The 115,688-nt window shown below is 38.8% G+C and overlaps 2 protein-coding genes across 4 annotated transcripts; one reads left to right on the forward strand and one right to left on the reverse strand.

The window, feature by feature from the left end:
• Nucleotides 1-6,651: 6,651 nt before the first annotated feature.
• On the forward strand, nucleotides 6,652-21,096 carry C3H6orf58 (chromosome 3 C6orf58 homolog). The gene is made up of 6 exons (XM_031504537.3): nucleotides 6,652-9,011; nucleotides 13,027-13,113; nucleotides 16,539-16,723; nucleotides 17,797-17,930; nucleotides 18,366-18,604; nucleotides 20,914-21,096. Exons 1-6 carry the CDS (start codon nucleotides 8,690-8,692, stop codon nucleotides 21,039-21,041), a joined length of 1,095 nt encoding a protein of 364 aa, XP_031360397.3. The 5' UTR covers nucleotides 6,652-8,689; the 3' UTR covers nucleotides 21,042-21,096.
• A 1,932-nt stretch (nucleotides 21,097-23,028) lies between these two features.
• THEMIS (thymocyte selection associated) lies at nucleotides 23,029-103,915 on the reverse strand. Of its 3 annotated transcripts, none has more exons than XM_085575138.1 (7): nucleotides 103,682-103,910; nucleotides 91,530-91,688; nucleotides 83,310-83,768; nucleotides 79,584-80,626; nucleotides 42,961-43,111; nucleotides 33,103-33,241; nucleotides 23,029-28,959 (listed from the first exon to the last, which is right to left on the reverse strand). In XM_085575138.1, the coding sequence occupies exons 1-7, from the start codon at nucleotides 103,770-103,772 to the stop codon at nucleotides 28,950-28,952; spliced, it is 2,052 nt and encodes a 683-aa protein (XP_085431264.1). In that variant the 5' UTR covers nucleotides 103,773-103,910; the 3' UTR covers nucleotides 23,029-28,949. The 3 variants fall into 3 exon arrangements, with proteins under 3 accessions (XP_085431264.1, XP_085431262.1, XP_085431265.1); XM_085575136.1 differs by lacking the exon at nucleotides 23,029-28,959 and adding an exon at nucleotides 28,968-30,108 and having other exon boundaries at nucleotides 103,682-103,912; XM_085575139.1 differs by lacking the exons at nucleotides 23,029-28,959; nucleotides 91,530-91,688 and adding an exon at nucleotides 28,968-30,108 and having other exon boundaries at nucleotides 103,682-103,915.
• Nucleotides 103,916-115,688: the final 11,773 nt, after the last annotated feature.

A 115,688-nucleotide genomic window follows, 5' to 3' on the forward strand; every position in this document is an offset into this window, starting at 1 on the left:
GCAGCAAAGTAAATGTTCCCAGTTTTATAATGAAGTGTTTTTGTCAAAAGGAAATCTATAGTTACTGGAAAGGAAGGATCTCTCTTCTGAGCTGGAGCTGCTGATGCTCAGACACAGAGCCAAGCAGTGCATCCCATCTCCTGTTTGATGCTGGCCATGTACCTTATGACTTCCAGATACAGTCCTCCAAAGTCATGATAATATTTGCTGCCATGTCTTCCTCGCCTACCCTTCAGATCTAGCTCTGGAATGAGACCTGAGTAACAGACTAACTCAGGGAAGTTAAGTCCTTTTTCTCAAGGATGACTGGCCTAATTTCTTTAAAGGAAAAAATCCTAAAAAGTTTTTACCCACTTTTCATTTGCATGCACTTTCCATTAATCTATCATAATTTTAAAGATGCTTAACTGAGTTGAAGCAAAAATTCACCTTTCATTTTGTTTACCATACTTTTAATAGCTAGAAATAACTACATATTTTAATAACTAGAAACTCTTGTTCTGTAGGTTCCACTACCATTAAAGATCACAAAAAGACACATGAAAAAACTTTCCTTGAGCCCTCTTTAAAGAATAAATATCTTCTTCAATGACTGTTATGGTGACTCTCTCACTGCAGGATGTTCAGTGAGCCATTGGGAGTCTGTGTGCATCTTGTAGTTGCTATTAAAACTTTGGCAAAGGGTGAAACTACTTCTTCAAGCAGTTTTAAGGTGTAACTCAAGCCCATGTGCTCTCATCAACTACCCTTTCACATAGCCTGATTCAACCCATTGAGGTAATGGTGACCTGCAGCACTGATGTGAAATGAGCATGACACAGAGTTATTTCCCTGGCTGGCTGGTGAGCACATTAGTGCATGGGCACTGCCCCCTGACCAAGGAGTTCTGGAAAGAGCATAGATCAAAACCTCTCTGGGGCAAGAGCAGCTGCTAGTCCACTTCCCAGACAGTAACATTTGAGATTTTCCCATTCAATATTTCTGCAAATTATGAAAGACTCACCATGTCTGGACAGGGACTTGTTTGTGTTTGTGACTATATCCACCCTGAGACATGGATTCACCACTTGGTTAGTATTTGAATTGTGTCATAAGGACATCATACATACAAAGGTCATAGGAATCAGAGGAGCTGTTTCTTATGGGAAAGACAGAAGCCACAACGACTTCAAAGCCCTTTCCTCTGAGCCAGAGCCCTTTTCTGTACAATACCACATTACCTGGTAGAACAAATTTCATCTGTACATAAACCAAGCTAGCTTATTCCAAGTACAGCATGTGATGTTTATGCCAGTTTAAGGAATTTTCCTGACTGCAGCAAAAGAGTTGATACCTGGTCTAGTATAAAAACTGCTGTGAAAGGGACAGTTTTTTTGCCAATTTTTTTTTTTTTTGGCAAAGCATTTGGAAAGCATTGTTGCTATTAAGCATTTGTTTAAAATCCTTTTGTAGCACATTGCCACAATGTCTGGCACAAGTAGCTCTAAAATTGGATGTACCACCTCTTTGCACCTGTCAATTGAGATGGAGACAGCTAACTGGAGAGAAATGCAGATTTTTTTACTTCAGTGATATGATTTGGTGTATGTGCATACTTGCCGGCATATTAAAAACATGTTCTAGTCCAGTCTTCTGATTCTATATAATTTTTATTTCAGTTACATGTGAAAGTTGTAGGGAGATTGAAAAGTTATATAGCATCATCTAGTGTTCATATACAAACTTACAGGAGCCTGCAGTTTCACCACCCTCAGTTATTCAGATTAACTGGCACAATTGTTGACTGCAAAGAAAAATGTGAGATAAATTCCTTATTTCCAGCTATTGGCCTGTGGACTCTAAGGAAAGAAAAAAAAAAAAAAAAAGAGCTATGCTATACCTATACTATTAGCATCCACAGGAGTAGGATAAGCATAATAAGTATTTTCTTGCAAGTATTTTTGCAGATAAAGCTAAGCCAAAGAAATTTGGTGTGATTTTAGTATAAGGATGGTAGAAGCCCAGGATCAGAGCCTGCTGTACCCACTCTGATTTTACAAAATAAATTACAATGCTTTATTTTTAAGTATTTGTTTGCGAAAAGAGAATCAGGACAGGAATCCAAATATTCTGTCTCCAAGGCTAAGCATTTTAAATTAAATTACTTTGAAGCAAATGCAATAGAAATCCAGGATGACATCACAGAGTTCAGAGACCTGCTTCTAGGAAGCTTGTCTGCTTATGTTCACTTTTCTGGAGGGGAGTTGTCTTCTCCTTCTTGAAAGCTTAATATTTCAAAATTTTAAGATAGGTTTTTCTTAACTGTGTACTGTGGTTTTATGTGCAGAATAACTAGCAGAGAGATCTGTGGTAGTGAAAAAAAAAAAAGAAAAAAGAAGGAAAAATACTGATGTCTCGGGTTTTAACTTTTATATTTTTCAGATTCTGTGCTGCTTTAATGTGTAGTTCTAAGTCTCATATCAAGGGATAGTAAGCTCTTTTCACAGAATAGACAAACAGGTAGACAAAACAACTCCTTCTCTAGCTTGGGACCATGGACAATTGATCCAAATCTGAGGCCCAAGAGCATAAGCAAGAAGGATGGGTCTTCATGGGCTAAAGCTGTAACTGGACAATTAAGTCCAATATGCCAGTGGACCAGAACTTACAGAAGTGAGACACCATTGTCCATTTTGTGACCATTTTGGCTCATCTTGGGTGTAGCCCTGGCTGAGGTCTTGTACTGCCCAAGGTGTATCCATTGAGGCCTTCTAATAAATACCTACTTTATTCTTTGAGTCCATCTAGGCTCTGTTCTAGGTCAGCCTTCACGAGGCATGAGTACCCCTGGCCTTTCATTTAAATCTAGGCTACAGTGTAAGACTTTCTTGTATGTGTCAATGACACTCCTAAGCACCTCCAACAGGTCTCATCACACTGGAAAAGGCAATCTCTGTTTCTAGGGAGCACAGCAGCTTCCTTTGCCATCCAAACAGCAGAAAAAATGCAGGTCAGGTCTCCCCAGGCTCTCCTGCCGGATGGTTTCCCATGGTATGCCATCCCCAGTAAGTGAGCATCGTATCGTGGCTCCCTGCAAAGACCACAGAGCGTGACCCAAGCGCTGGTGCGGGCAGGGAGGAGACAGGTAACACTGGAAACAACACAGCAGCAGGACAGTCAGCTGCGTGGCAGGCTGAGGGAGGCGTACCTTATAATCAAAAAAGCTATTCTTGTAATCTTGATGAGAATTAAATGGGACAATTAAGTATGACTCAATATGAGTAAGGTCATGTGACACACTCATTTGAGGAGATGGCACTTCAGAACAGGTCAGGAATATTTGGGAAGTTGGACATTTTTTTCCGGTGAAATCAAGGAGTCCTCAGAGGTTCTTGTTTGATAGGAACACCTGGGAGCTAAATTAATTCCTTTCAAACTTATTTAAAACTCAGCAAGTGTTTCACTTCCATCCTTTTGATAATCTAAGGTTTAATTTTTTGATGACTTGGGACAACAGACTAGAAATTCCTGTCCTGCAATAGCTTCCCAGCTGTGTGCTTTGGGGATTTTTTTATGGTCCCAAACTTTGTGGCCTTTGTTGATATTAGACATACTTATGTTTGCTGTATATCAGCAGGTGGCTGTCAGATACAGGAAGTTAATTTCACATGAGTCTTTATGCATTGGACACTTGCATTCTGGAACTGATATTGATACGTATGAAATCAAGCCATGTGAGACATCTCAGAAGCAGAGCTCTCAGGAGCACCCAGGTACTGGATTTTGGGGTGTTCTCTAAAAAGAAATAAAAGTTAAGGGAAAGAAAAGCATGAAAAACTGGGCAATTGAAATATTTATCATGCTTTCCAGAAAAAAGTATTCTGTTTAAAAAAATGTTTGTTTTCTGTCATCTCTCAACATGGTGACGTGACATCTCTCCATATACTATCATTAGGTCTCCTTTCAATATTAGCTTTGTTGTGCAAGCATCTGTGAATACCCAGTCAATTCTGTCTTTTAACACCTATCCATGCACATGTTTGCTCCTTACTACACCTTTTCTGGGTTTATAGTATCTTAATTATGATTCAAAAATTACTGATTTGGTTTATATGTTGAATATACATTTTAGTTTAATTAAACAGGTTTGAATTTTTTTTTTCTCTGAGTTATTCAGACTTCTCTAGAGACTGAAATCTGTTTTTCTTGAAAATCACCCTTATTTCCTCTCTCATTACAAATGAACAGCAGAACCAAAATAGTGTGTTGTATACCAACACAGAATATCAATTAGAAACAAGAAGAGTGTTATTCATTCCCATGAGAGAAGCAAAAATAGGCAATAAATGTTAGGCTAATTTATAGCTCTTGTTTTATTTTACATTTCTTTCCAGTTGTCTTGTACTAAAATTTATTTTTCCTGCTTACACAATGAAGATTAATCTATTTCTTTGAGAAATGTTCTTGTTAGCTCTCCTTTCCTTTCTTGCAAGAAAGCTTCTCCCCTCCCTCTCCCTTTTATTTTTCACTCTAAGGAAAATGGCTGCAGCTGGAAGAAGATGATAGACAGTCTCCTTAAAATTTTCTCTGCAGTCTCTGAGTTTCAAGAGCTGATTTTAATTCCTGAAATAATTGTTTATTCCTTCCAAATGGCAAAAAAAGCTGGTTTTTGTCCAAGTTTCTAATTGATGCAGTCGTTTTCCATACTTCACATCAGTAAATCTGGGCACTAGCATCTACCCACAGATTTATTGCTTTGGATACTTGTATCTTTCTTTTAATGAAGCTTTTCAATTTTTTTCTAATTAGTTATTCTCATTTTCATCTAACTAAAATGTCACACTAAAATTATAAGTAAAGATTCAGTTTATTTGTCTTATAAATTAATCCATAATTAATGACAGATTAAAAAATAAACCCAACTCACAATGTGATTCTAGTAATTTTTGCTGCAATTTACTTTTCCCCTGGTGATATACAAATAACCAGGCAAACAATTTCCTTGGCTTCATAAGCAGTCTTAGGGCTGTATTTGACAACAATTTCCAAGAAAAAATAGACATATTATATTAAAAATTTACTATAATCTTCCTCCATTAAACAGGTGCTTACAACTCAGATACTCTCAGGAATATAGCTCTCTATTTTGGTATCAACTTTTAAGTACGTACTTCAGTGAGTGGACCTTTTTTATAGTCTGACTCAATGGAATGAATTCCATCAGACTGTGAAAATAAGGCTGAAGTATTTTATGGCAGGTGTTGAAGAGGTGATGCCGAAGACCACACTGTAGACGCTAAATTCTACAGATACCTGACTCCGTGATCAGCTTCACCTTCAAGCTGAAGAAGATAAAAAAGCAGTGAAGACTATGGTATAATCTGAACTAACCTCTAAGCTAAATATACCTCCATAAGAAAATTATAGGCTAATTCAAATTTTCATGGCTTGGGTTAGGGTTAGGGTTAGGGTTAAATATTTTTATAATTGGCTGGTTTCTTTCATATGTATATATATATATATATATATAAATGCACATCTTAACATTGGTCCTGCAAGAAAGCCTATTCAGGAAATTTGAGTATGGTCTTGACTCCTCTGGAGCACTGTGATCTGGGAAGTGCACCTAGGACCCCACCAGGTACCCATTACACATCTTGTGTGTAGCCTGCTCCTCAATCCATATTTTTACCTTGTTGCTAATTAATCTTCTTTTACTATTATGAACTGGAGTTCTGGAAATGTTGGATTTGCACCTGCCGTTGTAGCCATTTGCCCAGCCAGACATCCACCCAGCCAGCCTCACGGAAAGAATACTGCTTCACTTGGGAAAGAAAAACTGCATTTGGTATGCAGATATGAATCTCTGTGTGCTGATTAATCACAATTTATAGTCTGAATTGTCAGGATCTTCAGTGCAGGTTACTCTTCTTGCTGAGGCAAGATCAGCCAGGAACACGGGAAGGTTTTTGAAGAGGGGCGAATGGGATTATAGACAACATGAGAATGATGCTATCCAAAGAAGAAAAAATGTGAGCTTCAAGGATGTAGGAAGGAGCCAGGATATGATGATGCAGCACCTCCTGCTAGATCCACTACACACTCATTATAATTTGCCCTCAGATGCCTGGTGCTCCTACCACAACATGCCTTACTGCATTAGGGGTTGCGTCCACTCATGTGACCACAGGGTTTGGCTGATGACCTTGACTCACAACAGCACCAGTAGCAATTTATAAACCTTTTTGTAGCCCTGTTAAGAGGTTTTGCTGGAGGATACTGCAGTCAGAGAGATCCTCCCTGCCAAATACTAAAGACCTATGACAAAAAGGAATAGAAAACTTGTTCAAGACAATTGCTGTGGACAATAGCAACAGAGATTAGTAAGAAACATAAATATATCCACTGATTTTAGCTTATTCAGTGAAATAAACAAAGAATACTTTTAGCTACAGTGTAGTTGTTTTTCCCTGAAACAGATCACAGTCAAGGGGCACCTACAGTTACTGGTGGAAGTGTCAGGGTTTGAAAAAAGGTGCCATGTGATAGGGAGGCTCATACCAATATCCCATCTAAATGAAAACTCATTATTCTTCCTCTTAGGACTGTTACCCTAAAATGAAGTGGGTGAACCCTTCCTTTCAGTGCTATTTTATGTGGCTGAAGGTTAACCTAAAAGTTTCTCACCTGCAAAACTCTGTGTCAGTTCAGAATTAATTCCACTGGGACTACTGATGTCCCGTCCTTACTGACTTTCCAGCTCCTTAGTGTATCCATCAGGACTAACGAACCTCTTTATCTTATGTACCTTCAGCAAAATCATTCATGTAATATAAATGTCTGGTGTCTTTCATGAGAAGAATTCAAACTCTCCCCTTTGACTTAAGAAAAGCAGAAAGAGTTTAGTGTACCAATTTGGACACTCTCAGTGATAGCAAAAAAAAAAAAACCAAACCGCCAACCACTCTTATTCACTCCTTCATGTTCTGGAAAAAAATTTCTGCCTTAGTAAAATTATGAGCTCCGTGGCTTTCATTTCATAGGTTGCCTCCATATATCTTGTGTCTTAGCTGATGCCTTTCATCATCCTTTCTTTTTAGGTGAGCGTTACGCTGCCCATTGGCTCAATTTGAGCCTAGTGTATATATATGCAATCAACACAGTTCTTGGCATTTGTCCTCAGGATTATTTAATACAAGGCCTTATTTCAAGGAAAAAAAGAACCTTTCAAAACATTTCTGAAATAATTATTTCAGAATATATGTCTAAAGGTAAACTTGTTGTTTTTACTCCCTCTACAGTCAGTCAGGAGCAATACATCTCTCAGTGGAGTGCTTTAAATGAGTTACATTCTGGGTATGCCTGATTTTCTGATTTGATTATCAAGGGAATCTACATAGCTAGGTTAATGTTAAAATGCCCACATTTGGGTTAGATAAATCTCATCCATAGAAGTTAATGAAAGAACAATTTGATTTTTCTAAACTTCTTTGAGGCAGCATGATCAGATCTGTATTCCAAATATCTCTGTATTCCAAAATCATTTGGGTTTCTCTCTCAGTCACTCAGGGACAAGCAGACAAAAAATTATAAGTGATCATTGAAAAATTCTGCTATTTACCCAAAAGTCTTCCTAATTAATAGCGTAAATGGAAGCATTTTGAAGTGATGCATTTCTTTTGAATTTACTAACAGAAGTTTGCAGCTGGGTTAAAGGTACTTTAGGCACACAAAGCCCAACCGAAACTCATAGAACTACTTCAAAGAAAATCAGCATTTGCAATTTTTCTCATGCAAATAGAAGACTAGAGATAGCAAACCACATTTGTTTGCTGTGTTCTTTTGCAACCGTTTATCTGAGAAAAAGCAGCTGAAGATTATAAATTCCTAGAATTCCTAACGATAGGTGAGATGAAGGCAGCTGCACAGTTTCACTTTTGTTGGAGTATAACTTAAACACCAATTTTATCACTGGAGGCATGGCCTTTGTGTTTCCTTTGGAGTCTACAGGATCATGGAATTTTAATAGGAGACCTTAGAACTTTATAATGATGACCATTTCTACACAAGACAAGCCAGTACTAAAAGTACAGCTCACCAGGTGCTATGTGGCCTGAAGACAGGCTGATCTGGCTACTTCCAACACTCTTATGACCTAAAGGCTGCAGGCAGTTGTCCCAAGGCCAAAGTAAAAAGCTGACAATGGCAGCACCAGCAGCGTGTGTCACTGCTGCACTTTTGTCAGTGCCTGGAGCCCTCCTCAGAATACCTCACCCATAGCCTGTGCGTGTGTTGAGGTGAGATCTCTGCCACTGCTCTCCCTTCTTTACCCAAAGGAATTGGGCTGGGAAAGGGAAGATGACAGCTAGTAAGAAACACACACAAAGTTTTATAGCGCAACTGTACAATCAGTATTGTAGCACCTCAACCATTTGGAAGTATGTATGTGCACACATATGTCACGGACACTGGACATTTTCTGATTACATTGATTCCTCTTAAACATCTGCTGGTGCTCCCTAGATCCCACAGAGAGGACAGAGCATTACTCACAGCATTACTCAGAGTCTGGCAATTCCACATCAGGGTCATGGCTAGGAAAGGGAAGGGAGACAAAGACTCGTGAGTCTGAGTCAGCCTTTTGATCCAGCCCTCACCTTTACCGATAAAAGCCCTGCAGCCACAATCACCTGGGTCACAAGCCTTCACCATGTGGCTCCACTTTGGCATACGTGCTCTTCTTGCAGTGACTGCTACCCTGAGTCCTGCGACTGCTGCGGCACAGCGTGAAAACGATGTCACTGGAGAAGATGTCTATCCCCCTCGGTGGCACCTGGCCCCTGAAAACCTGCTGGATTTCCCAGTAAAGGACAACAAAATTGTCATCAATGCTTGGAACTATCAAGATCGACTGGGAATGTATAAGAGCTTGCTAAATGCTTCGGCCAAATATTTTGATGCCTTTGGACCTCAAAACAGTGGCAATATTCTCTGGGGATTACCAGCACAGCATGGGTGGCAATTTCGTACAGGTATTAATTATTTGCTTAAGATGCTGGCTTTGCAAAGTGTTTACCAGACCTGCTTAGAGGCTTCCTTTCCAAAGTTTCTGCCTCACAAGCCCAGTATAGCCTTAGACAGGGTAAACTTTGACAGAGCTGCCAATTTGAAAAAGAAATGCTTAGTGAACACCCTTACCTTGCTGAGAAATTGCTATTAAAATTCCTTATAGGAAGAAGTTCAAATCCAGATTTGCAATATAGATGGGCAATATTTCAGCTAACTAAAAATCTTTAGAAAGGCATTCCCAGTTGCTTCAGTTTATGCAGATAGATTTCAGGGCACATATTCTACAATGACATTTTTAAATTGTTAACTTTTATTTTTGTTAATATTACAAGCTTCTAGAGGTGGTTTGAGTTTAATTTCTAAGACATATATTTAAAAGTCTACGTCTCCCTTTGAGAACTTATTTCCATTCATTCTTCATGATTGGTTTAGAAGAAGCCTCCTTATTTTCTAGATATGTTTTTCACAAAAAATTGAAGTTTTTGTGTTGGGATTTTTTTTGTTTGCTTGTTTGTGGGGTTTGTTTAATTATTCTGTTTTGTTTTAAATTATGTCCAGATTCTAAGGGTTTATCCCCTAAAAGCTGGTTGTTGTCTAGGGCAGTCATTCTGGTTTGCTTGTAGTCCCTGCCAGGGGAGCAGACACAGAAACACATGTGAAAGGTTCCTTAAGGCTAAGGCTGCAATATCTTATCAGGGGTAAACAAATGTTTCTGTCTGCCTGTTGTTTTCTTTATTGGATGTAACCTGTATTACATGTGGCAGGGTTTGGGTGACACTATAGGTTTGTGAGAAGACAGAGGTCCTGCACCTGGTGCTGGAGGAAGGCTGCCAGCATTTAGTCACACCTAATGGAAAATTTACTCCTAAGTCAAAATGAGGAAAACAAGATAGTAAGCAAAATCCAAGTAGGAAATTAGCTGGCAAACAGATAGCAACAAAAAGATTTTGGTTGGAGTTTAGGCAAGCTTTTTCCTCTTTCCCTTCTTTATGCACACAAAAAGAAGAACGGATGAATGGATGGCTGACACAGCAGGAGAACTGACCCAATGCGCAGCAGAGGCAAAGATGACTGGATGCAGCAGCTCCAGTTGAGTGGTGACCTACTTGAAAGGAGGAGTTGTGGAGTATGGCCTCATCCACAAAATGAGGATGTGCCTTGTTGTAGTGACAATTTCCAAGTAGACACAAGGTACAGAGTTTGTGAGGGGAAGATTTGCCTGTAGTTGCATAGACAGGTAAAGATGTCCTGTCACCTGCTAAAGAGTCATAGGGCTGACACTTTGACAAAGGAGATATATTTTTAAATTTACATGACCAGAAGATTAGAAAAATGCTAAAAGGAGAAATATCACATAGCTGGAAGTAATTTTACAGTAAAAAAAAAGTGAGCATTTGAAGGACAAATGGATAAAGGACGAAGAATAACATAGTTCTGGTGAATGCCACAGTGAGGTTAGCCAGGGCTAAACCTAGTCCAGATAGGTGATGGGATAGATTAGTGAGGAATGACTGAAGTATTTGTATATCAACATAATAAGCTTGGCAAACAAAAGCAGGATTTGAGTTCATGGTGCAAGACAACGGAACTTTGAAAATTACAAAATTTGTTGAATTAACAGTTCTGTCTGGTCCTGAAATTTATGTTACTGAGAGAATATTTTTATAGATATGTAAAAATATGGTTGTGTATGGTTCTGTATAAAACATGAAGATCAAGTGAAGCTGTTACTTAATAAGAATGGTATGAAGATTTGTCATAATCCACTCAGGGACATAAAATGAAATCAGTAATTTGCCTAAATTTACATCAGAGACAAGGATCTTGAGACAGCATTGCTGCTAGGCATGAGATTATGGAAGCAGAAATTGTCACTTGGGAGGTGAAGCTAAACTGAGAGTCCTACCTACAGAAACTGAGAAACAGGATAGGCTCTATCTCCACATACAGAAGTACAAGTCCGGGATCAAGAAATTTAAGAAAGATTCACATGGTATTGTATGTCTGAAGAGCAGGAAAGGCTGTGCCTGTTCTTAGGAAGAAAAAAGGAGATACGAACACATATATTTATTTGTCTTATAGCAGCAGTAAACAACACATTAGAATAAGTATAGAGGAATAATATGGAACCAGATAGAAAAAGGGATAAAGCACAGATTATGTGAATCAAAGGCAAATTGTATCAGGCTAATTTGATATCTTCTTTTGTCACACAAATGTTGTGGATTTTTTCAAAGTTCAGAAATGCATTTACTCCCTTTGTAAAAGCAAAGCTTACAATGAGAGTTTTTAAATGGTACTTTACAAGACAAGGGAACTGTAAATCTGGTAAAAGAACACCTGAAGGAGAATTTAGTGATAATTGCTGTTAAAAGAAGTCTAGGCTAAGTAGAGGATGTGCTAGGAGTTCTTCACCAGCAAGCTGAGAATAACTACTTTCAGCACTTTCAGTAACAACATTTCCACAAAAACAAGTAGAGAAATCTTACTGATGAGGTTGCACATAGTTATCAATAACACAGCTGGAAGGCACTGTCAGTACAGACTAGCTTGGGTAGACCTGAAGAATGAAATAATAATTGTGTTAAGCACAGGGAATAGGAGGAAGCAGAGACAACAAAAATGGTGTGGAGACCTGTAAGTGCAGTTAATGCTTCCAGCTCAAATTTCTACATATCTTTTAACTATCACTGTTACTACCTGGGAAATCTTCATTTTCCCGAAGGACCAAGGCTAACAATATTTGGTAAACCTCTTGTACAATTCTTTTGTGATATTTTGTCTTTTTCTTTTTAACCTTTATCCTTCCCATTCATCTTCTTTGCACACCAGTGCTGCCTGTTTTTTGGCAGTCTGTTTAAGTAAAATCTTGAAAAATTGAATCTTTCTGTAAATATTAAAAAATATATATTCTTAACTTAAAAAAAAGGGTTGAACTGCAACCCTCATTATTGCAAATTCATGTTCTCAGTTCTTGGCTACTGAAAGATACAGGATTGAGCAGCTAGCATGCCCCAAAGCATAAGGTCTGACCAGTCAGCTAGAGAGAATAATTAGGATAATTTGTATGCACATTGTTCATGATTGTCTCTCCTTCTTGAGTGGAAATACCATAAAATTTGGTTTGGTAATGAGGTTTAGTTCTAATCTGACAGAAATGGCACTGCCATTATTCAGCTGACTCGTCAGAGAGCAAGTGCTCCGCAGGGCAGAGTTTGGGAGCTTCTGGAATTGCTCAAGTCATTGCACAAGGCCATGGTAATTGCATGTCATGCACTTAAAGCAGGCTTCCTGACACTCTGCATGACAACACTTCATGTACACATATGGTATTCTTTTAGGACTTAGGCTATTTCTTCATGCCGTGTGCTTAAAGTAAAATATTCTGTCATGAATAATTGTGAAATGTCTTGCATGTTTTCTACAGCACAGATGCTTGCAAACTTTGCTAATTAGTTACAGCAATGTTTTCATGCTTAGCTTCATAGTAAGGCCACGTTTGTCTGCATGATTAAGCTGGAAGTGATTCTGTATCGCACAACCCAATTAGGTGAGACAATTACTAGTACATTTAGTTTGTGCTATTTTGCTCATTAAGCAGCTCTCCTGAACTAGCAGCCCTACATCTATTAGAAATGATGCTTCAGCTATGCATGTGTTCATGTCTGTATGTGAATGTATTTTTATATCTCACTAAAAATACTGTGAAGTCCTGATTTGAAACAGTTCAATAAATTCACAGAATACATTTACAGTGAGGGATAGCTCAAAATGTAAAACAAAATCAAATTACTATGCACTTAGAAACTCAACTACTCTAGGACATTTGTTTATGAAGCAAAGAAACAGTAATTGTTTTGCTTCTCTAAGCAAAGGTCTGCATGCTTTATTCCTTTCTATTTTTTTTCATCTCAGTGGGATTTCTTGTGTGAAAAGTTTGAGAAGTATTTTTTGTATTATTTCATTTGATTCATTCAGGTAGGTTAGCAGATCCTTCTGGTGTGACTTCCTGTGGCTATGAAAATGGAGAGCTCCTGTGCCAATCTGTAAGAAGCTGGTGGTCCTGTAAGTATATGCTGTCATACTGTTTTTCTCCAAAACAAATTAGTGTCCTAGAGGGCCATCTGAAAACATTTCTTCCCCTTAGACTTTTCTATTACATTATCATTTCAGTGCTCTGTAATTGTCCATCACGAACTTGTAGCAAGACACCTAAGCATGAGTGGGTAAATGAAAGTTAATTGATTTTGAATACTTACTTGAGGAAGGAGAAAAAAAAAAACCAGCAAGTTTGCAGCCTTAAAAATATTTATACTGCAAATATTCATGTGAAAATGTGTGGGAAACACTATGATAGGTATATATGTTTGTAGATATTTGTAGATATTTGCAGTTTACAGTTAGTCCAGAGCAGATTTCTTCAGTTTAGATGCTTGCATTATAAACTAAAATCTTGTGAACAAATGTCAAGCAGGAATCTTTGTGGTTTTTATACCATCCTTGGTTCTTTCTCTCATAGCATATTTTCCCTCCATCACTTCTGTCCCTTGCTCCCTCAGCTTCCTGGATGTTCTGTTGTAAATTCCCCTTTTCTGTATACCCATCTGTAGGTTTGAGCAAGCAGCTCTGTCCCTTCCCTGCCAGAGGAAGGAAGGAAAAACCTTCAGTGGCCATTTGGATTAAGCTTCTGGCTGTGAAACAGCAGTTAAATGTATATATCTCCAAGTGAATAAAGACACAAGCACAGATAAAATTTAAAATGCAAATCTAGGGTAAAACTGTGGTACTCACTTCATCTTTGGTATTCCCTCTCTGTGTTTGGATAGCACTAGTGTTCTATGGGATGGTGTCCCACACAGTGTCTAGCCCTTTGCAAGAAGGGGACCTTCCTGGAATAGAATCTACCACTTTTACTTTCTCAGTGTTTGAATTCCTGCTCTTCACTTACTTCTAAATATTGCATGTCTGCTTGATATCCATTTGTTGCCTCCAAAAAAATGCATAAACTCAGCTTTGACTTACCCTATTGAAGCAAGAAGATGCAAAGAGTCTTTGAGACTGCATGGAAACATCTCTTAGTGTTCTGAGGACATTAATGCTTTCAACTGACCTTCAGAGCAGCCCTCTCTGGCACAAGTAGTCACATGAAACCAGGAATTAGTTTAAACCAGAAACTCACATTTAATATACCTTGCATGTGTGGGATACTGCCTGCTTAAGAACATCAGTCTCTGCCTAGAATAATCAGTGTATCCTGTCCTGTATTGTTTTATGCCCTCTAAGTCACCTGAGCAGGTGCAAATATATAATATAGGCAAGAACACTTAAAAGAATATAAGCACTTTGTGATGTGAGATCAAGGTTTCAATACTTTCATGAAAACAGTGAACAAGAAGCAAGAGCCAGTTCAGTAATGAGTCTCAATGAAACACTGTCCTCTCATCACTTGAGAGTTTTCCTTTGCTCTTCTGACTGGCCATACATTTCCTCCTGAATTCCCAACCAGGTCCACATTTAGGAGGTGTGTCACATGAGACAAGGGGTTTCTCTTTATATATAACCCTTTCTTTTTGTTCAATCAGCACCCCCAGGGAAGTTGAAACCCTTGTGCCTGACCAGCCTGTCAGTGCCCCATTATGGGGACCCCACCAAACAGTCCACTCTATCGGAGCATGGTTTGACCAACCTGTTTAGGGTCATACAACAACCATGTTCTCACTTGGAGTTGGTAGGTATTTCCAGTTTTGTTAAGTATGTTATCTACTTCTGGCCACTCCTCCCTTAGTGCCCTTGAAGGGCTCACACTAAACAGTGTACTTGAGTAACAATTTATTAACAAACACACTGAGAGTCTAACACTGTGACAGGTTAAGGTTCAGAGATTGCTGTTGATAGTAATGGATTGCAAAAATGAATTTGAAGCAATATATTGACCAATTCTAATCACCATTAAAGCTAGCTAGAGATAATAATTTGCACAGAATGAGGTTCTTGCCCAATAGGCACCCCTTTGGGGGAAGAAGACAAGTTCAGCCTGTTGACTGATCCCAGAAGTTACGATGGAGTCTTCTCTGACCTCCCTCCCCACTTTAGCTAGATTTATATTGCTTCCTTTGAGGGAAGAGCAAAGGTTAAGTTACAGTTGGTGACATTTCATGTTGATATGGTGCTTGAGTCATTAGTATGTAGAGTGTGAAAAGCAAGATGTATTTTCAAGCTAATGAAGAAAAAGCCAGCTTCTGCTTACTGTCTGGTTCATTCTTTGGGCTTAGTTCCTGCTAGCTGCATATTTTCAGCAGAGCGTAACCACAGCACTGCTGTGTTGCTCCATCTTTTGTTTCATATCTGCATCGATTTTGACAGACCATGACCACAGCACCTCCATGCTGCTCCATCCTTTTTTTTCAACTCGTGCTTAGAGCAAAACACTGACTTCCCTCAGTGTTCCTTCTCCTAAGGTGTGCAGAACCAGTTCCTGCTGAACTACAGCCAACACACATACTCCTTCTTCTTGAACTTTGTTTTGTGATCTCCCATAAGGTGGAGCAATGACTTTTCATTAGGAGAACATGGTTAAATTGTGGGTGTTCAGGTTTTGATGATTTTGGTCCTCACTGCTGGGATTTTGTACCAAACATCAGTGCAGTCTGTGGCCCTGACACCAAGTATGAGCAAATGTCCTCTTTGAACAGCTCAGAGGTGCCCACCCAAGAGAGAACAACAAATCCCCAGGCTTTTCTTCACTCAAAATGATTAAATTTCATTTCTGCAAAGGGGACACAATTAAGAGGAGAACTTCAGATTCTTCTTTCAAGAGAGGAATATGAAATAGCCCTGTGGGCACTCTCACTGGGGACAAGATTTGGCACCAGTGAGAACTGAGCCTGAGTTTCCTACATTCTGGATCTGACTGCTCCAACATATGGATCAGACCAAACAAAGCCATCGTCATAAAATAAATCTAAAAAGATAAACTGAGGCAATATCCAAGCAATTTTCAGTGAATGAAATATTTTTTAGAAGCAAAATTATTATTTTCCAGTAAAATATCGCATTTCCTTTATCATAGGTCTAGGGAACAGAGAAGAGGGATTTTTAATAGCAACAATACCTGTGGGAATACCCCTTAGTCTTTCTATATTTAGTTTGCAATTAATATTTGAGAGACTTTTCTTGTTCTATCCATGACAGCCTACAAAGGTCTAACTTTTTTCCATTAGCTTTTTTCCTTTCCTGCAAAGTAAAACACAGTGGAAGCTCATACAAGGCTCCTAAAGTGCAATGCATAAATGAACACTACAAATCATATCTAAATCAATACAAGTGTCATCCTTATTACATTTCAGTACATATATTCCACTGATGAATATGGTTGTATTCATGGCAGTTTGAAACAGTTGCATTAGTTGTGGGAGAGAGTTTATTTTCTTATGTGGGAATTTTTCATTTGCTTGTGATTAACACCTGCTGCCTTTTAATTTTTGTTACAGGTATGAATTACTATCTGTCCACTATACCCTTGCTAGGGGCAGTGGAGGCTGGTCTCTTTGGGCAGCTGCCGTATGAGATAGAAATATTGCCACCAGAGGAGCAAAAAGATTATTTCTGTTACAGTGTTAAAGACTGCTGGTCTCGCATGCCCAAGCTCATGGATGACTGGAAGGCCTTCTTCGAAGTAAATTTTTTTTAAACATTTTTAGAAATTATACCAAAATATTAGCTTTAAAAACTATTATTACTGTCATTTTAAGATTCAGTGAGCTTAGTTTGTTTTCAATAGCAGCTTCATATAAAAACAACAAGCAGGAAAAAATGGAGAGCATAACATACAGTGAGTTAGAGATAAGGAGGATAGGATTTTTAAGAGTCATGGAACTTTTTTTCTTCCTTTGAGACTGTTCTGTGTTTTGGCCTCAGTTCTAAGACACTGTTTTGAATTCAATTTTATTTGAATTCTTCCAATACTGCTTATGTTAGCAATGCAAAATAAGCCTGTAAGATGGAACACTACCCTTAAGGAGTGGCCTTTGGTTGGTTTTACAGGATTCATTTATTTATTTAAACATCTAAAAACTTGAAAATGCTGAAACATCATTCAGAAGTACACCCATTTATGCAAGCAGATATTCTCTTTCCTCCCCACCCAGCTGTTCTCTAATCCGAAAAATAACAATATTTCTTACTTCATAGATTGAATAGATATTTTTTTTATAGCTAGCCTACTGCAGTCAGTATTTTTTATTGGTAGTCAAATGATTAATAATGAGCAGGAATGTTAAATTGTAAGTCCCCCTTGTGCCTGAAAGTAGATGTTATGAGAGTAAGACTGGATTTATCTTCATAAGATCATTTTCCCCATGTATCATGTTTCAGAAGTTATTGTAAAATATCTGCTCCTCAAATAAGCATAATGATAACAAGGATGATTTTCTTATTTTTCTGAAAATATTCAGAAAGTTGTGGTAAAAAGAGTATAGACAAGTTTTCAAGGAGTCCCCTATTTCAGTACTGAATTTTCCATTGTACTCAGATATAAAAGTCCACTGAATTTTTGTAACCAAATACCAAAATTATGTGGATAAAACCCTTGCAATGTTGAAGTTGAAGAACAGCAACTACCACTAACTATTAAAACACAATTTCCTTTAGTTTATTATTTTATGAGGTATGTGCTTATATTAAAAAAATAATAACTGGGTTTAAACCACCCCTCTCATTCTCTGCCCTTTTTGCTCCCTGTTGCTGCAGTATCTGTTGTCTACAGAACATAAAGCTGTGAGCTCTGCCAGCCTCTCCTCCTTCAATCTGGATGATGCCCTTGGCCTCATGTGGAAGGCACACACCTCCTCCATTGCTTATGCACTCCCCAAATTCCAGGACAGGTAAGGGGAATAGAGCGGTGTCCATGGAGGATCTTTCCACCTCCATGCCTATTTAGAAGGATGGTATCCTAACAAAGTCTGCACGATGCCTTTAGGCATCTACTCTTTAGGCTCTGCTCTTCCTCCCTCTCTCACAGAGCATGGGATTACCAGTGAGAGATGGCTGCCCAAGCTGTGATGACCAGTCAGGCTCTGGGCTTACAACAAGATGCTGGTTCCCCTCTGGGAGCCAGGAGCTGTGCTTAGTGTGGGCAAAGTCAGGGTTGCCAGGAGAAATCAGGTATAAAGTAATTAAGGAGGCTTCAAGTCACTCTGGTGCTGAGGCCACTCAGCATTTTATACTGAACAAAAAACCTTTGGGATAAATTATCAACTAGTGTGTTCTACAGGGGAGTTCAGTTATCTGCTGCATTTTTTTATTTTCTTCTCTTTCAGCTTAAAATATCTCTCTGATCCAGAAGCAAATTTTGGTAAAGACTGGGCTAATGCTGTAGATTTCATTGCTGCCACACACTTCAGTACAGACTTACTGACCACAAACAACTTCCAGGCTTTCCTGCCTCAGAGGATGCTTGTTGAAGGGGATGTTCTCCCATTCATTAAGGACTTCAGTCCAGAGCAAAATAAGGTCCTGGTGTCACTGAGAGCTCTTCACAAAATAAATAAATTAACAGGTATGAGCCTGACCTAAATATTTATATGTCATATCTATATGACAAAAGATGTCTGTTGTCCATAGATATTTTATACCTTGTTCTTTCTACATACCTTTCTCCATATGAATCTAGTGAATGTTTGATATCAAATAGTATAAATACATCTTAGAGGCTAACAGTAAAACAATTTAAAAGACAACCATAAGCAAACAACACACCAGACAGCAAATGCTGCTGGGATAACACTGACAATAGGAGAGATTTCAGTGAGAAAAAAAAAAAAAAAACCAAACAAAAAAACCATTTTGGGATCAGATGATCTTAGTATTTTTTTTCCCAGTTTTCACAGGAACTTTAGAAACAGAGACTTTTTTGTGTTTCACCAGTTGAATATGAAACTATTAAAAATGTAAATGAAATTTGATATCAGTTGAACAAAACCAACCAAACAAACAAAAAGTAAATTATCATGAGCAACAGTTTTTATGTCCACAAATGTTCTCGTTTCAGTTTTTTGTTTTCTCTTGATCTTTGATTTAACAGAGATCCGTCCCAGCAAAACTATCCTTAGTCAATGCTGACTTCATCGCATTCACCAAAATAAGTCGTGCATCACCATCCAGTGGTGCATCTTAGAATTACACTCTCCTGAGGATTCAGTTCTTTCATAGATACTTCTGGTTTGGCTGTTTATGTTTGACCTTTATGAAGCAAAGTTATTTTGAATATTTAAATTAAAATAGAATGTAAAAATACACTGAAAAATTAGCATGCCTAGCTATGGCATTTGTGATCCTCTTCTATCTGTACATTTTACTGAAAATTCTCTCACCAGTTGTATTTAAAGCTGAAAAAGATATGAAATAAAGCTATTCAGTGCTACAAAAGAGCATTCTCCCATCGCAGAGAGCTTCTCTCACATTTTTCACATAGGATTATTTTTTGGAATCTGAATAAGGGTCTGAACAGATCTATTGCCTGCTTGGCAGCTATGACACAGTTCAGGGTTTCTTGACATAAGTCCAGGAAGGGAGAGGAACACAGCAAGGATAAGCATGACCAGAAGGACAGGAAGGAGGGATGAGAACACCAGGGTAGCACATCAGGTGAGGAAGCACTGCAGTGAGAGAGGGAAGGATGTATGGATACTGAACACGGTAAGTGGAAGGAAAGAGAGAGACAAGTTTCATGCAGGTGCAGCCATAATGAATTCCACAGCTGAAATCCCTTGCTTTGCAGGGGAGAGGTTTCCCTGACTTTGCTCTAAGGGATGAGCTTTGAATTCAACTGAGTATTAAATGCCAGCTAATTCAGCCTGGTAACTGATTTGCAGATCAGAAAAAGGAGCTTTAAAATAAATTTGACTGCATCTAAATCTACAGCTTCAGCAGGGTCTTGAAAGACCCTACCTTAATGCTACAAAGCACAGGTAACAAAATATACTGGTTTTGTAGGTGCTTTTAAATACATCCTGTGAGAGACAGGGTTCTCTACTGGTACTGCAAACTTCAACAGCAGATGGAGGGTCTTACTACCTCCTAGGATGGGACCCTGTCTAACCCATAGTGAGACATGATTTCTTGATTCAGACTTTGATTGCTCTTTATTTTCGTTTAGTCGCCCCTGATAGTCCAGCAGGAACTGTATTGAGCATGTTGTGCTGCTTCTAAAGCTTTTCTACTCACGGACTGTCAGATCAACTTTTTACCCAAGGGCAGAAGAGGAAGAGAATAAAGTTTTCTTAGTTTTCCACTAGACTTTTTTACCTTCCAGTTTCCCCTCTATCCACTCTAAAGATGAGCACTGAGTGGGGTGAGGAGTAAGCAGTGGCTATCCTGCAAACCAGTGCTAATGCTAGACTGGGCTGGCTAAGCCACATGTGCTAGAGAGCCACTGCTTAGCACTTGGACAAAGGTTTAGGATCATTTGCTTTTTTTCAGTTTGAGGCCTTAGCTGGCAGAAAGTCAACACTCTTTGTTTTAGAGTGAAAACCAAGACAGGCCTGATTATAACTCCCAGCCTAGTGCTCCATAAACCACAGAGCTGTGTGCCAGAGCAGACAAAGACCTTCCCATAAGTCTTCAATCATTTCAACCTACAGCACTGGTGACAAGGGAACAAACCCCATTGTCCGTCAAACCAAAGGATCCTGAGCTGAATGAATGGTCTGCGTCTCCCTGCATATTTGTAGGCAATTATCAGCCCATCGGCAAGCTCCAGCTTTGTCTACATTTCTCTGTCCCCGGGAGAGCATCGAGCGCTCCTGGTGTGCCGTGAGCTGCATGCGCTCCCTGCTAATTTGCCAATGCCATGTGTTTCTTTCCAAGGAGGATTGCTGCTGAAGCTCTGGCAGAAGGCTATGTCCACCGAAGAAGGAAGAAAAATTGGCCGACAACTGATTGAAAGGTTGACTTCAAGCCAGAAGTTCGAACTACTTGACCTAGTAGAAATTTAGAATTATTTGGAAGGAGATGATTTGAAAGTTCCCAGTTCCTCGAGAATGAGCGGTTCCAAGGTGGATTGATTTAATCTTTTAGCAGACATGTTTCTGGTAATCTAGCCTTGGTAATTTCTTACAGCAGGATTTCCTGAGTAGCCATGTGTGTGTCTCTCTCATATGGAATTGATATTTTTTACCTTAATTTTCCTAATTATCTCATTTTTTAACTCAATTTCTTATAAATAAAAAGACTCAGAGAAAAATATCATTTTACTACTTTTTGTGGCTTTATAAATAATGTATTGGAGACAAAATTAAAAGCAGGCAAAATATATTCTGTTTCAGACTGTTTTTTTTTCTCCTGTCGGCAGGGATTCCCCTAGATCTGTAATTACTTAATGGTCTAACAGATGATCATGAGAAACTTTTTTTGAAGTTATGATCCAAATGCAATGACTTGACTGTTTCCCACCAAAGCTGTTATTTCGCAGAGCAGCTACAATCAAACTGGAAGCTTTCAGGCTTTTCAGATTATGTACTTGAGTACAGATAGATTCCCTTGCTATTCTGCTTTGCAACAAGTACATGCCTCAGGTGGTAGAGCAGAGTTAGTCCAGAGCAGTCCTGAAGCAAATTAACCCCGTATCAGACTTTACGTGACAACAGAGATTTCTTGTATTTGATTAATTTCATTTGCTTCAAGAAAACTTTGATCTATATATGAATTTATGTGATTATGTACCCCGTATAACCACAGGTTGCTTTCCCATTCCCCCATGTCTAATCCACTTGTTGCAGTGTGTTATATGTTTGATTTGGTTACTGAGGAAGAGCTGTATTTGCAATGCTTGCACTCCCAGTGCCTGGAACACTCAGACCCAAGTGTTGATCCTAGTCTTTGGGGTGATAACACATATTTGGAATCAGTTATAACTTGGAAACAGAGGTTATGGGGAGGTGAGTCAGGAGCCCTGCATGCAGACAGGGCTTGAAATTTCTTGGTAAAGAAGGAAATTAATGAAAGATGTCTTTGCCTACAACTGTGGGCTTGGAACTAGATGATCTTTAAGGTCCCTTCCAATCCAAACCCTTCTGCAATTCTATCAAAATAAATAATTTCTTTCTACTCCATTTTCCCAGTTTGATTTGTCCTTTCTTCCCAATATGATATTTACACTGTAAATTAAGAAATAATTATCATCACATTGAGCAGTTAAACACCATTCTGTCCTTTAATGTCCCAGGACAAAGGTGTTAATTATTCATTGTCATGTAATGGATAAACTCTTAATGTACCATCATTAGCTAACAATTTTCAAAGGAAATCCATTAATGAGGTGTAAGAAAATGTGGGAGTTTTTACCTTAATTACCTGGTTCATATATCACAGTAATTAGATTCCAGCAGACTTTAGATATAATCCAAAAGTAATCACAACAGCTGCCAGCTGCTAAAATATTAAGTTAGTTGTGCTCCAGAAAAGTTAGAATTTTTTTTGACCTTTTCTGTGGTTAACTTAGACTTAACTTAAGGTACACTTTGAGAAAACAAAAAGAGCCATTAATACTAATTTCTAAATTGCACACTGCTGCACTTGAGGGAATATTTATAAAACACATTTTTAAAAAACAAATTACTCCTTTCCTGAATTTATGAAACATTAGGAAATAGTTCAGAATTTTGAAAAAGAGTAATCTTTCTTAATACAGCTTCAAGCATTTATATATTTCATACACTTTGTCCTAATCCAACAAGACAACCTTTAAAGACAACAAGATAAAGACTTTAGATATTGGCCAGTGATTGATCTTTGGAAGCTGAGGAATGTATAAAAGTTTAGGCAAAATATGGGATGGGGGTTTCTTACAAGTAGAGTAGAGCCAGTTATCTTGAAATAGAATAGATGCATACTTGCAGGAAAGCTTCTGAGTATCAGAAACTAAACAGAGAGAAAAGCATCAAGATAAAGCTTTTAGAGGTGTGGTAGGAGGGCTTTGGAGAGGAATGGGAGAGCATTGAAGGAGACTGCTTGATAATAAGAGCTAACAAAAGCTAGGCAGGACTCCCAGTGAGAAGGACTCATGAAGCATAAGGGTTTTTCCAGCTCAGCCTTAGTTTGGGGTTTGCTGCTCTGCTCTTCTGCCTTTTACACAAGTGGTCTCTCTACTGAGGAAGGCCTGGGCAGTAAGCAGGGCTACTCCCTATTTGACAGAGGTAGTGTTTAAAAAAAGCAAACCACAACTGGCTTCAGAAAGGCAGGGAGTTAAACTTCTGTACACACTTGCAAATAGCAAGCCTAAGGAGATTGGAACAAACAATATCTGGGTGTGAAGAAGGGAAGTTTAGAAATTAAATGTAGTAGAGGAAGAACTTGGGAAAATAAAAACACACCAGAAAAGAGCCTGTCCGTCCTCAAAACTTAGGCAATAGTGCTGAATACTGTGCAGTCCCTTCTCCACAGCTCATTTCAGGCAGGTCAGCTTCTTATTTCTGAGCACTGTTCAGTTTTCCGTGCCTTTGCTACAGGAGTGATCACATTTCTGAGGAATGGTCAGAGGTGATGTTCTTGCCCACACAACTGCAACTGGGCATACAGCTGCTGTGCCTTACCAAATACTGTCCTAAATTGACATCACAGAAGTATGTAAGGGCTGACCTCTCCACCTATTCTTCACAAGGGCAATGGCAACCTTGTCCATCTCTAGGAAGGGTACGTGCATCTTCGCAGAACAGCAGACAGACGTCAGCAGGCACTTCTTTATCTTTCTTAGGCATCAAGACATGGAACTTACAGGGCAAACACCCAAGGTAGTCATTAGTAAAGATGCCAAAAAACTCTTCTTTTTCTTTCAAGTAGGAATTGGACTTCTAGGTTTTCCCTTCCCTATGATCCTAATCTGTGGAGAATTGGGCGTTCCTTTCCAGCCTACACTCTCTAATGAATAGTAAAGTACTTTTTTTCTGGTGGGAAAACTCACACCTGGCAAGTGTGGAGAGAAAAACATTCTTGCCTGAGGCAGCCTCTAATATGGCAGATAGGAGGTTTTGCAAGGAAGCAGAAGATGTAGATTTGGATTTTGACAGACACAAAGCTAACCTAATAAAAGTATTTTAACTGTTGTGCACAACATTAAAAACCCCTCTGCATTTCACAAACCCAAATTGTTCAGTTACTTTCTCTGACAAAGGCATTTTATCTGCCCCTCTCAGCAGGGTGTTGGAGGCTGTGAACCTTCAGTTCCTGCTACCAAAGACAGTGAGATTCAAGATGATGGAGACCTATTATAACATTTCCGTCACCCCAACCTCAGTAACCTCAGGAGGAGCACATTGCCTCTCTGGTTTTGATAGAATTAAAAAAAATGAATATGCTGGTAGATTTGAGTTTAAGCGATTTTGGATTTAATTATATTTTTTACAATGAGACATAATGGCCATGAGGTGTTTGGAGAACAATGTGCATGGCACAAACTGCCGCAGGCAGGGGCTGTCAAGGATCCCTGGGAGCCTGGGGCTGCAGACCTGCCTAACTGCACCAGCTGGAAAGGGCTGCTCAGTTGGGAAGAATTGACAGTGGCTCAAAATGGGGTTTAAAGGATGAGGAATGGAGACAGAATCATGTAAAGATTTGTTAGAAGACCTTTATACCTACTTAAAACGTGTCTAGAAAAAAACACGATAATTTAAAAATGGTTTTTAACTGATGAATGCCTAATCAAACTCTCCAGGATAGAAAGAGCAATAAAATAAAATCCTTAATATCCCTCACTTCCTTTTGCAACCTGTTTGTAGCTGTGGGAAAATTTGCATGAACTGTTTGTGTGTGTGTTTGCAGCAAAGGACTGCAGCAGGTATGGTGGACAGATAGTGGCAGTATAAACCAAGCTTCTGGACTAGTAAAGTCATTTCAGAAAAAAAGGCTCTTTCTAACTCTCCTTTTGTGTGACATTAAGTCCCAAAATACTAACAGATGTGATCACTGAACCTAAGAAAGCAGGCAACAGAAATAAGAGGGATAAAGGAAAACAGTCTTTTTGCTGACAAAGTAACTGCAATGCCCTAATGTTGGGCAATACTGAGCCCTGCTCAGATCCTTCCTCTGCACCCTGAAGACCAGAGGAATTACAGAAGGGTGGTATATTTGCAAGAAAGGAAGATCATAACATCTGAGGCTGCCCTGGAAAGAGGTACTGCTTTCTGAGGCTGGCCTGAGCCTCTGTTTGCCAGCACTGCTCTATCCAGAGCCTCAGGGACAATGTCACAGAGACATGGGGATAAGTCACATGGATGTACAGGCATTTCTTAGATCCGGGTGGAAGCAACCTTTGACACATCGTGCAACTGTTTCTACATACACCCAGATGTTAACAAATATGAGAGATTTAAAGTTACATGAGAAAATTAAAATGGTCAGACTGAGCTATTCATCCTGGTACCCCTGCTCTGGACAGAGATGGCAGCAGTGGACTGGGGCAAGAGCAGCAAAAGCAGGGCAAAGGCTAATCTCTCCTTATACTCAGCCTGCCAGTAGCTGGCAGTCTGCACTTAGATCAAGCCCACATGGTTTATCAGTCCCAGAGAAAAGAGTTGTGAAAGGTTATCTTAGAAAATACAAAAACCCAATAAAAGATACAGAGTAAGTTTATCAAAGAGATTTATTATTGTGAAGCACAAGAATATTCCCAGCACATGGATACATTAAGAAAACAAGGGAGGAAAATTAAAAAAAAACCGAACAGCAAAACGTGCCACTAATACATGAAGTAAAAGCAAGAGAACATTATCTTTAGAGAGTTTCAATTTTAACATGGTTTCAGCAAGTTGAAAATTTATATGGTAAAGGTGCATCAAAGTCTAAAAATGTAAGGAAAACACCTGGACAGTCTTAGAAGTGGTAGAAAAGATATGTGTTAAGTGAATAAACAGTGGTTTCATATTGGGAGCATTGTGGTAGATAAGTGTTCCTCTGACGTGTCATGTAAACAAAAGAGTTTTGGAGCTTAAAGAATAATGCAGGGAGAAGATTCTTCTTATCTTCCCAGGCACAAAGGCTGAATATATACAAAAATGTGCATGTTGATCATCCAAACAGAAAATTCTGTCTCACTAAGGGCTTATGAACACATGGAGTGCTGTGGAAACAGCTGCTTCTGATCAGGTCCTCAGTGAGAACGCACTGGAAGTACTTCTTAGCATTAAAAGAGATAAGCCTTTAAGCTAACAAGTCTGTGCAAAAGCTTATGCCAATCTTTTGCAAAGCAAATACCTTATTATTTAAATACACTTGTATTCTCTTCAGGCATAGCAATTGTGGTCTGTGCTCAGCTAAATATGGCTTTCCCTTCCTGAATGCAGTCTTCTTGAGCATTAATGTCCAGGAGCGATAACCGTGTCCCCCAAGGATTGCCATGATATTATAGCTTTGTCAAACATGTATTAGCAAACAGTATGAAATCACTGTGGTCATCTGTATGCCATAAGGGAGCCACAATACTTATTAGGTCTTTAATATTGAACACAAACCTTTTATTAGGATCTTACTTCATGCCTCCTTCTTCCCCTCTGCTTTCCCCAGCAAGAGTGGATATCCTTTCTTCACAGCACAAGAGAGCACCATGTTCTCTCTTCCATCCAGAACTGAATGCAAATGGCATTTTCCCACTGTGTCATGTAAACTGAACAGCCAGGATAGTTCCCATTTCTGTCATAGGACATGATATTGGCTCACATGCCTGAGGAAAAGATGTGGGAAACATCTCTTCTACTTATATATTTACAGAGTTCATTAAACTGCCACCTTTACTCAGAAGACTGAAACTCATTCAATTCAGTGAGGCTGAATACACAAGACAGAATTGCATCACATGACAAGGGTGACAGAGCCAGGCTCCTTATATGAGAAGATCTATACAAAGAAGAGAAATTGCTTCTTTGGAAGCATTTTAAAGATAAGAATTTCCAGGAACGGCTGATAAGCCTTTGGGTTTTTTTCACTAGATCCCAAATGTCAGTGTAGAATATCTGAAAGAATCTTATATTTGTTGGGACAGTTACTGCACCCACTTTGTTCGCACCCATCCTAACACTTACAGCAACTCAGTTTCTCCTTGTATGTCAGAATCTCCATGTCCTCAAGCCCATCCTTATGGGCTTTTGTAGGACTCACTGCAATATGTCTGCATCTTTCTTGCACCAGGGAGCCCAGAACTGACACAGCAGTCCAGATGTGGCCTCACCAGTGCTGAGCAGAGAGAAGAATGACCTCCCTCTACCTGCTGGCACATCCTGCCACCACAGCCCAGAAGGTTGTTGGCTTTCCTCTCCTCCTTTCTTCTACAGATACCTAGTACTTTACTGAAGGAAATCATGGTAGTAACATATCATAACTTTCAGAAATCCAGCAGATGACATCACATTCAGTAGTAAAGTAAAAAAAAAAAAAAAAAAAAAAGAAAAAAAAAAGAAAAAAAAAATCAATAGAATACAAAAAAAAAAACGCTTTTATTCAAATACCAGGCTGCTGAAACAAATGGGACTATTTTGAGCTGCCAAAAGAGACATACAGATTTTTTTTTTTTAAATGCTTGATATTTATTTAAAATACCCACAAGTGATGTGACAGCCACTTTTGTACACACCTGCAAGCCATATTAACCAGATATGCAAAACATTGTATGCTACATATGCATGGAATCAAAGTACTCTAAGCAATATTATTAATACTTAAATTGTAACTGATTTTAATGAGGATGAACATTTATCTTGAATAAATTAATGTGAGACAATATTAAGAAATCCTAAATTAATTTGCGTTAGTGAAAATTATTCATTCAGTAGAATGTTAATAGACAAGTCTGAAGACACTTTACTGTCTACTTGAAAAGACTTTTCCTTTAAAGTATACTAAGGCATTTTTGGAGTTTCTGCTTTTTAACTCCCCAGTAGAACCAGAAATAGGGTATGTCCAGGCTTTCTAAACACATTCCCTTTCTCCACTCTGCTGATTTCTTCACCCTGCTGATTTCTGGATATCCCACTCTGATCAAGCTGCTGTTGACTCTGAAAATCCCTGGCACATCAACTATGTGTTTAGATATCAGTTCTTAATATTTTTACCTGGAAGTCAAATTATTGCCAGAGGGTTATGCAGCTATCCTGGGTGGGATAGGGATGGTGTGGACACAAATTCTTTGTGACTGCAGTTTCAGCAAATTGCTGAATATAATAACTTTAGTGTGATTCTGGATATTAGCAGTACAAAGGGTTATAAAGATGGCAATGCTACACAATTTAGGCACTCCCAGGCCTTGTGAGAGAAGTGACTTTGCTTTCCAGGACAAATTACATGTTGTGCAATGGTACTACTTGTGCTTTTTTCATCATGTGAAAAAGTGACAGAATCTGGTCATTTCCAGTTTGAGCCTTAACCTGAAGCACATAAAACTGGCTAAAGAAATGAATGTCCACCTTAGATAATCCTTCATTACCCTTTTCTTCTCAAAAAGAAAAACAACAAAAACCCAAAACCAAAACCCAGAGGAAGCAACTATGAAGCTGTTTCAGTAAGGAATTTTCTTTTGCATATGCCCTACAGAAGTTCAGGAAATAACTGGAATTTCAGGTGCAATAAGAATGAAGGATTGGACTTGGCATCGTTCTCTGAATTCACTAATAAATATGTACAGAAGAGCTTTGTCCCTTCAAAGGGTCATGAGACATTAGCTGGTTTGACTTCTTATTTAGGACAAGTAAGCAGTTTAGTTTCACAGGGGATTATTATAGCTAAATTACAGCCTTGTATGCTCTCCATGAGTCAAGAAGGACACTTTCATGAGCAGCTTTTTCTTACAGTTGTGGTCAATCTTGATGTGTGAAGGACACAGCTTCCTACTTGTTTCCAGTTAATTTCAGAATTATTTTCCTTCAGATGTCTCTGAAAACAAACAAAACATAATGACAGGGTGAAACAGGAAATTTTATATTTGGATTTAAAAATTGCACAGGGAGTACAGGTGAATGAGCTGTTGAGACAAATTAATGGCTGCAAGTTAGGGCTTGTCTGTACCATGAAATGGTTTGTCAGTGCAATTACACAGCAATCCGAAGACTACAACAAAAATAAAGCTAATATACGACTCCAATACAGCTATGCCAGCAACTTTGCTTAAGTATGTGAAACTCTAACCAGTAAATTTTTCTTTTATTGGTATAGCTTGTGCAGTTTAGGGAAATATTTAACCTTCACCAAGCAAAAGAGCTCATTTAGTCAGTATAAACTGTGACTCCACCAAAAAGTTTTCCTAGTGTCTCTCCAGTGTGATTACAACCATGGTGTCCCCTGTGTCATATTCTGGTCTGGCAGACATAGTAGAAGAGACTTGGGGAGAGGCTTTCCAAAGAATGCGCCCTGTGACTGATGCAACAGAGCTACAGGCCTGGAGGGAAGTTAATTAATAATTTAATTAATATTTAATGGCAATATGCCAGTGTGCCAGATTTCACCAGTGGGCTGTATTCCCAGCTCTGCCAACTATAAAAACGTGTTTGAATATACCCTGTGGGGGAATGGTAGGGCTTGTTTGAGAAGGAAGAACATGTAGAACATCTAGATAATCATGGTAGTCTTCCCTGCCCTAAGGGTCTCCGAACCTTCAGCTGCTTTGGGACAGGTCCTTTGAAGTCCTGCCTGAGTCAAAACTAAGATTTGAAGCTCTTAGAGCAACACACTCCTTATTTGCCCTCTCTTGACTCTTTCTTCTCTCTGTAATCACCATGGATTGCAATCTGAAAAAAAAAGCTTCACTTCTCATATTAGAGAAAAGTGAAAACAGCAGGCAGCTGAAAAATTACCTAGCCATGAAAATTAGCAAGTTAGGTGATGCCCATAAATCTGCATTGAAAGTTACTTTAGAAGGGGCCTTTCAAAACTGCCAAGAGCACACAATACAGCCATGGATTTGGGTTCCTCACTCCAATATACCCAAGGCTACAAATTCTGCCTCATCCCTTCATGCAGTGGCTTTTTTATGACAGAAACAGCTTGTTCAGAGGGTCAGTGGCATGACAGCTCCAGAGAAATGTCCTAGAAAAACAGTAAAAGATGATTAATCAAGATGTACTTGGGTCAGAAAGGGCGATTTTCATTTGTAGCACTGTTTTTCGATTTCAAATATGAATCTCACCATAACTAAGGTAAAAAATAAAGAAAAAAATTGCACCTTAATCCGTTTCATACAATTAGTTTTAAAAAATTGGTACAAATTGAAAATAAAGAAAACTATTTTGTCTAAACAAAACCACCTCAGCTGTTGAGTTCATGGGAACAGGAAAACACAGCTGTGTAGCTTTTTCATTCCTTACTGCATTTCCCACTCTTTTCTACTTTTCCTTTTTTTGTGTCCTATTTAATAAGCACAGAAGCTTAGTCAGCTGAGACAATTCCTTTTCTGGCACTTGTGTGCAGTTCAAGTTCAGAAAGCAACCTCCTGAACAGCCTGACAGCAGCACTCATTTTCAGCTCTCCAGGTGTCTGGACCACATTGTTTCTGTCCTTTTCCAGCCATGCAGCTATCAACACTGGAGACAGACTCTGCCTTTCACTGGTTTTGCTGCTGAATTTTTTGTGGTTGTTACTGTTCCTGTTCCTGCATGCCTCCATCTCATTTTTGGTGTCAGGGCCATAGGAGGAGACATTACAGCAGCATCAGAGTTATTCCAATTCAGTGGTTGCAATGGACCTTTTATCTTCCCATTTTCTTACCAAAAAAGACACTGTTGATATTTGTAATACTGTCCAAAAGACTGTTGAGAGCTTTCCTCCTTAAAAAAGAAGAAACAACTCATGGCTGAGTTGTAAAAGGAGAGAAATTTGTCATGCTGAAAAGAAAGCCACATATTTTAAATGCTTCCAGGGTGGTGTTTTTTTTTTTTTTTTCTTATTTTCTCTTGAATATTTAATGAAAGGTTAAAATATGTTAATAATGGTCGTTGCTATAGCAAGCTCAAGCATCTGTAATGAAGTCTCTTGCTTAATTGCTTGTTGTTCTGAAGTGATGAGGTCATGTTAACATCATTGACCCTCTGGGCACATTTATTCTATCAAAATTAACATAGCAATGTCCTGAGGCAAATCTCTGTTCTTTATTTCTCTCTCCTGCTTAGGATGGAGGGAGACTTAGGGACGAACTTTCTACTAATATCACCCTGGCATGCTTCAGCCCTGATCATGGAAAGATTTTGAGAGTGATGCTGCTGAAAGACTGCAAATAATATATACTGATTTTTTTTTTTTTTAACTGCTGAGGTTTACTTCTGTATTTCATCAAAACTATTTTTCCTCCTAACAATTCTATTTAAAAGTCATTTAGCTCAATAGACTTGATTTTGATAAATCATATATACCAAATAATTAAAGGTAGATATTAATAAACAGCATAAATGTCCTGAGGAAAGGAGGCACTATAGGTGGGAAATGGTTAACTGATGAATTCTTCAAGAACTATCATGATCAGATATTAGGTATTTGATACGTTTTATAAGAAAGAGACAACATATTTTGGTGCATTATTGTCCTCTATATAAGTTTAAATCAGCCAATTTGGTTATTTTATCTACATATTCTTTTGGACTTTTGCCTGTATTAAGGATTAATTGCATATGCCCGTGTCAAATCCTTATTTACCAAAATGCTCACAAGTGCAAGTGTGGAATCTTGATAGAAACTTCATGTACTAGAAAAAAGCCATAGCACAGATTTCTAATGGCTGGGGCAGACCAGAAGGCTGAAGGAGTCACATGCTCCTTGGCTAGCTAATGATTTCAGAGAGTGGATTTATCTGTCAGCTATTAAGGACAAAAATCTTTGGGATTGCTTTACAAACCAAAATATCCAAAGAGAGTAGTCTCCCTCAAGGCAGCAAAGGTCCTTTTCTTTCATGTTTTCTAGTAATCCTAAAGAAGACAGCTAATAAAGTGAAACTTTGCTTCCATTAACAGGGATTTTAAAGGGCAGGTGGATAAAGACTTTGAAGAACTGATGCCACAACAGTAAAGTGCTATGAACAGATGCTGATCCTCTTGGTTCGTATTGCTTCTTGAAAGTATGCTTTCCCCTTAATGCCTATGGTCAGAAGGGATATTTTAGTCAGAAGAGAGATTAATTTTCTTTCTCAGCTTCTTTACATGATAGAACCTCAATAGCATGTGGACTGAGGAAGAAATGTGTTATTTGAAACATCCTACTTCATTTCGTTCTCAGTCTTTTCTGTAACTTTGGAGTCTCTGTGTCTGTAAGCAGGGGGAGACATGGCCACACACTGCCCTGGACGTCATTTTTCTGAGTGTTTTGAGTATTGCAGAAATAAAACCAGCCTACTTCATATTCACTATGTTGCTTAACTTAAACACAGTATGAATGTTGCACATAACTTCAAAATAAATACAAAGTACATTTTGATGTTATATTTAATTATATCTCTGAAACATGGTATTTCAAATTTTTCCTGTGTTTTCAAGGGTTTCTCGTCACAAAAGAAACAATTCAGCCAAACCAAGTGAAATTCATAGATGGTTCAGCTATGAGTGCAAATAACTGCATCCACAGTTTCTTTCATAGTTAGCAAAATTCTCATCTGTGTTTAGCTGGAAATGATACCTAGAGATTTTTAGAAATAAAGGCCCTCTTCACTGGCACTTAAAGTCACTACAGACTGCCAGAGCAGAACATTGCAGATTTAATGAAAGCTCAGCTAGTGCCTGAAAGCAATTAAAGCATCAAAACATACATGCACAACAAGGCATCCACTTCCAGAAACAGAGAAAGGGTTGCATTCAGAGCACTATAATTTCAGAGCAAATTGGCACAAACCAGAAAACAGGTCTTCTATTCCCAGAACAATGATAGGTACTCCTTTAGTAAAGGTGACATGGCTAAGAGGTCACAGGTGGCAGCTCAGAGGAGCAACAGTGGAAGTTCCCAGGGGTAAACCTCTCTTATTTTGGGAAGTAAAGTTTACTGGCCAGTCTGAAAAATCACTCTGCTTGCGCTTGTTTGTATCTACAAGTGATGCCAGCTTACCTTCTTCCTTTGGAGAGTGTATGCTCATTTCTGGTGCTGTGAAATACTTTTCTTATATTTTCAATTATGTTTTCATCAATATAGCTGTAGTCATGCTCTTCTTCCTCTTCCTCTTCTGCCTCATTGTTTCTTGCTAGGCCTGAAAAATCAGCAAAAAATAACTCTAAGGAAATGGGAGGTTCTGCCCTTGGCCTGGAGAAGAATAATTTTTCAATTCAAAAAGACAGCCATAAAAGCAAAGAAAATAATGTTCTCTTCACTTTCGTATTTTTCAGAGATCCTAAATTACTTGCTTAGTTTCCTGAACAGTATCTGTGACAAAACAGGAATGAAAATTAGCTGAACACTTTATAAGAGTGTCTTCACTCCAGAATTCCTATTTCAGTTTTTGCATAGGCTTATACCTCTAAGTCGACCACTCCCTGTTATCTATGCATAAATAAATTTCAAGTTTATTGAAAAGTTTAGCTGGTGTAATCACTAACAGCATAAAAGCAGGCAGAAAAGATTATCTGACCATATATAGAGAAGAGCAGTCCATCTGCCATGAGTACCATCCTTACCACAGATGTGCTCCTCTGCTTTTGTGTTTCATTGCCTGACAAGAGGAGCCCTGCAGCTGGGGAACCACGGTGTTACCTTGGGATTTCCTAGAGCCAGAACCCCCCAGCTGCTTCTTATTTAGAAGCAGGTGATGCAGGTGATTTAGGTGATATAAAAGAGACATAGGGTTGAGAATGGCATGAGGTTAAAATGAAAGGTTTTGAAGTGCATTTCTTTACATCCACCTAGACTGGCCTGAGGCAGCTGTGAGGGCAAAGTTTTCAGAAAGAAGCAATGTTTTCCCACAAGAGCAGAGATCCTCACTGGAAGCCTCTTAGTGGCTGCAGCACCGTGGTGGCCTCTGCTCTGCATCTGGGTACTGTAACTTCACTGTGCAGGTCACAGTGGCTCTGGCTGCTGCCAGGAGGCCCCAGGGTCTCATCCCCTGCTCGGGTGATTCACCACTTCCTTGAGGCTAGAGGAAGCTCTGACAGACATGTGGGACCACTGAACTCATGGAACTAAACTCCGTAAGGATCGGTCCATGAGTGCCCCATTTCACCCCTCAGAGCCACCCCATCCCTTAGCCCAGCCTGTGGTGGGCAAGAGCCAGGTGGCAATAGGAGCAGCTAGAGCTGAGATGATAGTGGTGATATCATCACAGATCCCCTGCCAAGGCAAATCATCCTTAGAGTTTATCAGAAAGTCTCATAGGTCACGGAGCTGAGAGGATACTGTATTTTTAAAGCCAAAATTTTCACTTGAAATTGCAAACCAGTGTGCAACACTGTTGTGGGTACAGCTAGTTGATTAATTTTCTAGGGTACAACCTGATACAGCTTATCATAGTGTACTATCTGACCTCCTAGAAAGCCATGTTTGTCAAACAGGTTCTTCTTTATGAAACCAAACTTCTCAAACAAGGCTCTTCCCAGTCTTACACTTTCAACCACCTTCAACAGGAGAATAACTATGATTTCTTAGCAGTCTCCAAATCCCACTTGTGTTCCTCTGAGACTCTTCAGGACTGAGGTGTCTCTCCCTGAGAACTGAAGGCGTGATTCTTTCTGAAGGTGTGATTCTTTCCTTTATAGGTTTTCTATGGCTGGAAATAAATATGAGGCTAAGCAAGTATCTGTCTGGCTACACCTATATAGCCATGACTCCCCCACTGCTGAATTAGCAAAATATTTCCAGATCTAGGCATCAAAAGGAAAAAGAATCCCAAAACAAAACCCCAAACATATAATTAGAAATGCATGGAATATCTCACATGTGGCCAGTATCTTGTTAAGCATTTCCTGGTTTGTAGTTAATTTGCAATTTGGCTGTGCTTGATATCAGTAAAAGCAAGCTAATGAATAAAACAGACACTGAAAGAATAAGCTAATCCCTGTGATTCAGCGAGGGAAATATTGTTTGTGCACTTAGACTTGCTAATATGGATATAAGGTACAGATTGCTCATGGATGGCATAGCCAGGCTTTCTTCTTTCCCAAACACATGTAAACAAATTAATGCACTTCTAAGCAAGACAGCTCAAGGAGAAAGAACGTTGATGTCATCAGGCCAGACTAAATCACAGCTGTCCCCAGTCCCAAACCTGTTCACAGTTCCTTCTGAAATGTATATATTTACACTTCAATGAAGCATTAAGCAGTGAATGAGACAAGCTGAGCAGTCCAAGGGGGATTCTGAACACTGAAATCAATGCAATTTTCTTCTGTTTGAAAAAAATCTATTAGCCTCAACACTGAATTACTGAATCAGATAGACCATCTCAGCCTGCCAAGAAAACAAAGCTTATGTCATCATGCTGTCCATCCATCCATCAATCTCTTCAGTACTTTTACAAGTTTATTTCTGCCAATTTCAGTCAGATTTGAAAAGAGGACAGAAGTCTCACAGTGGTTACTTAAGCTTGAGTTGAATTAGTTCCTCTATTGAAAGAGAAGCATGCAGAACACAGCTGTTATCCACTCCATTTGGCAGCAGACAGCAGGATAAATCAGTGTGTGCATATTGGTTGGCCACTCAACACACACATAGCTCCAGACCTGCTCTTTTTCTTTTGATAGGAACACTGCTAGGAGACTTTTACTTATTATCAGGAAAGACAGAGAGGAGCAGTAGGGGACAACAGTCCTGAATACTTATTAAATAAAATTTCATTAATTCTGCTCTTCCTGGAACAAATTGTGTAATTATATTTGCCTTTATAGGGGAAGGCTAGTGTTCTGCAGACTAAAAATTTCCATTAATTTCACTTGTATTTTTGAGTGAGTAGGATATATTGGCTTTTTCTCGGAATATGCTTGCTGTTTTTCACAAATTTCAAGGTCAGAAACGGTTGTCATAAGTCTTCATTTTGCCCTTCTTCAAAAGGTAGGCAACAGAAGTGACCCAACACACCAAGACCCTTGCTTGAAAGAAACAAGAGTTAGAGTCCCCAACTCATATGCATGTACAACTCTGCACACCTAAATGCCTCTAGCTGTGTGACCATAACATAGTTTTATAGCTATGGTAAATATTTCAGATCAGTTTTAACTCTGCATGAATTATCACTCAATCACACAGCAGTTATTGTTTACTTATGCTTAACTTGAAAAAAGTAGTTGTGAAATATTCTGCATAATAATGTTATGAACTCAACATGGTAGAACCGCATCTTTATTTCTGCACATCACTTAAGTGAAAATGCACAGAACCAAAGGTATATGCATAAACCAAGCATTTTTATGAGCAGCAGCATTTTATTTGCTGTGAGCCTGGTTCTGATGCTCCTCAGTGCTAATGAGAACTAATTCCTTAGGGAGTGCTGCTGAAAGCTGATCAGTGATAGAAGAATCAGAGCCCATAAAACTAATGGACTGTTCCTTGAGCTGATATCCATCAACCATTACTTCATGTGATAATGTAGCATATCTTTAAAAACTGTTATGTGCCACAATCAAAATATTTCACATAACCTGTAGGGTTGCATTAATGTATGAATAATATTTATTTTCCTCTGGAATCTCTTAAACTAATGTTTGGAAAAGATTAGTCTGAATTTCTTTAAAAGAATCTTACATTTCCTGAAATAGACAACTGTTGACATATTTTAATTTTTTTTTTTTTTTTTTTTTTTTTTTTTTTTTTTTTTTGTCAGTCTTTTTCCTGGTCTGTTTTGCTGGTTTTATTGAATATTTTGAGACCTAGTTTCCACAGTTTCACTACTGCCTCATATAAAATAAATCCCCAGAGTAACAACAACTCTTGCAGATGAAAAATAGTTGCCAAAATTTTAAACAATCTCATATTTCTTGCCTCATCATAAGTTTCTGCAAGAGGATGCAGAGCAGGGCTCAGGGCACCATCAGAGATATTCAAGTGCTGCTCTGCACAGGACTGGAGGAGCAGAGCCAGGCAGCACTGCCAGAGAGTGGGAAAGGGCACTGACATGAGGTACCCTTTGGTTTAGCTACATATAAAGCTGTCATATCTCTTCCTTGCTACCACCTAAGCTCCTGCCTGAAATCTCTGAATATCACCATAATTAAAATAAGTCATATCAAATAAACCAGTGACATCAGAAGGATTCACAGCCTGTGCTCTCTTCTCCCTGCTGTGAAACAAGTTAGTTTGGTTTAGAGCAAAGCTGATTGAAAACATTTCAATATTATCTACTAAAATGTACTCACATCCTATGAAATGGTATGATCTCCACATTTTTAGTAATTTTCTTGCTTTTATTAAAATTTACCTCAGAAGTTGTGTCAGCCAAAGATAAATTCTGTGTTTACAGATGAAAACACAATATCAGTTTTTCCCTAATCATAGACTGGGCTGAATGGGGAAGCTGAAGGGAGTTGTCGCACACACATACAGGAAAGGATTCCTAATTCATATTGCTTATTCCCATGCTTATTCCCATATGAGCTCAAAACACTAATACAAAATCCCTGTGATGTCACAAAAAAAAAGACCAGCTTTTTTTTTTTTTTCCAAATAATTCAGAATTCTACATTTTGCTTTAAGTTTTTGGGGTTATTATATTTAATTCATTTTAATATTTCTTTCAGAGCACAGTGCCAAAGTCAAGCGTATTGTCTTCACTAATGGGACAGCAAGCTACAGGGGCAGGAGTTTCTTAAACCATCTTTGAAATTTTAGTAAACATATGTGCCTCCTAAAGCATAAATGGAGGGCCCAACCCTCTTTCTCTTTCTCCAGCCCACTAGCCTCCTAAATCAAGTGCTCAAAGGCAGAATATAGAAATACCTTCTCTAAAATATCCTGACATCAATGGACTAAATCAGCATAAACACTGTTTTGTTGTGGACTGTAACTATTCAGAAACCTATGCCATGAACAAGATTATATAATGTTATAGAAACTTCACTTAGAATAAATTTCAAGGATAAAGAAATACTGATATAGCAGATTTCTGATGAGAGTTATTATCCTGCAGGTATTGCTACCATTTAAAATTAATTCAAACTCAGTCAAATATAAGAAAATAAGATAATATCTTTAGTGGCCTATTCAGGTTTAATTGCAACACAGAAAGAAGGTAACATTTCTTAGAAACAAGGATAATAAATCATATCTTTATTAATCTGTAAAGAAAGACAACAGAGGCTTTAAAATGGAGGAAAAAAACATGTTTTTCTTTGCAGGCTTTTGGTAAGAAATAGAAATTGTTTCTGTAACTAGGGGGATTTTTGGGAGTACAGATTCGACATCCTTATTAGGAATTTGAAACAGGTTGTTGCTTTGAAGGGTGGCTTAACATTCATCAGTAGAAGTTTAAAGATTAGTCAGTGAATGGTGCATTTCCTCCCACTCAAAACCTACAGGAGTGTGTCTGTGTTATTAGTCTTGACATATTTTCTAATCCATTATCTTTTGAATTAGCAGAGCAGAGTACACCCTCTGGAACAGGCAAGCTTGCTGCACGCAGCAGTGGACTCATGGGGATTCCTTGGCTGGCCAGAAAGAATTGTTCCATAATCTAATCCATTCTCCTGTATAATTCTGCAATTATCTTTCAATCAAGCCAAATAATTTTGGACTATACTAACATATAAAAAAAACTTTAGCTTTGATTTGGGTATGTCAGTGTACAATCCATCACTGTTCTTTGGACTGGGATACATCTGCCTCGCTCAAACTCACATTATACTCCAATTTGGACAGCATTGGTAAAGGAATATACTCCAAGGCGATTAAATAATAAGCAATTTCCTAGTCTTGCAAAAGAAGTATCATTATAATGCTACATCATGATTTTCTGTGTGCATACTAAGAGAGGTACTAGGAGTTTTTTTGGAATCCTCAGTAACAAAAGCTATCCTTTACCTGGTGTTCTGTGAATAGCCTAAGCAGGCTATTCACAAAAGAGTGAATAGGATTAACTTCAAATTAACTAACTGCCATTGTCATGAGAAATGAGAAATGAGGCAGGAGACCTGTGACTGATGAGCTTTTGAATCAGATACATGGCAAGAACTCAGACACATGGGAAGGGTTAGTGCTGCAAATGTTTGCAGTACCAGATTCATGCAAGCCTTCAGCAGCCCTAACACCAATATTTTTCTCTAATATTCTTGGTCATACACCCAAAGCTACCTGCAAAGCACAGGTCTCCAGTCATAAACTCATGGAAATACATAGGAAAAAATAAGCCTGACTGATAGCTAAAGTTTAAAAAAATATGTCTACTAGAAGCAGGAGGAGTTAAGTCATCAGTCTACCATGACTACTGATATATGGGTCTCAACCAGAAGAAAAGTAAACTCTGCTTTCTCAGAAGGGATGACACAGAAAATATTAGGATCTTGATGGAATAAAGGCCAAAGCAAATAGATCATGAACAATCAAGAAAAGATATTTTCAAACCCGAAATAGGCCTAGAAAAAACATTCTTCTCAATTAGATTGTTTCAGCATTAAAAGCAAACAAAGAATTGGCTAAGAAAAGAAGACTTGTGCTAGAAACTGAAAAATCATAATAAAAATCAAGTGTTTTTTGAGATTCTGAAAAAGGTTTATCAATTACATATATATAAGGTTTAATGGGGTGGACAAAAGACTAATGCTACTATCTCTGGATGAATAAAAAGAGAGAAGGTGGACAGACTTCAAGCAGGGCAGCTGGGACAGTCAGAGATATTGCAGCATTTCACCATGGTGCTGAAACATGATTAATAGAAGGTCCAAACCTGGAACTGTTGCAAAAAGTCCAAGTCTGTTTTCTGGTGTCCAGAACCATGGACAGCATGAGCTAACAAGCAGCATGAAGGAGAAGGAAGAAATCTTGCTGGTACCATGGATAACAGAGGGTGGTCTCTGCCTAGGGACAGGTGAAGAGCCTCTTGAGAGTTTCTGGGTCAGGATTTAATGGAGAAACTAATATGAGTGATGCTGTGAGTGCCTGCTACAGACACAATGATTCATTAATAGAGCAGTCAACGGGAACAAGTTTCCTTAGTAAGTTTGCAATGGGAGGAGCAGCTGAGATGGTTGTGCTGCCATCCAAAAGCACCTGAACAGGCTGGAGAACTGGGCAGAGAGGACTTCCATGAAGTTGAATGAAGGAAAATGCAAGGCTTGGGGTGGAATGACTGGAAAGCAGCTTTGCCAAGGAAAACACTGGGGTTCTGGAAGACAAACTGACCATGCTCCAGCAATGTGTCCTTGTGACAAAGTTGTCCAACACCTCTTGGGCTGCATTAGGCAAAGTGGTACCAGCAGAGATCCTTGTTGCCCTGATCAACACTGGTGAGAGCCCTCCACTGTGTTGGGTCCAGATCTGGGCTCCTAGTACAAGAGGGACATGGATGTTCTGGAGCAAATCCAGCAGAGGCTCACAAAGGCAATCAAGTGCCTGAAGCATCAAAAATAGAAGGGGAGGTTGAGAGGGTTGAGACTGTTCAGCCTGGTGAAGAGAAAGCTCTGGGAAGATATTATCACTGGGCATCAGTACCTGATGGGAAGGTAGGAAGAAGGAGGTAGACACTTCTCAGTGGTGCCCAGTTACAAAAGAAACACAAACAATAAAAAATACCTTCACAGTAGAAAAATGGAAAGACCAAATGACCTCCCAGTCCTGCTATTGAGCTGAAGCTTTAGTAACAATGACTCCATACTGCTTTTCTCAGCCAATGGAACTCAGTTTAGAAACTGCTGTACAGTTCCTGTAACAGCCACAGGAAGCGACTCTCTGACTTCACTTTTCATACAAATTGAGAAGCTGTGTTCAGAAAGTATTTTAAGACTCTTCACCATAAAGGCATTTTGAGACTTTGGCCTATGTGATGTTTCCTGTCTGCGAGGAGTCTAGGCCAATAGAGTTAAGCACCTACTCAAGCACTGATTTTTGTGCTTGTGAATAAGATAGTCCTCAGCATAAATGTTATGTCCGCTTTCTTCCTCAAAGAGGCATTATCTAAAGAGGTCACATATTCTTCAGGTGTGTTCCCCTTGTTTCCCATGTCTGCCTCACCCCACAGAGTAACCCAGGCAAGTGATCCAATTAATCCCTGTAGCATGGACAATGGTTTTCAAAGACAAGGCTCAGTGATTTACAGGAAGTGCCCTTAACAAAAAATGAGTACCACATTAAGCTCTGTTGGTATTCTTTTTCTTTTGTAGGATTTAAACTGAGAATACTGTCCTTTGTACCTTCTGACATGTAAGCTTCACCATTTACCCCTATAAAATCTAATCAAGTCATTAAACAGTGACAAAACAGAGCTTGAAAAGAGATTTTTCAAAGCCACAAAGTAACAAATCTGGAATTTTATTTAAAAGCTGCCAGATACCAAAATATCATGCTGGTTTTGGCTGGGGCAGAATTAATTGTATTCGCAGTGACTAGTACAGGGCAGTTTTGGATTTGTGCTGTACACAGGGTTGATAATATGAAGGTTTTTTTCAATGTGCAAGGGCTTTTTTTTTTTTTTTAATGAGCAGGACTTGCATGGAGCCAAGGGCTTTTCTGCTTCTCATACTGCCATGGCTGGCAAGGGAAGTTGGGGTTGCACTGGAGTTTGGGAGGAGACACAGCCCAGACAGGTGACCCAAAATGACCAAAGGGATAGAAGGAGGAAGGAGGGGACATTTGGAGTTATCGACAAACCACTGTTACACAAGATGAGGCCCTGCTGTTCTGGAGATGGCTGTACACCTGCCTGCCCATGGGAAGCCCTGAATTAATTTTTTGTTTTCGTTTGTGTGAGTGGTTTTTGCTTTCCCTGTCTTTATCTCAACCCACGACTTTTCTGGCTTTTTCCCTACCAATTCTCCCCCCCATCCTGCTGGTGGGGGAGTGAGCAAACAGCTGTGTGAGGCTTGGCTGCTGACAGGGGTTAAACCACATCACTTCCAATAATCAGTCCCCAAATAATCAATTTCCACAGCAATAAGGATTAGTGAATATTCAAAATTACACTGTAATTCTTCTCCAGAAAAGTGGTTTATGTATCTTTTGGAAGTTTCAGTACACATAGTTTCAAATAGACAATTTTTTTAAGAGTCTTATACACTGAATGACAAGAAAAAGAAAGAGAAACTTTATAAGAAGTTCTTCTATTGATATCAACTATCAGTTAAAAAATGCTAAGAGGATGAATGTTTGTGCTTTAATCTTCAAAATGTTCCAGTGTTGTAATTAATGTGATTTTTTCATATTTCAAATATAACCTGTGACTAAGAGATTAATGAAATAATTTTTTTATATTAACTTAAAAGTTGAAATATATAAAATAAATTTGGATTTGTCCTCTTATGATCTAACTTTTCAACTTCAGAATGGTTCATTTCTAAAAAAGGAAAAACTTGAAAGATAAGTAGAAAACTAGCCATTCTATCAAAATTATGGGAAATAGAAACAAACAGAGAAAAAATTTAAAAATAATTATTGGTTAAGTAATTTGCTCAGTATTATTTTGTTCTTAATATCATTAATGTAAATGTCTTTCTCATCTTAAAACATTTTAGGATAGTTATTTTTTAATAACAGATTACGTGTAAGCATCACTAAAGCAAAAGGACAGCACATGTTTTCCAATCATCTGTTGCTAAAACCACTGAATATTCATGCTGCAGTGTCAAACAGAGTTTAATACCATGCTGCTGCTGAGAGCTTGGATGAATTTGCCTTATGGCATTTATGGAGGAAGAACAGAAAGGTTCCCTTTTCATCCTTCTTTGACTAAGCCACAGATTCCAAGTGAAATCAACAAGATACTCCTGTATGACAAATTTTCATTAGGGCTGGGGTTAAGCTTTGTTATATCAATAACTCAAACCATAAAGCTTAACTGACCTTTAGTCACAGCAGTTTCCTCTAGTGTAGCTTTCCCAGTCATGTCCTTATTCTCACCATGCACCAAATCATTTTGGCAATTAACTTGCAATTCCAAAACAGCAGTATCTTGATCTGAGCACAATTTCTTGGTGGTGTCTACGTAGAAATTCTGAAATTAGATAGAATAGCACATTAACTTTCCATGTAAATTGTTATTCCAAACTGATGTGACATGCAAGAGCAATATTCTCTGGGTTATTTGTGTGAGTTTTAACTACAGATCTTTCTGTTTGTCAAAGTCATTGATGACATTTACCACAGAGCTTGTCTTTCAGGCATGTACATCACAAAATAGCATGACCAGGAGGCACTCAAGGTGAGGAGATTACCTCTAAAACACATCTCCAATCTTTCTTTTCCTTTTTATTTTTGGGTGTATGGTGTCACACAAGCAAAAGGAGATTTATGTACCCTTTTGGTTGATTCAGATTACTTTCTGATTAACTATTTTTATTGTATTGATTGTTCATTTAATGTGTTCTGTTACATATTACATCACAAACTCATATAAAGTTTGACATTTCAATTACATTTACCCAGTAGCATTCACAGCATAGTATAGTTAGATGAGGGAACATACAATTATGACGTTATTACTTATAGTTTTATTACATATGAAAAAGTAAGTTAGATGGCTGCAATATTTGCATCCCTTGAAATTCAAGCTTCACACACACCTTTCCATAATTATGTTGTTTTATTTTTAATTCTGAGGTATTTATGTCATAAATACTTTCAGTCAAATACATATTTTTAGCTGTGTAAGGAACAGTCAATTAAAAGTGTCAAAAATATATCTTTGGTGAAGCTCTACAGTAGCTACAGTGTAGGTACAAACCAATTGCAATCATTATACCAGAGGATATATTTTAGGAAATAATCACTGTGGATTTTCAATTCAAAATCAAATGCAGATTTTTTCCTTAGCAATGACAAAGCCCATCCTATTCAGAGAGATAAGGTCAAGTTGGTAAATCTGACAGTAGCTACACAGTAATAGGATCTGATCTTTTCAGAATCAACCCACAGTTTGCGAAGGCGCAACACAAGCCCACATTTTACAACAACTTGCCCTTTTTGAAAAAAGATAGCAGCTAGCAACAAAAGAAGTCGCTGGTAATCAAAATAGAAAGTTTGGAAGAGTATATTAAGAAAAACAGAGGATGAAATCTATAAAACAAAGGGATGATTTGCCCAGTGGATGGGTTATAACACTGTACAAGGGGAAGATCCTTATTTTTCAATCAGAGGAATCTCTGGTACTATTCTCCATTTTCTTGACCAAAACCCTGCAGGATCAATCCACAGTGGTCAGATGAGTTGCAGTATTCAATGCATGTTTGTACTCTACAGCTTGTACAATGCTGAGGAGTGCTTGCCTTTGTTGCAAAAGAACCTCTGAGGCCCAGCAAAGCTGTAAGCAGTGATGTAATTCACAAAAAACTCAGAGACTTGTAAAAAGGAAATTCAGCTAAGAAATACTTTTCAAAGAGGATAGAAATGTCAGAAGAAATTCTTCACAGCAGAGAGTTAAAATAACCCAAAGGAAAAGGCACTGCTCAAACTAGGACTGTGCTCAGTGTGTTGTGGAATAGGTTCACTTGAGGCTACAGGGTCTTTAACTTTCTTTCACCAGGAGGGCTTGGCCTTTCTTTCATCTCCTTTTCTTCATCTTCAGCACCAAACATGCCTGTATACCCCACCTGTTTGTTGCCAGACTGTCCAAATTATATGAACACGCATTTTATAAGCAGTTATTGAAATGTCCATTTTCTGCTTGGGGAAAATAAATGTTTCAGAGCTGTCACTAAACTAGTCCCATCCTTGGTATCAGTCACACCTCTTTAAAGGTCACAAATTAAAGGTCTTGGGAAGGATAGGGTAGCTATTATTCATAGGCAGATTATTCCTGTGTTCCAGTTGTTTGGCATACTTAGCACACAGAAAGTTTTCCTTTAATGGTCAGCTTTCAGGGAAGGATGGAACCTTAATTTAAACTGTAGACATAAAAAAAAAAAGTTGGTTTTTGTTTTGTTTTGTTTTTTTAAAGCATGGATTCTCTTATTTCCTAGTCAGCTCCTTAATTTAAACTGTAGACATAAAAAAAGAAAAGAAGGTTTTTTGTAGGTTTTTTTGTAGTCTTTTTTAAAGCATGAACTCTCTTATTTTCTAGTCAGCTCCTTATTTACCCTATTAATACTAGCAATGAATGTGATATATGAGTATGTTGAATTTATTTATTTTGCATTGCCTTAACTAATTAAAAACAGATCTTGGTATCAAACTAGAAAGATACTCTCATTAAGAAAAATGTATCTGGAATTTGTGCTAATATTATAATTCATCAGCAAAACCACACACTGTACAAAATAGTTACCTGGGGCACCTTGTAAACAAATTAAAATATACAAAACTCAAGCATTTAAAAACAAATAGGACTACAGAAAATGAACTGTCACATCACTTTATGCTGAAATCTGATAGCATTTAAACATCCTTAATAGTACTACAGATAGTAATTATATTAGAGACCAACAAAGATAAGTTGCTTTTTAAAAACTATGTAACAGAGAAGTCTTACAGTTGTCTTTCAAATACTTGGCAAACTTAACAGTACAGAATTTCTATCTAGGCAGAGTCATTGTTCCACTAATTTAAAGAAGGCATGATATCAGCTATGATTTTCAATAGGTACTGCCAGAAAAAACATTAATTAAATTTAAAACTCATAATCTGAGCTGCAGTCATTTGTTATAAAAGACTACTCATGAGGAAACACCAAATCTCAGCATTTGGAAAATAAAACCAACATCTACAGGTGCATGAACTAAAAATTTTACAGCAATGATTAAGAATTTTCCATTATATCTTCAGGTTTGCTTGTGGTCCACAAACAACTCAGGAGTCAAAGCACAAAGCCATAAAGGCAAATGAGTCTAAATACGCACAATCCTGCTCAGGAAACAAGAGGCGTTACATCAAACAGGATAAAAACAAAAAAAGTGTGAGAGCTAAGGTGAGAAATAAAAGACTGGAGATGCATCACTTTAGTAAGAACAGAAGTGGCAGAATTCAGCAGAAGCTGTAAATGAGTGCAGTGTTTGTCAAAGGTGCACAAACTGCAAACACTGCAGAGGCAAACTGAGTTTCAGAGTGAGGGGTTTGAATTAGTTCCCTTGATCACCTGAAGAGTTTAATGCACTGCATCTCTGGGTGTGTGTGTGTGAACTCTCTTCTGTAAGCAAGGCTTCCCTCTGCTTGTCTGCTCCAGAAGTTGTGAAATCTGACAATAGGTCTTATCAGTGGCACTGGTTAATTAGTAATGTTTTCCCTATCTACAGCCACAGTTGCACAAAACCTGTCCCCAAAATCCTGATATCCCGTGCAACATAAGTGTCTGCTCTCATCCTCCTCTCACAGCTCCAAGCTGTGTTCTCCTCCAGCTTAAAAAATTTCAGCTATCAACAATTGTATCCATGTGAATATTTTTTTCATAACTGTGTTGAATTGTTTTTTAAACTCATTTGCATTTCTGTTATCAGTATAATGTGGCATTGAGTTCCAGTGTTTATTTCTGCTCCGAAATTTACTTTGGGTTGAGAGGTTTCTTTTTACTGCCCTAACTCTTAATTTCATTCATTTTCTCCCATCATTCAGATTTTTATTCTTTTTCTTGAGTCACCTCCTCTTTAGGAAGAAGAGTTTCTGGTCTTTAATCCTTCCCCTTCCAGGAGTCAAATTATAACTTATGATGCACTGATTCTGGAAATGCCTGCTCCTTTTCAAGATGCAACCAAAAAACACTAAGGAAGGCAATCCCTATCCTGCATATGCTTCAGAGGGCAGTATTTGGTCACAAAAAATCAATCAGCCCATAAAATAGCATGGAAAATTCTTACAAAAACACGCCAAACCCCCAGACAACCAACCAACCAAAAAAACCTGCTAAAAACCCCACAAAAACCAATAATAACAAAACCACAAAACAAACAAACAAACAAACAAGCAACTCCCACCTTCCTCCAACTCTGGAGGTGTCCAGCAAAATTATTGTAACCACTGAGATAAAACAGAAGGAGAAACTCTTAAATCAAGTAAGAAAAAAGTCTTTTAAATCTGGTTATGAAAAAAAGAAAATAATTCATATCATAATACAAATTATTGTTTTGTTGCTTTTTTTAAAAGGAAAGAACACCTCAAAAGCATCTAGAACATTCACAGTAAAGAAGGAACATTTGTAAAGTACAGAAAAATTTGGAAGTAAATATAAAACCAACAGCTGTCATAACCTCTGAAAATGTAGTGAGAGATATAATGCCATAAACCAATCTGACAAAACTATGCTTTTCCAGACTGAAAGTCAAGCTGTTACGTGATTACAAATTACTCTAGTGAAGAGGAGTACTCATTTGCTGGAGCAATCACTGCTGGACATGGCACTACACCTTTGGAGTACATTATTACAAGTCACTCATGCTAGTAAATACAGAACATAAACCTTTTACTGCAATCTTTAAAAACAACTTGGAGTGGCAGTATTTACAGCCATCAGAAACCCAAGCCAAAGCTCCAGATACATATTTATTGCTTTGGCATATACTGCATGGGTATATTTATCTCTAAAATGCTTAATTGCTGCATGAACCTTTCCTTGCTAAAGTGATGCATCTCCAGAAGAAAAAGATGCATACATAGAATGAAAGGTTGATGAATGATTTCACTGGCCAAACACAGACAAAAAAGAGAATTTATCCCTGCAAGCTGCATACGACAGTTCCATAAGAGAATCACACAGCCCTGTATTCACCAGGAAGCCCAAACCAGGCTAGGTGAAGTCTTACTTTTAAATATTTTGCAGAGTATTTCAAGGAAATTGTGAGAGAGAGTGGTAGAGAGAGACATATCAGTATTCGTAGTTGCTGATTTATAAAGAAAATTTCATGAGTTTCAGAACCTACAGAATTAAAACCTACCTATATAATTTTGCTCCCACAGTCATTACATCTGCATGACTTTCTGCAGGGACAGTTTGGAACTACAGAGGGTCTGAAAATAATTACAGATTTTGTTTCCCAAGTAGTATCAACCAGAGTAAATGCTATCACATTCAGAGCTTTAGACCATCCTGAATTACAGATCTGAATTACTTTTGGGTTGGAAGAGCATATGTTAGAGTACATTCTGGAGTAACTACATTAGTCAGATTTACACAAATGCTCATCATCAGGTGATCCCCCCTCTATTCCACTCTGGTGGAACCCCACCCCGAGTACTGCATCTAACTCTCGGGCACCCAACATAAGAAGAACATTGATCTGCTGGAGTGGGTCCAGAGGAGGGCCATAAACATGATCTGGAACACATTTCCTATGAAAATAGGCTGAGAGAACTGGGGTTGTTCAGCCTGAAGAAGAGAAGGCTCTGGGGAGACATTATGGCAGCTTTCCAGTGCCTAAAGGGAGCTTATAGTAAAGAAGACGAGAGGCTCTTTATCAGGTAACATAGTGATAGGACAAGGAGAGAGGTTTTAAGCTGCAAGTCAGTAGGTTTAGATTAGATTTTAGGAAGAAATTATTTTCTGTGAGGGTGTACGGCACTGGCACAGGTTTTCCAGGGAAATTATGGGTGTCCCATTCCTGGAAGTGTTCAAGGCCAGGTTGGATGGGATTTTGAGCTACCTGGTCCAAGGGAAGGTGTTCTAGCCCATGGCAGGGGGTTGGAACTAGATGATCTTCAAGGCCCCTTCCAATCCAAAACATTCTATGATTCTACAAAAATATATTTCACCTACTGTCTGACTAAAAATCTGAATGGAAGCTCTTACCTAACAGATGGGAAGCACAAATTGAATAATGGGAACACACACATGGGAACTGCTGACATGTCTCAAAATCTGTATTATAATGGCACACAATTAAGATTGATTTATTCCACTTGAAAAGAAACAGTTACCTTTGGATTATTATTCATTCGTATCCCAAGGTAGCCTTCTTGTATGATCTATTGGCAAACCAACTTACCTTGCAGATCAAGGTAATTTTTGCAAGGGCACAGTGTACCCATAGCAAAGGATACCGATAAGGGTCTGTGATTTTGTAGCAAAGAATTTTAACAGTCTTTCCCATTGCACTGATTCCAGTACATGGTATCAAGTCTTCATTTTCCACAGTCCACTGGAGTGTGGAAAAGGAGAAAAGCTCGCTAGAAGATACTTCAGAAAGGCCATGGGCAATAAAGAGGGTCCTCATTTAGCCTTATTAATATACAAGATGAGAGCACTTTGGAGAATTATTATTTGCCTGCAGGACTCATAAGGTACTATAAACTGCAGATTAACAATTTTGACAAAGAAGGGGTCAAGGTTATATCGTTTCAAAGACAGAAGCAAAAGTGTATTAATTTGTGAGTTATTGTCTGCCTAAAAGAGGCAAAGTGCACATGATCAAATTAAGTTTTGTAATCCAGATTCAGGTGCTTAATAAATTTCTTCCTCACAAGGTGTTTTCTCTGCATACCAACGATATCACAATTAATTTGACTTTGATTGTCAGTAGTCTGGGTTTCATCATAGAATCATAGAATGGTTTGGGCTGGAAAAGACCTTAAAGTCCATCTAGGTCCACCTGCACTGCCATGGGCAGGGACACCTTCCACTGGACCAGGTTTCTCCTGGTTCTTTTCCCAAAGGTTAAAAAGGGGAAAATATAAATAAAACCCTTTTTAATTGTAGGCTAATACTACTCTAGGCACATTCTAAGGGTTCAAACACTGTATTTAAACTCTTACATTTTCCTAATAGTAGAGAGAGGATTAGTTAATCCTTGTTTAGAGTTTGAATAAGAACACTTGGATTTAAAACCGAAATAAACCAGAGGAGAAAGCCGTGTTCCAGCCAGATCCATTCCGACAAAAATAAAAGAAAATCACGTACCAAGCCGATTGGTCTTGGAGAAACCAGTGGCATCGCGCCGTGCCCGACACGCAATTTGTCTGCGAGCTGGGACGAGCAGTGATATCCCTAGAAAAAGGAGTAAGGGGGAAGCAGGCGGCGCTAGGGGGCTGTGCGCGTCCCGGCGCGTCCCGGTCCCGGCGCGTCCCGGCTCGGCCGAGCGCTCCCCGCGGAACGCGCTGCCGGACCGCGGCTCCGCCGTGGAAGCGGAAAGCCTGGCATCCCAACTCTCCTTCGACAAAGACTTCTCCTTCCCGTCCACCTCCCTCCCCCAGTTTGAAATCACGCGCAACAAATTTCGTGCTTATGTCTGGAGAGAGAAAACAAGGCTTGATCAGATTTGATGATGTTTTGGGATGCAATGTAGTGGAACGTTAAGATCTTGTAATTTAACAGACTGCGGTTCGATAATTGTTGGTGGGCGTGTCGGGGAATAACAGAGGGGGAAAATGGGATCCAGCTGATAGGATGACCTTTAAAAGGTCTGTTGTACATGAACAGTACAGGCCTTCTTAGGAGATTTTGCAAGGGCTTTAAGGAGGTAAGGAAATACTGCCACTCTTCACTGACGGTTCACACAGTTCAGGAAAATATTCTGCAGCTAATGAAAACAAAATAAGTTGCATTATGCAATCAATAAAAAACTACACAAGAGTATATTTCTATTGCATTCTACAGAAATTCTTTGCTTGATCTGGAAATTCAGAGTCCCAAGGCTTTAGTTCTTAATCCAATGACTTTCATGCACTCATTCACTGCTCAGAGTATTTGTTTAATCATTTGTTGAATGAGATCTTTTTCTCCCCCTCAAATTTTCACAGAATAGTACCAATTGTGTTTCAAGAGACTTTAGAATTAAGTTTTGCTACCAAAGATCTTTTATATCTCTGGGTAACTGAAACTGTCAGCCCCTTTTTCCCAGATATTTTTCCTGCTCTGTCTGTGTACAAGTAAGACAAGAGAAAATGATTTTGGTCACCTCTGACTGGCCTGGGATGAAACAATGCTGTATTAGCTAGCACAAAATCACCGGGCTTACACCTACAGCTTAGTGTAACAAATCAAAACAGCTACTTAAAAATCTTCTAGCAATAGTTCAAATGCAAAATGCAGAGCTGCATAATTCCCTCCCAGCTCCATCTCTTCCCTCTTCTCTCCCTGCTAAATACATAAAGGGGGGAGTGCTTGATCCCCAGTGCCTCAGAGCAGAGAACAGTTTTTTCATCTTTACTATAATGTGGATGATAATATTACATTTATTTTTGCAGCGATGTCTTTATATTAAGGTTTGGCTTTTTTTTTTTTTTTTTTTTTTTTTTCTGAGTACCTAGTATTAAACAGCACTTTGTCTCTTCCACACATGATGCAGTGAAAGAAAAGTATTGTTTTCTGCATTTTACATGCTGGCAAATCAAAATGTACTTTTTTTCCACGTAGCTTCAAAAAGTGGGTAGGAACCAGTGAGATGCCACCACCTGTCACCTTTCTACACAGCCTGAGCTCTTCACCAGCCTACTTTCTCTGCCATCAGGCACAGAAATTGCAGCCACACTTGTGAGCTCTCAGCTAAAAAGATCAGGCTTGGGCTTTTTCAGATTGGGCAATGAAACTCAGTTAGTATCAGCCTGTGGAAATCCTGGTTTCCATGGCACTGACAACAGTCCTGAAAGGAAGCAAGAAAAGGATCCCATAGTTTCATAGTGAGTCTAATGCTTTACCCCAGGGTTGGCTTTGCTTTTCTTCTGGGCTAGCCACCCACCAAATAGCAAAGTTCTTGGGAGGAAAAAAGTATACACCTGAAGATCTAAATTAATGAGGTCTACTTCTGTATTAAAAATGCACCTTACCATAGCAAATGGAACTGCTTGTTTGTTCAAAGACTATGAAATGTTGTATTTTGTGCTATCACCACTTAAGCAGAAGATGTGGATTCTTTTAATTTGTCTTTAATGGAACATTAACTGAAAATATAATTACAAGGGAGAGATAATTACCTGCAGGTTTGCCAAACTGCAGATGGAATATACTCAACAGACTGAAATCTGAAGGCTAGAGGCTGATGTGAATGTAAGTGCAGTTTAATGTGTGGAAAATTTGAATTGAAACTAAATTTAAAAAAATAATTAAATTTCCTGCAACTCCTGACACAGGACTCCAAAGGAGGTAGCTCACACTGCACTGTTGTTCCATCTGTCTTGAGATCTTCTCTGCCACTGAAAATTTAAATAACATCCACGCTGGTTCAGGTCAAAATGCATCTCACAGAGCAGTTTTGCTTCACCACTGCCTTAAGCAGACACCAAGGAAGATTAAGAACAGAGCAAGTCAGGATCTGTTACACCCAAATACACTTTCAGCCTCTTGCTATTTTCAGCTCCAGGAATTTCCTGAGTTTGACGTGGTTTGTGTGTAAGTAACACTCAAAGGGTGTCTCTTCCAAGTATTTGTCCAGTCTCCCCTTGAACTCCTGATCTGTTTCCAGCCTTGTTCTGACTCCCCTTAGTCTGAATGTATCCTGCCCCATTTCCTCTAATTGTGGTTCTGCAGAGACTGGGGTGAGGTGGGGTGGGGGACAGTGAGGGAGTGAGATTTTAAAAATAAATTCCTTTCAAGTTTTTACTGCTGTGCTGGCCTTCCTAGCATGAGTCTGCAGAACTCACCCTCTACTTCCTTTTCCTGCTTGACAGAAAATGCTGTGCGCAGCCTGAGGAAAGCAGCAGGACACTGAGTAGGTAGGAAATAAATGCTTCAGACTGGATTCGGTCCTCAGACCCTGGATCTAAATCTGCACTCACTCCCTGTAATTTGAAAGCATTATTCTGGATTTGCTCAGTCATGGCTGAATTCAGCATCAACCTTCTTGTTTTTCAAAATCATCTTGTTTCCAGGCCACAGCAGGGAATGTAGCAGCAGGAGTGAAAGGAAAATAGGTTATTTTATTAGCAAAATACATTGCTATTCTAACAGGTATTTCTGCAACGTTTCAATTCCTTCAAGAATTTTGCCTTCACACACACATACACACGTATAAATGTACACAGAGATATGAGTATATAAATATTTCAACTTGCCCACTAGAAGGCAGTCTGTTTTGTCAGAAAGAAACTATTCTACCCCTTTTTCCACTTCCCTTTATATTCTTTATTCTTTGACATAATTTCAAAGTCCTGACAATTAATTCCCTTGCAGCTGTGCTGAACTGCACACCAATGGTTAGCAAACCCAGCCAAGTCACAGGGGTCCTTGGTTTGTTGGCAGCATTGAATCACGTCCTGTAGAGAGTCTGGATTTTTCCTCATCAGAAAGGATGTACACATCCTGATACTTTTAGCAAATTGGGAAGTATCCACCCACCAGAAAAAAAAATCACTTCTGATTACAAATACTTACCAAAACTATTAAAAGAAGACTTTTTGGTCTGTTTCTGGCTGTTGGCATTTTAGATTTTGAATTTCCTCAATTCATTACAGGGAGGAAAATTAAGGGAAAGAAAGGCTTTCAAAACCATTTATTACTCGGTATCACAATGAAACTGCGTGATACCATGTGCCCACTTCTGCTTCCTGCTCCCACCCTACTCTGAACCACCCTCTCTCCTAGGCACTGACTCCACGGGAGCTCTGAGTACCCTCCCACAGAGAGGCTGTTGCTCAATCAGCCCAATACGAAGCTGTGAGAATGAGAACTAAATATCCCTCTGTGCTCATAACGCTGTCCTTAACTTTTGTTGCATCCACTCCCTTTCCAGGGTCTCTCCTGACACCTGGCTTTGTAGGACAGGCCTGGCACTCCAACAGTGTTCAGAGCTATGCCTCAGTGGCATTTAAAAGACCTTTTAAGCCTATTCAGAAATAGTCTGAGAAGAGAGGATCTCCGCAAATCTAAACCCATTATTTCCTGACTTACCCCCCTGCCCCCCCCCCCCAAAAAAAAAAAAAAAAGAAAAACAACTGGAAAGTGAATCTAAGAAGCAGCATGGAAAACACTGATGGTGGTACTTTGCTCATATGCTAAGAGATGTCAAATAGCAGAAGAAGGTTCATATTCAGTAATTTTTCTTCATACCGAAGATACCCTGATAAACCCTTGGCTGTTAGTTCCAGCATTCTGTAGGTGGCACTAAGGATTGCACAGCCTTGAACGTGGAGATTGCTCATCCCCAGTTCATGTTCATTCATGTTCAGCATACGTTCAGCTTCATGAAATAGTGTCTGAACTTGGCAGGTAGTTTAATGTACTGAACCAGTCCTTTTGAACCCCTGTTTAAAACTTTGCAGAAAGATTCTATGTGCAGAAGACATTCTAAATTGTAAATATCTGCATTTCCTAACCAAAATAATGAAGTAAATAATTCCCATACTGCATTTACACATTTACAGAACCCAAGAAGACATCCAGGTTGGTGGGATTTTAAGCACTGTGTCAGCTGACTAAAGCATTAAACAGCTGTTGGCATGGAGAGTTCTGCTATTAAATTCTGACCTGTTAGGGCATCCACAAACATTTTCAGAGGGCTTTTCTGCAATGACCAAATATATACACCAGAAGAATCTTTGAGCAAATAAATACTTGCTTGGTGGACAACTCTTCAAACTACTGACACAGGGCAAAGACTTGTGTAACTCCTCTGATTTTAATCAATAAGACTGCTTTGGTTTCATCAGTCCACTGAATTACCTGGGGGATTTAGAAAAGATTTTATTTCTGCAACCTAAAATTTCCTCTCAGTCAGTATTTGAGCCCAACTTAACTGTTCACTTGCTTTTCAGTTCAGCAGCCAGCCTTTAAAAACATAATGATGTCTTCTCCTTTCTGCTCAACATTCAGATAGTCAGCTGGGTGTTTTTTTCAGATATGAGTATTTTCTTCTCAGGACTTGGAAATTTGGATAACTCTAAATGAGTTCACAGAAGGTTTTAAAAGAGATTATAATTACATCAATCTTATGCCAGTTTTGAGAGGTAATATTGCAGTTCTATTTATTGCATAGGAAAGACAATTTTCTCAATCTTCCTAACAGTAAATATCTCAAACATGCAGGCTAGGCCTCCTCTCAACAACATGTGTTTCATGTCAGATTATCAACAGATGACTATGACCCATATTGCAGAGAAGTTTGTGAGCAACATTGCAGGCTACTTTCCCAGATCTACCAACTTGGTTCTCATGCTTTGGATCTGGAGAAAAAAGACAAACGTCCAATCCAACTGGCAGCTTTAGCAACAGCAGGACTTTGTTCCTCAGCTGAAATGCCTGCTGACCCCCAACCTTCTATAATTTCCTCCATCTGGTTTGCAAAATGAGGGCAGGCAGGAGAGGAAGAGGCTGGGCTCTTGGTTGTAATGGCAGGAGTTGGTCGTTGCTCAGGAAACTGCCTGGCACTGCCAACCAGAACCAAAGGGCTTGGGGAAGACAGACTCACCAAGCCGGATGTGAGAAGACATTTCTCTATCCAGAGCTGTTCTTTTCTGTGATTTTACCAAAACCACAGCTTGTTGAAGTAGAGAGCTGTACAGGGGCACAGCATTGAGCAGATGCAAAATGTTCCAGCTCTGGGAAAACAAGGCTGCCTCCCAGCTGTGCCTCCAGCCAGCCACCACGAGTGCATCAGGAGCGCTGTAGATCATGCAAGAGGTGTGTGGCAGAAGTGAGGTTGTCCCAGCTGAAACAAAATGGCAAACCTGTACTGAGCATGGCCAAGCTGCAGAAAGATGAAGTGGCTGGTACTTGTTCCAAGCTGGTTGAAAAATGGCTTGTGGAGAGTTTAGTGAAAGCAACACAAATTCTCAAATTCATTTGGCTGGTTTTGGCTGTTGATGTCTTCTTGACCCAGTGAGAAACAGGTTAATGCAAGAAGCAGCCGAAGAAATCAGTCTATTAAAATGAATGTGCATCTTTGGGTGAGTGCAGCTATGCACAGGTTTCATTGTTTACAGGAGCAGAGCCTCAGAGACCCACACATTCACACATACTGAAGTTTAATATGGTGAATAATCCCCTTTGGTAAGTGGAAAATCTCACCATGATCTTTTACAAGCCTAACAGCTGGCAAAGTCAGGACCTTGGAAGCAATATTTTCTACAGCAGTGTGTGTTTTCTGGCACAAAGGAAGATGAATAATCTGTCAGATATATAAATCTTGTATGTCTTAAACCAAAAGATATTCAGGGAACAAACTGTATGCTTCCACAGATGAGGACAGTGCTTAACATATTGTGGGTGCTACCAAAATTCAAATAAAAACCAGAGAAAATAAATTGACATAATTTATTTATTTTATTCTTTGTGAATATATAAGAAGACTGATAATAATAAAAGAATATACAGTTTGTTGCCATTAATTCTCTGGTTTAATAGTTATTTATTTACTTAGGTGCAGAAAACTTCAGAGCTAACAAATCCATCTATATATTCTGGGTTCTGTGACATTTGAAAGTCTCACCCTCCAACACTTACCTCAGCTTCTTAGATAACTAATAAGATCAACAGCAGGTGACACTGCATGTGACAATGGCTCTAGGGAGAAAATTCTCAAATCTACCTGGAGCTGGACTGAAATCTCTCATTAATTTCACATGGATCATCAAAGAGCATCTGCGAGGCAGCAGCAGTTTGTGGATGGTAGAGTCCTGTTTGCCAGCAGAAGGCTTCCCTTCAGCACTACTCATTTTCAAAGACATAAACTCACAAATTATTCAATCCTACCGTGAATTAAAAAGCTGTGTCATAGGCAACCCGAGGGCATCCCTGATGCATTCTTCTGAATTGATTGGGTCAGCAACTTCTGACTCCTCCTAGCCCATTTGGCCGCCTCTATCGCCAGCATGTTAGCAACAAGGAAACACACCTCACGTGCTAGTAACTTTTGAGGCCCCATTTTGCACTGCAAAACTGAAAAGAAGCTTTAATGCAAGCGAGAGCTAGACCCAGGGAGGAGTAGGAAGCCACACTTACAGTGCAGAGCTTTTTGAAGTCAGTGAGTTTTACTGTGTTCTGGTTTTAGCAAACCTTTGCAGGAGGTGGTCTGTGTGGTTTTGTCACCCAAAAGTTTCATTTTAAGTTTAGGGGGTTGGGTGAAAGAAGACATTTGAAAAGAAACTGGGTGAAAGATTCACACATATCTTTGAAAGCTTCATAAAGTTTTCACTAAACTTCATGGTTTCTAGTCCAAAGTAGGATTTCATTAGAATTTTCCAGTGAAGTTTCTAAGAGCTTAAATTTTGATCCATCAGAAATAAAGCAGAAATAAAAGATCTTATATTTTGAACCACCTTATTTCATTTTTTTAATAGTCTAACTTTCTCAGTTTTGTAGCATAAACATTTTCTCATATCTTAGAACTTAATATAAGTAAGACTGCAGTTACAAAGTTCCATACTTTTCCCCACCAAAAAAAAAAAAAAAATAAAGGCTTTTCACCATTCATATAGTGAAAGAAAAAAAGCAGAGACTATTAAATATTCTACTGATAAAAGCAGTATTACTGATAGAAATTTCTAGGTTTGAATAGTCCTCATCACACTTCTCTTACAAACTTAAAAATATTCTTTATAGCAATTTCATAATGTAGCTATCTAAAACTTCTATATTAAGCCCTGGATTCAAGCAGGCATTCTTTTTTTTTTTTGTGACTTTACAGGTACAATTGGTACATTGCTCCTGGCAGACTGGCAAGATAGCATACAGGAATTATCTCATTTAACTGTAGATCAATGCCATGACTGCAAGGATAAAATGGTAGGAAAATTGTACAGTAACTACAAGGTTATTATCAATCACTTTTAGCTCTGCAGTAGCACAGGAGAGAGGACAGATACTGTAATAGGCTCTCTGCAGAGTACTTTTCATTAATATACTCTGTTTTCTTACAGTCTTGCACATCTCTTACTCCCAGTGGTTACTTTTGTCTTGCTTGTGATAAAAGTAGGGAAGTCAGCCCAGGTTCAAGTAAATATATCAGGGTGTATGTTGCTTTTCCTCTTATGGACCAAAAGGCTTATTTAGTTACTTATTATTTGCTAGAAATATATCACAGGGACATTAAATAAACTCAAGACATATCTTTTGTTTGGTAATTATTAGGTCACAGCCCTAAGTGGAAGAAAAAGCTAAACCAAAGGTCCGTAAGAGATCTCTAATGTAGGTAGGTGTTCCTTTACTGAACATGGTAGCTTTACAGAGGCATAAAATGAAGAGGCCAAATCAAATCCCAGTCTTAAACAATTGATCACATTTTAGCAGTTAATGAATTCATAGAGGCCAGAATGGAGCCACATGCTTTTTCACTGCTGTGAAAGAGGCTTTATCAATGAAAATCAATTCATCAATGGTTGCAAAGTAATTCAAAGGTTCAAAGCAGTAGTACAGAAGAGTAGGCTTTTCTTTTTGTGAAAACAGCTTCTTTTGCCCACCTCAAATGTTTTCCTTTCAAAATTACCTCTTTAAAAGCATTTATTTCACACCTGACCAAAATTCTTCACTTCAGGCAGTCCTCTGACTTTAGCTCTCTCATGGTCATGGTAGAATTCAATGTTTTGGACCAGGGAAACAGTAACACATTTTGGCACAAAAGAGTGTCAAGGATTTTTCTCCAGAGGAGAGCTAAGTGCAGTAGTCAACTGTGGATGCAACAGCCTGATCAGAGAGTGGGAAACCAAGATAAGTTTTCTCATGGCAGACTTGTGATACTTTTAGGGAGTTGTAGAGAAACGATAGCTTGTTATTATAAACAACCTGCAAGTGGTATTTTTCTACTCTTTGTTTTTCTATTCTTCTCAAGGCTTTTTTGTGAGAAAAGTGTTTTTGTTAACTAGCCAATCAGGTAGAATGTGTAGGAACAGTCTATAAAGAGAAGAGTTTCTCACATTAAAGTGGTTGTTGTGCAAACCAGCCTTCTTGGAGTCCGTGCCACTTTCTGACTCAATAGTGACAGTCAGCTGCCATAGCATTTCTTCTTACCGGCATAAATTTTATTTTTCCATCATAAAGGGAGGAAGAGGAGGGACTTCATGGAGAGTAAGGTGGCAAATTTATTCCGGTTGCCAGTACAAAAATGGGTGTCATTCAAGAAAGGGCTACCTGTGATGATCTCCAGCTACTTCAGAATTATTTTACAAAACTCATGCCTAACATTATTTCACAAGGCTATTTTATCACAGAACTTCTTCCTAAAACTTGATGGAGATATATAGGGACACATTACAAACTCATGACAGCTACATCCTTAAAAAATACTGTGGTTGCTGTGAACTAATTTTGTAGGATGACTGACAATCTTTGTATCTGGGATCTCATTCTTTTTCTTTAAAAAAAAAAAAAAAAAAAACTACAGAGAAAAAGTTCTGCCCAGAGATTCAGTTCAGGAGAAAACAGGTCTGATAGCCAATAAGCCTCAGCACTAACCTGCTGAGTGACTGCAGGCAAGTCATCTGCTGTCTATTCCCTCTGACATGCGTTCTCCACCTATTTAGAACATAAGGATATCTGCTGGGATTGCCACTCACTGTGTGTTTCTGCAGGGCTCAGAGACCTCCAGACCCTCATTCCACATGGCCCTGTAGGTGATGCAATGACTATAAATATCTGTGAAGTGGACTTTTACCATCACACCATTTCCTAGTGGATTTTATCTCATCCAAATATCCTACTCTTATTTTCCAGCGATCAGCTAAGGCAAGTCCCCAGGTGTGAGAAGCTCTCCAGCTGCCTAGAAACTGAAGCTATGGAGAGCTGCAAGTATTAAATACCTCCCCAGGATTCTTATATCTAGCAGCAGCCTTTTGTTCCCATCTCTTTTCATATCACCCTTATATAGTTCTCTTGTACAGCCAATAGCAACATGAAAAATGTGGAAAAAAACCAAGCTTGCCTTAGTCTTGACAAAACATGCACAAGCACACATCACAAATATTGATATATTTTTAAAATATATTTTGAACACAGGATGATGGAACCATTCTAAATGAAGCAGAGGTGTGAGGTCAGAAAACTTCCCTGAAGTTATGATTAAGGGTGTGAAGTTCAATTGATCTGGATATAGCCAGCTGATAAAGAAGGTCATGTGCAACAACCAACTTGTTTATCATAAAAAATGGCAACCTTACATAAATATGCTCATCAGAACCCCAATATCCTAAATCCACTGAAAAAATGTAAACTTGATTCCTCAAAACAAAGAGCTGCCTTTTGTGAAGGTTCACCCTGTGCTTGGGTCACCACGACAATAATTACCAAGCCACTCACAGTGTTATCTGAAGCACCAAGGGGACCTGCCTTGCACAAAATAGGAAGCAGAATGCAGTACAGTGTATTCCACAGGGCCATAAGGCAGGTAAGCATCGATGAATATTGAGATTAAATGACAGGCACAGAAGCAAATGCTGGTAAGCAATAGGATCAGTTCATAGCTTGCCTCACTACCCATAATGTCTTTTCAGGCCTCATAAGTTTTCCGTTTCAGCTGCATCAACTATAACACCAGCCTTAACCTTGATATAGGCTATTAATGCAGTTTTATTTTTTCCTCCCCAGATGGCAAGATCTTTCAGCAAGGTTCCTCTCTTCTTCACTGCTTGCAAACAAGGCAGCCCTCTCATGTTTAGAAACACTTGTGCATGTTCATGGCTGAACTTCAAAATAATTTTGTCACAAGGCAAGGCTAATGTGTGGCATCAGAGCTAGAGAAGAGCTACATGAAAGCATGCCTCAGGTACCACTAAGGCAAATACTCCAGCACTTAATGCAGAGAAAATTGACTACTGAATACAGAACACAGACTTTGTGAAAGTACTAACAGGAGGCTTGAAAAGTAGTACATGAGCTGTCTTAATCTCACGGTTCATCTGAAATTAAATGCCCCATTAATGGTTACATGTCCAGTGTGCAGGTGAGACTGTTATCAAATCCATCACTATTCAGTCAAAAACCCCAGGGTGAAATTCTGTGCTGAGCAACAACAAAAAAAAATTTACAGCTGAGGAATAAGGAGCTTTGATGGCTTAAACCATCCAACTTTTAGCTGTCCCAGGAGCTATAGCTGGCATCGAACTGTTTTATGCCCTACTACCTCATTTTTTTACCAAGACCCTTCAGAACAGAGGAAACATTGGAATGAATTACAAGAGCTACTGTCTAAGGATGTATTTATTTCAGTCAGTTGTAGTGAAGAAGGCATGCTTAGTAGAGGAGAAATGGGAGATAGAAGAGAGAACAAAATTAGAGAAATGAAGAGCAGCTGTTTAAATTAACTCATTGCATCTGTCTAAAGTCATACAAAAAGATATAATTTCACCCAAGAGCAAACCTTCCAAATGTCAATTTATTTTCTAGAAATAATTTAATGACATGCAACTACTTGAGTGCTGGTACTTTACATACAAATAAAAATGGCAAGTCTTTGCACTTCAGTGTTGTCATCTAAATTAGGCTTTTGAGACCAAGTCCTCTGTGGGTATAAATTAGCATAGCTCCACTAATGCTAGGGAATTATTTATGCACCAGAAGGGGAAATAGTATAGGGAAAAGACATTTTTTGACTATAAAACACTAGCTCAGTCCTGATTGTTTTTATTTAAATTATTAATCCTCTGGGTATCTCCAGTGAATAGATCTTACAACATTTGTAAATCTGGAGAATGCATATATAGATTCATTAATTGATAGGACAAGCCTTTTTGCTCTCAAAAAGATGAAGCACAGAGCTGAACCATGTAGGACAAGGGAAATCTATAACCAAGGTTTCTAGGCAGCATATGCAAAACTCATGCAATTTTGGCTTTAAAGGACACAATTGCCAACAGGGACAAGGGTTGTGAAAAATAGATATTTCACATTTAGAGAAAAAATTACTTTACTATAAATTATTGTCAAGTCAGTGTATTTCTGAACTTTTAGTTTAGAATTTTTAGCTTTTTGGTGAAGAACTTAAACCTTTCTAAAGAGAAGGGGCAAGCAGTGGAGCATGTTCCTCACACCACTGGCATGTGTCATTGGTATCCACATGTGGGATGTAATCCTCTGCAAGAATGAGTCACAAAACAGTAGCAAAAGTGCAACTTTTTTTATAAGAAGATTTAAATCCTTGTCCAAAAATAAAAATTAAAATGGTGCAAGTTTCAGGTAGAAGGAATTGTGCCTGTGAACTCTCAGAGAAGAGAACCCAAGACAAGACACATCAAGGTCGCTGGATTCAATCACATGGCTGCATTCAGCATTTGTACTTCACTGCAACTGGCTGTGATCCCTTCACAGAGAGGGTGCACCACTGGGCTATTCATCTTTCTGTGGTGCATTGATGGTGCTTCAAAGGTGATACAATATTGTTTTGTACTTTAGGGGTTTTATCTTTTTCTTCTCGGGAGACATTAGGTAATGGCACTTTTACCTGCTGGTGTGCATCAAGACTGTTGTGAAATGTTTTGTCCTCTGAAATTCTACTGAATATGCTTTATAAGGAACATTTTACTCATCAGTTATCTTCTGCAAGTAGAATGACAGCAATATTTTTCCAGAATGTTGAATTTATGAAATGGGGATTTTATATCACCCCTTTTATTATGAAGTGTAGAACATAACCTAACTGGTTAAAAAAATACTTTGCAGATGAATGAGATGAATATGACATTTATTATTAGATGAGACAGTAGTAAACAAAATTCTAATATGAAAAACTGTGCTTTTTATGGGTTTGGTTTCTTTCTTTGAAAGAGTAGGGTTGGCTTCTTTCCTCAACTGAACAAGCTTTTAAATGTATTGAAAATAGATGCACAAAAATGCTCTTAATGGTTGTGTATCAGTAGTTTAGTTAGATTTCAAACAAATTTTTCTTGTCCAAAATTATCTGCCTTTAAACTATGACTATATCAGGTAAATTATTAGAAGAAAAACATTTATTATGTTTTGGGAAAGGGCTCCTGATATTGGTATGGTGTATTTTAAAATAAATTCTCTATAAATTCAATTTAGTCACATGTATCTGCCATATGAAAGAGAAATGTTAGTGAATTAAAAATCAAAAAGTAAAATTAAAGAGAAATAAATTTACTTTATTGTGCCTATTAATGAAAATATGGACCCTGTGAGATTAGTAGGTGGGGACACGTATTAAATACAGATGAAATTAAAAGAATTTTAGTGCACAAAATTATTCTGTGCATGATTTCATTTATCTGCCATTGAAAATTATCTAGGACAGAAGTTTAATACAGTGAGATCCTTGTGTAATAAGTGTGAATAAAATGGATTCATAAAATTCAAAAAGAGGAGGAAAGCTAAAAAATTGTGTGCTTCTGTCATGCTACATTATCTATATACAGTGAGGGGAGAGAGGGAAAAGGAGAGGGAGAGGAAAATGGTGAGGGAGGAGAGGATCTATTTTATGAAACAACCTTGTATGTGTAGAGTAGGATTTTAGCACATTTTTACAGTTTATATACCAGTAAGGAAAGGAAAGCCACAACATATGTATCTGTTCTTTTACCTGAAATGGAAGCTGAACAGACACATTCATGTGTGCAGTGTTTCAGTATATAGGAATCAAAACGTATGGCAGATCTACAAAGCATATGCTTTTCTGCCAGTGTATATGGATTTTCCACATGCAAATGTAACTAAAGTTTTCTTTTTCACAACAAAGCTATTAAAAAACTTACTGAAATTGTTTAATTTTTTAAAAAAATCAATTCTTCACATCTTCATCAGCAGTAAAGATGAAGACTTCAGAAATCCCCATTTTCATCTTGTTGTAAGAAAGGCATGGGGCATGCTCTGGGATTAGACTGTCAAAATAAACCATTTTTGCCATTGTGACTTATTGTATGTGTGCATGTTTGCAGAGGGCAAAGGACAGTCTTCCACAATTTCAAGACATCAAACAAAGAATCGACCTCTAACCAAGCACAACCTGTTTTAAATAAAGGTTTGAAGAAAAAAGCTGTGACTGTTGCCTTTGACAGGTCAGTGGTTCTTATGTCTCTGAAATCCCTTATGGATCTTCTCACCTGTGCCTCTGGTTCCTGTTACAAACAATGCTACAAAAGCAAAGTGGTGGATGAAAAAAAGGCCCTCTTGGAGATCCCAGAATTCAGTGTGCCCTTCAATTACAATATTGCAAGAGCTGTGGAAACAGGAGGACTAGCTCACACATGAATTTTTACTTTGTTTCTTTGTCCAGAAAGAATTTGCATCGTAATATTTAGTTTTACTGAGAGAAACAAATTGCAGGAAAACAAAATTTCCCCAGCCATACTAAGTAATTCCATTAAATGTTTATTTATACATTTTTCCCTGAATATATTTCTACTTCAGTAGGAATAAAATGTGCACAACAGAAAAGCATGGATCCCCAGACCTTTATCTTGGGGATTGATTTGTAAATTAAATTATGTTTATGCCCATTTCTATGAAGGAATGAACTTCCAAATTTTCAGACCCCATGAGATTCTTGAACAAGGCTGAGAGACTGGGGAACCCAAACAGTAGAGCAGCTTGTAGGCAAGCCATGAAAACATTTGTCTGACAATGTTGGTTTTCCTCTAGGCTGTAGGTTTCTGGATGACACCTAAGCCTCAGCCTTCTTTGCCTAAGCATTTCCTTTTGAACCAGGACTGCACCTCATCCCTCAGACCTTTCACCTGCACAGCTTTGCAGAGTCCAAGTCATCATATCCATGGTCCCAGGGTTTCACTGGAGCTGCTGATGGGTGTTGTGTGTATTGGCAGCTGTAATGTGGTGACCCTTTCCCTACACAATGCACTAATCACATCCTTACTGTGAAAAACAGGCCTATCATTCACTTTGGGTTAATTGCTATGCCACTGGTGGAGTTCAGCTCCAGATCAAGGCACAAAAATGTACATAACTACATGAAGCACAGGGCTGAACCATGTAGGACAAGGGAAGTCTATAACCAAGGTTTCTAGGCAGCTTATGCAGAACTCATGCAAATCTGCATGTTTCCATCTCATATCCATCTGCATGTTTCACGTGTCCTTGCTCTGATTACAGTTGGGAAATCTCCACAATGCAGTTAAAAAATGCATCCAGATAACTACAAAGTGTCTACTTGGCTCTCTAGGCACCACTGAGAGTAGAGACCAGGGTGGAAATGTACACACAGAGGTGTAGCTCACATCTTAACGTGGCTACCTAAGCAAAGGCATCTCTCTCTGTGGCTCTGCTGTACCAGGCCATCCATTGCTACAGCTTGCTGGTCCAGCTTTGAAGAGATACTCATGCCATTTTGCTCTTCTCAAACAAATATTCCAAATTCACACCTCTTGGAAGTAGTTTCAATTCCATTAAAGCAAATGGAGCTGTATTTCCTTATACCACGCCCACACATGTCCCATGAGGTCCATCTATCCCAGTCCAGACATTTTAAGACAGGACACAAGCATCAAAACATATACAGAGGAGGAGCTGGGCAAACAGCAGAGCAGTCAGAAGTGTGCTTATTGCATGGGTTTCAGAAAGGAAACTGCTTAGTAGTGCCTAAGGACTGAAGTCAGCTAGAAAAGCCAAATGCTCTGTCAGGAGTCTTCATACCAGAGAGGAGATTTTGTGATTACTTCTGAATGATACAACGTGTTGAGAGAAAACCAAGCAGACATTTTGGTTAGGAGTGCATATAATATATATGCACATAAAACATTTGTAAAGTATTTTTTAAATCAACAAATTAGTGTCTCAGACTGTCATGTTATTACAATTGTGCTGTACCTACAAACAGGGTAAGAAGCTACATTTACATTTGAAAATTTCAAATACAAATTACATTTGTACATCTGAAAATATATTTACATTTTATAAAGTTATGAAAAATATGATGCACCACTTGGCAATGTGTCTTTTGAAATAAGCTGGAAGAGCCCATTAATTTGAAGTTGTTAGCATAATGGTTTATGCCATTAGGTATCAAATCTCTTTTTGTAATTACAGAAGAGATCACAACCAACAAATAACGAAGTTGTGTTTAGGTGCTCAGGAAAACAAATTAGTTTAATCTACAATCCACAAACATTTGAGAGCCATATGTTACTGTTGCCTTTGTTATTTTTGAAAGCTGCTGTGATTTATTACTCTAAACATATAGCGACAAATTGAAAACATGGATTAAAATGTCTCCTACTTGACCTTTTCAGAGCTATTCCATGAATATAAATATTTATTTTATGGATTCAACAGTTGCTGATCAAGTAATATATTCTGAAAAGTATTCTTTGAATTATTATTCCACCATTCAAATTACATAGTTCCACAATAAATTTTGTAGGCATTTTATGCTAACAGGCATATAAACCATTGCATAACCCCCATTAACTCACACTGCATGAGTGGTTGTAGAGGCATATGATTGTGTATATAACATGGTGATCTTTGCACTGTAACAACATAAGAAATCCTCTCTGACATCAACTCTTCACCTGAAAAAAATCTTAACTTCTATTTATTAATTCAGAGATGAGAAATCAGTCAGCTATTGTGAATAAAATAGGAATGCATGACAGCAAAACCAAAACAAGCAGTTTCCACTTTCCCTTGGATTTTTACTCCTGTTCACATTTGTAACACTTTCATTATTAGCCTTGCCCTTATTTCTCTCAAGCACTGCAATCTCAGTAAGGACCTGAGCTGTCTTCATTTGGCACATAGCAACAAAAAAGACAGTGCCAAGCTGCAGTGATTGAAGACAACTAATAGAAGAAGCATATTTTCCCAATGCAGTTACTAAATTCTGGTGTGGATTACGGATATTCCCCCATCTGTGCCTCTTCTGGCTGAGCCATGGAGGGAGAAAAGATTACTTAATTGCTTTTCAGTGTGCATGTCTGCTGTAGGATCAAGCACACAACCAGTGAGCCCTTGCACTTGTGCAAAGAATTCCTGAGGTTATCAGAATTTTTTACTCCTTGTCCTGCAAGGCAGTGTAAACAGTCTGGTGTCTCTATTCTGGTTAGTATTATACTACTCATTACAAAACTACTCTAAATTCCCATTTATAGTAACTACACTGGTTTACCAGTGAATAAGAACACCTTGTGGAAGTTCTTGTTTCAGCTGCCCTAGAAAAGGGATTTCTAGAAAACCTTTCTTTTTTAAATTTGAGTGCAAGTTTTACTTATCTTGTGTTTTCTTCGTCCTCAATGAGTTGTGACCTGCACAGAATACACCATCTCACTCTGTTACACCCACAAAATTGGGGCCTCCAATATGCAATTTACAGATTTAGCCCACAAAGTGTCTTCCAAATGACATTTATCCAAAATGCTTTTCCAAATGCTTTTGGTCTCAGCATGCTTTGATAACCACCTTGGCTGCTTTTGCTTGTTCTGTCTCTGGTCTTGTTTATAAAGATATTGTGCAGTAAGTTAGGAAATGAATTTACAGCTCCTTGCCACTAACTCTTCTGTAAACACCCCTACAGCACACTGTATTGCCTTGGTTTGAGGCAACTTAATCTCCTCTCAGTGCCACGTGAAATATCTAATACTTTCTGCAAACGGAGTAACCACAAAAGAGGGCTTGCAGGAAACCAAATTAGCTGTAAATTCACAGCTGAACACACCACTTTCTGTAGAAAAGCAATCTATTTCAGTTATTTTTTTGCAACTAGGTCGTGGTGATGATATACCAGCATGCCTGAGAAGAAGTTTCATTTGCTCTTCCTGCTTTCACTTTCACTGTCATGACTGTAGAGCTGGTGTCTAGTCAGTGAGAGAATCTTATTATAGTAACATCTAAATGTGACACAGAGCAAGGATTAAACTGCTATCCAACTTGTAAATGCATAAGCAGGCTCCCTGGAAACAGGATTCAGACTGATATTTTCGTTTTCAAACCTGTATTTTTCTCTATCTGAGCAGTCAATAGAGCATCTTCCTTTCTAAGTAAGATCCAATTATAATGAGAGCTTGGATTGACAGGAAACATTATTATAACTGAATGAGCTGTCAAATCCATGATTAATAAGGGTTTTCATTTAGGTTCAACAATAGCAGCATTAGACTGCTGCCATATTATTATTCAATAACTCAGAGCATTCATAAGAAGGTTTATTTTCCGTTTCAGAGGGTAGACCAAGATGTTCCACATTCAGCTATTCGTATGGGCAGAAGTGGTTTCAATATTTCATGAGATGATTTTATCTCTATTTTTTTCTGAAGATGCAAACTAATGAAAAACCCTATGCAAAATCTAAGCCTGATGTTTGAGGATTTTCTGTTTTCCTTCTAGCTCCCATGTTTTTGCATCCATATTCCTACTGCTTGAACCATGAGAACAGAGAGGGAATATGAATAGTGTAGGAGGAGTGTTCACACCATCAAATGTTGATGATACAGAGTAAAAGTAGGAGGCAAACCAAGACCTCTCTGGTCTGTGTGCTCAGCGAGGTGCAAAGAACAGATAAAGAACAGATATTTCACATTAACCACTATGTATGTATGCATTCAACTGTCTCAGAGCAGATTTTTTTTATATATATCACTGATTTTCACTTTTATATGAGAGACAATGAGGGCAAGATCATTATGAATTAAGATATTCACAAGGGCAAAAGAACATTTTCAGAAAGAGAAGTGCTCACCCTCAGCCTTCTTGTAACAGAAATGAAATTCCCTCCATCCTACATAAATTCTGCTTTCCCATCCCATTTCACAGTTTGATAGAATGTAACTGGATATTCTGTTTTTCTGTTTCACTAGTTCTCAATTTCACCTTCAAAGCTTAGCTCCTTAATCCGCTCTTCCACCCAAATCGAGGTGCTGCTCCATCATGGCAAGTAGTATAAATGATGTGTCAGGTTGACTTCAAAAAATAACCTTTTAGCCCAGCATTTATTTATACATCATCGGTTATGTCTGACTACTTTTTATACACCTATGATTTATCAATATAAAATACAGATATATAGAGAGAGCTAGCTAGCTAGATGTTATCTGTGCTGTAGCTGTGTCTTTCCTCATTTTCTTCCCTTGCTGACACCTTTCGTACTTGCACAAACTAACCTTTAACATGCAACTCTTAGTTTAATGTTATCATCTGCCAAAGTCCCACAAGATGGAGAAATTTATGGAGATATTATAAGAAACATCTGACTTTCCATTGGTAACTCTCTTTGTCTGGAAACTAGCTGCTACCTTCTGTAAGCCAACTGGTGAAGACAAGGATAAAGACACTAAGTATACCACAGCAGATGCAGAAGACAAACACAAAGACCTGTGTCTAATGTTAGAATAAACTATGAAGTGGTTAACAAAAGACAGATCCCTCAAAGGTGTTAGTGACCCTCAGGGTTAACACCTTGCTATGGTATAAGTTCTTAAATAAGTTATTCTTTCTTGTTTCTTCCTCTTTCATATACGCACACTTCAGAATCCATCTGTCCTAGACAACTGTCATTTGTTTTTTTTCACCTCTTTTGTAGATTAACTTCCAGCTAAAATCTTTAAATAAGCCTAAAATGTACTAATCTCCAGAAATTCCACTATTGATATTATTTTTATGATAATACTGTTGTTGCTATTGCAGTAGCCAATTCATAAAATACTGCATACATAGAAAAATCATTCTTGTCTATACAAATATCCAAAATGTGAAAATGAAGCATTGTGTCCCATTTCACAGGCAGAGGAGACAGCTATATGAATAAGTTGCCACCTAGTAAATGAGCATGGATTTACAGCTCATTTAATACTCCATGGCAACTGTCTGTGTGGTTACTGCTCCAGAGTAAATGTGAGGTAGCTGTGACCCTTACTGAAAGTGAGGCAATGTATCTTGCATTTACCTGAGTTTTAAGCATCCATATAAAGTAACTAATGAGCTGTAAATCCACAATCCCTCTTCACACCTGCCAGTTTCTTCATGTACCTGGAGGCAATGGCATTTTTGTGATTTGCCTGTGGTCACTGAAGCAGCATTTACAGAAGTGGCTATGTAAGCCAGACTTACTGATATCCTGTGAACTCCTCTCCTCACACAGCCAGAATTTTCTTGTAGAGCTACTGTTCAATTGCTTGGCACATTTCCCTTCAAATGACAGTAATTCACAAGCAAACTCAACCATTTTTTCCTTATTAATACTGCAGAACATGCATTTACCACTTACGCAAAACAGATGGATCCCTAAAACTAGCATCCAGATATGGTTTCTTCATTTCACACATAAAATATGATATACTTTTTCAAAGACTCTTAAATTTAAAGTTTAAATTTAAAGTTTGGGAATAGCTTTATCCTAGTTTATTAATCAAATCTCAACTCTAGGTAATTGAGAGTCCAAACTAAAGCGGGGTCCAAGTAGATTTCATCACCAGTGTTTTTCATCACCAGTGTTTTTCATCAGGATGGTCCATAACATGCCACAAACTAACAAAGAGCTTTCTTAATTTTTTTTTTTTTTTTTTTTTTTTTTTTCCCAGTGGCTCCTATTAAGTGACCCTCTACTTAGACCCCTTCACACTAGTTCAGGTGGACCATTGATACCAGCCACTGCCTACAGTCATTGCAAGCCTGGGATCACTGCTCTGTTTTTTCAGTGGCATTACAGGAATCAAAACAGACTTGAATACCCTGTGCATTTTTACTGCTCTTGTTATTCTGTATCAAAAAAAAGAAAAAAGGAAAAAGAAAAAATCTTAACCACTATGTCACAACATACTGCCACAACATCTATTTACTAGTAAAATTGTTCTGCGTTCTGAGGCAAAACAAGACCAAAATGTTGTTAAATACCTTGAAAAATTCAGTGTAAAACATAAATCTCTACACATAAAGAAAAAAATTAATTTTTGTGGTATAGACAATAAATACATTAATTTTTAGCCCTTAAAAACTCCCTCATCATACTTTTTTTGTGCCATGTCTATGGACTAACATATTCAAAAAATAAAGAAGGAAATCCCAGGGCTTGGACAGTCATTACAAATTTTAGTGGATTTGATTAGTCTCTCCACAGCACTCTCTGTGTCTCAATAATCACTCAATTCCTCTCTGCAAGGACTCTCTGGAAAATGTGAACCATGTCTACAGGTGTTTTAGGATGTGACCCTGCTGTCACATTGACAGCAGCTTTCTCATTTCTTGTCATGGGGCATATATTTCAAAGCATAATCCCAACCTTCTGGGATGCTTTCATTACCAGAATGTTCAGCTGACAGTACTTCCAAATCTTGAATTTCATGAAAGAATGCATAATGTGAATGGGCAGTGTCAGTGCTGTCCCTTACACTGACCACATACAACACTTAAGTGACTTCAGTGAAGCTCCTTTGTCGCTGTGGGACATGTGAAAGCACAACGCGGACCACCTGCTGCTTGCAAGGTAAAAAAGGGACGTTTATTATCTGACTCTGTCTTTTATACCTTCCCAAGGGTGACATTGGATTGGAGAGTGAATGGGCCACCTCTCCAAAGACATTGGACAAACCACCAGTACATCAAGTGTTCTCCACCCCCATAAAAGAATGTAAACAATACGTTGTTTACAGAAATTGTGTGGGAAAGTTCTCCAAAGGAATGTAAACTCAGAAGGCTTTAGGAAGTCTTAAGAATCAGGGTGACACTCCTTCTTCTTCTTTTTTTTTTCCCTATAGTTTTTTAGCAGTGGTTATATCAACACTAGCTGGTTACACAGTGCCTGGAAAACATCACTGGACTTAATTTCAACCTGTGCCAACTATCTCTTTCCAAACACTTCCCAGTCCTAATCTGGTGGTCAGAGCACCCAAAGCCCATTCCCACAAATAAGGAGTGCAGAGGGTTACTAGCAGGGACAGCAGCCACCTCAGGCCAGCTGGCCTTCAGAGCCCAGAAAAGTTCCTGAAGGTGTTTGAGCAGGGATAGAGGCAGAAAGCCTGGGGTTGCCCAGAGCTCTGGCAGCTGGCTCTGTGGCATCCTGGGGAGCTGCCTGGCTGCTCACTGCCACTGCTGCAGATGGGCATTGCAGGAGTATGGGAACTGCACTTCCTGCTGGAAATTTGCTGGGCTTTGGATAATCTCTGGCCATTTTAAACTGGAAAACTCTTTAGAGATTTCCAAACAGAAGTCCAAATCACAGTCCATAACAGCTAGTGCATCAGCAGCTAGCTATCCACAAACTTAATTTTCCAATTTTCTTAATGTGAGGAGTGGGGCAAACAATAAAATGCAGCCTGCAGATCAGCTTTGTGTGAAGTCAGGCTTCTTGGAACCGCAGTTGAAAAAAAAGACATTTCTGTGCCCCTACTCCAAAAATTCTATTTTTGGAGAGATATTCTGCTGCAGTGGTTCCTTGAATTTTAGATTTATTCTTCTACTTTTTTTGTCCTGCTTCATAATTATGCATAATGATATTATTTTGTTATGCTGTGTATTTTTTTATGTTATGTGCTTTCTGTGAGACAGGAAAAAAATGTGCCAGCCAGTTCTTTCCTTGCTGACATCAATGGCTTTTGGCTCACACACTCTGTTCAGGATTTTCCTTCTTATCAAGGGTTCCATATTTTCATGTGGTTCAATTTTTTATTTCTTCTGGGCATCCTCTTTATTTTTATATTTCTTTTCTCTTTGTTCTCCAAGTAATTCATTTTTAGCTCTAAATTAAGCAATTTGCTTTTAACCAGTTGGCATTTTCATCAGTCAGCATATCCAAATGTTCATCTGTACCTTCCTTAATTCCATGTACTATATCAGCATTTCCTGTATCACTAATGCCTTTCTTCAATGAGACTTACACCTCAGATTGCCCTGCTGTTTCTTCAGGCAATTATATTCTGCCTGTTATATTCTGGCAGGCACACTGATATCTTCCCCACTGTATTTTAGTTTTGAGACTAACAACAAACCATAGTAAATGCCTACTGTGGACTTGACGATTCTCTGTGGAAATGTTAATTTTTTTAACATTAAAGTATTTTTTAAAAAGAAAAGAGAGTACTGAGAATATCAGGAAAACTCCAGTCCTTCACTAGCTTGGGCCTTAGGGTTTCCAGTTCTTCTAACCCATTTCCAGTTGGTTCATTCAGAGTCGATAGGGTACCCAAAAGTCCTAGTCTCCAGCCAGCATTGCTTTGTTTCTTTTGTGGAAAACCCCAGGATGTGATGTGGGATGGCGCATGTGTAGACTTCAGCCCAGGATGTGGATAGGCTTTCCAGAAAATGGTCACAGGTCCCCAGACCCAAACACAGCTATAAGGATCTTTGCAACAGAGCATCAACATAAAATCCTTCAGCTTGGACTGCCCAGCCAACAAGAAAATCAAACTGCTTTGTGGGAGCCCCTGGCCTGGTTCAGGGGTCCCATGTGGTGGTAAAGTCTCTCCTCCGTGCTTCCAAAGAAAGACTCTGCAGCCTCTTGCTGTTCGGTCTCAAGACAGTTTATTGCTAGTTATCTAAAAGATTGTCTTCGCAGGCTGTGACCGTTTGGTCAGCAGCTCAGGCAGAGGCACACACACACTCCTGACATCCTCTCTGTCTGCTGTCTTCTTCTCTCTCCCCATGCAGGCTGCTGCTATCTTTTATATGATATATTATGTGTCCCATGTTTACAATTTTTCTCCAATACCTACTACCTATATTACAAGGTGCTTTTCTACTCTAAACCAATCCACAAGTCACCAAGAACATGGAGGTAAGGAAGAAGAAGGAGGAGGAACAGGATCAGCCCACTTTCCTCCATCTTAAAGCTTCTGACACCCATGTACAAAGTAAAAACCCCCCTGTACAGGTACTAAAACCCCCCTGTACAATACGAAAAATTTTTCCCCTCTACTTTGTAACTGCTTCTACTGTACTATCTAACCCTTTCTAAATGCTTGCTCCACCTTCAAAGTTGGTAACTCATTCTATGGCTCAAACTCAAAATCACAGCTGTTTCCAGCTGCTTGCCAGAGTCTAAAATGCTTCTGACCAAGGCCTGAAACCTCCAAAAATGTCTGAGGGACATTTTGAGTTCCGACACTGCTTGACACTTATCAGCACCTACACACTGCTTTCCCCTAAGATCCTAGCAGGAGGCAATCCTGTGCTGAGGTTTGGAATACATGCTGTTGGGAAAAGCAACAAGAGCCTGTGTGTAACTTGAGATGTCCTTGCAGCTCCCACTCCTTTATTCCTGTGACCTCAGCTCCAGCTCACTGCATGAGAGAAGAGCAAGAAGAGGAGACGTGTTGGGAAGAAGCAAGGAACAGGAAAAGACAAGCCTGTTGAAAGCAGTACAGGTGACTGGGGAACCAATATCATATAGGTTAGGGGTGGGGTGAAGGGCACATGAAAAGTGTAGCATGGGGGGACCCAAAGACATGGGTCTGGGGGAAATCAGACATGTCTGCACAGGATGGTTTTAGGAGGGAAAGGAACCCATGGCACAATGGGGATGTGATTCTTGAAGTGAGAAGCTGCAGCACAAGGACTTGGAGGGAACTGGGGCTTAATTCACCAGGTGAGGCTGTGGTGGGGATAGGATTTTGAGACACTAGGAAATTGGCCACAATGACAGCATGGGGTGGTCCTCAATTTGTAGAGCTGTACTTCCAGCCTTCACATGCTATTTACAAAGCTACTGGAAAATGATGGGAGGAAACAATCGATAGGATGAGGGAGAAAGAGAGGGTGGAAGGTGAAATTCCAGGGAGTGGGAAACATCCTCCTCTGTGGAGACAGGAAAAAGAGAGGAAGAAGAAGCACAGGTGCAGCATCAGCAACCACAATGATGCACCTGTCAGAGAGAAACCCTCCTCCTTATGTTTGCATATGCTCATTTCTGCATCCACTAATGAACCTCTTTTTTCTTCCTAATTTCTAGAGCCAAAAAATTGTTAATGCCTGAAGTCTGTTCTTACCTATTCTTTCCTGGCTGTCCAGTGTGCATTTTCTAATATGCTTTTGTTTAGGAAGGTTAGTTTCTTGCTATACAGCAGAAACATTTGTGTAAAATCTACTCTATACAGGAACCAAAAATGTGAAAAATGCTCTGGAAGCAGAAAAGAAATAGTTATGAGGAAGGAAAGGAGACATTACAGGAAAATTCATTTGCTGATAAATGTAGCTTATGTCTTATCAACTTAATTCCAGATAAGTCTTCATTTTGCTGTGAAGACAGATGCGATAAATATGTTAATGGCAGATTTCGATAGCCCAGTTTGTAGAACTGCAAAGCCAGATGGAAGTGATAATTTTTCTTTCATTTTAATTCTGAAATAAAAAGCAAGAAAGCAAGAAAGTTCTCGGTATCTTAGCACTGTAATGACTTTTGAAAGGATAATGGACCTTAGCACAAAATGACGATTAACTATCATGCCCTGATGCTCCTATTTTATTAAATTCCAGTTTCCTTGGCTGGAATTCTCTCAACTTTCTTGCCAGAGATGAGCAGATGACTGCTTGTGACTGACTTTTCCAGTTCCACATTCATAAAGTTATTTAGCAGTAATCCTGCTGGTGGATATTTTACTGATTCTACTGTTGCTCAGGTTAGATGCATGACTAAACAGACCATTGATAATAGCATTGGATGGAGCTAACCTCTCTTACTCCTTATCAGGAGTGAAATACTGTCTTTTTTGTCCTTTAAACAGTGCCCTTATGGTCTTAGGAGTACAAGGCTAAATTGTGGCTTTCCATGCATTGATTAAGATTGCATTTAGCAATATTTGGTGTGAACCCTTTGTTTCAATTTAATACAAAAACATTGAGGAGCATAGATTAACACCATCTTAAATGTGTAGGATATTTACTGCTTGAATTGATAGGCAAAAAGATATCTAGAACATTTTTGCTGCTTGAATACTCTTGAAGGGGAGGAAAGAGTAAGTTTTCAAGCAGGTGAAAAAGGAAATTTTAGAAAACTATTTTCAAGGAAGCTACTAAGTGAAAACTTCATTTGTCATATTTTCAGCAATGTTTCTAATGTGTGGAAAAACAGACACATCTGAGTTGTCCCCTTTATATGAATTTTCATTTCAAGAAAGTAAGGTCCTGACTGAGTACTCCCACAGCAACTTCTTTCCAGGAGCCATTTGGCAAAAGGGTGAGATGCTCCATTGTCAAATCAGTAGCATTAACTTTTAGGGTTGTATTGGCTCATTCTTGCTTTCTAGATAAGCTCACAAACCAGGAACTGAATGACCAATACTACATGTCAGTTAAAACCCCCTCTGAAATTCATTCAAATGATTCTAGCAAAAAGAATGTAGATGTCTGGTGAATTTTATAACACATTTCATCATGAGACAAAGGATACAATTTGTTATGTCACTCCTTATGTCATTCCTATGTCAGCTGGGGGTGCTTGTGGGTGGATGTATTAGTTATTGGATAAATACCTGCTATAGGCTAGTAATATCAGGTAGACATCTGCTGTATGAAGTATAAGATTATTTTCATCAGTCAATAGAAGGTGGTTTTCTTTTTCATTTGTTTAGTTTACATGCATTTTCTTGGGGTTTGTCTTTTTAAATTCAATTAGCAAGTAATACAAAATTGTTAATATATGTGGTCTGGATGTTTCTTACACAAGAAAATTGGAGAGGAGAGGAGAGGAGAGGAGAGGAGAGGAGAGGAGAGGAGAGGAGAGGAGAGGAGAGGAGAGGAGAGGAGAGGAGAGGAGAGGAGAGGAGAGGAGAGGAGAGGAGAGGAGAGGAGAGGAGAGGAGAGGAGAGGAGAGGAGAGGAGAGGAGAGGAGAGGAGAGGAGAGGAGAGGAGAGGAGAGGAGAGGAGAGGAGAGGAGAGGAGAGGAGAGGAGAGGAGAGGAGAGGAGAGGAGAGGAGAGGAGAGGAGAGGAGAGGAGAGGAGAGGAGAGGAGAGGAGAGGAGAGGAGAGGAGAGGAGAGGAGAGGAGAGACTTTGCTGAACTGTGCAGACATCTATGCCTCTGCAGCATTGCACCTTGCACACAAGCAGAGGTAGTTCTCATACTTGTCTGAGGTCCAGTCCATGCTGGATGCAAATCTCATAAAATCCAGTGACTCACATGACCAAAAGTATGCAGTGAAGCATGCAGCCCTTCTCTTGGGCCCAGAGTGTCCTTACCAAGGTCAGAGAACAGCAGGAAGAGACAGCTGGAGCCTCTCTGCCCTCACAGCTTTGCTGCAAGCTGAGGTGATCAGAGCACAAGTTGTAGCCAAAGATGACCCACACTTGCAGATAATCCTCAGGCACTGGCAAAAACCAGGCCAATTTCTTCTGTGGAGCCATGCAGCAGCAGCATTTTATCCTGTAGCTCCAAACCAAGCAGAGCTTCCTAACTGATGTGCAAAGAAACCATTCACCACTCTCCGGCAAGCAGCCAGAACTCCCCCAGCACCAGGCAGGGAGCTGCCTGCAGGAGAGGTGTGGCAACTCATGCAGTACTAAAGGTTATCCCAGGCTGCCACCTTGTCAGGCTTAAATTCAGCTCATTAGGATGCTCATCTGTTATTTATGCAAATAAGCCTATGCACCATCACAAAATATGCAAAGATGGGTATTTATCAGTTTGGCACAGTTTCTGACTCTCTGAACCCTCAAACATTCCTGATACATTTAGAAAGAAAACAATCTCCCCCAGTGCTGCAGAGGGGCCAAGGCAGGGCCTAGGTACCACCATCCACATCTTCTCAGAGGACTCATGGTGTTCAGTATAGAAAAGATAATGCATTCTGTGTGACTTTAAACACAGTATGTTACAGCTCAGGATGCTTAATCTAGTGAATGAAGGATCTTTACTTGTTTCACCTTTCCGGGGGAGGAGATTTACAATATGCATAACTCCAAGCATTCTGACTGCAGTTTATTATTTATTTATAACTGGCACCTGCCCCACAAAAAATTAAAAAGGATCTTCTGAAACAGTGTTTAAATTATCTGTTTTGTCTGGACAGCTGCAGTCTAAGGTTACTCTCACTCATGAATGTGAAAAAGAACCTCAGCTCATCCCTCCTCTACCCTTACCCCTCTCTTCTCACTTTAGGGAAATATTATCTTCTGTATGAGCCTGATTTGGAGTCAGCATCCACCTGCTTTTCTGCACACACAGCCCCAGTAACTGCAGGAAGTTTAAATCCTCCTGACAAGGGTACAGATTGACCAGAAACACAGCTTTAGGGAATTTTCCCCCAGTTTTTTACCCCTGGCCAGTTCCAGGGTGATTGACTGTTAACTCCATGGACAAGTTTCTCATGTATCCTTCCTTGTACAACTGGATATCTTATTTAAGCTGCTCAATTTTCATTGTAAAAATTAGAAGAAAAGATATTTCTGTAGTAAAGGCAGGAGAAAATGACACATCTTTATTTGGTAGTACCCACATCTTAGGGAGCCACCTTATCCTTTCAGTTCTCCTATAGACTGTTGTAACCATCTCCCAGGATCTATGTGGAGCTCTGGACGTGCACATGGTCTTGGAATTAGGGAATGAGAGAAGGAACACCTCCAAAACTCACAAACACTGCCCTTTCAGAGTGGCTACAATTCAACTTCAGTGTCATACCAACACACTAAAAAAGAACTTCCTCTGAATCTCTCAAAATATAATGAGTTACATTGTATTTAAAGCACAGCAATCACAACACAGGGTGCTCAGTCCACCCTGACATCAGGATGATGATCTCATCAGGAGAGAGAATAGTAAGAGCAAAAGCAGGAAAACTCGTGGGTTCAGATAAAGACAGCTTAATAAATGAAGGAAAGAGGGGGAAAAAGCCCAAAACAGTGATGCAAAAGGCAGTGACTCATCACCTCCTGCAAGCAGACTGCTGCAGTCTCTGAGTTATGGCTGCCTTCCTAGGCAAATCACCCCCTCAATTATTTTTGTTGAATTTGGTATTATGTGTCTTGGAATGTCCCTTTGGTCATCTGGGGCCAGCACCCCCATTGTGTCCTCTCCCAATATCTTGCCTAACCCCAGTGAACTTCCTTGGGGAAACCTGGGAAACAGAGAAGGCTTTGACACTGTGGGTGCATGGCTGTAAAACAGCCAAAAGATTAATGTGTTATCAACCCTGATTAAATCAAAAATAAAAAAAAAAAAAAAAAAAAACCAAAACTTTACAGACTGGTGTGAAGAAAATCAACTCCACCTCAGCCAGACCAAACACAAAGATTAATGAACAAATGCATTGTCTTAGTAAGTTAAATATGAAGAAAATTGTCCTGCAAGAGGCATTTCTTTTTTAACATCAAATTCTATTTTAAAAGAACTGCTTAATTTTTTTAAAAAACTTCCAAACCTATTTCCCACTTGGGTGAGTGCTAAATAATGAATTCAAAAATTTCAATACAACCTGTCTCTCTGTGACCTTAATTCCACAATTTCCAGCTGAGCAAAATTATCTTTACATCGTGAAAACATATGCTTCCCCTTAATAAGGATTTAAATACAGGCACTTCAAATCTCTCCCTTCACTTTCACAATGGTGCAGTAAAGGATTATCCATGCAAAATTATACAGCCAAGATTTCTGCTGTGAGTCGGCATGGTTCCGTTGTTTTTCATGGATCAATTAACACGCACTGGCGATTTTAGCCATTCCTGTCTGTAATGGCTAATTTGCCCATTACAGGGAGCTGAGAGCCATCTGTGTACATGGCATAAGGATACAACTGTGAAATGAAGACTTTAAACCCACAGAACGTGACCTGTGGTTGTAAGACATTCAAAGACAAGATGGGTTACCTTACCTTTGGAGCCTGTAGTACATCAGACACACCTTGCTTAGGCACTGCAAAAGTAGGTGGTTGTGCTGTTGTTGGCTTTTTGGGAGGCCTGGGTGGTGGATGGAGGGTTAGGTTTTCATATCTTCGCAACATATAGTATTCCTCTTCACTGACCTCTTCCACTGTTGTCCTAGTCACAGGCGGCACAACTGCCTGGACATCTTTGCTGAGCAAATGAACCAACATGTTTAAGCGATACACAGGAATCTCCCAGCTCTCCAACGGACTGCTGGCACTACTGATCAGAAAGTAAGAATCTGTGATTTCTTCTTCAAACTGCAGACCAGGCGCAGCAGCCAAGACATCTTTCTCCATGGAAAGGTCCCTCACGGACACTTTGACATTAAAAGGGAAATGGAATTCTTTGCAAATCTCAGAGAGGTGGTACTGTTTCTTGTCATGAATCACTTCCACAAAGCCACCTTCCATGTACATAGGGAGGAGCACTTTTTTATATGAATCACTTAGTATTTGCTCACAAGCTAAAACATCTATGAGTTTCTTTCTTCCCTCATACAGAACTTCACTAGTCTGGCATTGTTGAACTAGAAATTGATCTCCAACTGAAACAGAAAAGAGTTCTTGATGAGGGGAAGTAAAGGCTTTAGTTGCTACAACATGAAGATGTTCTTTTTGACTTCTTGCTATATCTAAATCATAGGCAGTTGGGAATTCCCGAGGTCTTCTCTTGAACTTTCCTTTGTAGCTCATAGGGATTAAATAATGTCTTTTAGAGGAATCACTTCTCATCTCAGAGGCTAGGACTCTTGCTGCCTGGTACTTTTTGTAGATGACAATCTCTTTCCCTGTAGACAATAAGTTATAAGGTTTTTGGTTTCCCGAAGGCCCTTCCATTATCTCAGCAACCATAGGAAATTCTTTGCTTGTTCTCTCAAATAAATCTTCCAAAGAAAATGGCTGAAGGAAAGAGCTAATATCATAACAGTCTGTTACATCCTTGACCTCCACATCCAGATCTGAGAGGATATGAACTATGTCCTTTCGAACTGAAAATAAAAAGAAATATACTGTGTTTTGTTTTCAAACTGACATTGAAATAAAATACATGTCCTGTTTGTCAGATACTAAAAATATCTCCCCTGAGGTGTATGTGTCCACGTGTAAATGTGCACCACTAACTGGGCCAGCCAAAGACTAATTATTGTAATTTGAGAGCTATGGTTACCAGATATGCATGAGACCACACAAATGAAGGGAGAGAATAAGGTGTGCAGCTGAGCACAAAGTTTAAGAAAAAGAAAAGTCTAGTTCACTTTTTTCCCCACAGCACTTCCATCAGTTGTTTATCTTCTGAAACTCTTGGGTGCAAGTTGTATTTTTGTTCTTTTGCTTCATAGCAATTTAGGGTTTCTCTAGAGGGGTGGGGAAAAAATTTAGTAAATAAATAGCATTTGGATCCATTAACATGTTGTTGCTATGGCCAGACTTGGAGAAATAAGGTAGTTTGATATTTGTAAGAATAATTTAAACATCTGTAATTATTAAGAAATAATATCACTTAATAAAATGGCAAAGCCTTTGTACAACTAAGAGTAAGTTATTTTTGTGAACTAAGACATTTTAATATTATGTTCCTCTCTGGAACTGCTGCATCTTTTTCTGCATCACATGGTTTTATTCACTATCAGAACTGAGCCAGTGAATTTAATAACCTGACAGGGAACAACAGCTCTTTTACCACAAATGAAGTTGCAAAATTTTGAATGAAAATCTTCCAAGAATTAAGCTGACTATGTAATTAAGGCTTGTTTAAGAATTTGGCTCCAAGTCAGTGACACCACAGGTCTCTGACCAAGGCAGTAAAATTTAACAAGCAAATAACATTTAATTACTGTCTTCAATAAGATTTATTCTGCATAGACCTACAGAAAGGGATAGTATATTCTGGATTCATACTTCCTTGCAGCAGGACATATCAATATTTTATACTGAAAAGTTGGTATCAGATTTATTTTATATGACAGAGTTCTGTGACAGTGATTCAGGGTCTGTTTGTTCTGACTCTGCTTTTGTCATATTGACACTTTGAGGTGATAAACATCCTTAACACCACAAGGGAAAGGCAACAAAGGAAAATGACTGGTGAAAATGAAACTTTCTATGAGCATTTGTGAGAGTTTCACACACATAACTTGTTCATTATTAATAATAAGTATAGAGGATTCCTGCTCACAGCCTGTGAAAATGTAATCAGTTATCCCAGTTATCAGGAATCTTTTTTATTTATATATAGTGGATAGTAATTCCCATACTTTATCTTGTATCTATTTATAGTTCTCCTAAAAATGGTGAAAATTCATTCTTCATGGTCCACAAGAAAGTAGTTATTCATGTACAATGAAGCCTACTTTTCAAGTTTGTATTAAATAGTTATCTAGGACATATGCAAGGCTTCTTAAATGTTGAGGACACCATAAAACTTAAAATAAAAACAATAAATACAATCCTTACTGGAATAACTGATTGGAAGACAAGGGAATACTAAATATTTCTGAATCTTCTGAAGGTTTTCAGGGGTATTAAATTCTTATTGATTCTGCACATAAATCTAAGTGGATATAGCAAAAAACCTGAGTTAATAGAGCTTCAGGAGATGAGCTAGATCTTTGGATCTAGCTAGAGTTACAGCAAACAGAGTAGTTTATCTTGTGAAGCTATATTTTCGAAACTCATACATTAAATCACATAGCAAGCACAGCTGAATATCTTACAATAAGCATATAACAACTATGGCATATTGTGTTATTAACACTGTCCACTTTTATTTCTTTCTCTTTTGTACATTTGCTTGCATATTTCAACAGAAAAATGCTCAATTCTGAAAATATTTCCTGCTTTATTTCTCCTTGAATGTCATATTTTTGTTAGGATTCAACTTCTACGGAGCTCATTGGTTTACTTGTAGTAAATGCAAAAAGCAGCAAAACTTTCCCAACAGCTAAGCTACTATCCTGCAATCAGAAGCCAGCTGCATCAAGGTTTTGGTGGAAAAACTAGAACAACTAGTGTCATAGATTTTTGGAGTTTTAAAAATAAAAACTCAGAGCACAAACTTTTAAAGACATTGGTTTTCTAATCTTGCTGTTTCCTCAAACCTACAGATTTCAGAAATTGTCCATGATTTTTTTGTGTTTATATTCTGTTGATATTTGTTTCTGCAGCAGAATAAAATAATATTATTTTCTTTTCTCTGACATACTCATTCTGAAAATTAAATTGTAATTAAGTGTATTGTAACATGTTCAATTGGGTTTTTTCCTTTTCTTTTTCTAACTCCTAGACATAGCCATAAATGATCAAGTGGCTTCTCCATGGCCAAAGTCTAAGACACAAAGAAAGAGAATCTGGCCACTGAATAGAATTCCTAAGCTCAGCCTTTTTACTATGCAATATATTTTCAGTGAGGATTTAATCGTAGTGATCAACAAAATGACAACAGAAAGAAATGCAAGGTAATAATCTGAACTAACAGATGATAAAGAAATACTAAAGGAAATATTATTTTTACCTTTCTTCCTCTTAAACTAACATTAGTGGCAAATACGGATAAGGAATTTTTAACAAACTGAATCTTTCATGTCTATTTTAAGAAAGTGTTGTGTATTTAAGGGTACTTTTGTGCTTTACTACACCAAGTGTAACAGAACACTGATTTTAATTCTTACTTACATTTCATTACTGCCTGCACTTCGTAGACAGGCATGAGAATCAAACAGCCATCAAAATTCTCAGGAAGTGGATTAAAGAAGTCCCATGTGTGTAGAGTATTGGAAAGTTTAACAATCCGATTTCTACACCTAGGCATTTTCCATTCTGCAATCTCTTTTAGGGTGTATATCTGGTCATCTTCACACTCATAAAATTCTCCTTCTTGTGAAAGGGGCAAAGTAAAGGAATGAGACTGATTATTTCTGACCACGACACATTTCACAGCCATCATTCCATGGACCTCTTCCACAGAGTTGAAGATGATCTGCTCATCATGTTTGATAGTGAAATTTGCCAATTTTATATCCTTGGCACTGTAGAAAGAAGGATGGCCAAACCTTGTTGGCCCAATAGAGACTTTTCTTGCAATTTCTTCAACGCTGATATATGGAGTCTTATCTGCCACAACCTTATAAAGACCTAAGAACAGAAAACTTGCATTATAAAAAGGGAAATACACAAAGAAAGTCATGCCAAATTTTAGACTGTTATATTTTTATAACTGAATGTTATAAAAATGAGGAGCAAAGCACATCAAATAATTCATAGATGATAGCTCAATTGCAGAAATATGACTCTACAGAGGTAATATCAGCTGCCTGGTGCAATGTATAGGCAGCTGGAATTAACCCTTTCTGCTGTGTATCTGACATCCAGCATTCTTAGTCCACAGTAAAATTTTTTTAGCCACAGAAAAAAGAAAAATTTTACTAAATTCCTATCTGTCTTCTCAGAAACCCAGCCTTTGAGACCTAAATGTTGATGTGTTATGAGGAAAAACAACACTAATGTGATCAGTTCATGCAGGATAAGTTTCTCGTCTAAACATCAGTAGTTCCTTCCACACACAGACTGGGAATTCCTAGACCAAATGTGTATAAAGATACATCCCGAATGAAAGAGTAGCACCTACAGATAAGAAAGAGCAAATAGATTTTAGTGTATCTGACAGTGCAGTCCACCAGCTGGATTAATTCAAAGTCTGGGTGTTGCAGCACTGCAGCCATCATGAGGCAATTAAAATGCTGAAGTTCTGCAAGGCAGAAGCTGTATCTGAGCTTCCCTATCTCCTAGGGACACTATTACTTCATGTTAATCATGCCCTTTGGATCTGTCTCATTAGGAGTTTCCATTGCAAGAAAAATGTGTACATTTCTACATTTGCGTGAGGGTTTTCATAAAGGAAGACGAACTGGAGGGCTGAGAGGACTAAAAAGCAGGTCTTAGCTGAACTGTGTGATTCAGCTGTGTTCCTCACAAGGCGTGGCAGCATTGTGAATGCTGCCTCATGGAATTGTAGTGCAGCTTCCTGAGACAGACATTGACAAAGACTTACTTTCAAGTGAATATAAGTGAGAATAGAGGTTATTTCTAGGCCAAGTATTCTAGTCACAAATAAACCAATAGCTGCAGTTACAGTGACAAGGAAGCCAAGCTCCCTGGGAGATACTGTGCCTTTTCTCCCTTTGTCTGTCATATCCAGCCAGGAAAACTCCTATGGCCTCGTTCTTCCATGCTATTGACACCTCTGGACCACAGAAAGGGCACTTTGCAGTAAAAGTATACTCCCATTTTGGCTGTTGATGAGGCATGGAATGGGATATCAAGGAGCCTGGTTGGTACCACTAAAGACGCTTTTATGGAAGCTTCAAATCCCATGAGCGGTTTAAGCCAGGTCTGCAAGGTTTTAAATATACTACTCAACTGTCCTCAGCCAAGTGCAGGATGCTCCAGCAGATACCTAGATTTCAGTAAGGTGGGATGCTGCCAGAACACACAGTTGGATCTTGGGAAGACACTTCCTTTGCTTGACCTCTCCAGTTGTGGGATTGTTTAACAAATTGGATCAGGGAATATTGCTTCTCTTAAAAATAAGCAAGGTGCTTATTTTTTTCCAAACTTTTTCCCTTACTGACTTTCATTACTGATCATAATCAACATAACTGAGGGCCCTGAATGGTCTCAGAGTGTCCCTAAGATTGTATTTCTTTAAAAGGATGTATCAAATAACTACTTCTATCACAACAGCCTTAAAAAAAAAAAAGGGGGGGGTGGTGGTTCTGGCTACAGGATTGCTGTGAATCTTTACAGTTGCAGAACCCTGTACTTTCACTTTGTAATTTTAGCATCACTCTTGTTAAAGGAGACATAATTAAGATTCTCTCTGTTGAGTATCTTTTAACTGAATTCATCACCAGATTGGGCATGTTTGGTTCTGGGTGTCCCATGTGGCCACTAGTATCTCTGGGAACTAACATGTCTGAGGGCCTGTCAGCAGCCTAAGCAGCAAGAGCCTCTTTGATCTGCTGCAGAAATAATCACCAGTTATGCCAATGTCACTTATTTCTGCAGTTCTGTGTTCTGCCTTCACAACTGTCTGTACACCAGCCAGCTTTTCCTGTGTGAAGTCAGTACCCTTGTGTAGGTGCATTCTCTACATATATGTCCTCACTGCAGGAAAACCTGCAGGAAAACCTCCAGGCTTTTTCCTGGGCTGCAAGGAAGGCACATGCATGAATGTACAAAGTAAACGTGAACACACTTTTCTCTCCCACTGATCTTTGTAATGTTTCTCACTGCCATTTTTAACATAATTATTAGCAAGGAAGTTATCTACCGCAGTCCTAATAACCACTAGAGTGTACCATTGCAGATCAACACAAACAGGTTCAACAGCATTTAGAGAGTATCACTGTGGTAAGGCACCAGTAACAAAATGAAACTGTGGAAAAGACAAACTGTGTTCTAGCATCATGCTTTGCAAGCACAAGATGGGTATCACCTCCTGGCAGTGCTGGGAGAAAACAAATAGTAACATTCTTCACTAAAAAGGATATTCCAAATACTTATGGTGTGTCCCGAAGGCAGTAATTATGCATACCCATCATCTGTGATACAGGAGCAAGTGTATGGCCCCCACAAATTCCCCTGAATTATACTGAAAAACCTCCATAAACTGTGCAAAAAACTTACATTTGAAAATATTTGGCAATGTACAGGTATGAGGAACATTATTCTCTTCTATGAGTTTGACAATAGTCTCAGGCTACTAATTTTGCTGGGCCTACAAAGTTCTTTGGAAGGCAACTATTTCATCAACAAGATGATGAACATCCCAGGCTGGAAAGCAGGTGTAGTATGAAAGCATAATTATCAGATTTCATGCAAAGCTTGACACCTGACTAACCCTTGGCCCAGGCAGACTGGCTTCATCAAGGATGGGAGCAGAAGAATGTTTCCCTTCTGTTCTGGTAGTTTTCTTAATTTTGGTGACAGAATACTTGCTTAGGCAGAAGAGCCATGTGGTCCTGCATTCTTAATTTCTGTATTGATAAGACTCCTAACAGCTACCTCTGAGTGGCTATGAACATGCAAAGTTCCATATGTCTCTCTACATAGAATATAGGTAAATATATAAAAGGCTATTTTGGTATGTTGGGTGGAAGTCACTGCCATATTCTGCCATGATATCTTCTCATAAATGCTCTTCTTGATACTCTATATATGTAAAAACCAAAACAAAACCACAAAAACCACCAAACAATATTATCTGGAGCATTCAGAGCCTTATTTATATCACTGTGAATCAAATTGCAAAAACAAATGTTTTTAAAATCTAAGATAACAAGGAAACCTCCAGGAGTAAGAGACATATGGTAAGTTTGAGATGCTAAGATTTGGACATTTTGAGGTCAAACAAAAATTTTTGTACTTTTTCATAAACCATAAAACAACTGAATCAAATTCACTCAGACTTTCCAAAGAGATCTTGGTGGACTGTAAGGGAGAAAGACAGATGGAAATTACAAATTTGGAAGAAAGTCCATCTGGTTTATCAAGATGTGGCATTTTTGCTCCTATAGATATACTTTCTAAATACAATCTGCTCTACAATCAAACTGTACTGATGTCCAATGACTTGAGGAAAAATAAAACAGTCATAGAAGAAGAACTCTACATATATATAATACTACAGGAAAATGCAACCATTCCACTCCATGAAGCCTCTGTACCTAGTGACATTTCACTAGGTGAAGAGTCTGCCTAGACATAATACAATGATTAGTAAGCCCCAAACATCATCAGCCCATCTTTTCAAGAAGTTGACACAGAGAGAGATTTTTTGAATCTGAGAAAATTATTTCACTGGTATGGGAGAGAAAACATAACCAGAGGATCACAAGACTGAATGTGCTATGGGAAAGCATGTTTTCGTAGAAGGATATTTCTACCACCTTTTTACAGAATAGTATATGTATATGGAAAAGTATGCAGAATAGCGTCTATATATGTATACAGAATAGTTTTACTGGCTGTAGTGAAAAATGTACCACCCTGGAGCTTTATGGACTTCCTATTTTCAGTCTTAATTAGAGTCCTGAAGGAAGAGAGTATTTTACTCTCTTTTCCCTACAGAAAGCTGAGAAAACTGAAAGTTAGGCTTGCCTAGTACAGTAGCAAGCAGCCTCCAAGAAAAAAGAAGAGCAGAACAAATAATCTTTCCCAGACTAGCAGTTTCTGTTCCCCAAGTAAGGCTGGGAAGAGCATAGTTTCTACCTTCTTTGGAGATGACTTAATTGCTATTCCTCTTTTCCCACACCTCCCACACCCACCTCTTCTGCTTCAGCGTCCTCCTCCCCTCATCCTGTTCCAAAGGCCAGCTCTACCTCACCTAATACTGAGATGAGCCTTTTAATGCCTAACCCCTGCTCTTCCACAGATGTGTTGCATGGTCACTGACAAGTCTCCTGTCTTTTGACTTGCAGATGAGTACTCAAAGGGGCAGTCATATTCAGCTATGTGTCTGTAATACCGGATAGGAATGAGCAGCAGCAACATCCAGGGACCTCATGAGAACAGCGTCAGTCTAGCAATGTTTTTTGCAGAAGAAGGAATACAACAGAATGAAATGTAATCATTTGTGCTGGCAAACAACTCAGCTGTTGTGCAAATTACCTGTCTGTTAATTTGCTAGTAGTGAAAATTGTAGTTCAAAATGTGGTTAGACGTAATCATTGAAGTGTCTAGAGTAACAGCAGACTTCTATTATTTTACCCAGTGTATGAGCACAGAAAGAATAGTCTGGTCCTCTGAGGCATAAAAAAGAACAAATTAGAATGAGGATGAAACGAAATAACACAGATACTGAACTTGCGGTTGCAGCGGTTTCTCTAATGCAAAGGGCAGATTAGGCCTTTATCAAGGATCTGATTTGCCAGAGAAGAAGAAAAGGAGTTCTGAAGACTGCAAATACACTCAGAAAGACAAAGAGTAGGGCTCATTTAAAGCCAATGAGCCCAGTTCTTCACTCTCAGAGCTGCTATCCCCAGAGTAACCTAAATAGTAGCCTTGCTCATTTGTGCCAGTGTGAATGCAGTGAAAGGATACATGAGCCCAGGGCATGCAAAAGAGCTCATGGCAAAGGAAGTGGAAAAGAACAGCAAAGCAAAAGATTTCTTTGCATCAACACTGGCAAGAGAGCACTGTACATACAATGTAAATACAGGGTCAGCCTTCTGGCGACCTGTGGATATTTTTATTAAGTTAAGTCAAAGGCAGCATGAAAAAGATCATCTGCAATTCAGTTCTGTGCTTCATTCAGGAGATGAGGGCAAGCCATGTTTCATGTATAATACTTCAGTTAGATTGTAGCACGTGTATGTAATAAAGTGGAAAGGAAAAAGGTCAAGAAAGAGCAAGAGAATGGGAAATCTTGACTCTGCAGAGTGGAATCATTCATCAGCTAAGAACTTAACCAGAGAAATGACAAATGTACATCTTACTAAATAGCTCTCGAATGCATAAGAGTACATATACAGAGAAAAACAGGAAAGAGGTGCTCCCTGTTGGGCTAATAAGAAGTGCCATTATGCCCCTCTTCAGTGCTGCTGTTCAGTAATACCCATCATGTGGAGGATAATAATGATAAATTTCAGCAAAATGAACTCTGAATTTATTTTTCAAGTGAAATAACCCAGTTTTCTAGAACACTGGTTGGGAGAGTTCATAACTATGCATGAAAATTGTAGTGGTTAGATCGAATTTGAAAATGTGCTCAGCAGGGCAGCAGCATCCAAATGCCAAGTTGTAAAACTGATCACTTGAATGCAAATAAATCCTGATTCACCAGGTTCAAGCATTTGAAATCACAAGTTCTTCTGTTCTAAGAATCGGGACCTTCAACATTAATAAATTTAGGATTACTTTTATCACTCTGTTGTGTTGGATATTTTAGGATTCAAACGTTCAACCTCATCTGCCAATCAAGATTTAGAACATATTTCTATCGGTGTATGTATTTTAGAGGTAGAAGAAATTTTAATAATATCAGAGAAACTTGGATTACAAGAAAAATACCAAGTATCTTGAGAGTTCACAGGAGAGTCGTATTTCAATATCTCTAGATAGCCACAGATAATTAAAAGGTCTTTGATCTCTATGTCTGGGCCCTACTAGTGCTTGAAAATGGCATTCCAAAAAAGTATTTTAATAAGTGGTCATAGAAACCATTCTGATTCACAGGATAAGAAAAATGTGAAGGTAAATTGAGGATCTATTTGGGGGGGTGGAGAAGTTATATATACACAACTATTTCAGAGAGAAATCTGTATTTTAGAGATGGCAAGTAAAGGCATAGCAGAAGATATTTTCTGTAGAATTCAAATTAAATGTTTCATTCCCACAGACTTTTACATACTATTTGTTTCGATAAGTGTGTCTTGTCTCCATCTGCAAAAAAAAGCACGTTCCATCTTGGATACTGGCATAACATAAACCCTATACACACATGTGCACACTCTGGCATACTCAGCAAGACTTTAGAAGAGCATCAATGAGGTTATTAAGTCAAGCACTCAAACACTAGAAAACACTAATGTTATGTTCCCCATGCAGCATCAATTTAATTTCCCATGTGCTTTCAGTGCTAATACAGTGCTAATTAAATATTTAGGGTGGGGTTTTTTTGTACAAAACTATAGTTGCATTCAATCCATTAGCTAGACTGATGGACAAAGTGAGTCCTGGGCATGAGCTCAGATTCTTGAAGTCTGTTGTGTTCTCTGTACCAGTGTTTCCTTTATACAGGTGTCCCACAACTTCTCCCCCAGACTCCCTCCCACTGCCCTCCTCATGCAGTTTTCCAGCTTGCTCATATCCTTTCACCATTACCTCTGCTGTCTGCAAGACTCCCAGCATAAAAAATGCCCTACTTGCAAACTCATGGGTGAGGAGGGTCTTCCTCTGCTGCTGGAACCACCTGCACCTGCCTCTAATCTTTGTATGGAAAGTCTTCATCCTTCTGTCCTGCTCTGAAGTCAAACCTTTTTCTACCATTTTCTTAACCTAGTTTGTGTCCTCCACTTCCCACACTTGTGATACTCACATGGGATACACACTTCTCCCTCTGTGCTTTATTCACTTCCCTGTTCAGTGCTGCTGGGCCCCAACAGTAGAGGAACTCAGATGAGAGCAAAATTCAAAAATTAATAAATACGACACATGGTGAACTAGTACTGGGTTCAATACTTGGCCAGATCTTAACAAGGCAACATGGAGAGAGGAAAATGTGGTTCAAGTAACAAGTCAGTACCACGTGCCAAATTTCAAGTCCATCCTCCAAAATATTAATATATTTGGATTTTTCCATAGAACAGTTAAAGAGATTTTTTAAATAGAAAAACACATCCATTGCCCTCTAATCCTGTTTCTAAGCATGGAGCAGCCACTCTGGCCACCATAGTTACAATAAATCATTAAAATAAAAACAGTATTGAAAACATTTTGTACCCATAATAATAAAATACAAACATAGTAATGGTGAATACATTATAGTCTGAGAACACAACAAGGAAGATTTCAGCTCAGACAAGGTTTGGCAAAGTCATAAGCAAGCAGAAAGAAGATTTTTGTTGTAATTCTTACATTGAGGGACTCCAAGTGTAGAAAGCATTACCACAAAACTTTATAGTACTAATCCTTTCTATTCAGGTTTGAGAAAGGACTGTAAGAGTTGAAATTTAAAACTAGTTGAATGTGTCTTGTATCATCTGATAAAATGGTATTCTTGACAGCTGAGTTGCAACCTCAAATATCAATCAAGACAGAAAATCAATAAAATGAACAAAGGTGATTACTCAGGGCTATAATTTCTCAGAAACATGTATTCATTAAATACTATACCAGGAAAGTTTAGTGGTAATTCCACTTTGGCTGAAAACTGGCTGACTTCATTATTCTCACAGATACTTGCTATGAGTTTATTAATTTTGAAGCCAATAACTTTAATGACTTCTTCTGTTGAGAGAGAGAATTCTTTTCCAAACTTCTCATAGACGGAGTCTGAAAAGAAATGCAAAAGGAAAGAAAAGCATTATTTATCTTTTTCTCACTTCGTCAAGTGTCTACCTCTTTGAGTGAAAACAAAAATAATACTTAAACTATAAGAAATCATACTTATCTTGTGATAATTAGCCTAATTTTCTCTTACGTCCTCAGAAAAGGGCCATGAGAAAAACCACCTTGTGACTTCAGTGATCAATCAGCTCTGTGGGGTTAAATGCATGAAAGGAGAGCAAGGTCTGAAGAATCTACATTTCCAAATTATTAGACCAGAATAGTCAGAGGTGGAGCATAGGATCACCTGGGTTGTCAAGAGCTGTCTCCTGAACCTGGCAGGCAGAGGAATTCAGGCACTAAAGATGCTTCTGCACAGCACAGGGCACAGCATATCCCATAGGAAAGAACAGACTACAGCAGGAGACAAAAACCCACAAGACCCTTGAAGGTACCCAGGGACAGGACAAGGGACAACCAAGTGTAACCAGCATTTGAGCTTCCTGTGGTAAGAGAAGAACTGAAGAAAGTACTAGAAATTGGAAGACTGGCAAATTAACAATGACAATGTTGAAATGTCCCATGTTGAAATGAGCATATGGATTCAGACCTGGCAGCAAAAAATTCCTTGTCTGTCTGTCATGTTCAGAACTTTGAGAAAAGGAACAAAGCAATCCAGCCAAGTGTTTCAGCACTTCCTCAGCAAAACCTGGGACTGTATCTTGTCCTGCCAAATCCAGTTGTCCCTTCTCCATTCTAGTTGTGGCCAACCTTTACTGTTTCAGAAGCAGATGCACAGGGAGAAGAATAAAGCAAAAAAACTCAAAAACTCAAATTATGAAGAAGAAGTAAAATTACTCCTGGTCTTTGCAGGAGATTAACAGAAGCTTTGGTGCGTGGGATCAATTAACTATATATAAAGGCAATGCAGTGAACATATGGTGTTCCATTTGTAGGTAGAATGGCACTGAACACAGAACATCAGAAATGTTAACTTTAATACTAGCTTCCATTCTTGCATTTCCCCCCAAGAACTAACAAAGATCTGTCCTGAAGCAATATGGACATGCCCTTTCTGAAATCTCATCTCATCTCAGTTTCTTATCCCTTGTGGTGAAAAGAAGTTGTTGTCATTTCCACTCCCAATGCATTGGTGAGTGTATTTATTTGCTTTCCTCCTAATATTGCTCAGCTACTTAAAATACCTTTTCCTCATTTCCATTTTTCCCTTCCCCAAAGGTTACTCAGGGTTAAATTTGTCCTTTGCTTTATCTCCTCTGAGAAGACAGATTTTCCTTCACACAATTGCTCTAAGCCCTTACTTATATCTTGTTCAGTTTAAAGTCTTGTCTTTTTTTTTTTTTTTTTTTTTTTTTTTTTTTTTTATAAACCTAGGTGAGCAGAATGGTATCAGACAATGAGAAATATTTAAAACCTGACCTCTGGCTACATAGTTGCAATCAATAATTGAGAAGGCCAGTACTGAAATATCATTATTGCTGGCAGAGCTCCCTTCCTTGAAGAGCAACACTCTTTACAGTTCTCCTTGTAGTGGGTGGGGATGGTGGGGAGAAAAAATGCTTTGTAATACCACTAGTAAGGATCATAGTATAGTACTTTTCATTTGCAGAAGAGAAGCTGGGTAGATAGATCATACAAATAGGGAATAATGGAGGCATGCCACCACATTTTCCATCCAAGACATCAGAGACCAACTTTCAACAGCTTATCAATAGTAAAACATATATTACCAGATTTATTTGAAATAGGCCAAGAGGTTTCAAGATTATGAGGGTGAGAGGTTGGGTGGATGATTGCTAACAAACTGAGACGATGATTGCAGAAGCTTCATTTTTATTGATACTAGGATTTAGAAAAAAATTTTAAAATTAAAATCTGCCCGGCACATTTTTGGGGGTGCAATTGCACATACAGTATTGATTTTAATTACATATTTGTCTGCAACTAGATTGCTTTGGCCCTGATTTTAGCCCTTGCTTGGCAGTTTGCCTGGAATAATGCAATGAAGATTACATGCAGACAAGAAAAATGTTACCTAGGCACTTGCAGCAAATATTTGTGCTGGTAAAAGGGAGCCAGGGAAACTGCATAGCTTTCAAAAAGGATAATAAAAGTACTTTTCCCTTTAGAAGCCATGATAATTAATATTAAAACATTTTGAAAATTCCCACTTTGTGATAATGTGACCCTGAGAGATTTTACTTCAGCTGTATAATGCGGACCACCTCACACAATATATTGAAAAAAAAAATTAATTAAAATGCACTTTTTAAACATTTTTTTGTTTAAAAACAACAATATTGCGCAACAATAACTTTGTTTTCCCCACTCAAGTTACAAAGAAAATCTAACTCTTTGAAAATGTAAGTCAAGTAACCTTGAGAACAGAAGCTTTTGATTTGAGAAAGATGCATGCAATATAATGCAAAAAAAAAAAAAAAACCAAACAACCAAACCAACATTTAAGCACAACCCAGAACAAAGCAGCTTATTTACAGTGATCAAACAATACCCCTGAAGGCTGTAATTAAAGAGCTTGTTGCCTTTGAGAGAACCTTCTCTGAAATGTTACTTTGTTCAATAAAAAACACATTTATATCCTTTCATAAGCTCATCTCTAGTTTGACAATCTGTGCTATCAACCACCATGATCAGATCAAAGCGACCACCACAACTGGTTCAATATCTTTTCCCTCCATCTTTTCTAAAATGTTAAGCAGCCACTCTACCGTCCTCCCTAACATAAGTCCTTTATTTGATTTATTTCTCATAATAGGTACAAGAAGAGCACTTTTGTATTAAAAACAGCAATATATAAATGCAGTGAACGCCTGAGATGGAGAATATCATTCTTATTGTTGGGGTATCTGACAGTACCACTGAGATTAATATTTTATAAAACAAGATGAAACAATAAAATATCTCAGTAATATATCCTTTTTTCTTCCCAGGAGCTTGGAGCTGGTGACTGCTCTCGGAGTGAACGCCTCACTGATGCTGATAGAAACGACTCAAAGTCAGGCCTGGGAGTAAATAGCAGTAATTCATCACTGGGATGGAACTCCTTTTTGCCAAATGCCTCCGGGCACTTTAGCATGAAGGGACAGGGAGAGCGATACAAGCGATACAAAAGACTTGACTAAAATGGTACAGAGGATTATTCAGCAGGGGTGAAGCTCAAGCCCAAGCTGGCTGACTCCCAGTCTCACAGCCTGATGCAGGGTGCCGCTAAGCACTTCCAAGTATCCCCCATTTTTTCTCTCTTTGTTTTTAAACAAAGACCAAGCTTTTTTTCCTAACAAAACCAAATTACTTTGGAGGCCAAACACTAGGTATTGACTGCCTAGTCCCATGAGTTTGAATCTTTGAAGGAAAATATTTTCTCTTTCATGTCTCAGTAACACTCACTGAATTCATTGCAGCTGGCAGGCTGAGCGGTCTTTGAAAGGAGATCCAAAGAACCAGGAACCTGGCTACTTAGCAGGGAGATGAAAGACACCCCCCCACACACACACCGAACTTTGTCCCAATGTCCTTTTCCCAGTGCTCTTTTCTCCACAATTAAGTTGTCATCAGTTGCCCATATGGGCGCTGTCTTCACTGCCAGAGATGACTCTGTTTCAGGGGCTTTCACGTCAAGGCTCCATGCTCTGGTGCAGCCATTCAGCCAGAATTACAATAGCCCATTCTCCCCTACAACACAGCTCAGCTGAAATCGCAGTTTTATTAAGGCTGCTGCAGGCTCTCAAAGTAATATGAAGGGCATAATGGATCTATAATTAGCGTCAATAAAAAAAGGTATCATTCTTTATAGGCATTATTTGAGGGCCAGCCAATTGTTCAGAGTTTATGCTCTTTGGCAGGAAAAGAGATCTATTTTAAAGTTTTAAGGAGGAGAGTTTTGCTTAATCATTTATATAATTTTTTACTCTGATTAAGCAGAAGGAAACGCAAACAATTTTTTATGGGGAGACATTAGGTGGCTTTTTTTTCCAGTCAAATACCTCCTGAACACTAAAGATACCCAGCAGTCTGCTGGATTTCCCCTACTAAACTCAAATAATCTAATGCCTTTTAGGGAAGAGGCTGGAAATCATGCACAATGACAGGCAAAGAAGGAAGCATGCCCCAGCTTCTCTCTCTAACCTCAGGCTGTGAGAGGAGCTGTAAACAGGATAAAACCCCTGAATGGCTTTTATCTACCCCTCCCTTCCTAACCCCAGAAGGTGTTCCCCACTGAGAGCAGGTGAGCCCATCTTCCCAGTGCCCACATGGTGCTCCAGATGCCCAAGGATACAGTGCTCATGAAGGCGGTGTGAATTTGAGTGGAAGATCCTTTGCCAAGTGACAGAGCAAATTATTGGGCTATCAAGAAACTCTTCTCTCTTTAACATGTCCTAAGCAACAAAAATCTTTAAGTTTGATCAGTTTGGGACACAAACCTTCCAAAAGACTCTATGCAAAGATGCATCTTACCTAGATCATACCTACTTAGGCTGTGAAGGGTCTGATTTTTGCCAGTGCGAAACCATCAAAGAACAAAAGCTGTTAAGATTTATCTTTTGTCATATAAAGTCAAACTTTAAATGTCAAGTGCTTTAAGCCATTTCAATCATAATGGACTTTAAAAAAAAATTACTTCTAAGATTTCTGATTTATTACTTTCCTGATAAGTTTATGGCCCTTTTTTTTTAATAAATGCATTCTTCTGATTCTCATCTATCCAGAGCCTCACACATTGCATGTGGCAGCAGAGCTTTTTGCATGTAGCACCCACTGTAATGGAAAGAGCAAGTAAAACCACAGCTCCCAAAGAAACACCTTTGACCTTCTATTTGGGTTTACCCAAATGAGTCATAATAACTACAGCAGTGAAGACAATGTCCAAATCTGATTTTGAACAGCATTAGTCACTGTTATAGCTGTTCATTATTTATTTAGTTTTATTTATTTATTTAATTAATTTTCTTTACAACATTAATTACTGTGAATTTAATATGCTTATTCGCATATATGTTCAACAGAAAACTACATTTTGTTGGACAAGGTTTAGGAAGGCTGCTCAAACTGAGTTGCAGTTCAGATCAGAGTGTTGAGCACTTCACAGGTGCAGTCCAGAACTGGAAACATGTTCAAGCATCTTCGTATACTTAGATAAGAGCATGGTGCCCCTTGTGCCATTTCTGTGTGTCCAAGGGAGCTAACCAGAAACAGTGGACCTGGAAAAATGCCATGTTCCTTCATGAACACATCACCAGCTGCTTGAAGAAAAAGTCTTGTCACAAAAGTTCTGTTGCTCAGAAACAGTGTGTGGTCATGGGTTTGTGTATCATGGGACGTTTATCCCAGGATTTTCCCTTCTATGCATTTTAACATAGCTGTCCCTTCATCCTTCCAGAACCTGAGTTTGTGAAAATTATCTTGGTACTTTTATAGGCTTTTTAGAGATTCATGGGAAGGGAAACAGGGCCCTTCCTGCTGCAGGCCTCCTCCTCACATCCATGGAGCCCAAGAACAATAATAGCTGGGGATCTCTCTGCTACAGGACACTAGCACATTGAGGGAGCTTCAGCAAGCCAAGACAAGGAGTTGACCCCTGCATTGAGACAAACCAGGCAATTTGCGTTGTCTTCCTACCTTCTGTGCCATCCACAGGGAGGCCCAAAACTGAATGTCAGAGAAAGAAAATCCCCTCAAAGGAGATCCTCAAATAAGCTTCACCTTGAGTGAAGCTACCCAGGGTCAGATTTTTCTCATTGTGTCTGGATGAGTCATTCCATTGAGGGCAGCAGTATGAATAAAATGAGCAATATTTGACCCAAAAAAGTCAGGGTTTGTTCTCACATCCACTGAAGAACATTTTCTTTCTTGTTTAGAATAAAACAGGCATTTGAAGCAGCTTGAACTGAGTTTCAGTGGTTTGTATTAATAGAGAAAATTTACCAATATGCTCCAACTAGTGACCACAAAAAAGAATCCAAACTATTTGTAACTCTGGCTGTACTTAAGGCTCTTGCTTCTACTTGCTTAATCAAGAGGAACAGAAACAACTGTATTCAAAGGAAACCACCCTTCCACTTTTTGGTATGTTTATCTATCTTTAAAAAATCTTCTCTATCTTTAAAAAAAAAGACACAAATTAGTAAATGAAAGCAGCATACCACAAGTTTCACCAATTTCATGTGCAGTTCTCCCTTGGCGTGCACTCCACCACTGAGAATCCACCCAGTAAATTCAGAGAATGATAATAATAATTTTTAATATTTCACCTCTAAGAAATACAGGCCTAATTATATTCATCAAAGCTTTCTTATGCTCAGCCTTTCTTTAAATTATTTGTTGCTTTTAGTAAGAAAAAGTAGTTTTATTAATCCTGAAGAGGCAGTTTGCCTGGTTTATTCATATGTATTACAGACTTCATATCCTAGCCCACATCAACTCATTGGTTTTTCATACTTGACATGGGATAAGGATTTGTTCTGTCTAGGTTGGCTTAGAAACAGTAAAAAAAGTTCTACTCTACGTGATCATTTTTGAACTCTTTAGTGTTGAGAGATATTGCCTAAACTGGGACTCTGGGCAGCTGAGTTTGGATAGATAAGGATTCCTTCTGCATTCAGTTTGCCTAGCTGTAATAACAGGGTTAACAAGACATTTAGAACTGTGTTGATGGTAAGCAGACCCCATCACTTCCTGAAATGCATGCTGGAAAGATGCTATTTTCCAGTCACAGAAGCAGAGAGAGTGAAACCAAAACTGCAGAGACAGCGAGCGAATGTGGATACGCAGCCAGCAAGAGGAACCATGAGTCATGCTGTTTATAGTTGACCAAAATGAGTATTGACATGGAACAATTCACCCAAAGGGTTTTGTTTGGCATTGCCTCTCATGTAGCTGTTAGAGAGCCCCAAACATCTGCCCAGAGGAAGAATCCCAACCTGTCAATTCTAAGAATCCTTAGATCCCTTAGGTCTGGAAGGACATTAACCATAGATGTACATGTGACCCCCACAGTTGCCTTTTCCCTATATTTTCTCCCTGCACAGATCTGGCACTTTCCTGAACCCAGGAGACTGGAGTACCACAGCTACAGCACGCTGCCTCACTGCACACCCAGCCTGCTGAGGTGGAAGCCGCTGGCTTAGAGTTCCCTTCTCCTCAGAGAAGGAGCACAGAGTATGTCCTGGAACTGCAACTGACACAGCACACATGCTGTTTTCAAATAACCAAACCACAGAGCAGAGCTACAAACCCCCCCACCACGCTCTGGCAAGTCCCAACTCCTGAAGAAATAAGGGAATACCATTACTGACGCTTGTGTTTAGGTGCAACAAGAATGGGAAGACTGTGGGTAGGCTAATGACAACAAACAACAGAATAGGTGCCTTGAGAGGTTCTTCATTTTTCACAATTAAATATGGCACTTTTTACTGTTTTGCCACTGGTTAAATTAAGCCTGCAGAATATTAAATTCAATTACCCATAAAATAATTATCTTAGTATTAAAGCAGACATAATTTTTGCAACAAAAAAATGAAAGCCTACACTTGCATACTATCTGTAAAAATCAGTGGTCAGAGACTACCTACCTCACTAAGTATCAATATTTACTAAAATGTTCAAAGAAAGATATTTGATCAATCAAATCCGTTCCCAATGGAGTTTCAGCAATTTAATTTTTTAATAACATATTTTAATGAGCTATTAAATTATCATGTACTTCAGTCTGCACTGTAGTTCCTTTCTAATCAGTGCTGATTACCAAGTTATTTGTATCTGGCAGACTTCCTATTCCCTTCAGAGATTCAACAGTACAGTCTGGTTTCTGTAGCAAGGACATTACAACTACAGAGTCCAAAGCAACTGCCCTGAGAGGTATCTCTGGTATTTGCAGAACTACCATCTCCTTTCATCTGTGTTTCTGTTTTCAAACCAGGGATGACAATAATTTCTCTGCTTCTGTATGGACTTTCAAATATGATGGTGAAAAGCATTTTGGAAGAACTCAGGGCTCTTACTAACACCCCGTGTTTCGACTCTGCAAAGTGTCGGACAGAGGTAGGTGATGGCTGCAGGTTGGGTCTCTGACCATGCAGCCCCACACAGCTGGAGCTGAAGCAGAATGAGAGTGTGAACAAGCACCTCCAACCTTGACTATTCTGACTTGAGGCAAATTAGTAAGGCTTCATCCAGCCCCAAAGTTCAGTGTAGCATGAAAGTCACTGATATCATTCAAGGAAAACGCTTTCCTCTTCTTCATGCCCGGAGCAGAGAAGGAAACAGAAACAGAACTTCCTGAGAAAAGTGTCTAAAACATGGTATTCACTACTAACAGCAAAAGTTCAATTGCCCAGAGCTTTTCTAGCTGAAAGTATTCCAGGTGGAAGCAGGGTCTATAAAGTCATGTCCATTTGCAGTTTGGGCAACTACAGTTAAATACAACACATTCCAGTAGTATCAGCAGAAATATAATTTTTTTATAGGCCAGTAGAGAGACTAATGGTAGAATTAGTGCACACAACATATGTTTTCTACTTGCTTTCCACTGGGAACAGTAGCATGCAGGCTTGGGTCTGAAAGGAGAGACCTAGATTGTATTTGGTGTAACATGGATAAAGAAGCAGAATGGATTCTTTCAGGGTTGTTACCTTGCCAAAGGCAAGTAAATTCCCACTCTCTCCCTGGGGCTTGACTTTGCAGCTTCTAATAAAAATACCTCACCACATGGAAAACATCCATCCTCACAAATCATTAAACTTTCCTTATGCTTCCAGAGGTAGTGAAAACTTGTCAGGAACTGTATAGCTAGTTTTTAAGTCCTATATTTATAAAATCATTAGACCTAAGTGCAGTGTGTGGAAAATGCTGCTTCCAATAGAGAAAATGGAGAGTTTAATCCCCACAGCACACAGAGCACCAGAGAAGAGCAGTGAATCAATTACACTGTGTTGTCTTATTATCACATATCTTGCTGTAGCCTTCTTTGGTTGGCTGCTACAGCTTTGAGGTGATAGCTCTAATGGATGTAATAGACCATTATTTACTCCATTAGCCATTCTGTGTACCTGCCTAAGCTATGTTAAGAAACCTTGCCCTTTTTGGGGAGGGTTGTGAAGAGGGAAATATATATTAACATTTACATATATAAAAACTCTTCCTATTTAAAATTTTTAGGCAGGAAAATTAAGTATCCCTGGTGATTGATTAGTTTCAAACAATCACATGTAATGCTTTAACAGTTGATCCTCTCCCTACTATCTGCAGTTTGTGCTGAGAATAGTTACAGATTCCTATGAAATCCCATTCCACAAAAAGACTTAGCTGACCGGGCTGACTGTGTAGCCATTTGGGAGCTATTACAATCAGTGCACAAACGCTCAGATTTGGTCCCAGCAGCCAGAGCAATAAACCCATATTCCCTGCCAATAGACCTGCCATTAGCCACACTGTGATTGCTGGTGTACTGCATGGGGTAAGAGAGATCAAAAAGGTTGGTGCAGGGGCAGAGGGATCTGCCTGAGAAAGGACTGAAAAGTGGTTGTCCTAATGGAAACTTGGAGTGCTCAAAGTGGCCCATTCTCCTGTTTAGCAATATAACAGGAGTTACTCCAGACTCGATTTGAAGCATTAGTCTTTCAACGGAAAATGTAACATAAATCATAATGCAATCACAGAACAATGTGTTCACCCCAGCTGCCAGGTACAGAAGGAAGGAAAATATTCAAGAAAGAGAGTCTAGGGAAGGAGGGAGAGAGAGGGAGCGAGGGCCTGGCCTGAGAAGACCTTTTGTAGCCCTATATCCTACAAACCTATCAGGCACTGAGTGTCTTGAGCATCTCAATCTTCCTCTGAAGCAAGGAAGAAGAGGAACCCACAGAAGCCTGGAAGCCTACTACAGGACATTGATGTTTCTAGGTACTTGCAAGTATTTTTTGGGATATTATGGTTGTGAGGGCAAGGAGCCAAGCAGAATATATCAGTCTTGCTTGTTGTATAAACCAGAGATTCATGCATGGCTGTCAGTGCTGCAGCTGCTGCTCTGGTGGGACATGAATGAGAACAGCTGAGAAGACACCAGGAGCAGAGGACAGGAAGAGATAGTGCTGCTGAAGACCAAAAAAGCATTGGAGCAGTCTGTCAGGCTATCACTTTTTAATTCTAATAATCTCAGGTCTCTGGGGCACATAACACCCCCTCCCAGGGCTAATCAACAGCTAGTAGCCTTTTTCTTTCACATGTGAGGAATTGCTGCAGAATGGTCTGTGGGCTAACTCACCAGTGTTTTTCTCCTCAGGAAGATGGAAGGGCTTAGACAGCAAATAGAATCACAAACTGAAATACTCTGGCTACAAAAATATACTGGTATAAGTTTTACCATCCATGAGCAGTAGGATGCAGACGGTAGGAACTCAGAAACCTGCAGACGGCTGGGCTACCATCATTTTATCATAGCATTTTGTATAAATAAAAAAATAAATAAATAAATAAATAAATAAATGCACATCTCACATTATTTTGTGTACACATATATACTCATATATATATATATGTACATATACCTACATGTACAAATGCATATAAATTGTTTTCATATCACCTCTGCTTCCTAGCTATATGAAAAGAGATGAATGTAGTGGCTACTCCAGCTTAAGGAGGTGAGCTTCCCTTTTTTAGTTTTAATTCTACTCTTCATCACTTAAGCTGTAATTTTCTTAACAAGAACCTATTTGTCACAGCTGCAGGATCAGTTTAAAAGACAAAACTTGAACAGATCACATAGCAAAGTTCAGAATAAGAGTAATTCTTAAAGTTTCTGGTAATTTTAGCTAAGTTTATTTCCCAGAAAATTTTTTCTATATATCAGTATTACTCATAAGTGGTTTCCAGGTCAGTAAGGATGGGCAATCAGGAGCACATGGACAGTAGTCTACCATCACAGATTCAGTATGCCCTTTCCCACTTCCTTTCTGCCCAAAGAGGCTGTTGTCATGGAGGGGAAAATCATCCACTCTGGCCACCGATTGTCAATCAGCTACTGATTGTCAATCAGACTCTGGCCACCTCCTCTCTCCTACTATGGAGCAGTATGGAAATATTTAGATTGATGTAAAGATAGATGTTGTGGATCCTGAAGTGGGTATTTGGCTGAAGCTGAAGCAGATTTCAATTCATTTCATGAAACCCTCTCTGTTTTATTAGTTGAACCCGTTTTTCCCTCTCAGTGGCATGGAAGTGACTTTCTTTTTCTAGACTGATACATAGGCTTGACATGATATCTTCACTATCATTGAAGAAAGTCCATGCCCAAACTAAGAGCACATATTTCCCTCTAATGCAAGCCCCTTTACCACTTTTCGAGTGTGTTTTGTGCTCAAGCAGAGCACTAAAACATCATAAAAATAGATCTGCAGCAGGAAAAAGACAGTAAAATATTACCCCTGTGTTGCTCCACTCTTGCTTATACCAACCCCTTTGCATTGCTGTACACTTTAAGTGCCCCCAAAGAGAGAACAAAATTCAGGAAAATCTTACAAAAATCTTATGATCCTTCACGGTCACTTTCCAGACTCCCTGGTTCTTTATTTCTGAGATAGAAGACAACTTTCCATGGCAGCTCCAGAAGTCCAAGATGAGTTAAATAAATTAACCTCTATGATGTGATTTGCAGTTGCTGGATTGATCGCTCTATGTAAGTGCAAAGCAAATTCATGTCTTATTCCAGTAGTCTTTCCAGGTTTTGATGGGGACTAACTGGTTTCTTTTTCTCTGCCAGTGAGAAGACCCAATGCACACTGCACCAAAGGCATTTCCAAAGCCATTGCTAAAACACTTACTCTTCAGCTGGTGGGAAACTGCTAGGAGACAGCTCCATGAGCATCCTTCCTATGCCTCCCCCACATTCTACATTCCCGTCTGAAGGCGGACCTGGAGGCAAATACAGGCTTGCAAAGCCCTGACAGAAAACATTCGATGCTCACCTTGACAATAGATGCCTGACTGGATTTGGAGGACCCTGGGAAGGGCTCTGAGGTCCAGAGAATGAATGAACTTCTGCAGGGTAGAGGCCATGGTCCGGAGCACTGTAGCATGTGGGTTTGGCACGAAAAGACCAGTGAAAAGCTCTCAAGGAAGCAACACTTTCAGCCTGGTGCATGCTGTGCTTGAGAGCTCCACAGCAGCGGGAGGAGTGGCATGGGGAGGTACTTCTGCTTCCTTCCCTCTGTGGCTGCTTCCTCCCATAGGTGCAGCTGGAGCAGGCTGAGGCAGCTGTGTCCCCATCAGCTGCTTCTGGCACCCACACCCACCCAGGGTCTGTGCCAGGCTGGGGGATGTGGGAGGCAGCTGTGAGACTGGGTTCCAAAGGGGAAAGGGGGATCTGCTATAAAACTTAATTTCATTAGTGATAGTTATTGACCCTGTGAAAAGAAGATAGTGAATACCAGCCCTGCCTAGGGTGGGCTAAAACCCACAATATCTGCGTGGGGTGTTGAGGGATTTTTTTCCCTCTTGGAATGCAGCAAAATAGTTTGGTGTTTGTTCACTTCAAAACCATTAATAGCCTTTGAAGAAAAGAGTTGAAGCATTCTACTGTCTTAAATATTTTATCCGGATTTAAGATATATAAATAGAATACAAATTATTTCATGCTCTAAATGGACATTTAAACACAATATTGTTATGCAAAATAGTCAACATTTTCTTATGCCACCCACAACGATTTGTGGGAATTTGATTTTGAGGTGCTTCAGCTGGGAAGGAATTTTAAGAGACAGTACCAGGTGAAAATCAGACTGCACTGGTGACAAACCCCCAGCACTGATCCCAGCTCTGCCATTCTGAGCTTGATCAAGCTCTGTTGTTTCAGCAAGACTCTTCTGAAGAACAAGGCCATAGCAAATAAGCAGCAGACTCAGATCATGAGGAAAATGGAAGTGACTATGATTTTATGGTTGTTTGCACTGCTGTCCTGTCTTCCTGAGGGGTCAGGGAAAGGAGCAAGATAATCAAACATGTATTTTCAAAAAGTTTGCTAGCTTCATTTCCTCTATAAGTAATATTTTTCAGGAGACAATATTACAATATTACAATATTAAAAATATTACAGTTAAAATTCTCAAATTCTTAAAGGCCAGTGCCTTTGAGGTAATGGGCTACCTATGGAGCCTGAAAAGTTTATTAACTTAGTTGTAAGAAACATAACTTGGTCTTAAGAACCATTTCTTCAGAGAATGTGAAGTATACTTTATAAGTGGGGAGTCTCCAGGTGCAGAACTCACTATGGCCAGTCATTAATGCTGGAGGTGCTGCAGGGAAGAGGAGAAATTGGGCTTTGAATCTCGGAGTCACAGTTACTAGTAAAAGCCAAACTAGAGAACATGCACATCCATGTTGAGCAATCATCGACTACTTTAATACAATACATTACTTATTCTCCCCTCCCAAGGAAACGTATTTGAAATTACACAAATGTAATTTGAGAGAGAGCTGGAGAAATCACATGTATTCAGTGGCAATCAAAATATCCATATGGTAAAAAGCTGGCTTTTACAAGCACAAAGCAGTGAAATGTGTGAGTGTTTTCAGTTATTTCAGTGGGACATCTTTGTATTTTTTAAGATTTTGTGTGCAACTCTAGCAATTCAAAGCCAACTTCCTTGCTACCTGCTCCCAAGGCTGTCAGGTATTGTGCCAGTGCTAGCAGCTGGGCTTTACCTGTACACATTGTTTTGATCAATGGATAAAGAGCCCCTAAGGCCATTTCTATAGTTCCTCAATTCACTTATATTTGGCTCTTGCTTTTGGTAAGACTGCCAGGAACAACACCACAAAAGAACATTTAACATGGATGGCAAACACGCACACAAATTAATAAATGTTTTTGAAATTGCTTGAATCCAACAAAGCAAAAGCAGAAACAGACATGGATTTCACACAAAGAAAAATTCAGAACAAAACCTGGTTTATGCTGCTGATTCCAGCAGCCCAACAGTATGGAGAAGGCAACTGCAGCTCTGTGCTCCCATGGCCAGCAAGCAGCATGTGTTTCCAATAGGTGCAGACAGACAGATATATACAGCACCCATACACATAAATACACTGCCAGACACACAAATCAACTTATACAGAAACACCAGCAAGCCCCAATGGTCTCATCCTGTTCCCCTTTCTGGCTGATTGAGGTATTAGTGGGAAATACATACATATGTATTTATGTAGTTGGGATCCCTCCAGAGCTGAACTTAGACACAGTCCTCCCAGTGGCCTCTGATCCTGCTTCCACTGGGGTGTGCAATCAGCTCTGGAGGCCCAGAGCCTCTGTAATGTGCCTGGGAATATCCTGGAAATACCTCTGGAGTTCCTCTATCCACTGTTATTCTTCTGTGTGTGTGTGCAGAAGCCAGCTTTTTATCACATAACCTAACAAAATCAACCATCTTAGCTGCAATGAAGGAACTAGAAATGCACTTGTCTGAAACTGCAATTTAAATCAGGAATGCTACCCACTGGTCATTTGTTATCAGAAGAGTTCCTAGATCTGCTAACACAGAGACTGGTTAATGAGAATCACTGACATGTTCTTCCAAATTCTCTGCAGGAGATTTTCCAGTTTGATGAGTAAGACCAAGTGCAGAGAAAAATAATTTGCCATCTCCAAACCATCCTTGATCTCAGAGTGAGAGATCATCAGATTGTCATCATGGACTGTTGGTAACAAGGGATCCTTTGAGGAGGTGTTCATATTGCAGACTACATTCTTAGGAGGATCTTGACTAAGAAAAATTCCTTTTGTTTTGTCCAAGTTTCAATATTGAAGATTAGGACAGGCTGCTGAAAAAAAAATGTATGTATACTGTACCGAGAGGAGGCAATATCTTCCCATACAGAAAGAACAGATATCACAAGCCTCTCCTTACTCCATCTTCAGTTCTAAGTTATAGCATTCTTCACCAAGAGCCTGCCAGGACCTCAGTGTTACCTCTGCCCTGTGGAAACCTGCAGGTTTGGCCACTCCATCTCTACTGCCAGTGTGATGGTGTGAAGGTCAAGTTGCACAGCCAAACCCACAACTGCCAGAGTGACTGTGAGTCCTCATGCAGCCACCGTGCTGGCAGCTCCAGCTGCTCTGGAAGGTGCACACAAGCAGGGACCCATGTTTCCTCAGATGGAAAAGCCCTGCTTATTCCCCAAGGGGATGGCCAAGGACCAGCTCTAAGGGAATGTGACTGAAAAACAGTGGTCAGCTAATTTAGAAGGATGGACACATCAGCAAAACACAGAAGTCTGAAAATTATATCCTGGAATATTTTTCTACCTTGCTGATGAGTTTAATTATTGTTTTTCAAAAAGTCAGTAAAATGTTCCAAGTTTCCAAAGAAAAGCAGTTCTAAACCTGTGAAGGTTTGCAATATTTTTTCAGCTCAGCCCATTTATTAGATAAATGTGGCCATTAGTTGAGCTGGTTGAAACTATAAAACAATCCCATAAATACAAGACTAAGCATTATGTCTACAGGAATATATGCACCATTTATTGAACTTATAAGGGAAATGCATTTAATATAGCTGGAAGAACAGTAATTCCAAAGACGAAAATGTTTTAGGGAAACTCAGAACAGTCAGGACCTGGGAGACAGGTGTGAGTGAGGCTCATATGGAATGGTTACACTTATCTTTTGAATCGAATTCAAGATACTGCAGGATGTTCAATACACTTGCATATTTCTTTCCAGTGTAAGGTTGTCATGGTTCAGGAATGATATTCTCCAATTTAGTACTCCCAGTAAAAAAAACACCTGATGCTTTCCCTCCCTGCTCTCCAATTGGAGGAACAAAAGGCAAAGTTCACCGACGGAGATAAGAACAATATACTGGAAACAGCAATGAGATAAGAAAATGAACAGCAACAATAACAAAATTAATAGTAAAAGTACACAAAAGAGTGATTCACATGTAAAAATACTCACTACAGAGCCTGAGACAATAAAAAATAGCAGATGGCCACCCTGCCATGATTCTTTTTACCGGAAAGAACCCCTTCTCCTTGGAAGCAGTGGTCCCTTTTCCCCATCCCTGGAAGTGATGCAAGGTGATATAGAATAACCTCAGTGTCCTAGATATGACCCTTGCTTTAAAAAAAATTAACCATGTCCTGGCTGAAATCAGGAAAAAGGTGGACACTCCTTCTGCCATTAAAAACAGAGTCAGACTAAGCTGTAAGGAATATTGCCTGACAGAGGTGCACTGAGCTGTGAAATAATCTCCCAAGGGAACAGTTGACTCCTGGAATGTTTAAGCCTTGAATAAATAAAGACTCTATGACACCACCAAGAACAATTCTGATAAAGAAAGGGAGAGAGGTCATCTCTTCCTATGGGTGGTTAGCTGTATTGTCACCCTTCATTTATAGGAATCTACTGTCTCAATACCTAAGTCAGGTGAACAGTATTATATTTAACTGTTCCAGAGGTGAACTGAGCATTAAAAGAAGCTGCAGAGACTTTCAGGAGCTGTGCTCTTCCTCTGCTAACCCACAATTGTTCTGGTAATATCAATCAGGCTTCATACAACCTATCCAAGAAGAACAACACTGAACTGACAGCCATGGCCTTCCAATGGCCCTTGTGATGTAAAATTATGGTCTCAGCTTGAGCAAGCTGTCTCCAACGTGAGAAAAAATCTAATCCCTACAATGGCACAAATGGATTATTCACAGAGAGACAGAGACTAAATTGGCTGAAACATGAACTGTTGTAACATGAATTACAACATGATAGGTGGGTCTTTGTATAAAAGCTTTTTCTGCCACTTCAGTATGTATAGGAGGATAGGATTTATTGCCCAATAAAGCCAAAGGTGATCAGCTCATAAGCACTGAAATAATTCTATCAAAATAAACCTAACTTTTCAGCCTAACATTTAGGTTACTTATCCTCCAGCACCTTCAACAATTGCTTTTAACTTTACCTGAAAATATTTCACTGACTCCAGAAAGCTGTTTTGTTTTTTTTTTCTTTTTTTTTAACATTCTTTCTTCCATGGACAGCTGCTGCTCACACTCCCCCTAAGATGAAGAGGACTTTTCAAATCTGCAGAGGCAGATCTTATTGGAAATTAAAATTAAGAGCCATATTAAAAAGCAAGGATCATTACCCACAGAATTTCATACTGCTTTACCATCAGTTGAACTCCACAGATAGAGATAAAATCTGCCTTTCTAAAAATATAATCTTGCTCTGTTCCAAGTTTTTGCACTCACTATAAAAATGATTGTGATGAAAATCCTAACACTTTCACAAAGCAGGTGGTCACCCTTGTGAATTGTGGTGGCTCCTGGCTCTAAAATCTCAGAACATTTTAGTGTCCTGTGATTTCATTTTGAGCTTTCCTTTACATTTTCAGGAGCTACATTTTGGGTTCTTTGACATTTCCTTACAATTTAACAGAAAGATCTTAGACATGTTCTTCATATGAAATTTAAATGGCTTAGCAGGTATGAACAAAAGGTTGTTAATAAAAGCTCTTGAGCCCACCATGTTTTTTGCCAGTGTTTGACTCCAGTGAGCAGTCTATTGAAGAACCAGGATCCCCTAGTGGTTTCAAAAGAATTGAAGAACATGTACACACATTACATTGTGAAAAATAGTAAGTTTTTGGCTGACTTTTTATGGACTGAACAATAATAACCTGTGGGTATTTTCAACATTTTATTGAGCAATTCTGTACCTGCCAGAGTCAGAAAGATCTTTTCATTGATTTTAATAGAAGTTGGAGTAGATTCTTAATAAGAAAGAGTTATGGCTTTCAGCTGGTTGTGGCTTCACATTGAAGCACCTTGCTTATAGTAGTGTTTCAAGTTAGAGTCCTGCAAAGAATATTGACATGAAGTTTTCCAAAGTTTCTTCAACAAAGAGTAATAGCTCTGTATACACCAGTAAATTATAGAAAATATATCTCCATAAATCTCTCCCCACCTGTTGGTAAGTGTGATAAGAATCATGATCTTAATAATGCATTTGAAGTGTTGGCATCATGTATGTATTGAACAGTCAACCCCCTGAAAGGTTCCAGTGCTGCGAAGGCAGGCAGTTCTACCAATGCTTTGTACAACCACAGATTAAAAAGCCACTATTTGAGATTTCTAAACTCTGTGCTAGTATAGACTTAAAGCTAAAAATAGCCTTGAGACTATAGTGTTTCAAGCTAAACATTCTCCCATCAATTGACAGGTATTAATGCTACCTATCTTATAAATATATGAAGATGATTGATACTGAATTGTTTATAAAGCATTTTGAAGATAAGGCAGAATGCATATATTTAATACAGTAGGAATCCAAATACAAAAAAGCACCTGCCAAAATGAGCCATCCAGATGATCCTCAGCCAGGGTTGCCACTTTTTATGTGACAGCACAGAACATGCACTCATTTTTCCAATGGAAATATTTATCAATCTGTGCATGGCATCACACTACAAAATCTGTTCAGGCAGGTTCAGTGTTCCAATAGCCAAGCAGATATTAAATATATTTGCGTTCTATCTTCTATACTCAATTTGGGATGCTATTTTTCTTGAATAGACTCAGAGCAGATACTGATCCCTAAAGTTCAGCCTAAATCCTCTCACTACAGTAAGAATTTTTACTCTTTCTAAAAGACAAAACATTTTACTCTGTAAAAAAATAAAAAAGGAAAAGAAAAAGTCAAACCCAAACTCTCAACTCATCACCCAAACTGTGCAAATCTCATTATCTGTCTGGTTTCTATGGATTGTTGGGTTTTTTTTTTGTTTGGTTTTTTTTTTTTTTTTGTGGGGAAAGCAAAATGATAGGAGAGACCTAATTAAAAAGACATCCTACAGCTTTAGGAAAAAGATGGAGCAAAGATTTTGGCAGTAAAAATTACTTGAGATATTTTCAAATTACAGAAAGTATTTTGAAATGTATTTGGCATATCTTCAATATATTTTTGTCAGCTGGAAATATGCTGGAGAAAATTTTGAATTATTTTAAAATATCACTCTCTCCCTTTGTGATTTTTTGAGTGGGGTGGGCTGTAATTTATTTTTAAAGAGGCAATATAAGTTTCTAGATGCTGTTAAAAGAATCCAAAATAATCTTTTTGCACCCTGTCACTGTTCAAAGAAAAGGACATTGTATTAATTTAAATATATTTGTGAAAGGTTGATTTCCCCAATGGAATTTACGTAGCTACTTTCACTAATTATTCCTGAAGTTTCACCTATAAACTGTCAATTTTCCACAGAAGGAAAGAAAAACAGTTTGACTTTTCTTGACAGCAAAGAGCTTTACTAGAACTATAATGAAAAGTGGCATCTCACACTCCTTACCTCCCCATGTCTATACTACCAGAAGAAAGAGCACTAATAACTCTTCTTTATGGGAGCATAAAAAACCCCACAGTTTAGCCTAAACAGCTGGTAAAATAAATTAACAAAACATTTCATTTAATAATGGCTACCTTCAATGTTTTTCCAACCTTAATATTTGTCTTAAATTACAGACTTGTCTAACTTTCAAATTAATGATGACTTGGTGGCACTGAATGCATTTGCTCATTTTTATTGAAACTGAAACAGTAGTTGTCATTTTAAAATGCAGACAAACCCAAGCTTGCTCTTATCCTTCCTTCCTTCCTTCCTTCCTTCCTTCCTTCCTTCCTTCCTTCCTTCCTTCCTTCCTTCCTTCCTTCCTTCCTTCCTTCCTTCCTTCCTTCCTTCCTTCCTTCCTTCCTTCCTTCCTTCCTCCTTGCCATTTTTCATATTTCTCCTTTTTCTTCCTTTTTTTTTTTTTTCCTTTTTTCCCCATCATTAGCAGGAGCCTTTCTAAAAGTTCCACAGAAAGATAGCTGTCAAGCACACAGTTTTATTTGCCCAGTTTTAGAAGCAGCTTTAGAAAGCTGAAGAATAAACTTAAATGTAGTTACTTCCATTCTGTGTATAAAGTTGAATCTAAAAGCAGATTGTTTCTGCAGGAAAAATGTGTTTCATTAAAGAATAAAGACTTCATATAAAATGCAGTTAACACTTGCCAACATATCAGTGAAATTGGCTATAATTTCCAACTTTTTCCAAGGCATTGATATTACCTTGCTATAAGACATTTTGGTTGTCATTATAATTTACCATATGAAAGCTCAGATGTATTTACTGCCTCAGTGCTCTGCATCTATGAACTTGTTCCAGATATCCCTAGCTCTTTCCTAAGGAGAAGCAGTATAAAGGTGTCAGTGATTGTGAACTTCTTTCTTGGAGGTTTTTTTGAGTTTTCTTTTTTTTTTTGTTATTGTGTTGGGTTTTTTTAATTAAATACACAGGTAAATTGAACATAGATAAAGGAATTTTGAAAAGTCTAAGAAGACTGTAGGAAAACTAAGATCTGACATAAAGAGTTTAAAGGTTCCTTTTATTTGAAGAGGCAGCCAGACTCTTGGGCTGGCACCTGCCAGAGTTTCAGCCCGTGGGAGAAGAGAGTGCCCAGGGAGTTCTCAGTCTGACATCATGACTCCTTATCCCCAGGGGTGGTGGACTGAAGGATGTATTTGGTCCAGCTGAGATGAGGTTTGTTTTCACTTCATCACAAGCACAGATTAAAGTTCTTTAATTCGTGTTTGTGTCATATATTTTTGTTTACTTATCTGACATAAATATTTTTTTGGTCTCAGGGGAGGGTCTCAGTATAATTAAACAGAGATTAGTTTTTAAATTAATGCTGAATCCAGTACACTTGGTGATAAAAAAATATCTGAGAGCACCACAAGCAATGTACATTTACTTCATAGAAAGCCAACATAAGCATCCCCTACTTTTTCTCTTCCAGTCCTGTTTCTCCCTCTCCAAGAGCAGAATGCTGCTTTTTCTGCCCTTCCTGGAATTATTAACATAAATAGGGTTGTCACCAAAACCTCTCTAATGGCCTCAGTGGTGGCACAGGTTCCATCCTTTACATAACCCAAGGGATGGCTGCTGGCCACCATCTTTTCCAGTCCTACAGAGTCATCATTCTTGTGGCAGCCTGTTGGAATATTGGCCTCTTTCTTTCTCCAAAGTCAACGTGAATAAAACTCAGGAGATGTTGCTTTTGAAATCTCACTCTGAAGTTTATTATCCTTATCTACCACAAACTCATGAGATGAGAGCTCTCTTTTAACAAGTCGAGAAAGTGAACTAAAATTGTGTCTGTTCAAGGGCATTTAAGTCCGAATTATCTAATAAGCAGTTGACATCTATATTATTTATGCTTCTAATGCAATTATGATCACCCAAAACCCACAATGTGGACATCTTTCACCTATTTAAAGAAAACTACATAGCTTTGTGAAGAAGGAAGAAAGTGCAAAGAAGACATCTAACTCACAACAAAATTCTCCATATTGGCTCCCATATCACCATATACTAAAATCCCAAATCTAAGTTTTTTCACTCTGTGAGATCACACAATACTATCTAAATGACACACACATGGTTTCTGTGCTATCACTCAGTTTTTGAAGCCTTTTCCAAGGTCTCAGGTCAAACAAGGTGTTTACTTGAGGGTTGGCACTCTTAAATTCAGAAAGCTCGAAGTTTTCACCCAAGTTCCAACAGTAGCTTGTGACAAACATGTCACAAACTGTGAGAAGCTAAGCCTTCATGAGAAACTCCTTTGGGAACACTGCTGGAATACAAATGTGTTCCCTTATCAAATTGGTCAATAAGCCTATCTTCCCTGCCTAGGGAGGAGGAAAGAGTAAAAGGGCTCTTCTTCAAAACAACCTATAAAATCCTTTTTTTTTTCTTGAAGAACCCATAGGTAGCATTTATTTTGTGTGTGTGTGTATTTTAGCCCGATCCTATTAAAATATTCAGTCCAAAAGGTTCTCCATGTGAAGATTCACCAAGCTAAATAAATCTCATTACTTCTCATGTAAAATGATAACTTACTGGGTAGTACACACTGCATCCATTTCTTCTTGCAGGCAGCTTTGCTTTGCAGTATGAAACATACATTGTAATGCAGCCAAGGCCCTTTCACCTTGCCCTTCTCCACAAACTTCATGTAAATTATCTAAGATTTCAAATGGTCTGTAAGGAAACATCCTGGGGCTCTCATTTTGAAGTATAAGTCCTTCTGCCAGCCTTTCATCTTGATTTCAGTTTGTTGCATGTACATTTATTTGACATCCAAGAGCATTTCTGACCCCTGGGCATCTCCCTCAATGTGTTCCTAGCACATGTTCTTCCAGATTAAGCATTCAGAACAGCAGTTGGACCCTTCTTGTGTCCTCCTTTCTTCCCTTCTCCACACTGCCAGAGACCCCAGAGCCAGGGGATGATGAGAGTTTATGGAGCACTACAGTATCCTGGACATTTTGGTGCTGAGTATGATGTGAGATTTAACACACTACCAGAATGAATAGATAGATACATTTTGAAAAATTAGTCACATCTTCCTTCACATCTCTCACAGCAAAGTATCTGTAAGTGTTCTTGTAGAATTATGTCAACAAATTATTTCAGGCTTGCCAAGGCTAGAGGATGAAATCTACAAAGCCATCAAACTAAAGTCCATTTTACAAACAATGTATTTTGTTAATTTCTTCTTCTGAATTCTGCTCTCTGCTCACCTTCAAAATCCATCTATGAAATATGGCTGAAGATGAGCTTGCCAAAGAATATTTAATATATCATATGAAAGAAGGTACTTTAAAAATAGGAAAAAAACATCCAATCAAAAAACTTAAACTCTTCCTAGAACAGGAAATAACATGAAATCAAAGTAAGCAGAGTCACAGAAAAAAAAAAACAAACCAAACACCTAAAAACACCAAACAAAACCAAACCAAACCAAATCAAACCAAAAAGCAGTAACAAAGCCCAAAACAAGCCAGCCCCAAGCTTGAAAAAAATAACGCTAAAGAAAATCTACTAATTTTGGTTTTAACACACAGCTGAGGATGCTTCCTTAAACTAGCAGGTAACTAGAGTCCCTTGCACATCCAAGCCTGCCCTATGATAGGCACTTATGAGCTATTCCCTGGGGCTGTCCTCTCCTGGCTTGGACAGGAGCAAAAAGAGCAATTGGCTCAAAAGGTGCTGGTGACTTTGGGTGCATCACCCTGTTTTCGGCAGTGGTGGTTTTCCCAGAACATTGTATTTCTGAATACTAAAAGAGACAGGAGTATGTGCCCCAGTTTCCATGTGGACACTGGCAACAGTACTGTTATAGGAAGGTGGGTGTGGAAAGTTATATTTGCCATACCCCTTTGACTAGTCAATTTTAAAGTTTCCTTTAAAAATCACTTCACAATAGCACATTTCAGGAACTGCCATGACAGAAAGTAAGTTATACATACGTGCTGAAGTATGTTCATCCAGATATTCCTTTTTCTTTTCCCTTAAGACCTCGGATCTTCTGCAGAATTAACCAGCCTGCCCCCATACGTTGCTGGGGGAATCTTTTTAAAATTAAACACACCTAAATATATCACTTACCAAAGTTCTTCCTGCTTTGTTTCATGTTTTAAAGCCTAGTGACCTTTAAGGACTTGGAGACACCTTTAAAGAATTGGAAGTGAGCAGGATTTTTCACCTCCTCCACACCCAAGAGAAACACTGTAAGGAAAAAAAGATCAGTTGCAGTTGTTTCACTTTGGAATTAAGTAGCTGTCATCCGGCCTAAAACACTCAGCAGATTTTGAATGACAACCAGCAAAAGGCTTTATATCAGAGGTGCCAGCTGATCTCCGATGAAGGTGGGAGATGTTGGTTCAGCCATTTAGTGTAAATTTAGAACTACCTGTTGAAATTGTTTCGGCTGAAAAGTTGAAATGTTTTACAGAGATAATACCATGTTCCATTCATGCCTGGTTTGTTTCAGCCTGTGCTGAGTGAAAAAAAATCAATGACAAGAATTAAAAGAAACCAAACCAAAACAACAAAATTGAGTAACATATACAATGTCCTCTTTCTGGATCCCAGTCGATTT

Source organism: Lonchura striata, chromosome 3 (assembly GCF_050655825.1).
Source record: "Lonchura striata isolate lonStrDom1 chromosome 3, ASM5065582v1, whole genome shotgun sequence".
In the NCBI taxonomy this organism is placed as follows: Eukaryota; Metazoa; Chordata; class Aves; order Passeriformes; family Estrildidae; genus Lonchura; species Lonchura striata.

Coding starts and splice junctions, on each gene's coding strand:
- C3H6orf58 (XM_031504537.3), top strand. CDS start 8,690: ATGTGGCTCCACTTTGGCATACGTGCTCTTCTTGCAGTGACTGCTACC. Junction 13,114..16,538: donor TGTAAGAAGCTGGTGGTCCT/GTAAGTATATGC, acceptor TTTTTGTTACAG/GTATGAATTACTATCTGTCC. Junction 16,724..17,796: donor ACTGGAAGGCCTTCTTCGAA/GTAAATTTTTTT, acceptor CTGTTGCTGCAG/TATCTGTTGTCTACAGAACA.
- THEMIS (XM_085575136.1), bottom strand. CDS start 103,772: ATGGCCTCTACCCTGCAGAAGTTCATTCATTCTCTGGACCTCAGAGCC. Junction 80,627..83,309: donor AGTGCAGGCAGTAATGAAAT/GTAAGTAAGAAT, acceptor TTTTATTTTCAG/TTCGAAAGGACATAGTTCAT. Junction 43,112..79,583: donor ATGTACTACAGGCTCCAAAG/GTAAGGTAACCC, acceptor ATCTAATTTCAG/AATTTCTACGTAGACACCAC.